Source organism: Ricinus communis, chromosome 1 (genome assembly GCF_019578655.1).
Source record: "Ricinus communis isolate WT05 ecotype wild-type chromosome 1, ASM1957865v1, whole genome shotgun sequence".
NCBI classification, from domain to species: domain Eukaryota; kingdom Viridiplantae; phylum Streptophyta; class Magnoliopsida; order Malpighiales; family Euphorbiaceae; genus Ricinus; species Ricinus communis.
In genome coordinates, this window is record NC_063256.1 from 13503338 (window position 1) to 13622048 (window position 118711).

Below are 118711 nucleotides of genomic sequence, written 5' to 3' on the forward strand. Positions count from 1 at the left end.
GATTTTTAATAGTATTTTTTATTTTAAAGAATATAATTTTATAATAATTTTTTTTTAATGAATATATTTAAATATAAAGAGTAAAATATTTTATTTAAGTCTAATTGACTCTATATATTTTATTCTTTATTTTACTTTTATTGCAATAAATATTAATTATTCTAATTTCTCTTTATTTTTTCTTTTAATTTTTACCAATAGAAAAATAAAGAATACAAATATCAATTACTCAAGTGCATAGAAAGTTGTAGTGCATCTATCAAATATAAAATAGAGAATAAAGTTTGGCTCTCAATATGTAGATAAACACTCTCTAATTTATATTTAAAGAATAAAAATATATTAGATTGTTATTTTATAGTATAGCTCTTTAGTTTAAATTTATCTTCATATAATTTAACTACATTTTAGTATTTGGTATGTTATTATATAAGTTTGGTATATATTTTTAAAGAATATTATCATTTTAGTATCGTCTTAGATAGTGTCTGGTTCAAAAGTTTTGTGTAGGTGATAGTTATTTCTCATTGGACAATTACATTAAATCATTTGGTAAGAATTAAGAATCAGCAACTGATAATTGATTTACTCTCAATTAGTTGTCGGTTGTATTAACTCTATTTAAAATTTTTTTTTATCGGTTGACAACTAATTTAATTTTTTTATTTATTTGAACAATATTATCTTTATTAAAACTTATTAATAATAATTTATTTTAAATTGATCTCATATAATTAATTTTTTATAATTCATAATAAAATTGTATAAATATAACTTGAAAAAACCGTATAAATAAGATTTTATAACTAAAACTGATTGGATATGAAAGATAAAACAAGATAAATTGCTAACAAGATAAAACTTTATGTATAAATTTAATTTAAATTTTATAAATTTTTATTGAATAAACACATAGAAAGGTAAAACAACCTAGAATTTTACTTAAATAAAATTTATAAGATTTAAATTAAATTTATATAAAAAAATTATCATGTACTTTCTAAGTAAGCTACATACAAAAACTTTTTCATATAAATTGCTAAAAGAAAAAGAAACTCTATATGTAAAGTTAATCTAAATTTTTTATAAATTTTCATTGAATAATTAGGTAATTAGTCGAAATGGATGCAAGAACTAAATATAAGAATTTGGTGGTAATAGAAAAAAAAGTTACTTTTCTACTTAAACAATAATTTACTGTTGCTCAAATCAAAATTGATCAGAAAGCAATGGAAAAATAATTGTCGGTTTCTAGAATTTAATTTCATTGGAGTCGATTAGCTAAAGTAATTCCTGATTTAATCAAAGTAGGATAGAAAGTGCTCCCTACTGCTGGTGGAATCAGACTTGTTGCCCATAATCACCAAAGGAATTTCCTTTGCTTGAAAGACTAAAATCTATTGTGGTATAGTCGACCCCTTCCTTCATCTTAGAAACTTCATCAGGGCTGATCCAATATGGAAAAAATCTTGCATCCTTGGCAAATCTTTCCACTGATATCTCATCTACTACTTCCTAGTTTGCCAATGTAATCTCCCACTTTCTGTCTATGTGTTTTAATGATTTGGCTCATTTCACAGTCAAATTATGTTTTTCCTTATCTGCCTAATTTTCTTCCTATGTATCACTCATTCAAATCCTATAAAATACCAATATTAATTGTATTTCATTCCTAATTTATCAATATATAATACAGGAAAGGAAAAATTTTAAAATCTCGTCAATTATACTATTTATTAAATATCTCAATTTATTATTAGTTGAATTACAAACATAAAAGTTCTTAATGAAATTTTAATTGTCTGAATTAAAAATACTTATGACCTAAAATAATAATAATAGTTCGGATGGATAGACAATTAATTGTAAATAAGTTAAGTTATATTTAATCAAATAGTACACTAATTAGATTTTCATGGAATTTAATTTTACTTTCTTAATAATTAAATTTTTTTATTGAGAAATATTAATTACTACTATTAAATGAGAAAATGCAATATTATATGGATGTGGTGATAGAAATGAACCAAGTATAAAATGAGAAGAAATTAAATTAATGATAGAACTCTAGTGATTAAGGAATTAATTAAAACATTTTGTACACGTTTTTTTCTACTGACACTTTTAGTGAACCTTACTGGGATAAGCCGACCACGCGAGACCGAGGCCTTAATTTTACAAATTGCCACTCTTCCCGTGCAATAAATAATTGCATGTACCCGCACTTATATTTGTTTTACATGTAAATAAATAAGCTCATTTTATAGTTAAAGAAAAGGAAATGTATTTATCTTATTTTTCTCTTTTGATATTGTGCTTTTCATTCATAACACCAAATTGCACCGATCTTTATTATTATATAATTATAAAATTAATTAGTAAAAAAATTTAATAAAACTTCAGATATTTAATATTTTTTATCATATTTAAAAACAACAGGAAATTAAATATTTTTAATATTTATAATTCAAATGAAGTTATTTTAAATTAAAATTAAAAGAATAGTAAATAAGATAAACTAAATAATAAAAAGTTAATTTTGTCTGTTCATTTAAAATTAAGAGTTGGTGAGAAATTTCAAATTTGAGTTGTTACGAATTGAAGTCGTAGCTGTCGACTGTTTTTTGAAAAATCATTAGTTATTTTTCAATAATAATGTCAAACGCCGTTAATTTTAAAAAGTTTTAAGTGGCTAATTCATCAAGCTAAAATTAATATCTAGTTAAAATTGAGTTACCAAAAATAATTTGTGTTCTCTTTCATATTTATTATTAAATTTAAAGATTAAATTATTTTTTATTTATAAATTGTGTCTTTTGACTAGATTGGCTGATAAAAAAATCTAATGAAGAGAATTAAGTATTATATAAAATTAAATTTAAGAGAGCATTTACTCAATTTTCAGAGAAATGCTATCAAAATATTAATATAATAAAAATAATTAATTTCAAATATCTTTTAAGACGAATGTACATTTTTAAGAAGATAAGTCACATATAATTCTAAGAAGTTGTACCAAATTATATCCTCTCGATTAGCATTTAAAAACAATGATGCATGATTTACGGTGAAGCACTTACATTAACAAATCATCCTTAATTTTTCTTTCCCTTTTGCTCTCTAGTTAGATTTAAATTTACTCTATCTATCTATTATTCACATCAGACCTTAAATTAATTTCTCTTGTTGTTATTGTATCATATACACTAGAATCATGATACATAAATCAAATTTCATAGAATTTTCCAAATTAAAAAGGAAAGATTATTGTTTGGGTTAATAAAAGGCAATTGTAACTTTGAGTAAAAAGATAACTCATATATAAATAAAAAAAATGATTAAAAATTAAATATCAGGTAAAGAAAGTATAGCTCGGCTAATCATTTAAAAAAAAGATCATATTCGAATAAAATAATTAATTATAAAAATAAGTTGTAGCTATTATTAAGATATAAAAATAAGTTTCTAAATGATTTTAATTAAAATAAAGAAAGGAATAATTACTCTATTTTATGGAATGGATTGAAAGTATTACTTCATATTATGAATCATATTGAACAGATAAAATAAAGAAATTAAAATATTTTAAAAAGATAATATAAAATTAATATGAATATTATATTACATAAAATAAATATACTTATCATGTTAATATCAAAAAAATAACTTAAGTAAATAAGATGTTTTAAAGATAACCTAAAAAGTTATTTTCTTTATTAAAGAAAATATGAAAAATATTATAATTGGTTATGGTGAAAATTCTATGTGTCCAATGATATTTTTCTTGTCCTGATCGATGGATAAAATATATATTTTTTTATGTTAAACATAAATTTTTTAGTTAGAATGTGACAATAATACTATATAATTTTCTTTTTTAATTTGTATTTGTAATTTTATTAAAGTTGTATTTTCTTTCTTAATAAATTCGGCGAAAACCATTTTTTCATTAATTAATGTAGAAATGCTAAGCTAAAAATCTTTCAATTTAAATTAAAATTTTGAAATTACTTATAGAATAAAAGTGTGGTAAATTCCAATGGTAAAAAAAAATTAAGGATTTTCTTTGAATTTGAGGAAGAGGAAAATGTAGCTAATTAGGAAGTTTTTTTTACCGTCGATGATGAATATTAAGGGTCCATTCTCATTACAGAATCCCAAACTTTCTTTTCCTCTCTCCCATTCTCCCGATCCCTCCTCTCCTTTTTCCGCCAAGATGTCCACTTCCACCGTCACATCCATTCCTCGTCGGTCCGTTTTAGTTTGATTGTTGTCACTTTCTTGTTTAAATCGGGAAAATGGGTTATTCTCAAGCATTTGAATTTTGAGGAAGAGGAAAATGTAGCTAATTAGGAAATTTTTTACCGTTCATGCGTAATACTAAGAGTCCATTCTCATAAGAGCATCTGAAACGTTCTTTTCCCTCCATTATTTTCCTATTGCTCAGCTGTGAAACCCACAATGAATCCTACGATTCTCCTAGGGCTGAAATCCTCAATTTCAGTTTTAATCAAAATGCCTCTCTTCTGTTCCTTGTTCTTGTGATGCTACCTATTCTTCTGTAGATTTAGTTTGATCGTTGTTACCTTCTTGTTTAAACAGGGGAAATGGGTTTATTCTCAAGCATTTGACATAAATCTGTTGCATACCGCAGCAGTCATGGAGAGAAGAGAAGAAATCAATAACTCTGGACTTTCTAAATCTAGCATGTTGTTTCATATTTCTTAGTTCTTATTCTTCAAATGGGTTTAATGAAGTTTTAGTGTGCGATCAGTTTCTTTAATTTCTTGCATCTCTTAATAATTCTTTGGAATGGGTTGTGGACAACTTTCAGGGAAAACCGTCCTCATGTTGTTTTTCTGTTTATGGGGTACATTATGATCATGGTCTTGTAGGAAGTTGAAGAGGTATCACCAGAGCTTCTGTCCCCTATCTTGGGCAGTTTAAGAAAGGGGAACCAGGTGATCTCTATTCTTTTTCCTTTTAAAGTTGTATATTGATTTGATAATCAGATAACTACTTTCTTTTTCTCCACCACCAGAGTGTTCTGCCTATTTCACGGAAGCAGGGTGAGAGGGTGATTGAAAATTGTGTTTCAAAGCTTGTACCCTACATGCATCAAGGAGTGCAATATGTGGGCTTTCCTTTAGATGATTATGGTAAACTTGTTGCCTATATATGTGCGCAAAATCGTGGGACTCCGGATCACAATAAAGTAAATTCTTTTCAAGGTACCAGTGCTGAGAAACATCTGGTATGCTTCTTGTAATGGTTGCATAATTATGTCTCTTATGATTGATACTTGTGACTTAATTTAAATTCTTTTTTAAATGATCCTGCAATGGTTGTTGAAAAGTTTTTGGATGTTTCATGTGTCATTTAATCTCCTGGGATAAGAAGAGCAGTTGCAATCAAGGGATTTGTAATTCATCTTCAGTCAACCAGTCTATCAAGTCTGGACATGTTTGTTCTCAACAATGGAGAGGTAGAAAAATCGGAGAAGGAAAATCTAGGATGACGAAGGTAACAACTCTTCATCATGGTGTGCTGTAGTCTTGCACTGATTGGAAAATTTTGTGAGCATTCGAAGTATCAGTATAGGATGAGTGAAGGTAGTGAACACAAGTAGACACTGATATTCACATGTGTTTCTTCGTCTACAATCTGACAATATTAGAATACAAAAGCTTATGGGATTGATATTTCTTGCTAATTGGCTTAATAATTACTGAGACATATTGTAGGGGGCTACAGGGCTAACAGAATCAATGTTTTGGTAAAGATTTAGAATTTGGTGGTTTTCTTACAAGAAATCTATGTACGGACAGTCAGCATTGAAGCATGATATATCATGCTGTTTAGCACTAATCAGCAGCTGTTAGAAGTGTTCACTTTCTTTTTTTAAAATTCAGGCTTGTTTAGCTCCGGATGATGGTAAACCTTTTGTTAAGAATTTGATTGGTTCCAGAATCAAAGTCTGGTGTGCAGAAAAACATGCGTAAGTATTCCATACATCCTTCAATATTAGTATGTATATTTCCTTTATGTTGTACTTTTCCTCTAAGGCTCTTTTATTTGTGGCTTTTTATAACGAGATAGTAGATGTTATTTTTGAAATGATAACATGGTACCAATTATAAATGGCAACTGCTTAAATTTAATGTTATCACAATACAGAAAAACAGAAACCATATAGTTTCTTGCCAACGCATGAGACTTGTGCATTTTTATGCTAATAGGTTTGCTAAGATGAGATTTTACTGGAATTTGGATGTTGGATGAAAATTGTACATATAATGTAACTAAATATGTTAATATAATAATTATATTAAGCAATAGTCGAATCTATTTGTTTTTAATAGTTGTTGCTTAAAACAATGACTAATTTGATTCTTGATTTCAGTACTTTCATGATTCTACTTGTATTATATCTTGAACTTTCGTCTGAAATGCTCTGCGATACAAACTAGGAGAGAGTAGCTTAGTTTTCACTCGTTGCAAGGCTACTAGCCCTTGTAATTTTTCCATGTATGCCAGTAAGATTCAAACATGCAACTTGCATGAATGCTGTTTTGCCAAATGTTATTTTCTTCCATATCATCGGTTATCTATATGTCCTTTGGGAGACGTAGTTATATTATAAAAGCAAAACAAATACTAGTAAATTAATCTTCTCGTCAAATTTACAGTGCAGATCATATTACACGTTTCACAGAATATACATAAATCTAGCACAACAAATATTTAGCTTTTTATTGTGCTTTCATTCGTAGAAAGCTATGTCTGTCAGGTGACTAATAGAAGTTTCTACTGTTATCTTGGTCATTTATTGATAGAAAAATTGCATGTTTTATTCTTATAATTTTTATCATATTGTTTATGTCAGGGTCTTCTGTAATAACTTTGACATTTTACACTAAGTAAGCATGAGTGATCCTTTACTCACAAGATTGAACCTTTGGGCTTTCATTCTTTTTATTCTACTTAGGAATTACTTTCCTTCTCTCTGTTTTACTCGATGAACATATGGAAGTAAGCAATGAATTTCTATATGAAGAGTTGACACTTGCCAGCGTTGTTAAATATTATTGCTACGCAATGATGCAGTTTAGGAATCATATTTTTTAATGCATTCTTGTCATGGCTGTGATGATTTCTCCTTTCTTACTCTGATTCAGATGGAAATTTTGAACTAACGATGAGTTTGAAGCTTTCAACTCCAAGGGTTACATTGTTTGAGAATGATTCTTACGCTAATTATAACTTCTTAATTTTTTTATTTTGTTACTATCTCCATGATTAGGTTAGTAACTATTCTTTAATTTTATTTAGTTGCATGAAGTGGGTAAGGGCTTTGGGTTACTTTAGATGATGATTATTGATTGTGCTGTGTGTTTGATTTTGTGTTTATGGCTTAATTTTTATATTGTGGCATGAGATGTTAGATTGGTGCTATGCCAAATTATGTGAACTTTAGGTTGGTCCTTCGAAGTGTGAATTTGATTGGAATTTCGGAATTATGTCCCCTGTGTGACAGTCCACTTGTTTGAGCATTATCTAGAATTCCACAACTCCAAATGAGGCGAAATCTGAACCTATAGAAACTTTGATCCGTCCTCTAAAACTATTTATTTAGGCCTAATTATGCTGTTTTGGAAGTAAAATTGAGTATTAGATTTTCATGGTCAATCTGACCTGAGAGATTGACGTATCTACAATGTTTTATTTAGTCCTCCTTGTTCACTTTTTCAAATGGCACAAGACCAATTTGAATGAAACTAGACTTAATGTCCTTGTGATGTGGAAAAAATGGTACTAGTAATGCTTCCTAGAATTTTTTGAGAAAATTTTGAGTAGAGCCTCAGAAATCTGTCATAGATGACAGTTTGTTGATTATGTGTAAATAGTAGTTTTAGATGATTAATTGCTTAAGAAAATCTTCTTTTTTTTATGCCATGTGATTAGCGTATATGGAGATGGTGAAGTGAGAATTCAGAAGTCATGATGTGGGTAACAACTCAATAGTTGGTGAAGACAGTTGGCTACCATATATCCCTAAAATAGAACAAACCATGACGACAAGTGAAGTGATGTTTTTAACACGTAGCTAAAATCACATAGTGTTAGGTGGGTGGTGAGGGTTCCTTCAAGTGAATTAATAGCCTGCCTCTCTCTGCCTGTAGTAATTTAATTAAATATAATATCCTAATTTGGTTTTTTTTTGGCATGGAACAGTAACAGTAATGTATATGGTGATGGTGAAGTGAGAACTCAGAAGTCATGTTGTGGGTAACAACTCAATAGTTGGTGAAGACAGTTGGCTACCATACATCCCTATATTCTCCTCATCCCTAAACACACACGCTCAGAAAGAAAAAAGAAAAAAGCAGTACTCATCATCATTATTGTGAATAAACTTGTTCTTCTGTGTCCCATCAATTAAAAGATGATCATAATAATTCAGTCAAAAGAAATCTGAAATATGTATTTATATGAATGATCAAATTAAGATATACGTCTATTGGTAGGTAGGGTATGATAGAAATTTACATCTTCAAATGTCTTGATCCGTCAAGTAACCAAACTTGAGCATGGTGGCAGCCACATATACTGCTACTCTGATCTTCTTTGCGAACTTGTGAGTGGCCTGCGTTATGCTTAGCCCTCCAGCACTGTGCCCGACCAATATCACCTATAAACACGACCAACATATATATATGTCTATCCATATGCCTGCTCCTCTGAGATCAATACAGGACACTTTATACCCTGTATTCTCCATCAGGCACCTGATTTTGTACCAGCACTAGCTTCCTCCATCGATTCCATGCACCGAAGACGAAATGCGGCTTTGATGCTGCAGCTTCTTCATCATCTCTCATGTACTCTGCTGCCTCTCCCATTTATGGCCTCTTCTTCCCCACTTTAATGGAATTCTTCTTTAAAGAGTGAGGGTTACTTTGCATTTAGTGTATATATATATATATAGTTGGAGTAGTCATAGATATAGTAATGATGTTTACCTTTTTATCTATAATCATTTTTGGAAGTTTAAAAGGGGAGTTTAGGTCACTGTAGGTTATTTCCCTACCCTACCTTATCTCATATATTACTATGTACTTGCATATATTTTTAGTGGGAAATTTGTATCAATGGTTCAAATCTTTTCTAACACTACAACACACCACATGGCAAGAATCTTGCATCACTTTTATGTAGCACTGCCCGAGTCAAGTCATTTGATTGATGTTTTTATTATATTTATAAACCACCTCTGCATAGTCTTAAATTGCATTAATTTGTTTTTCTACTCACCACTGGCTTTACTAGTCAATATGTTTTGAGTTAGTAGCAACTTGCTATTTTATTGTCAACGGTACATGGATTGGCTCCCGAATATCAATAGGGAGTTGTATATTACTATATAAAACAAGGTGATGGAATTAGCAAAAAGTGCACAAAAAGCTTGGGCTAGAACTCCTCTTTGGAAGATAGCAGAGCTCCTTCATAAGGCAGCTGCTATCCTGAAAGAGCACAAGGCTCCAAATGCTGAGTGCCTGGTGAAAGAAATTGCAAAACCAGCTAAAGATGCATTCTCTGAGGTATGCCTAACAATTTTTCTTGTTGTTCTTAGTTCTTTTTTTTTTTGGGTTTAATGAACTTCGTATAGTAATGAACCTGAAATCTTACAACACTGTCTCTCCAGCTACAATACAACTGTCCTAAAGTTCATTGGTCAGTTTGTCCTGGTTTTAGTTTTCATTAATAATAAAGAAGAAATGTTTTTCTTAGTATTTCTGATCTTTTGAAGGTTGTGAGATCTGGAGATCTTATTTCTTACACAGCAGAAGAGGGAGTAAGAATTCTTGGAGAGGGCAAGTTTTTAGTTTCTGATAGTTTTCCTAGAAATGAGAGGACAAAGTACTGCCTCACTTCTAAGGGATACTTGCATTTCTATTATTTTTCTGTTATGTCCTGCTTAAAAACGAACAAGAAAAACATTGAAATAAGGAATTAACATTCAAAAGGAAGCCAATACCCAATTAATTGGCTAATGATGTAAGTCTAACAGAACTTTCAAAATGACTAAGCAAAGGTAACCAAATTTTGTGTTTATGGCTTAATTTTTGTATTGTGGCATGAGATGTTAGATTGGTGCTATGCCAAATTATGTGAACTTTAGGTTGGTCCTTCGAAGTGTGAATTTGATTGGAATTTAGGAATTCTGTCCCCTGTGTGACAGTCCACTTGTTTGAGCATTATCTAGAGTTCCACAACTCCAAATGAGGTGAAATCTGAACCTATAGAAACTTTGATCCGTCCTCTAAAACTATTTATTTTGTGGAGGCCTAATTCTACTGTTTTGGAAGTAAAATTGAGTATTAGATTTTCATGGTCAATCTGACTTGACAGATTGACGTATCTACAATGTTTTATTTAGTCCTCCTTGTTCACTTTTTCAAATGGCACAAGACCAATTAGAAATGAAACTAGACTTAATGTCCTTGTGATGTGGAAAAAATGGTACCAGTAATGCTTCCTAGAATTTTTTTGAGACAATTTTGAGTAGAGCCTCAGAAATCTGTCATAGATGACAGTTTGTTGATTATGTGTAAATAGTAGTTTTAGATGATTAATTGCTTGAGAAAATCTTTCTTTTTTTTATGCCATGTGATTAGCATGTGATATATTTGTTGAAACATTGCTGGTGGGAGCTTTGGTTTTACAATTAAAGGTTGATTTTAATATTTGTTTGCTTATGCCCTGAATTCTGTACTAAGTTTTTTCTTGACAGTCAAATTTGAAAATTAATATGCCGAATTCTACTACAAATGAATAGTTGATTTTTGGGTATGTTGTTTCCCGTCTGTGTAGTGTGTGGGTATAAAATGGCATTTTGATCCAATTGGTCGGATCTTGACTTATGGCTATTTTTCTAAGGACTACCCAGAGAGTATTTTCTAAACTAGAATTAGGGATCTTCCTTGTTTCGTTGGATTGCTTTCTAGTTTGGAAAATTGCAATTACCCCTTAATTCAATGAATATTTGACAGGCTTCGATACAAGAATTTATGGGATTTAAGCCCTTAGTTTAAGTTGAAAATGGTGCCTGATTCAGTCTGATATAATATGATTAGTTGTTTTATTATTGCACTGGTTTTGATATCAATTTCATGATACTTTATTTAAAACTTGCCATCAACATACAGGAAAGTGTTTTTAGAACTTCTTATGTTAAGACTGATTTCTAGGTTGTGTCACTTATCTTCATAATCTCTTTATACTGTTCACATCTTAAAATTTTTCCCACTGATTTTATAATTATAGTGCATTCTTTTGATCAATGGATAGCCTTTGTAAAGTTTCATTTCTGTCACTGCAATTTCTTCTCATTATTCTTTTCCCAGTTTGATATAATGTATGGTAAAGTCTCAATGTTCACTAGTTATTAATTATTGTGAATATACGTTGCTAGGAGAGTCTTTCAATCTTGAATTGGTGGCTTGAATAGTTTATGAAACCTCAAATTGAACCTTGAATAGTTCATACCAATAAGGTTTTGATGTAGGACGGATTTAGGAACCTGTTCTATGTTGATTTCTTGAAAAATAAAGGTTAAGATTGAATTTCATTTCTAATTTAGCAGAAATTCTGATATGAAATAGAGGAATAGAAAGGAAAAGACAAGAAAATTTCTAACAGTCAAGACTTTGAAGGTTTAGGAGTCACACCTAAAGAAAATTAAAACACACAATTCTAGACCAACAATTTGCAAGAAATATTTGTTAATAAACTTGGAAAACTCTCAATAGTAGTTGTTACAAGCGTAGGTATGTATAGACTAAACTAATCCTACTACTACTAAATTAAGTTAAACTTCTAATTCGCACTTAAAATAAAATAAAGACTTTTAAAATAAATTTTAACTATTGTTCCAGCAAAACTGGAAATTACAGAAATTCTCCTTGCAAAGCTAGAAATTACGGAAATACACTTTGGGTGTTGAAATTATAAAAATTGGAGCAAAACATTAAATCTCGTGATTCTTTGAATTTTATTTTCTTGAAATCAGGTTCATAGTGAGTTACAGAGTTAGGAGAACTGTGCAAGTTGGGATTGCAATAAATTTATCTTTTAGAACATGTATACAATTAAAGAAACATGCACTAAATTCAGTATTGTAAGACTATGATAGCTTGCTCTAACTACTTTTGAGAATAATAGTTTTTCTATTATGTTTTCAGTGTTGTGTGCATGTTAACGAACTTAATGCTTACTTATTCATGACTGGTGCAGGTTGCCCTATTGTACTACCACGAGTATTAGGTACTGTTATTTTCGGTGCTGTTGCCGCAAAATATGCTGGTCTCAATGAGGCCATGATGGCCCTGAATGCGGCTGGTCAGGGATGCATGAGCTCTTGTTTCTAAATCTTCAGTTCAATTCATAACTTTTATGACATATAAATAGGTACAAAACAATAAATGATTAGGAGAGAGGTTTTAAGTAAGTGCAAAACATAATGCAGCTTTTTTTGTTCTGTCTTTGCTGGAATTCCTATTAGTCATTGTTTTCTCTCGGTTCGTCCCATTCCCTCCACCTTCCTCCACCTCTCTAAGAAAAAAAATGAGAAAAACAGACAAAAGGACTTTGAAGGAAGTATTACTTCAATGACGTTTACCTCAATTATGCTAGAAAATTTTATAGATTAGTTGTGAATAAATAAATCTAAAGGCCCTTGCTTAAGATCAGGGCTTGAAGTTGATGGTAGAATTGGACAACCCATGGCAGACTTTACCTCATTGCTCCTTCAATGTTTTGGTGGTCTATGTATTATAGAGAAGAAGTTGCAGAAACTGGCTAAATGAATTTTCACTTGCATTTTGTTTCTTATGCCATACTTTAGCACTCCTGGGTCTAGTCATTTGGTTGAAGGTTTGATTACATTAATAAACCACCTCTGCATAGCCTTAAACTACATGAATTTGTTTTTCTACTCAACACTGTCTTTACTAGTAAAAAAAGATACTTCCTCACTTTCTTATAAACTTTGCCTTTACAGAGCATGATAAGGAAACAATAATTCATCGTATGGCTTTAGTCTGTGGTACTTCTACTTGTCATATGGCTGTATCACAGAGCAAGCTGTTCATTTCTGGGGTTTGAGAACCTTTTTGGTCAGGTACATCTAGGATTTCTAATATTAATGTCTTGTCTCTCTGAAAATTATTGCAATGCCGGGGCAGGCTATCATTTTGGAGTATTGTGAATGTTTGAAATGATTTTTAAGACATGGATGTGTAGACATGCATACATATCATCATACTTTAATAAAAAGTCAGCATTTATCTGTCTACAGCAATATATTGCTGAACTTAATCTCGAGGCCTTTTTTTTTGCAATTCCTGCAGCAATGATCCCCGAGTACTGGCTTACGGAGGGTGGGCAGATTGCTACTGGTGCATTATTAGATTACATCATAGAAAATCATGTTGCTTCTCCCTGCCTTGCAAATTGTGCTACTTCTCAGAGTAGGATATCAGTTTCCATCATATATATTTTAACTAAATTATATTTAATGCTTTTTTACGTAGTAATGTGGCTTAATTGATCCCATAGTTTTTAAAAGTGCATAAGGCACAGGCCCTAACGCCTCAAACATTAAAAAGTGGGAGCTGTAGGCACAAGCTTTTTAGTTTAAAGTTTTTTTTTCCCTTTTCTTTAACTGTTTCCATATTTATACAATCTCCAGCATTAATCTCAATATGCAAGTGAACTTATGAAGATCATGCATACCAAATTAAAATAAACCAACTATAAGAAAGAAAGAAAGAAATTCATGTTGCTTTAGATAAGAAGGAGGATATGACGTTGCTGCCAGAATTATTCTACATCACAATACCAAGTTTCTCCTCTATCTCTCTGTCGTCATCTTTCTTTTATGTTTTCTTTTTTGACTCTACCTTCTCTATTCTTCACTCCAATTTTACCTTTATTTTTTCTAAACCCAAATAGTTCCTCCTTCTTTTCTTGCTTTTTATTTGTTAAACTCTTTCACTGGCTCAATCCATAAAACGATGTCTTTGAACTTTTGATTCTTTCTCTGCTGCCCCTCAGTTCTCTGTCCTTTGGCTCTCACAACCTCTTTCTTTTTTTCTTTCCTCTTCTCTCTACTTTTTTGGAAACCTCACATCCTACATTTACAAGCAGCAAAATAACTTTTCTTTTTTCATGTTGATTTTAGTTATGCCATGTTAAATTATTGATGCTACCATTATCTTTGTGACAAGTTAAATTGTTAATTATGCCATGTGTCTAGCATTAAGTTTTTATTTACTCGGTTTTTGTCAAACGTTTGTTACGAATAAGAGATTGTTGATTGTATCAATATGTACTTGTGTGTGTAAGTTTTAATTTCTTTCAGAAGTTTAATTCTTTATTTTCTTCGATGTTGCACTTTACGTCTCTCAGGCACACCCCTGATGTCCCGCCTTAAAGTATGGTTGATCCTGTATCACTTTTCCTTGTCTTCCAGACATATCGCTATTTGAACTATTGAACAATAAATTGAGGAGCATTGCAATGCTCATATGGTACACGCCATATTGTGGAGCATTGCAATGCTCATGGTCACACAGTAGGAAAGCATTCCTTTCAATCTTCATGCACCTGTTTTTTTCTTCTGCAGGTACATGTTTTATATTATGTATAAACATATAACTGGAATTCATATTTTTAGTTGACTAGTGTTATTAGGAGATTTGTTTTATACCCCATTTTCCTTAGGAAGGAACAGAAAATAGAACAAACCATGACAACAAGTGAAGTGATGTTTTTAACACGTAGCTAAAATCACAGTGTTAGGTGGGTGGTGAGGGTTCCTCCAAATGAATTAATAGCTTGCTTCTCTCTGCCTATACTAATTTAATTAAATATAATATCCTAATTTGTTTTTGTTTTGGCATGGAACAGTAACGTATATGGTGATGGTGAAGTGAGAATTCAGAAGTCATGATGTGGGTAACAACTTAATAGTTGGTGAAGACAGTTGGGTACCATATATCCCTAAAATAGTACAAACCATGACGACAAGTGAAGTGATGTTTTTAACACGTAGCTAAAATTACGTAGTGTTAGGTGGGTGGTGAGGGTTCCTTCAAGTGAATTAATAGCCTGCCTCTCTCTGCCTATACTAATTTAATTAAATATAATATCCTAATTTGTTTTTGTTTTGGCATGGAACAGTAACAGTAATGTATATGGAGATGGTGAAGTGAGAACTCAAAAGTCATGATGTGGGTAACAACTCAATAGTTGGTGAAGACAGTTGGCTACCATACATCCCTATAATCTCCTCATCCCCAAACACACACGCTCAAAAGGAAAGAAGAAAAAAGCAGTATTCATCATCATTACTGTGAATAAACTTGTTCTTCTGTGTCCTATCAATTAAAAGGTGATCATAATAATTCAGTTAAAAGAAATCTGAAATATGTATTTATATGAACGATCAGATTAAGATATACGTCTATTGGTCGGTAGGGTATGATAGAAATTCACATCTTGAATGTCTTGATTCGTCAAGTAACCAAACTTGAGCATGGTGGCAGCCACATATACTGCTACTCTAATCTTCGTTGCGAACTTGTGAGTGGCCTGCGTTATGCTTAGCCCTCCAGCACTGTGCCCGACCAATATCACCTATAAACATGACCAACATATATATATCTCTATCCATATGCCTGCTCCTCTGAGATCAATAAAAGGCACTTTATACCCTGAATTCTCCATCAGGCACCTGATTTTGTACCAGCACCAGCTTCCTCCACTGATTCCATGCACCAGCACAAAGTGTGGCCTTGATTCTGCTGCAGCTTCTTCATCATCTCTCATGTACTCTGCTGCCTCTCCCATTTATGGCCTCTTCTTCCCCACTTTAATGGAATTCTTCTTTAAAGAGTGAGGGTTACTTTGCATTTAGTATACATATATATATATATATATATATATAGTTGGAGTTGTCATAGATATAGTAATGATGTTTACCTTTTTATCTATAATCATTTTTGGAAGTTTAAAAGGGTAGTTTAGGTCACTGTAGGTTATTTTCCTACCCTACCTTATCTCATATAATACTATGTACTTGCATATATTTTTAGTGAGAAATTTGTATCAATGGTTCAAATCTTTTCTAACACTACAACATGCCACATGGTAACAATTTTGCATCACTTTTATGTAGCACTGCCCGAGTCTAGTCATTTGGTTGAAGTTTTTATTATATTTATAAACTACCTCTGGATAGCCTTAAACTGCATTAATTTGTTTTTCTACTCAGCTATGCCTTTACTAGTCAATATGTTTTGAATTAGTAGCAACTTGCTATTTTATTGTCAACGGTACATGGATTGGCTCCCGAATATCAATAGGGAGTTGTATATTACTATATAAAACAAGGTGATGGAATTAGCAAAAAGTGTACAGAAAGCTTGGGCTAGAACTCCTCTTTGGAAGAGAGCAGAGCTCCTTCACAAGGCAGCTGCTATCCTGAAAGAGCACAAGGCTCCAATTACTGAGTGCCTGGTGAAAGAAATTGCAAAACCAGCTAAAGATGCATTCTCTGAGGTATGCCTAACAATTTTTCCTGTTGTTCTTAGTTTTTGTTTTTTTTTTTGGTTTAATGAACTTCGTATAGTAATGAACCTGAAACCTTACAACACTGTCTCTCCAGCTACAATACAACTGTCCTAAATTTCATTGGTCAGTTTGTCCTGGTTTTAGTTTTCATTAATAATAAAGAAGAAATGTTTGTCTTAGTATTTCTGATCTCTTGAAGGTTGTGAGATATGGAGATCTTATTTCTTACATAGCAGTAGAGGGAGTAAGGAGTAAGAATTCCTGGAGATGGCAAGTTCTTGGTTTCTGATAGTTTTCCTGGAAATGAGAGGACAAAGTACTGCCTCACTCCTAAGGTATACTTGCATTTCTATTATTTTTCTGTTATGGTCCTGCTTAAAAACAAACAAGAAAAACATTGAAATAAGGAATTACATCCCTTGTTTTAATGGTATGAATACATTCAAAAGGAAGCTAATACCCAATTAATTGGCTAATGATGTAAGTCTAACAGAACTTTCAAAATGACTAAGCAAAGGTAACCAAATTTTGTGTTTTCCCAAAGGCCTCATCAGCTGTGTCACTGGTAATGGCTTTGAGATTGGCGACTTCCTTACTATGCATCCTGGTGTTAACTGCATAAGGTAATAACCTTCTCTTATTCCTCCTTTAAAGTAGTTGTATCCTGAGTGCACCTAATTCGTATTCTTTCCTTCTCAGCTTCATCGGAGGAGACACAAGTATTGCAATTTCGAAGAAGGCAGGGATGATCCCACTTCAGATGGAGTTTGGAGGAAAAGATGCCTGCATTGCAATTCCTGGAAGATGTTGATCTCGATTTGGTTGCAGAAAACATAATAAAAGGAGGCTTTTCATACAGTGGACAAAGGTGCACTGCAATTAAGGTTGTTGTGGTGAGTGATGGACTCAGTTGCTGATGCTTTGGTTGAGAAGGTGAAGGATAGAGTTGCAAAACTAAGCGTCGGGCGGCCAGAGGATAACTGTGATATAACCCCAGTAGTTATAGAATCGTCAGCTAATTTCATTGAAGGACTAATCAAAGATGCCAAAGAGAAAGGAGCAACGTTTTGCCAAGAGTACAAGAGAAAAGGAAACCTCATCTGGCCTTTACTGTTGGATAACGCAAGACCTGATATGAGAATTGTATGGGAGGAGCCCATTTGGTCCTGTTCTTCCTATTATCAGAATCAACTCTGTTGAAGAAGGAATCCACCATTGCAATGCTAGCAATTTTGGCCTCTAGGTATTATTGATATAGTACAGATTATTATTTCCTTTTTTTTCATCCATGTCAGATACTAATACTTTCCAATGGAACACAGGATTGTGTATTCACAAGAGACATCAAGAAAGCTATCTTGATCACTGATGCAATGGAGACAGGAACAGTTCAGATCAACTCTGTGCCAGCTCATGGACTGGATCATTTTCCTTTCCAGGTGAATAACTCAGGCTCCGAGTAGATTAGCTAAGTCTAAGTCTTATCAATTTAGCTTTTTCCATGGCAAATTATGTATAGAACTAAAAGAAAGAATTGTTGATGAGAGGGTCTGAAGGATAGTGGAATAGGGACACAAGAAACAACATCAACATGATGATTAAGGTTAAGAGCACTGTTATCAACTTGCCAAGTTTCTTACACCATGGGTTAGTATTTATTTGTCAAAGAATCAATAATCAAAACAAGTATTGTTTGTAGCTAATTAATTAGTAAGATTTTCAGACAGATTTGGTCTTTAGAATTGTATCCTTTGCTTATATTTTAAATGAAATTTTCTTTTATTTAGAATTGGGTACTGTTATCAACTTGCCAAGTCCTTCTTACACCACGGGTTAGTATTTATTTGTCAGAGAATCAATAATCAAAACAAGTATTGTTTGTAGGTAATTAATTAGTAAGATTTTCAGACAGATTTGGTCTTTAGAATTGTGTCCTTTGATTATATTTTAAATGAGATTTTCTTTTATTTTCATTTTTTACTTTTCCAGCAGAAGTTCCATTAAAAACAAATTTTAGTGCTTTATTTATATTTGCCTTATTATCAATTAATCCTGAATTTTTCATATTTTAATAATTTTATTTAATTATTTTTAAAATTTTAAAATAAACAATAATACTTTAAATTTATTTTTAAAAATATTTTTTATTACAGATTTTATAATCTTATAGGAAACAAAAATGATGTAAAAAATTTGTGAACTAACTTTATTCTAAATTTAATCACACAACTATTAAATGCCTCATATATATCATATATGCATTTGCATTTATTTGATATATCTTGCATCTGAATGTATCACTGGTTTACAATTTTGAAATTGCAAAAAATTATCAAAACCAGCTAAGCATGAACTACTATATCACACTGTTCACAAATAACAAACCAGCTAACATATAAATGTCTTCAACAACCAAACAATTACTCAGAAAATAAATCACATTATCAAGCACCATGGCAATACCATTAGTGGAATAACTTTCCAACCTCTAAGTCAGAGAACCCACACTCTCATTGCAAACCGAAACCCTTCCCTAATAGTCAAAAGTTCAGCCATAGTTGTATAAAACACTGATAGGTCAGAGCTTGCAGAAACTGCCATACGACCACCTTCATAGTTTCCGAGAAGAGTATAAGAAAAAGAAATATAAAGGTGTAATTGTAGCATTTTTTTAGGGCAAACAAAGATGTATACATAGATTTGGCCTAAAGATTAACGTGCAGGTATCTCCTAATAGATATGATACAATGAACATGGTTTTTGAACAACTAATCAAATTGCTTTTCAACATATATCAGTGCTTCGATCCCTTTGTGCTTCTTTGGTCCTATTTTCAGCAAACAGAATTTCAAGCACACAGACAAATAGAATTTTAATTGCTAAATTATTTACTTAATGAAATGTTTCATTTAAACAATGATAGGTCATGCTTTATTTTTTGTCATTTCCTTCAGTGTCCTTCGATTATATTTTAAATGAGATTCTCTTTTATTTTTGTGGTTAGATAGGATTGAAATAGATGCAACTCAGACTTCAATTTTTTTCTTAGTTTTAAAATTGAAATGTACACTTACTATCATGCATGTAAATTGCTAACAAGATAAAACTTTTTGCATAATTTAATTTTAATTTTAATTTTTTTTTATTAAATAAACACATAGAAAGGTAAAACAACCTAAAGTTTTACTTAAAAAAAATTTGTAAAATTTAAATTAAATTTTATATAAAAAATTATTATGTACTTTCTAGGTAAGCTACATACTAAAACTTTTTCATATAAATTGCTAAAAGAAAAAGAAACTCTATATGTAAAGTTAATCTAAATTTTTTATAAATTTTTATTGAATAATCAGCTAATTAGTCGAAATAGATGCAAGAACTAAATATAAGAATTTGGCGGTAATATAAAAAAAAAAGAGTTAATTTTCTAATTAAACAATAATTTATTGCTGCTCGAATCAAAATTGATCAAAAAGCAATAGAAAAACAATTGTCGGGTTCTAGAATTTGATTTCATTGGAGTCGATTAGCTAAAGTAATTCCTGATTCAATCAATGTAGGATAGAAAATGCTCCCTACTGCTGGTGGAATCAGACTAGTTGCCCATAATCACCAAAGGAATTTTCTTTGCCTGAAAGACTAAAATCTATTGTGGTATAGTCGACCCTTTCATTTTATAGACTTCATCAGGGCTGATCCAATATGGGAAAAATCTTGCATCCTTGATAAATATTTCCACTGATATCTCATCTACTACTTCCTGGTTTGCCAATGTAATTTTCCACTTTCTGTCTATGTGTTTTAATGATTGGACTCATTTTACAGTCAAATTATGTTTTTCCTTATCTGCCTAATTTTCTTCCTATGTATCACTCATTCAAATCCTATAAAATGGTCTATTAATTGTATTTCATTGCTAATCTATCAATATATAATACAGGAAAGGAAAAGTTCTAAAATCTCGTCAATTACACTATTTATTAAATATCTCAATTTATTATTAGTTGAATTACAAACGTACAAGTTCTTAATAAAATTTTAATTATCTGAATTAAAAATACTTATGAGCTAAAATAATAATAGATAGACAATTAATAATAAATAAGTTAAGTTATATTTAATTAAGTTGTACAGTAATTAGATTTTCATGAAATTTAATTTTACTTTCTTAATAACTAGTTTTTTGATTGAGAAATATTAATTACTACTATTAATGAGAAAATGCAATATTATATGGATATGGTGATAGAAATGAACCAAGTATAAAATAAGAAGAAATTAAATTAATCATAGAACTCTAGTGATTAAGGAATTAATTAAAACATTTTGTACGCGTTTTTTTCTATTGACCCTTTTAACGAACCTTACTGGGGTAAGCTGATCACTCCAAACCCAGGACTTAATTTTGCAAATTGCCACTCTTCCCACGCAATAAATAATTGCATGGACCCGCACTTATATTTGTTTTATATGTAAATAAATAAGCTCATTTTATACTCAAAGAAAGGAAATGTATTTATCTTATTTTTCTCTTTTGACATTGTGTTTTTCATTCAGAACACCAAATTGCACCGATCTTTATTATTATATAATTATAAAATTAATTTATAAAAAAATTTAATAAAATTTTAGATATTTAATGTTTTTTATCAAATTTAAAAACAACAGGAAATTAAATATTTTTAGTTTTTCTAATTCAAATTAAGTTATTTTAAATTAAAATTAAAAGAATAGTAAATAAGATAAACTAAATAATAAAAAGTTAATTTTGTCTAGTCATTTTAAAATTAAGAGTTGGTGAGAAGTTTTAAATTTGAGTTGTTGCGAATTGAAGCCGTAGCTGTTTACTGTTTTTTGAAAAATTATTAATTATTTTTCAATAACAATGTCAAACACTATTAATTTTAAAAAGTTTTAAGTGGCTCATTCATCAAGCTAAAATTAATATCTAGTTGAAATTGAGTTACCAAAAATAATTTGTGTTCTCTTTCATATTTATTAATAATTTAAACATTAAATTATTTTTTATTTATAAATTGTGTCTTTTGACTGGATTGGCTGATAAAAAATTTTAATGAAGAGAATTAAATATTATATAAAATTAAATTTAATAGAGCATTTATTCAATTTTTAGAGAAATGTTATCAAATTATTAATATAATAAAAATAATTAATTTCAAATCTCTTTTAAGACGAATGTACATTTTTAAGAAGATAAGTCACATGTAATTCTGAAAAGTTGTACCAAATTATATCCTCTCGATGAGCATTTAAAAACAATGACTGCATGATTTATGGTGAAGTACTTACATTAACAAATCATCCTTAATTTTTCTTTCCTTTTTGCTGTCCAGTTAGATTTAAACTTACTCTATCTATCTATTATTCACATCAGACCTTAAATTAATTTCTCTTGTTGTTATTGTGTCATATACACCAAAATCATGATACATAAATCAAATTTCACAGAATTCTCTAAATTAAAAAGGGAAGATTATTATTATTTGGGTTAATAAAAAGCAATTGTAACTTTGAGTAAAAAGATAACTCATATATAAAATAAAATAAAATTGATTAAAGATTGAATATCAGATAAAGAAAGTATAGCTCAACTACTAATTTTTTTTATTAAAAATAGATCATATGTTCGAATAAAAATAAAAATATTTATTACACACTCTATTTTGTTAGGACAAGATAAAAATAAAAATATTTAGAGTTAAAATACTATTTTAGTCATAATAAAAAGTTATCAAGTTATACAAAATCAATAAAATACCATATAAAATATCTTTCAAATTTAGTTTTATTTTTTTTGCATTAAAACTTTCCTTTTTAATTTACTTTTATGATTATTATTTTCTAAGTTTTTATTTTTTAGTGCTTTTAATAATTTCTAAACATCTTTAAGAATAGCTGTTATTAAAATACAAAAATAAGTTTCTAAATAATTTTAATTAAAATAAAGAAAAAAATAATTACTCTATTTTATGGAATGGATTGAAAATATTATTTTATATTATGAATCATATTGAACAGATAAAATAAAAAAATTAAAATATTTTAAAAGGATAATGCAAAATTAATATAAATTTTATATTGCATAAAATAAATATACTTATCATTCTAATATCAAAAAAATAACTTAAGTAAATGAGATGTTTTAAAGACAAACTAAAAAGTTATTTTTTTTATTACAGAAAATATAAAAAATATTATAATTGGTTATGGTGAAAATTTTATGTGTCCAATAATATTTTTATTGTCCCGATTGACAGATAAAATGATTTTTTTATGTTAAACTTAAATGTTTTAGTTAGACTATCTAATTTTCATTTACAATATTATTAAAATTATATTTTTTATTTTTCATTGATTAATATAGAAATGCTAAGCTAAAAATCTTTTACTTTAAATTAAAATTTTGAAATTACTTATAAAATATAAATGTAATAAAAGAAAAAGGTTTTTCTAGGAAGATGAAAATGTAGCTAATTAGGAAATCTTTTTACCGTTGATGAGGAATATTAAGGGTCCATTTCTCATAAGAGCATCCCAAACGTGTTTTTCCCACCATTCTTTTCTTCACCCAGCTGACCCACAATGAATTCTGCGATTCTCTTCTATTCTTCTGTAGATTTAGTTTCATTGTTGTTACTTTCTTGTTTATGTCGAGGAAATGGGTTTATTCTCAAGCATTTGACAAAAATCTATAGCTTATCGCAGCAGTCATAGGAAGAAGAGAAGAAAACAGTAACTCTGTACTTTCTAAATCTAGCATGTCGTTTCATATTTCTTAGTTCTTATTCTTCAAATGGGTCCGGTGAAGTTTTCTTGTGCGATCAGTTTTCGGATTTCTATTCTTCAAATGGGTTTAATGAAGTTCTCGTATACTCAGTTTTCGGATTTCTATTGGCAAAATAAAATAGAAATTTTTTTGTTTTTCCAATTGTTAGAGCTTCATTTGTTATTCATGAAAAAAAGAAAACAGGAGAATTCCCTGTTTGGTTGAGATTTTGTGTTGAATTCAATTGCATTCTTGCAAATGATTTATACTAAACAATGATAATGTGTTTTTCTAAGAGTTTCAAATATTGAGATTGATGAGAAAATAGGTTCTTCTTCTACCTTTCTTTTTGGTGCTGGATTTATTTGTGTTAATATTAAAAATATTGCAGCTTCTATGGGTGAAAGAAAATTTGCAAGAGTCATGGTCCTCTCTACCATTCTCCCGATCCCTCCTCTCCTTTCTCCGCCGAGATGTCCACTACCACCGTCACAACCGTTCCTCGTCGGTCCATTTTCCTCGGAGTCGACGTCGGTACATGAAGCGCACACTCTGGTTTATTGGATGAGAACGGGAAACTCTTAGGGATGTCTAGTAGTCGAATTCAAATTTGGAAAGAACGTGACTGTTGAGGTTATGAGCTTATACTATTTTTTTAATTATTCATATAAAATAAATTAAATTTAGCTTCATTTGATAAAAAATTATAGTTGTTTTTGTTTTTTAAATTCTAGCAGCAATAGTCAACAGATATATGGCATGAAATATGTGCAGCTATGTAGTCAGCATGCTCACTTGCAAATGTTTCTGGTCAAGAAGTTACTGCCATTGGTTTTGCTGCTACTTGTTCTCTTGGTTTGTCATATTTATTTTACCTTGTTTGGATAGTGGAATTCTGTTTTAGTGATATTTTCATGTTTGGTAACCTTATAGTTGATAGAATTCAATTCTTTCAATTTAATAAAATAAAAACAAGTATTCTGGAAGTAACGAAATCATGCCAAAAATAACATGATTGTACAAGAATTGATCTCATTTGTTCTACATTAAATTCCTGAATTGTCTTTTTGGTAGAAATTGTGGCTATACTGCCTTTTGTATATTCAATTTTTATTTCATTTTAAACAAGGTTGCTTTATTTTTTTGAAAAAAAAAACTCTTTAGTGGTTGTTGATGCTGATGGAGCACCAGTATCAGTTTCATGGAGTGGGGATTCAAGAAGAAATATTATAGTTTGGATGGATCATAGAGCTGTTAAACAAGGTGAGAAGATTAATTCTTCTAATTTACTAGTATTACAGTACTGTGGTGGCGCCCTTTCTCCTGAAATGCAGCCTCCAAAGGTACTTATTCATGTTGTCTTTGTAAACTCTCGAAATTGCAAGAATTCAATATTACTGAGGTTCTCGATTTTAGTCAGTTTTTATTTGAAAAGATCATAGTTGCTAGAATTTGATTCTTTCAACTTAAAAAGAACATGGCATTTTGAAAGAAATGAAATCATAATACTACAAGTGACATGATTTTCTAAGAATGTAATTTAATTGAATTCTTGCAAATGATTTATTCTGAACAATGATCATGTGTTGTTCTAAGATGGCCTTCCTATCCCTATATCAGACCTAATCTACAGTGCATTTATTTCAAAATTTTAAGAATGATAAGTGTTTTGATTGATTCTAAGTTTCAAACATTGAGATTGATGAGAAAATAGGTTCTTCTTCTGCCTTTCTTTTTGGTGTAGTATTTGTTTGTGTTAGTGTTGAAAATATTGCAGCTTCTATGGGTGAAAAAAAATTTGCAAGAGTCATGGTCCATGGTGTTTAAATAGATGTATTTGAGTGATTGGTTGTCATACAGGTAATTATTTTATCTCCAAACGTTCTTAACGTTCATACTCGTACATGATTCTCCTAGACCAGTCAAATACTTGCATATTTGATGCTACTGTGCTGATCTCTTTGTTTTTTCTTGATATTTAGAGCAATGGGAGATGATACTCGTAGTCTATGTACCACAATATGCAAATGGACATATCTTGGGCATGCACATATGCAGCAAATGAATGAAAAAGATTATGGAGATATGGAAGCTTGTGGATGGGACGATGACTTTTGGGAAGAGATTGGCTTGGGTGATCTTATAGATGGTCATCATGCTAAGATTGGTATGCTTATACGATAAGGAGTTCTGTGCATTTTATTTTTATGATAGTTTATCATTGACATACTTTGTCTTCCATGTGATGCTGGACTTGTGATAACCAAAATTTAAACTTAAAATACGGAGAATGTATAGCTGCTTGTGGACTTATTAAGTTTGTTATACCTGTCAGTTCAATATCTAATTTGCCATGATACTATGCTTAAGTTCTAGAAACTCAGTATTCTTGTTAAGGCTTTAGTGTGCATCTAATTTTTATAAGGCCTATTCTTATATCGGGAACTGTAAGATGGATTTTAATAGCTTGAGACTTTAAAGAATGTCTGTTTTTCCTTTAATTAATTCAATGAATATCTGACAAACATTCAATATCAGAAATTATGGGATTTATCCCTAAATTAAGTTGAAATTTTAGTTCCTTTTTTGGTGGACAATAGGGATTTTCAAATGGATGGGTAGAAGTATGGAAAAAGTGGGTTACATTTCTGTATATTGTTGTTGTCATCATTAGAGAATTACTATAGCTCGTGATTTGTACTGCAACAAGTGCCAAGGCTGCTACTAGGAGCAATAATCCCACCTGCTACTATTATTATAACTGTTTTTAATACTACCACATTTCATAGCCACCAGTAAACTAGTTGCATGACTACTGTTATCAATACCATCTCTGCTATTAGCCCTACCGCTGTGTTGAACCAAAAAATAACTACTTCTATGTATAATGCCCATCATTGAATCGCACCATCAATTCATGGTTTTTATTAACAAACGATATATTACGTATATTTTACTGGGAAATTGGAAACAACTCAGTTTCTTTTTTTTTCAAACTCTATTTAATTTTTCTAACTCCATTGTTTTCTCAACTTTGCGAATCTAAAGAAATTATTCACTCAAGAATCCTTAGGTAATATACACCTAAATTTACAGATTCAAATGAGAATTATTTTAAAACATGGGAGCTGTGGCCGATTCGGTCCGATACAATGTCATTAGGTCTAATACCACTGTTTGCTTTTGATATCAATATTATTCATGAAATTGTTATCTAAAATATTGCCATCGATATATAGAATGTATTTTCAAATCTTTATATGTTAAAATCATTTTCTAAGTTGTCTCACTTATAGATTCTTATGATTCAATGAACAATAGCAATTAAATACACCCTTCCTCCATGATTTATTCAATTAAATGCAATTTAATCACACAACTCATGCCTAAGGTGATACCGAAAATTACCTTTTATTATTACTCTATCAATTCAGTTGCATTAAAATTTGTTGATTTTATTTTAATTTCTCATATTTCAGGTTCTTTTCTGGAGGAAGCGTTGCTCTTATTTTCTTGCTACCGCATGAAACTTGTGCATCTTTATGCTAATTGTTTATTCAATGCCTAAGGTGATACCAAATTCAATTGCATTATAATTTGTTTGACTTTATTTTCATTTTAATTTTATATCATTTAGCTTTCAGCTTCTTTTCTAGAGGGAATGTCGCTATTATTATTATTTAATTAAATAGAAGACAAAGTTTAGGTTGAGTTTTTATTTGTTTATTTATTCTTTAACTGATTTTTATTAGCCATTGTGTTTGAAAATATGTGTATATGCATAAATATATATATATATATATATATATATATATATATATATATATATATAATTATTTAAAATGATAAGTACTATTGGCCATCGTGTTTGAATAAAATGATAAGCTGATTTTAATATTTGTTTGCTAGGTCCTGAATTCCCTTCCAAATTTTGTCTTGGCAGTCAATTTTGAAAACTCATATACTGAATTTCAATGACACATGAATGGTTGGTTTTTGGGTATGTTGTTTCCTCGTTTATGTAGTTTACGTGTATAAAATGGCACTTTGATTCAACAGTCGAATCTTGAGTTATGGACATTGTTCTAGGGACTTCCTGCCCATAGAAAATTTTCTAAAATAGAATTAGGGATCTTCCTTGTTTCTTTGAATTGCTTTCTGGTTTGGAAAATTGCAATTACCCCTTAATTCAATAAAATATATGACAGGCTTTTGATAGAAGAAATTATGGGATCTAAGCCCTTAGTTTAAGTTGAAAGTGGTGACCGATCAGGTTGGTATAATGTGACTATATCTTTTATTATTGCACTGATTTTGATATTAATTTCAGATACTTTATTTAAAACCTGCCATCAATGCAGAGGAAAGTATTTTTCAGAACCTCTTATGTTAAGACTGATTTCTAGGTTGTGTCACTTATAGATTCTTATGGTTCAACAAACATAGCAATAGAGTACACCTCCCTCCATGATTTATCTGATTATAACACTTTCTTCTTTTATGATGCACATTGATCAAGTTCATTTGTTTTACAATGTGAAACATAGCAATCAACTGTAAAAAAGCAAAGCATGATTTGATTCTTTTTTAACATATCATTTTAGTTTTGCATTTACCAATATTTTACTCTTCTTTTTGTAACCTGACATCATATAATTTATACAGACGAAGTGTAGCTTTCCCTGGATGAATAAGACAGTTGGTTTATGTGCTGATGCAACATTTGAATGAAGAAAAAGATTGGGAATTGGTTAACAGTGGATATTCTTGCCCCTGCTGTAGCTACATTGTTGCTTATCTGGTTCAACCATTGCACCCGAAATTGTTGATACATGTGCATTTACTGGCATTTACCTGTATTGCAATTTTTCCTCATTATTTATTTCTCCAGTTTGATATATTGTACGGGTGAAGTCTCAATGTTCACTAGTTATTAATTATTGTAAATGTCACGACCCCACCCGTGGGCCCGTGACCGGCACTAGAGAATGGGTAGGCTTAAGGCCACCGAAACCCGTAGTAAGCCTGACACTCACTGATTTAAAAAAATCTCATCTCAAATTAATATTATTAAAGCCACAATTTATCTTAATAGCTACACTTTACAAAATTACTTCGGTCTACTAGAAAAACTAGGCGAGACCCGAAGCTCAGAAAATTTACAACTGATACATTTACTATTACTACTGCGGAGAATCTAAGATTTACCAATTTACATACCAAATCAAATACATCACCCGATGATGAAGGAGTCGGGTTACTGAATAAGAGTCGTGAGAGGACTAACAGTCACGAATATGAAAAACAGTAAAAATGAGACTGTCAGTCTCGAGAGTGAGTTAAAATCAAATAATTTAGAGACTATTGCTTCTTCTAAAAAAAAAATATAGATTATTCAAATCAGTATATCAAACCATACTATAATCATACCCTACTATTTCCTTCACATAAAATATTAATCATTCGAATCAAAATATCAACCATGCACGTAAATACAATCCATATTATAATCATACCACAATAAATTAATAAATGAATAAATAAAAATATATTTTTACTTTTACGGGATGAGTGGCTCGGTAGAACCCTAAACTCCAAAATCTAGTAGCCATTCGGCTCTCTTAATCCAATAAGACTGGCGCCCCGAGAGCAATGCTCGACCATAGACCTTACCTCCAGTCTGGTCACTTAAGTATCCAAATAAGAAATCTAGTAGCCATTCGGCTCTCTTAATCCAATAAGACTGGCGCCCCGAGAGCAATGCTCGACCAGGGACCTTACCTCCAGTCTGGTCACTTAAGTATCCAAATAAGCCGGCACCCCGAGAGCAATGCTCGACCAGGGACCTTACCTCCGGCAATTTACACAAATCAGCCCAGAGAGCCATGCTCGACCAGGGCGAACCCATGAAAATCTTATTACATGTCCATGATCATTACCGGTGCGCACGCGGTCCTGATGTAACCCATCAGGCGGCATGTTCTACAAGCCACGTTTCCCAAGACACAATTATCCAATATAATAAATATCATTATCTGATGAACTCAACCAACACATATCGAAATAAAGATTAAAGATTTAAGGTAAAACAACGTGCAATTCGTGAGGGGAAAAAATAATAACGTTTATCTTATTATAACATACTAATAATAATATTTATATTATTTCAAATATTAATAATCAAGTGAAATCATTTATTTTGCGATACTAATAATCATATTAAGCACAAATTCTAAATAGCATATTAAAATCAGACTAGCAATAGCGCAAAGATTAAATGACTTTAACTCACAGGATTGGGCGACCTCCTAGCTCTGCTCCGGTGCCTCAGTTGGAGCGAGCCGGTATGAGATCATCTAATCACGGAAAACAATTTATCAAAACGCTGAAACAATCGATCATTAATCCTAGGTCTAGACTCCGGTATCTAAGAATCTCGACTCGGGAGAATTCTACCGAAAATCCGGCAGAACCTCCCCTACAACACGAACATTACCCCACGTAAAAACGGATCCAGGACCTGCCAGAAGAACACTTTAAATATCCAACAATCTAAACAACGGGAGTCGGGTCCCCAAACTTCACTATTTCCCGACTCCGCCACATAGCACAAAACACAAGGCAGGCAACTGACAGACAATTATTTTTGACTCACAAAATCATCAAATACTCAATATAACCCAATAGACACAATTAAACCAAGAATTTCTAAAATTAACGGGCCAAAGAAAATTACCGAGACGCTCGATCGCTCGGTCGACTCGCCTCCAGCCGCCGGAGTCCGATCGACGATCTGAACACACCATCGGACTCACAACGACGCGCTGATGACGATCCCCGGTTCCGATTTTTCGATCTGACACCCGATCATCCGGAGAGATTTACGGACGATCTCGACCGTCGATTCGCAAACGAAGCCCGATCGCCACGAAACCAGTGCCATCGCGAAGCTTGAGATGAGGAGAGTCGGGATACATCCTCCGATCATCCATCCTCCGCCGGAGCTCACCGGAAAAGCCCAAAAACGCCGGCTGCCACCATTTTCTCTCTCCACCGTGAATCTCCGATTCCGGCCACCACTGTCGACACCGCCGCCGCCGCCAAAATAAAGCCGAGGCCGCGAGGAGTCGATCGGCACCAAGATCAACCACCGTCTGGAAGCGCCGTGGCAAGGAAGCTCGGCCATTTTCCTCCTCGCGAGGCTGCTGCGCCCATGGTGTCCTGACGCTTCACGGCCACCACAAGATTCGGTCGCTCCGACGACGCACGCCACCGCAGCCTCCTCCTTCTTCTTCGACTCTCTCTCTCTTCCTCTCTTCCTTCCCCCGATCCTTCTTTTCTTTCTTTCAATATCGACATTTGACCCCCCGAACTTTTCCTTATTACAACTTGGTCCCTCAACTTTCTTAATTACTTACAATTTCATCCCTTAAAATTCCAATTTGACCCCCAAACTTATTTTTAGCCTTTCAATTAAGCCCCTAACTAATTAATTTGGGCCAAAACCGAATTATTGAAAATACACAATTACAAAAATACCCCCGACCGACATATTTATTTACAAAAATACCAAGCTCACAAATTTCCATTAAAACCCCATAAAAATAACATTATACTTTCAATCCTTATTCTAAAATAAATTTCCAATTTAGTCCTAACACACAATTAAATTAAATAATCAATTTCCAACTTAAAATTTAATACTACTAATCAATTATAATACCAATTTTCCCAAAATTCTTTTATAAACATCCTTTACAATTCTACCATAATTTTCCAATATATAATTTTACTTATATAAATATGCATTTGGAAAAAAATTTGAATAACCAAAATATAATCATTTCTCAAATAATTTACTTGAATAATTTCTTAAAATTTCAAACTAATTGGGTATAGAAAATAACTCATTTATTTGATTAATATTAAATTTTTCATTAAATCATTTCAAATTAAACCCAATAATAATGAAGCTAAAATTAACTTAAATAAAAACTCATTATTAAATATATAAAAATTCCGGGTGTTACAGTAAATATGCTAGGAAAGTCTTTCAATCTTGAATTGTTAGCTTGAATAGTTCATGGAACCTCGAACTGAATTTTGGATAGTTCATACCAAGAAGGTTGGTGTTGAGTTTCAGAATTGAAAGAACTAAGCGGGTTCGGTGTGCAGACAAACTTTTATTTTACAACATGTATAAAAATTAAAGAAATATGCACTAAATTCAGTACTGTAAGTCTATGATAGCTTGCTCTGACTACTTGTGAGAATAATAGTTTTTTTCAGTGTTGTGTGCATGTTCACAAACTTAATGCTTATTTGTTCATGATTGGTGCAGGCTGCCCTATTGTACAACCACGAGAAAGTGAGTCTGTGCTATTGGGTTGGTGCTGTTACCGTAAAAAAAATATGATAGTCTCACTGAGGCCATGAGGGCCCTGAATGCAGCCGGTCAGGTATGCATGAGCTCTTGCTTCTGAATTTTCAGTTCAATTCATAACTTTTATGACATATAACTAGGTACAAAACAATAAATGATTAGAGGAGAGGTTTTAAGTGAGTGCAAAACATAATGTAGCTTTTCTTTTATGCATTCTGTTTTTGCTGGAATTCCTATTAGTCATTATTTTCTCTTGGTTCATCTGATTACTCTCACCTTCCTCCACCTCTCTAAGAAAAGAAAAAAGAGAAAAACAGACAAAAAGAATTTGAAAGAAGTACTACTTCAATAACGTTGACCTGCAAAGCAATTATGCTAAGGAATTTTATAGATAAATAGTGAATATATAAATCTAAAGGCCCTTGCTTAAGATTGGGGCTTGAAGTTGATGGTAGAATTCAGAAACACATGGCAGACTTTACCTCATTGCTCCTTCAAAATTTTGGTGTTTCTGTGTATCATTATAGAGAAGAAGTTGCAGAAGTTGCCTAGATGAATTTTCACTTGCATTTTGTTTCTAATGCCATACTTTAGCACTACCAAGGTCTAGTCATTTGATTGAAGTTTTGACTACATTTATAAACCACCTCTGCATAGCCTTAAACTACATTAATTTGTTTTTCTACTCAGAACTGCCTTTACTAGTCAATATGTTTTGAGTTAGTAACAACTTGCTATTTTGTTATCAACGGTACATGGATTGGCTCCCGTTAATTTCAAAATCAATAGGGAGTTGTATGTTATTATATAAAATAGTTTATAAACTGAAAGGATCATGGGGGTGGTATATGCAGCATGCTTCACTTGATTAAACATTAAATCAATATTCTAAAATATAAGTAGCTGCAAACCTGGGATTAATACTTGTGCAAACTGTTCTGCTCTATCGTTATATATTTTTTTTATTAATATCGATTTGATTCAGTGTAATTAACCTGAATTTTTTTAGGTCATTCATCCATCAAAAGACCCAAAGGTGAAGCAGTATCGTGATGCCAAATACCGAGCATTCCAGGAGATTTATGAGCAGCAAATATCTCAACGTGCATTAATGATTAGATTAGCTAAGATTATATTAACTCCACCATGCAACTTAATAAAATTAAAGATTAGCTACTAACCCTATCATGAAATTATTTAGAGACGAGGTAGAAGTACGAACCTAGGAAATAGAAATTGAGACAGTGAACAAAATATAGTTTGATGATTGTTAATTAGAAATAGAAAATTTATAAACTCTAATTTTTATATTTGTGACTAGATAATCCGGAGTCATTAAGTGCGACGGATGGAGGTTAGTTTTGGAGCGTCTTACTGTGAGTAGTATATTATACATATATGTGTGTATGTGCTTCTTCTCCTCTCCCCTTTGCAATAAGCATTGCGTTTAATGCGAATGAGAATGACCAAACTTAGTGATTAAGATGATATGCGATGGATTATGTGAAAAAAGTATATTTTAACTGCATAACTAGATTGAGTTAGAACATCCTAGACGATGGGGTAATCATCGGACATAGGCGCATATGCTTGACAAATAATATTAGGCTACAAGTGCTTTGTTATTGTTATTTTGATTAGTGTTGCTCGATGTTTATTGATGTTGATGTGATTGTCTGTGTTTGCATATCAGTCGTTAGAAAGAAATGCCGCCACTATCCAAATAGAATGATTGGGTTAGTACCTAATATTTAATTTTATTAAGTTGCATGGCGGAGTTACTTCAATATTCTTGTTGGGTTATTTTAATTTTTTTGTTTGAATGACTTTTTTTGTTTGATGTTTGGATTGAATTGTTTGTAATATAGTTTGATGGTTGTTAATTTTAAATATAAAATTTATAAACTCTAATTTATTAAAAATGGTTTGTGCTTGAAGGTTGGAGCTCGAAGAATATAAGGTTTGCGTCGGCACAAGTTAAGTTGAAAAACTGATGATTAGTTAGAAGCTGATACTTGAAAGGTTAAGTTCTTTATGCTTGAGCTAAATATAACTTTTTAATTTTCTTATTTTGTTTACTATCTCAACTTCTATTTCTAAGGTTAGTACATCTACCTCGTCTTTAAATAATTCCATGATAGGGTTTGTAGCTAATCTTTAATTTTATTAAGTTGCATGGTGGAGTTCCTTCAAAAGTCATGTTGGGTTATTTTATTTCTTTTGTTTGATTTTTGAATTGAATTGTTCGCAATATAGTATGATGATTGTTAATTAGAAATATAAAATTTATAAACTCTAATTTGTTAAAAATGGTATGTGCTTGAAGATTGGAGCTCGAAGAACATAAGATTTGCATCGGCACATGTTGAGTTGAAGAACTGATCATCAGTTAGAAGCTGATACTTGAAAAGCTAAGTTGTCTATTCTTGAGCTAAATATAACTTTTTTAATTTTCTTATTTTGTTAACTATCTCAATTTCTATTTCTATGTTAGTACTTCTACCTCATCTCTACCAAACATTACTTTTGAAGTAAGTCCACCATGCAACTTAATAAAATTAAAGATTAGCTACTAACCCTATCATGAAATTATTTAGAGTTGAGGTAGAGGTACGAACCTAGGAAATAGAAATTGAGACAGTGAACAAAATATAGTTTGATGACTGTTAATTAGAAATAGAAAATTTATAAACTCTAATTTGTATATTTGTGACTAGATAACCCGGAGTCATTAAGTGCGACAGATGGAGGTTAGTTTTGGAGCGTCTTACTGTGAGTAGTATATTATACATATATGTATTTATATGCTTTTTCTCCTCTCTCCTTTGCAATATGCATGCGTTTAAATGCGAATGAGAATGACCAAACTTAGTGATTAAGATAATATGCCCGCAGGCATTATGTGAAAAAGTAGATTTTAACTGCATAACTAGATTGAGTTAGAACGTCCTAGACGATGGGGTAATCATCGGACATAGGCGCATGTGCTTGACAAGTAATATTAGGCTACAAGTGCTTTGTTAATGTTATTTTGATCAGTATTGCTAGGTGTTTATTGATGTTGATGTGATTGTCTGCGTTTGCATCTTTATTATGATCTTAATCAGCCGTCAGAAAGAAATGCCGCCACTATCCAAATAGACTGATTGGGTTAGTAGCTAATATTTGATTTTGTTAAGTTGCGTGGCGGAGTTACTTCAAAGTTCTTGGTGGGTTATTTTAGTTTTTTTGTTTGAATTACTTTTTTTGTTTGATGTTTGAATTGCATTGTTTGTAATATAGTCTGATGATTGTTTATTATAAATAGAAAATTTATAAAATCTAATTTGTTAAAAATGGTATGTGCTTGAAGATTGGAGCTCGAAGAACATAAGGTTTGCCTCGGCACAAGTTAAGTTGAAGAACTGATGATCAGTTAGAAGCTGAAACTTGAAAAGCTAAGTTGTCTATTCTTGAGCTAAATATAACTTTTTTAATTTTCTTATTTTGTTAACTATCTCAATTTCTATTTCTATGTCAGTACTTCTACCTCATCTCTACCAAACATTACTTTTGAAGTAAGTCCACCATGCAACTTAATAAAATTAAAGATTAGCTACTAACCCTATCATGAAATTATTTAGAGTTGAGGTAGAGGTACGAACCTAGGAAATATAAATTGAGACAGTGAACAAAATATAGTTTGATGACTATTAATTAGAAATAGAAAATTTATAAACTCTAATTTGTATATTTGTGACTAGATAACCCGGAGTCATTAAGTGCGACGGATGGAGGTTAGTTTTGGAGCGTCTTACTGTGAGTAGTATATTATACATATATGTATTTATATGTTGGGTTTCTTTAATATTTTTGTTTGAATGACTTCTTTTGTTTGATGTTTGAATTGAATTGTTTGTAATATAGTGTGATAATTGTTAATTAGAATTAGAAAATTTATAAACTCTAATTTGTTAAAATGTTATGTGTTTGAAGCTTGGAGCTCGAAGAATATAAGGTTTGCGTCGGCCAAGTTAAGTTGAAAAACTTATGATCAGTTAGAAGCTGATACTTTAAAGGTTAAGTTCTTTATTCTTTAGCTAAATATGACTTTTTAATTTTCTTATTTTGTTTACTATTTCTATTTCTATTTCTATTTCTAAGGTTAGTACCACTACCTCGTTTTTAAAAATTCCATGATAGGATTAGTAGCTAATTTTTAATTATATTAAGTTGCATGGTCGAGATCCTTCAAAAGTTATGTTGGGTTATTTTACTTCTTTTGTTTAATTTTTGAATAGAATTGTTTGCAATATAGTCTGATGATTGTTAATTAGAAATAGAAAATTTATAAACTCTAATTTGTTAAAAATGACATGCGCTTGAAGGTTGGAGCTCGAAGAACATATGGTTTGCGTTTGCACAAGTTAAGTTAAAGAACTGATGATTAGTTAGAAGCTGATACTTGAAAAGTAAGTTATTTATTCTTTAGCTAAATATAACCTTTTAATTTCCTTATTATGTTCACTATCTCAATTTCTATTTCTAAGGTTAGTACCTCTACCTCATCTCTAAATAATTTCATGATAGGGTTAGTAGCTAATCTTTAATTTTATTAAGCTATATGGTGTAGTCACCCCAAAAGTCATGTTGGGTTCTTCGAGCTCCAAGCTTTAAGCACATAACATTTTAACAAATTAAAGTTTATAAATTTTCTATTTCTAATTAACAATCATCACACTATATTATAAACAATTTAATTCAAACATCAAACAAAACAAGTCATTCAAACAAAAATATTAACACTTATTATGTTCACTATCTCAATTTCTATTTCTAAGGTTAGTACCTCTACCTCATCTCTAAATAATTTCATAATAGGGTTAGTAGCTAATCTTTAATTTTATTAAGTTGTATGGTGGAGTCACCCCAAAAGTCATGTTGGGTTTTTTTAATATTTTAGTTTGAATGACTTGTTTTGTTTGATGTTTGAATTGAATTATTTATAATATAGTGTGATGATTGTTAATTAGAAATAGAAAATTTATAAACTTTAATTTTTTAAAATTTTATGTCCTTAAAGCTTGGAGCTCGAAGAACATAAGATTTGCGTCGGCACAAGTTAAATTGAAAAATTTATGATCAGTTAGAAGCTTATACTTTAAAGGTTAAGTTCTTTATTCTTTAGCTAAATATAACTTTTTAATTTTTTTATTTTGTTTACTATTTCAATTTCTATTTCTAAAGCTAGTACCTCTACCTCGTCTTTAAATAATTCCATGATAGGGTTAGTAGCTAATTTTTAATTTTATTAAGTTGCATGGTGGAGTTCCTTCAAAAGTCATGTTGGGTTATTTTACCTCTTTTTTTGATTTTTGAATTGAATTGTTTGCAATATAGTATGATGATTGTTAATTATAAATAGAAAAGTTAAAAACTCTAATTTGTTAAAAATGGCATGCGCTTGAAGGTTGGAGCTCGAATAACATAAGATTTGCGTCGCCACAAGTTAAGTTGGAAAACTGATGATTAGTTAGAAGCTGATACTTGAAAAGTTAAGTCGTTTATTCTTGAGCTAAATTTAACTCTTTAATTTTCTTATTTTGTTCAATATTTCAATTTCTATTTCTAAGGTTAGTACCTCTACCTCATCTCTAAATAATTCGATGATAAGGTTAGTAGCTAATCTTTAATTTTATTAAGTTGCATGGTGGAGTTACTTCAAAAGTCAGGTTGGGTTATTTCAATTTTTTTGTTTGAATGACTTATTTTGTTTGATGTTTGAATTGAATTGTTTGTAATATGGTATGATGATTCTATAATTAGAAAAAGAAAATTTATAAACTCTAATTTGTTAAAAATGTTATGTGCTTGAAGATTGGAGCTCGAAGAATATAAAGTTTGCGTTGGTACAAGTTAACTTGAAAAACTTATGATCAGTTAGAAGCTGATACTTTAAAGGTTAAGTTTTTATTCTTTAGCTAAATATAACTTTTTAATTTCCTTATTATGTTCGCTATCTTTATTTCTATTTCTAAAGTTAGTATCTCTACCTTGTATTTAAATAATTTCATGATAGGGTTAGTAGCTAATCTTTAATTTTATTAAGTTGCATGGTGGAGTCGCTCCAAAAGTCATGTTGGGTTATTTTAGTATTCTTATTTGAATGACTTCTTTTGTTTGATGTTTAAATTGAATTGTATATAATATAGTGTGATGATTGTTAATTAGAAATAGAGAATTTATAAACTCTAATTTGTTAAAATGTTATGTGCTTGAAGCTTCGAGTTCGAAGAACATAAGATTTGCGTCGGTACAAGTTAAGTTGAAAAACTTATGATCAGTTAGAAGCTGATACTTGAAAGGTTAAATTCTTTATTCTTTAGCTAAATATGACTTTTTAATTTTCTTATTTTGTTTAATATTTCAATTTCTATTTCTAAGGTTAGTACCTCTACCTCGTCTTTAAATAATTCCATGATAGGGTTAGTAGATAATTTTTAATTTTATTAAGTTGCATGGTGGAGTTCCTTCAAAAGTCATGTTGGGTTATTTTACTTTTTTTGTTTGATTTTTAAATTGAATTGTTTGCAATATAGTCTGATAATTGTTAATTAGAAATAGAAAATTTATAAACTCTAATTTGTTAAAAATGGCATGCGCTTGAAGGTTAGAGCTCGAAGAACATAAGGTTTGCGTCGGCACAAGTTAAGTTGAAAAACTGATGGTTAGTTAGAAGCTGATACTTGAAAAGTTAAGTCGTTTATTTTTTAGCTAAATATAACTCTTTAATTTTCTTATTTTGTTGAATATTTCAATTTCTATTTCTAAGTTTAGTACCTCTACCTCATCTCTAAATAATTCGATAATAAGATTAGTAGCTAATCTTTAATTTTATTAAGTTGCATGGTGGAGTTACTTCAAAAGTCATGTTGGGTTATTTTAATTTTTTTGTTTGAATGACTTATTTTGTTTGAAGTTTGAATTGAATTGTTTGCAATATAGTATGATGATTGTTAATTATAAATAGAAAATTTATAAACTCTAATTTGTTAAAAATGGCATGCGCTTGAAAGTTGGAGCTCGAAGAACATAAGGTTTGCGTTGCCACAAGTTAAGTTGGAAAACTGATGATTAGTTAGAAGCTGATACTTGAAAAGTTAAGTCGTTTATTCTTGAGCTAAATTTAACTCTTTAATTTTCTTATTTTGTTTAGTATTTCAATTTCTATTTCTAAGGTTAGTACCTCTACCTCATCTCTAAATAATTCGATGATAAGGTTAGTAGCTAATCTTTAATTTTATTAAGTTGCATGGTGGAGTTACTTCAAAAGTCAGGTTGGGTTATATCAATTTTTTTGTTTGAATGACTTATTTTGTTTGATGTTTGAATTGAATTGTTTGTAATATGGTATGATGATTCTATAAGTAGAAATAGAAAACTTATAAACTCTAATTTATTAAAATTGTTATGTGCTTGAAGATTGGAGCTCGAAGAATATAAAGTTTGCGTTGGCACAAGTTAAGTTGAAAAACTTATGATCAGTTAGAAGCTGATACTTTAAAGGTTAAGTTTTTATTCTTTAGCTAAATATAACTTTTTAATTTCCTTATTATGTTCGCTATCTTTATTTCTATTTCTAAAGTTAGTACCTCTACCTCGTCCTTAAATAATTTCATGATAGGGTTAGTAGCTAATCTTTAATTTTATTAAGTTGCATGGTGGAGTTACTCCAAAAGTCATGTTGGGTTATTTTAGTATTCTTATTTGAATGACTTCTTTTGTTTGATGTTTGAATTGAATTATTTATAATATAGTGTGATGATTGTTAATTAGAAATAGAGAATTTATAAACTCTAATTTGTTAAAATGTTATGTGCTTGAAGCTTCGAGTTCGAAGAACATAAGATTTGCGTCGACACAAGTTAAGTTGAAAAACTTATGATCAGTTAGAAGCTGATACTTGAAAGGTTAAATTTTTATTCTTTAGCTAAATATGAATTTTTAATTTTCTTATTTTGTTTAATATTTCAATTTCTATTTCTAAGGTTAGTACCTCTACCTCGTCTTTAAATAATTCCATGATAGGGTTAGTAGATAATTTTTAATTTTATTAAGTTGCATGGTGGAGTTCCTTCAAAAGTCATGTTGGGTTATTTTACTTATTTTGTTTGATTTTTGAATTGAATTGTTTGCAATATAGTCTGATATAAACTCTAATTTGTTAAAAATGGCATGCGCTTGAAGGTTGGAGCTCAAAGAACATAAGGTTTGCGTCGGCACAAGTTTAGTTGCAAAACTGATGGTTAGTTAGAAGCTGATACTTGAAAAGTTATGTCGTTTATTTTTGAGCTAAATATAACTCTTTAATTTTCTTATTTTGTTGAATATTTCAATTTCTATTTCTAAGTTTAGTATCTCTACCTCATCTCTAAATAATTCGATAATAAGATTAGTAGCTAATCTTTAATTTTATTAAGTTGCATGGTGGAGTTACTTCAAAAGTCATGTTGGGTTATTTTAATTTTTTTGTTTGAATGACTTATTTTGTTTGAAGTTTGAATTGAATTGCTTGCAATATAGTATGATGATTCTATAATTACAAATTGAAAATTTATAAACTCTAATTTGTTAAAAATGTTATGTGATTGAAGATTGAAGCTCGAAGAACATAAGGTTTGCGTCGCCACAAGTTAAGTTGAAAAACTGATGATTAGTTAGAAGCTGATACTTGAAAAGTTAAGTCGTTTATTCTTGAGCTAAATTTAACTCTTTAATTTTCTTATTTTGTTCAATATTTCAATTTCTATTTCTAAGGTTAGTACCTCTACCTCATCTCTAAATAATTCGATGATAAGGTTAGTAGCTAATCTTTAATTTTATTAAGTTGCATGGTGGAGTTACTTCAAAAGTCAGGTTGGGCTATTTCAATTTTTTTGTTTGAATGACTTGTTTTGTTTGATGTTTGAATTGAATTGTTTGTAATATGGTATGATGATTCTATAATTAGAAATAGAAAATTTATAAACTCTAATTTGTTAAAAATGTTATGTGCTTGAAGATTGGAGCTCGAAGAATATAAAGTTTGCGTTGGCACAAGTTAAGTTGAAAAACTTATGATCAGTTAGAAGCTGATACTTTAAAGGTTAAGTTTTTATTCTTTAGCTAAATATGACTTTTTAATTTTCTTATTTTATTTACTATTTCAATTTTTATTTCTAAAGTTAGTACCTCTACCTCGTCTTTAAATAATTTCATGATAGGGTTAGTAGCTAATTTTTAATTTTATTAAGTTGCATGGTAGAGTTCATTCAACAGTCATGTTGGGTTATTTTACTTCTTTTGTTTGATTTTTGAATTGAATTGTTTGCAATATAGTTTGATGATTGTTAATTAGAAATAGAAAATTTATAAACTCTAATTTGTTAAAAATGGCATGCGCTTGAAGGTTGGAGCTCGAAGAACATAAGGTTTGTGTCGGCACAAGTTAAGTTGAAAAACTGATGATTAGTTAGAAGCTGATACTTGAAAAGTTAAGTTGTTTATTCTTGAGCTAAATATAACTCTTTAATTTTCTTATTTTATTCAATATTTCAATTTTTATTTCTAATGTTAGTACCTCTACCTCATCTCTAAATAATTCGATAATAAGGTTTGTAGCTAATCTTTAATTTATTAAGTTGCATGGTGGAGTTACTTCAAAAGTCATGTTGGGTTATATTAATTTTTTTGTTTGAATGACTTATTTTGTTTGATGTTTGAATTGAATTGTTTGTAATATAGTATGATGATTGTATAATTGGAAATAGAAAATTTATAAACTCTAATTTGTTAAAATTGTTATGTGCTTGAAAATTGGAGCTTGAAGAATATAAGGTTTGCGTCGGCACAAGTTAAGTTGAAGAACTGATGATTAGTTAGAAGCTGATACTGGAAAAGTTAAGTTATTTATTCTTTAGCTAAATATAACTTTTTAGTTTTCTTATATTGTTAACTATCTCAATTTCTATTTCTAAGGTTAGTACCTCTACCTCATTTTTAAATAATTCCATGATAGGGTTAGTAGCTAATCTTTAATTTTATTAAGTTGCATGGTGGAGTTACTTCAGAAGTCATGTTGGGTTATTTTAATTTTTTTGTTTGAATGACTTTTTTTGTTTTATGTTTGAATTGAATTTGTTTGTTATATAGTGTGATGATTATTAATTAGAAATAGAAAATTTAAAAACTCTAATTTGTTACAAATGTTATGTGCTTGAAGACTGAAGCTCGAAAAACATAAGGTTTGTGTCCGCACAAGTTAAGTTGAAGAACTGATGATTAGTTAGAAGTTGATACTTGAAAGGTTAAGTTCTTCATTCTTAAGCTAAATATAACTTTTTAATTTTCTTATTTTGTTCACTATCTCCGTTTCTATTTCTAAGGTTAGTATCTTTATTTCGTCTCTAAATAATTTCATGATAGGGTTATTAGCTAATCTTTGATTTTATTAAGTTGCATCGTGGAGTTCCTTTAAAAGTCATGTTGGGTTATTTTAATTTTTTTGTTTGATGTTTGAATTGAATTGTTTGTAATATGGTCTGATGATTGTTAATAAGAAATAGAAAATTTATAAACTCTAATTTGTTAAAATTGGTATGTGCTTGCTTTTCATTTGTTAAACTCTTTCGTTTATGTGTTTTTTTTTTTTGACTCTACCTTCTCTATTCTTCACTCCAATTTTACCTTTATTTTTTTTAAAATCTAAATAGTTCCTCCTTCTTTTCTTGCTTTTCATTTGTTAAACTCTTTCACCGGCTCAATCCATAAAATGATGTTTCTTGACCTTTTGATTCTGTCTCTGCTGTCCCTCAGTTATCTGTCCTTTGGCTCTCACAACCTCTTTTTTTATCTTTCCACTTCTCTCTACTTTTTTGGAAACCTCACATCCTACATTTACAAGGAGCAAAATAACTTTTCTTTTTTCATGTTAATTTTTAGTTATGCCATGTTAAATTATTGATGCTGCCATTATCTTTGTGCCAAGTTCAATTGTTAATTATGCCATGTGTCTAGCATTAAGTTTTTATTTACTCAGTTTTTGTCAAACGTTTGTTATGAATAAGAGATTGTTGATTGTATCAATATGTACATGTGTGTGTAAGTTTTAATTTCTTTTAGAAGTTTAATTCTTTATTTTCTTTGTTGTTGCACTTCACGTCTCTCAGGCACACCCACAGGCCCGCTTTAATAACTATGGTTGATCCTGTATCACTTTTCCTTGTCTTCCAGACGTATTGCTATTTGAACTACTGAACAATAAAATGAGGACTATAATCGATGAAATAAAGGCTCCATTACTTGCTGCTTTAACATAAGATGTACATGTCCTTCCCAACTTCCATGGAAACAGGTATATGATTAGTGATGAAAGGCCTTTTCAAGTTAAAATGCTAAGTTTTGTTATAGATTTTTTAGCTGTTAACTTCTTCATGCTATAGGTCTCCGGCTGCAGATCCAAAAATAAAGGGAATTATTTGTGACAAGACCCCTGAAAAAAGTGATAGACAATTGGTTGTTCTATACCTTGCTGCCTGCAGGGTATTACATATGGTACACGCCATATTATGGAGCATTGCAATGCTTATGGTCATACAGTAAGAAAGCATCCCTTTCAATCTTCATGCACCTTTTTTTTCTTCTGCAGGTACATGTTCTATATTATGTATAAACATATAACTAGACCCCATAATTTTAGTTGACTCTCATATTTTTAGTTGACTAGTGTTATTAGGAGATTTATTTTATACCCCATTTTCCTTAGGAAGGAACAGAAAATAGAACAAACCATGACGACAAGTGAAGTGATGTTTTTAACACGTAGCTAAAATCACAAAGTGTTAGGTGGGTGGTGAGGGTTCCTTCAAGTGAATTAATAGCCTACCTCTAATTTGTTAAAAATGGTATGCTGCTTGAAGATTGGAGCTTGAAGAACATAAGGTTTGCATCGGCACAAGTTAAGTTGAAGAACTGATGATCAATTAGAAGCTGATATTTGAAAAGTTAAGTTGTTTATTCTTTGAGCTAAATATAACTTTTTAAATTTTCTTATTTTGTTCACTATCTCAATTTCTATTTCTAAGGTTAGTACTTCTACCTCATCTCTACCAAACATTACTTTTGAAGTAACTCCACCATGCAACTTAATAAAATTAAAGATTAGCTACTAACCCTATAATGGAATTATTTAGAGATGGGATAGAGGTACTAACCTTAGAAATACAAATTGAGATAGTTAACAAAATATAGTCTGATGATTGTTAATTAGAAATTGAAATTTTATAAACTCTAATTTGTATATTTGTGACTAGATAACCTGGAGTCATTAAGTGCGACGGATGGAGGATAGTTTTGGAGCGCCTTAATGTGAGTATTATATTATACATATATGTATGTATATGCTTTTTCTCCTCTCCCCTTTGCAATAAGCATGCATTTAAATGCGAATGAGAATGACCAGGCGTAGTGATTAAGATGATATTCGCGCATGTATTATGTGAAAAAGTAGATTTTAACTGCATAACTAGATTGAGTTAGAACCTCCTAGACGATAGGGTAATCATCGGACATAGGCGCATGCTTGACAAGTAATATTAGGCTACAAGTGCTTTGTTATTGTTATTGTTATTTTAATTAGTGTTGCTTGGTGTTTATTGTTGTTGATGTGATTTTCTGTGTTTGCATCTTTATTATAATTTTAATCAGTCGTTAGAAAGAAATGCCGCTACTATCCAAATAGACTGATTGGACAGTGAAAGTGGGGACCCTCTCAGTTTACTGGAGGATCATATTCTTAGTGGATCTAGAGGGCTCAAAAGTCAGATGTTCAGAGATTTATGATCCACGAGACTTGGAAATGAACCTATAAATTTTCAAAAGTTTTATAAGCATTTTAAAAGAAATTGAAACTTTTGTCGAAATGGTTTTATCATTTTCGCAAAGTTTTAAACTTGAGCGTTTTGTCCGATGGTTTTTCAGTACACTTCATATACATCAAGTCACACGTGTTCACTCATGCATCATATAAGTTTCATGTCAAATACGTCGAGTAGCACATCGGTCGGTCGGTCTCGAACATAATGCTGCAAGTTTTAAACAAAGCGAAAATAAAAAGTATACTGAAATATATTTTACTGAGAATTATTAAAGTATATTGAACGAGTCGAATAAGACTTGATGGATCAAAGTTCTTTGTATGGATGATGTTTGGCACTCGAGACGTTACAGTAAACTGTATGAGGATTGCGAGTGCATAATAATATGATTGCTTATCGATGAATCGTATGTGATTGATCAGGGAGGCCTTAAATAATAATTAATATGTGTGGATGCTCAAAGAGGTTTTAAATAACGTGGTGTTAGGGATATTGATGGGTCTAGGGCGTATTCATAGGAGAAATTTATAATAACTTAAATTTTATCATTTAATAATTTCGTAGTTTTTTGATTATTTTGTTGATAGTTATTTTAAACGATTGTTTTACAAGAAAAATATTAAATAACTCGAGTTTAATTGCGGTAGGCTATACTTTAACATTTTAGAATTTTAGATCTTTAAATATAATTTTTTTGTACTCAAATTAAATTGATATTTTTTTATAATAATAAAATTTGGAAAACGAAGATATTATATGAATTAAATTCTTTTTCAATAATAAATCATTGTTAGTGGATTTATGTTTCCCAATTAGGATGGATGAACTAAGTAAACAGTAATGGATTGACGGTGGGATGTTACTTGAGGTGGCAACATATGTAGAGGACACACTTCCTTTTACTATATCAAAAATATATTTTATTATATAATTATTAGGATAATAGTTTTCATTTAATAGGAGGATAAAAGCGAAATATGGCATGGATACGCATCTACTCTTACGTGAGTAAATTAGAATATAATAGTTTAGTTTTACTTTTTGTTTGTAAATTTAATATATCAAGTAATCATTTATATCCTAATTTTTCTTTCTCTCTACATATTTCTTACAATTTTTACTAATCACTATTATCTTCCTCTAATTATTATCGCTTTGCATGTTTATAGGAAATACTTTTTTGTTCAAGTCTAACTCACTTGGTCTTCTAGCCACTTTTTAAACTAGCTTAAAGCACTAATTTTTTGTTCATTGGCTAATATGACTGGATTGTAAGTTGAAACTTGTTAGACATGGTTTGTGCTTGAAGATTGGCGCTCGAAGCACAGAAGGTTTGCGTCGGCACAAGTGATGAGGCTCTTTGTTTAGAGTTTTAGTTAAAGAACTGATCATGAGTTGGAAGCTGTCAACTTGAAGAGTTAAGTTGCTCTCCTAGCCACTGTTTAAACTAGCTTAAGATACTAACTTTTTGTTCATTGGTTATTATAACTGGACTGGAAATTGAAGCTTGTTAAAAATGGTATGTGCTTGAAGGTTGGAGCTCGAAGAACTTAAGGTTTGCGTCGGTACAAGTTAAGTTGAAGAAATGATGATTAGTTAGCAGCTGATACTTGAAAAGTTAAGTTGTTTATTCTTGAGCTAAATATAATTTTTTAATTTTCTTATTTTGTTCACTATGTCAATTTCTATTTTTAAGATTAGTACTTCTACCTCATCTCTACCCAACATTACTTTTGAAGTAACTCCACCATGTAACTTAATAAAATTAAAGATTAGCTACTAACCTTATCATGGAATTATTTAGCTCAAGAATAAACAACTTAACTTTTCAAGTATCAGCTTCTAATTAATCATCAGTTCTTCAATTTAATTTGTGCCGACGCAAACCTTATGTTATTCGAGCTCTAATCTTCAAGCACATTCCATTTTTAACAAGCTTCAACTTCTAATCCACTTATAATAACCAATAAACAAAAAATTAGTATCTTAAGCTAGTTTAAACAGTGGCTAGGAGAGCAACTTATCACTTCAAGTTGACAGCTTCCAACTCATGATCAATTCTTCAACTGAAACTCTAAACAAAGAGCCTCATCACTTGTGCCGAGGCAAACCTTATGTGCTTCGAGCTCCAATCTTCAAGCACAGACCATGTCTGTTCCAACTTACAATCCAGTCATAATAGCCAATGAACAAAAAGTTAGTGCTTTAAGCTAGTTTAAAAATTGGCTAGCAGACCAAGTGAGTTGGACTTGAAAAAAAAAGTATTTCCTATAAACATGCAAAGAGATAATAATTAGAGAAAGATAATGGTGATTAGTAAAAATTGTAAGAAATATGTAGGGAGAAAGAGAAATTATGATATAAATGATTACTTGAGATATTAAATTTACAAACAAAAGGTAAAACTAAATTGTTATATTCTCACGCAAGGGTACATGCGTATCTATGCCATATTTCGCTTTTATCCTCTTATTAAATGAAAACTATTATCCTAATAATTGTATAATAAAATATATCTTCGATATAGTAAAAGAAAGTGTGTCCTCTACATATGTTGCCACCTCAAGTAACATCCCACTGTCAATCCATTACTGTTTACTTAGTCCATCCATCCTAATTGGGAAACATAAATCCACTAACAACCATTTATTATTGAAAAAGAATTTAATTCATGTAATATATTCGTCTTCCAAATTTTATTATTTTTAAAGACTTAACTTATCTAAAACTCTAAAATATTAAAGTATAGCCTACTGCAATTAAATTCAGAGTTATTTAATAATTTTCTCGTAAAATAATTATTTAAAATAACTATCAACAAAATAATTAAAACACCACGAAATTATTAAATGATAAAATTTAAGTTATTATAAATTTCTCCTATGAATACACCCTAGACCCATCAATATCCCTAACACCACGTTATCTAAAACCTATTTGAGCATCCACACACATTAATTATTATTTAAGGCCACCCTTACCAATCACATACGATTCACCGATAAGCAATCATGTTATTATGCACTCACAATCGCCATACAGTTTACTGTGACGTCTCGAGTGCCAAACGTCATCCATACAAAGAACTTTGATCCATCGAGTCTTATTCGAACCGTTCAATATACTTTAAACTTGAAAGAAATAACCTAAGAATTAGGTTTTCATTATTGTATTCTGATATTAAAAAGAGATACATCAGCCTTATATTTATACTTATATGTAAGACTTTGATAGAAACTAAATAACAAACTCTTAATAGCTAGACTCTAAATTTAAAAGATAAATACTTATCATATCCTAAATTTAAAAGATAAATACTTATCATATCCTAACAACCCTAACAACTCAAAATCTCAACACTCCTCCTCAAGTTGGTGCATAAATATCATACATGCTCAACTTGCCTGAACTAACAAAAGAACATGTGACTCGAGATCGCTTTGGTAAGGATATCACCAACTGATCTTCGGAACCTACTTTAGGCAATTCTATGATATTCTCAACCAACTTCTCTTTGATAAAAAACTCATCAACCTCTACATGCTTTGTCCGATCATGTCTTTGGATTATAAGCTATATCACGTCGCTTTATTGTCACAATACAATCTAACTGGGCTCGCCTCGGTCGTAACCTAAATCTTCCAAAATTTATTTTAACCATAAGGCTTCACACACACCAACAACCATTCCTCCCGAACTCAGCCTCTGCACTAGACCGTGCAACAACATTTTGCTTCTTGCTTCTCCATGTCACAAGATTTCCACCTGAGCGAAAAATATCCTGCAGTTGATCGTCTATCATCGATTGATCCATTGATCAGCATCGGTGTAAACCTCTATGTTTTGCCAATCCATATGTTGAGTGAACAAAATTCCTTTTCCAGTGCGGACTTCAAATACTGGTAAGATTCTTATGACAACATTCATATGTCTTTCTCCAGGGATTATGCATGAATTGGCTAACAATACTCAAAGCATACGCAAGATCAGGTCTTGTGTGAGCTAAATACATTAATCTTCCTACAAGTCTCTGATATTTTCCTTTATCAACGGGTACTTGGTCTACCTCAATGCACAACTTCAGGCCTTCCTCAACTGGTGTGTCAACTGGTTGACATGCTGACATTCCAGTTTCATGCAATAAATCCAATGCATACTTCCTTTGGGACAGAAAAATTCCTTTCTTTGATCTTGAAACTTCAATCCCAAGAAAATATTTCAAGCAACCTAGGTTTTTCATTTCAAACTCTTTGGACAAGTATTCTTGTAATGCCTTCCTCTCTTCTGGATCATTTCCTGTAACTACCATGTCATCCACATAGATAATGAGAGCTGTGATCTTCCCATTTGCCTTCTTTATGAATAAGGTATGGTCTCCATTACTCTGATGATATCCAAAAACTTTCATAGACTTTGAAAATCTCCCAAACCATGCCCGTGGAGATGTTTCAGTCCATACAACGATTTCTTCAACTTGCAAACTTTCCTATTCTGCATTGTTGACATACATCCAGGTGGAAGCTCCATATAGATTTCTTCGGATAATTCACCATGTAAAAAAGTATTCTTAACATCAAACTGTTGTAATGACCAACCCAAATTTGCAGCCAAGGATAATAACACTCTCACAGTACTGATTTTAGCTACAGGAGAGAAGGTTTCAATGTAATCAATCCCATAGATTTGAGTCTATCCTTTTTGCTACCAATCTTGCTTTGAATCGCTCGATTGTGCCATCTGCTTTATACTTTATAGTGTAGACCCAACGACACCCTACTGGTTTCTTTCCTGCTGGACAATCAACAAGCTCCCATGTTTCATTCTTTTGCAAGGCTTTCATTTCATCGTTCATTGCAGCTTTCCATTTTGGATCAGATAAAGCTTCACACTGCTGTTAGGAATAGATCGGTAGATAATTGATTTGACAGTGACTTATTTGATTCTGACAGGTTATGATTCGACATATAATGACTCATTGGGTATTTAACTTTACTAGAAATTTCAGGCTCATAACTAAGTTTAGGAATACCTCTGGTGGATCGTTCGTAATCGTTTTCTCGTTGGATCGGGTTCAAGAATAGGAATATCTTCAGCAGTGATTGGCGTGGTATTTCGACTTGGGATCTGTGGTCTTCTTTACTTGAGGACTCTTCTTCAATCGATGGAGTTAGATCTTCTTGCTCAATCGTATCCCATGATTTTCCGAGTGATCACCAACACCATTATCAACCACTTCATACTCCTCCGAAATTGATAATCTAATGTCCGAATTTCTTCATGTCTCTCCTCCCGGAAATTCGGACTCAAAATACATCACATCTTCTTGAAAGACTACATCTATGGATATGAACATACGTCGAGTTGGAGGATGATAACACCTGTACCCCTTTTTATTTGTTGCATATCCAAGAAACACACATCTTATTGCTCGAGGAGCAAGCTTATGGCGTTGATGTTTATGAATATGTACAAATACTACATGACCAAGACACGAGGAGGTAAGTTTGATGTTGATGGAGCGTTTGTAGTATCATTAAGAACCTGAAAGGTGTCCGAAAATCAAGAGTCCGTGAAGGACTTCGGTTAATTAAATATGCAGTGAGTAAGAGCTTCTCCCCAATATGATAATGGCATTTTTGCATGAAGCAATGAGGCACAAACAACTTCTAGTAAATGCCAATTCTTCCTTTCAGCTACCCCATTTTGTTGGGGTGTATAAACACATGTACTTTGATTGACAATTCCATTTTCTTCCAAATAATGCTTCAATTCAGAGTTATGGTATTCACCACCATTATCGCTGCGAAGCACTTGAATATGTGCATTATATTGAGTCTTAACATGTGTATGAAATTTCTGAAATAATGCACTCACATCACTCTTAGATTTCATTAAGCACACCCAAGTCATCCTTGTGCAATCATCGATAAAAGTAACAAACCAACGAGATCCCCCCAAAGTTGAAATTTTAGATGGACCCCAAACATCAGAATGAACAATCATAAAAGGTAAATGGCCTCTATTAAAACTTGATGAAAAAGAGCTTCGATGACTCTTGGCAAGTTCACAAACATCACAAACAAACCAGGAAATAACTTTTTTAGGTAGCCAAAAGAAGCATGCCCTAGTCGTCTATGTTGTAACCAGATTTCTGCTTCATTTTTTTCCTTCTTTGGACCATCCATTGCAAACGCATGATGCAACTTGGAAGAAGTATTCGATTGCATGTCCAAGTAGTACAAATTCCCTCGCCTAATACCACGTGATAAATGCTGCTTCATTTGGATATCCTTAAAACAACAGAAATTGGGCCAAAAAATAACAATACAAGACAAAGCTGATGTTATTTGGGAAACAGATAAAAGGCTGTAATTTAATGATGGAACAATTAAAACTGAGTCTAAATTTAAAGAATTGGTGGCAGTAATAGATCCCTCTCCAATAATTGGAACCTCATTACCATTTGCTATCAAAACAGTTTTTTGTAAGGATGGTCTAAGTTTCTTAACCTGTCCAGAATCAAAGGTCATATGATTTGAAGCACCAGAATCAATTATCCATGTATTATCACAAACAGATGTAGAAATATTAAACACCTTACCTTCCTTGCTTGTGGTTGCTACTAATGTTGAAGTTGATTCAACATTGTCCTCACTTGTTTTGGTTTCAGCAACAGCGGAAATCAGGGAATTCTTAGCTTTCCTTCTTTGTGATCCTCGATTCTAATCCCACCAATCTGGATAGCCTACAAGCTCAAAGCAACAATCTTTGATGTGGCCTGACTTATTACAATGAGTACATTTTTGTGTGGACTTTCTAATACCAATAGATGTCTTTAACTTGTTGCGAATCACCATAGCAGCAGCATCGGAGTCTCCATAGTCTCCTTTTAATGTTACACGGCGGTTCTCCTCTCGTCGAATCAGGGCATAGCTTTCTTCTAGGCCTGAAGTAGACTCCTGACGTAGGATTTCTCCGCGAACCTGCTCAAAGTGATCATCCAGTCCAGCTAAAAATATATGCACCCGTAGTCGTTTAATAGATTTTTTGTACGCAACCACATCATCAGGATCCTTCATGACCACTTTGTCTCTGTGATCCAATTCCTGAAAAATTGTAGTTAGTTCTCCATAATATTCAGAGAGAGATCTTCTATTCTGTTTGGCTGCAAATGCTTTCTGGTTTAAGGCGAAGAGCTGCAACTCATCACTGCCATCATAGAAAGCTTTTGATAAAGCAGTCCAGATTTCATGGGCAGTGGATAAGCGTAAATATCGCTTCATAATCTCTGGACTCATAGACATTAGCGTACCATCTTTTCACCTTTTGGTTTTCAAACATACCACTTTTCATACCCATCCTCTGATTCAGCAGGTGGTTTTGTTTTTCCTCGAATATAGGAAAGCTTTTCTCTTTCAGCAATATGCATTTCCATTAGTTGAGACCATACATCATAATTTGATTATGTAAGCGTAATTCCTGCATTGAATGCTCCTTCAGATTGAATGATAATAGGTTTCGATCCAGATGGTTCACCATCTCTACCACTCATGTTGTTTTAAGTGTTTCAAAGCCTTTTTTTTTGGTAGGCTCTGATACCAACTTGAAAGAAATAACCTAACAATTAGGTTTTCATTATTGTATTCTGATATCAAAAAGAGATACATCAGCCTTATATTTATACTTATATGTAAGACTTTGATAGAAACTAAATAACAAACTCTTAATAGCTAGACTCTAAATTTAAAAGATAAATACTTATCATATCCTAAATTTAAAAGATAAATACTTATCATATCCTAACAACCCTAACAACTCAAAATCTCAGCATTTAATAATTCTCAATAAAATATATTTCAGTATACTTTTCATTTTCGCTTTGTTTAAAACTTGCAGCATTATGTCCGAGATCGACCGACCGATGTGCTACTCGATGTATTTGACATGAAACTTATATGATGCATGAGTGAACACGCACGACTCGATGCATGTGAAGTATGCTGAAAGACCATTAGAGACAACGCTCAAGTTTACTTGAGGATCATATTCTTAGTGGATCTAGAAGGCTCGCAAGTCAGATGCGAATGAGATTGATGAGACCTGGTGATTAAGCATGCGGTTAAATGCGAATGAAGTTGATGAGACTTATTGATTAAGATGATATGCGCGCATGCATTATGTGAAAAAGTAGATTATAACTACATAACGGGATTGAGTTAGAACCTCTTAGACGATGGGGTAATCATCGGACATAAGCGTATACTTGACAAGTAATATTATTCTACATGTGCTTTTTATTTTGATTAGTGTTGCTTGCTGTTTGTTGATGTTGATGTGATTGTCTGTGTTTGTATCTTTATTATGATGTTAATCAGTCGTCAGAAAAAAATGCTGCCACTATTGAAATTGATTGATTGGATAGCGAAAGTGGGGACCCTCTCAATTCATTGGAGGATCATATTCTTAGTGGATCTAGAGGGCTCAAAAGTTAGATGTTCAAAGAATTATGATCCACGAAACTTCGAAATGAACTTATAATTTTAAAAAGTATTATAAGCATTTTTAAGAAGATAGAAACTATTTTTGAAATGGTTTTATCATTTTCTCAAAGTTTTAAACTTGAGCATTGTGTCCGATGGCCTTTCAGTACACTTCACATGCATTGAGTCGCACGTGTTCACTCATGCATCATATAATTTTCATGTCAAATACATCGAGTAGCATATTGGTCGGTCGATCTTGGACATAATGCTGCAAGTTTTAAATAAAGCGAAAATGAAAAGTATATGAAAATAGATTTTACTGAGAATTACTAAAGTATATTGAACGGTTCGAATAAGACTCGATGAATCAAAGTTCTCTGTATGGATGACGTTTGGTGCTCAAAATGTCACAGTAAATTGTATGGTGATTACGAGTAATCTATACATGATAAGGCTTTTCATAAGATGTAGATGTTCTTCCTGACTTCCATGGAAACAGGTATGTGATTAGTGATGATAAGGCTTTTCAGGTTATAGTGCCTAAGTTTTGTTATACATCTTTGAGCTGTTAAATTCTTCATGCTACAGGTCTTCTAGTGCATATCCAAAAGCAAAAGGGGAATTATTTGTGGCATGACCCTTGATACAAGTGATAGACAGTTGGCTCTTCTATACCTTGCTGCCATTCAGGGTATTGCATATGGTACATGCCATATTATGGAGCATTGCAATGCTCATGGTCACACAGTAAGAAAGCATCCCTTTCAATCTTCATGCACTTTTTTTTGCAGTTACATGTTTTATATTATGTATAAACATATAACTGGACCTCATATTTTTAGTTGACTAGTTTTATGAAGAGATTTGTTTTATATTGTAATTGTTTATCTTTTCAATTATGTGTTTCTTAGTTAATGGAATGATGACTATATCACGAAATGTAATTTGTTTTCACACTTTCTGTCCTTTCTTTTATATCTTTATTCCTGGCAGATTGACATGTTGCTTGCATGTGGTGGCCTGTGAAAAAACCCCGTGTTTGTCCAAGAACATACAGATATTATTGGTACCTATCTTCACTCTCTTTACTATTTACATCTTAAAATTTTTCTCTGTAATTTTAAAATTAGTGTACATTATTTTGATCGATGAATAGCCTTTGTATGTGAATTTTCATTTATGCCACCATGTGATGTTCATGTATAGAGACGAGTTAAGAATAAGACAGTTTATGTGCTGATCTAACATTTGGATTAAGAAAAAGATTGAGAATTGGTTAACAATGAATATTCTTGCCCCTGCTGTAGCTATATTGTTGCTTATCTGGTTCAACCATTGCACTAGAAATTGTTGATACATGTGCATTTACTTGCAATTACCTTTACTGCAATTTTCCCTCATTATTTCTTTTCCTAGTTTGATATAATGTATGTGTGAAGTCTCAATGTTCACTAGTTATTAATTATTGTGAATATGCGAGGAAAGTCTTTCAATCTTGAATTGTTAGCTTGAATAGTTCATGGAACCTCACATTGAATTTTGGATAGTTCATACCAGTAAGGTTGGTGTTGAGTTTCAGAGTTAGAAGAACTAAGTGGGTTTAGTATCAATTAGCATTTGCTATAAGTTGTTTGTACCATTAATGGTTTGAGTTGCTTTTGTTTCTTTGGTTTTTGGATGAGCATGCTTCTTATTGATCATTTTGCCCCTGGCTGCATTTGGGTTTGGTGTGCTGAATTATCATTTTTTGTTTTCCAGGAGAAAAAAGGGGAAATTTCTTGCAGCTCTTGATCATCCTTTTGACTCTGCATTTAGAGGCTCACCATCATCTTAGACTACAATTGCAACATATATTTTTGTGTCTTGATCGGTAGCACCAGTGAAGTGGGTGCAATATATATCTTTCCAATCCATCTTCTGATTTTTCTTTTAATTTTCTTATGACTTTGTTTTTATTTCTTAAAAGTTTTTTAAAATCAAGTTTTAGAAATTGCAAAAAAGAAAAAGAAAAATAAAGAGAATCAGAATCCCTAGTTAGAAAAGTTGTATTACAACAGTTTTCGGGGTAAGAGGTTTGGGGGAAATTATCCATCGGTTTGTGCTTATATTTTAATATTTTTATTTTTGAATGAATATAGAGTATCTATTATTTTTTGGTCTATTTTTATTAGTATGACTTCTGAAAGTGGATATTCCTAGGATAAAAGTTATTAGTAGACTGACATTGCCGTTGTACAGAATTAATTAAGAATATTTCATTTTTGATAATTAAATAGATCGTACAAGTTATAGATATGTAAATATTTAAATTAAAAATAAAAATAGAAATACTGGTATAAAAAAATTAGATAAGAATTTCAAAATTTTAATCTCAACGAAATAATTTATTCAAAATTTGGTGTCTAAATCTAATGTACAGAAAATCCATACAAATCATGAAAGTCAAAAGAAGCTTTATTTTTCCCATAAAAAAAAAAAGACATTTATGATTAAGGATATCCTTATGATCGCAAGACAGCAATTCCTATGCGTATTTTTCTAGGTTAAGGATATCCTTATGGATTGTACCTTAGGCCTCTAGTTTTTTTATGGATAAGGAGAGTTGTAGTTGAATTCAGATGTGGTAGGGACTAGGAAGGGTGATAGGCTACTCCCCTGCTTGTGGCCTATGCCCAATGAACTGAAAAAAAATGGAAGTTCACTAAAGTGGTGCAATCTACAAAACTATAATTATTTACAAGGGTAGGATATTTAAATTACCTGTAAAAGCATGAATATAGGTTTCCCATTTACCAATTGTGAGGAATTTTAAGCTAGCCATTTACAACAGGAGACTTCCAAAATAACCAAAAGTATTATAAGGGATTAAAGAAGATTTCCATAGGCCGTTACACACTATTTAGATAAGTGCTTGATTGGAATACTGAGTAATTTATTTTGTGTTATACTAAGTACTAGATATTAGAAGAAATGCTATTAAGACAATTGGTACCAGTGCTTATGATGATGACATATAGTATAATTTTGGCTTACTTAAAAGAATTTGGTTGATAAATCTTTACCTTTCTAGGAGGGTGAGTGCAAAAGCAATAACCGAGGTATTTCCAGGAAGAACGTTACTGTTGTTTGATTATAGAATCATGGTTTTATTGGAATATCTAATTCTCTGATACTCTGACGGCCATAGATAGGCCATTTGGCCGCACCTACTTGTATTCTAGTATGCATTCTGTCATTGAGTAATTATACAAGCTAAGGCCTTGTGATTATGTTGTTTATTAGGAGTAGAATTACATAACACAAATATCAGTAGTGCCTGTTTTTATTGGCAGTGATTTCTTGGCAGTTTAGGCTCGGCTTGAAGGTTGCCTCTGGATGCTGTGAGGCCATATGCATTCGCAAGGTGAAGACAAAAGCTTTTACTATTAAAGATCACAGAGGAGAGCGTAAGTTCATTCCTTGCCTTTTATTTTTTTTTTGTTTATATTTCCTATGGAATATGTGAAATTAATTATCTATTCCATTGATAGTATACAAGAAACACTACCCACCTGCATTAAATGACGATGTATGGAGATTGGAGAAAATTGGCAAGGATGGATCCTTTCATAAGAAGCTAAATAATCAAGAAATATTCACAATTGAAGACTTCTAAAGACTTCTGGTCAGGGATGCTCAAAGATTACGAAATGTAAGTGGAGGTTTGGATTTTTGATTCAGTATGTTCCTGCCGTATTCATATATTCTGATTTGCCTTTATTTGGATGTAGAAACTAGGGTCTGGCATTAACAAAATGTGGTATGCTCTTGTAGAGCATGCAAAGACTTCTGGCCTCAGTGGAAAAGCTTTATGTTTGTTATCCTGAAGATTCCAGGGACCTTTTATTATCCTAATGATCAAAAGGTTGGTCTTGCATTCTTCTATATATGTATATTTTGAATAGTCTTTCATTATTTTATCCTTCTTAGGGGTTTTAATGTCTCAGCACTCTATGGTTTCTGTTTTGCATGGTTTTACCGTGAACAATTTGAATCATATACAAACTTGAGAGTGAGTAAAATTGTGCTGAATTTGTGTTTCATCTGTTAAATCATAGAACGATCTGATTGGTCTGTTTGAGTTTTTTGCAATATGCGCCATCATTTTTCTATGCATACAAATGTTTGCTGCTTGTTTAATTTGACACTATTTCTATGATTTTTATTTTCCTTTCTTTTCTTCCCCTTTTTCAAGCTCAACTCTAAATGTCAAATTATAAACTTAAGTGATCTTAAACTATTATCTGTAACACTACTTGTATATTGCAAGAATGAATGTGTCAGTTTCTTCATGGTAGTTGTTTATTGTTTTCTTTATGGTGAGTATAGACTGATGTGTGAATCTTGATGTACTAATTATATATCTTATTCCCTATTGAAGTATGATAATTAGATAAAATGTACACTTGTAGTTCCAGTATTGGAGTTTTTATGGATTTTTTAAATATCATGGAACATATAGAAGCATTTTACATGTATAACTACATGTTGGAAAAAATATTATATAGTTTGAGAGTCTTATATATTAGTTTCCTGAATTTATGGATATCCACCAGCAATTTGTTATAAAAGTGAGTTTTAAAGACCTTCCAGAGTTGTGTCCTCTCAGTGATATCAGCAACAGCAGTGATATCCATGGGTTTTTTTTTTAGATTTATTTTAATTACTCATGTTACAACATGTTGCAGAGACATAAACTATTGCTTGTGCTGGGCATTGCTTTGAGAATATATAAAATCAAATGAGTCTACGATCTCAATGATGAGACTATATCTGATGCAATGTACTCATTTTGCATGGTCTTTGAAACTAAATCTTTGTCCAAAGGAGCTTACTTAATTTTTAACTAACAAACTTGGTTGGTCCTGCTTAATTTTCTTTTCTTGGACATGACTTTACTCATTAAAATTTGTTTTGTAGGTATATATGGATACATTGGTGAAAAAAAGCATATGACAATTGGAATGAGGTTATAGAGTATGACGACAAGTCTCTTCTGAACTTTAAGCAAAGTAAGAGGTCAAACACTTACCGAGATGAACTACAAATAGGCCAAATAGGTTATCCTAGTGCTTCAGACCACCAAATGCAATTGTCGAGGCTTCCAGCTTCAGTTACTACTGAGTAGGCTTCTGTGCATTCATGCCTCCAAGTTGGAGGTAAGTCCTTATAGATATTCAGTAAGTAGTTAATAGGGGAACATTAATTTTAATATTCTCATCTTATTTGGGTTTTCTTATCTTGTGTCAGGGTATAATGATAGTATGGGAGCAGGATTCTCGGCTCAATCCCAGCTTGTGAATCCAAATTCAAGTACCTAGTTTGACAGTACCTCATTCACAGTACATGAACCTTTGATCAACAACTCTCACCATGCTCAAGGGATGAGAAATGATAACAGTGTTGGTCTAGCTCTTGGTCCTCCTCAGTCATATCTAGCTCAGGGTTTCAAGCTCTTGGCTCTTCCATGCAGCCATCTAGTCTCAATCCTTTTTATGACTGGACCAACAACCGGGACAAGGGAGTTGATGAATACTTTACTGAGGAAGAGATTCGCATCTGAAGTCATGAGATGCTTGAGAATGAAGATATGCAACAGTTGCTTCGACTCTTTAGCATGGGGGGGCATGGCGCTGTAAATATACATGAAGATGGATTCTCATTCCCACCTTATATGGCAGCATCACCAATGCCAAACTATGATGAGAACGAGGCGTCCTAGTAAAGTCATTGTTGGTTGGTCGAAGATCAAGGCAATGAGATTGGGGTTCTTTATCGGGAACAAAGCAAACTGAAAGGCGTACAATTTGTTGAATTGGATGATGAATAGTAGTTGGAAGTTGTTCTTTGTCAAAGACTATTGTGCCAAAGGTCTTTCCCGGGCCAAGCAATATATTTTGAAGGTCTTGGGACTGCATAAAATTGTTTGTTTTGAAAGTCTCAAAAGACTTCGGGTGTTTCGGGCATTTAAGTATCAAAGAAATCTCTTCTTATGCATGATGTTGTTCCTTTCTTTAGCTACTCTTTCTTAGAACTTAGCAAGAACCTTCTCTCTAATCACTTCTATCATCGTTGCGGTGTATTTATGATAATCTATTTAAAAGATTTTTAAGGGGTGAATCATCTTCGATTGATGGCTCCTCTCATTCTTGTTGGTGATTAGGGAACCTTTTTTAATAATAGCCAATAGATATGACTTCCCTTTTTTTTTGTATCAATCAAACATTTGCTATAAATTGTTTGTACCATTAATGGTTTGAGTTGCTTTTGTTTCTTTTGTTTTTGGATGAGCATGCTTCTTTCTAATCACTTTGCCCCCAAATTTGTGTTTGGGTTTGGTGTGCTTTGAATTATCATTTTTATTTTCCAAGAGAAAAAAGGAAAATTTCTTGTAGCTCTTGATCATCCTTTTGACTCATGATTTAGAGGCTCACCATCATCTTAGACTACAATTGCAACATATATTTTTATGCCGATCGGGTAGCATAGTGAAGTGGTTGCAATATATATCTTCCCAATCCATTTTTGATTTTTCTTTTAATTTTCTTATGACTTTATTTTTATTTCTTAAAAGTTTTATAAAATCAATTTTTAGAAATTGCAAAAAAGAAAAAGAAAAAGAAAGAGAATCAGAATCCCTACTTAGAAAAGTTGTATCAAAACAATTTTCGGGCTAAGAGGTTTGGAAAAAATTGTCCATCGGTTTGTGCTTGTATTTTAATATTTTTATTTTTGAATCAATAGAGTATCTATTATCTTTTGGTCTATTTTTATTGGTATGACTATCGAAAGTGGATCTTCCTAGGATAAAAGTTATTAGTAGATTAGCATTGCCATTGTACGGAATTAATTAAGAATATTTCATTTCTAATAATTAAATAGATCGTACAAGTTATAAATATGTAAATATTTTAAAATAAAAATAAAAATAGAAATACTAGTATAAAAAATTAAAATATTAATATCAATTAGATAAAAATTTAATATCAACGAAATAATTTTGTAACACCCGGAATTTTTATATATTTAATAATGAGTTTTTATTTAAGTTAATTTTAGCTTCATTATTATTGGGTTTAATTTGAAATGATTTAATGAAAAATTTAATATTAATCAAATAAATGAGTTATTTTCTATACCCAATTAGTTTGAAATTTTAAGAAATTATTCAAGTAAATTATTTGAGAAATGATTATATTTTGGTTATTCAAATTTTCCCAAATGCATATTTATATAAGTAAAATTATATATTGGAAAATTTTGGAAGAAATTATAAAGGATGTTTTTATAAAAGAATTTTGAAAAATTGGTATTATAATTGATTAGTAGTATTAAATTTTAAGTTGGAAATTGATTATTTAATTTAATTGTGTGTTAGGACTAAATTGGAAATTTATTTTGGAATAAGGATTGAAAGTATAATGTTATTTTTATGGGGTTTTAATGGAAATTTGTGAGCTTGGTATTTTTGTAAATAAATTTGTCGGTCAGGGGTATTTTTGTAATTGTGTATTTTCAATAATTCGGATTTGGCCCAAATTAAATAGTTAGGGGCTTAATTGAAAGGCTAAAAAGAAGTTTGGGGGTTAAATTGGAATTCTGCAGGATGGAATTATAAGTAATTAAGAAAGTTGAGGGACCAAATTGTAATAAGGAAAAGTTCAGGGGTCAAATGTCGATATTGAAGGGAAAGAAATCGGGGAAGAAGAGAGGAAGAGAGAGAAAAAAACGGGCGTCAGCATGAGAAGAAGGAGGAGCCGGGTCTTTGCGTCGTCGGCGGCCGGCCGATCACGGCGGCGATGTCTTGGCGTCGGCGAAGGCAAGACGCAGATAAGCGGCGTGAGGCTAATCGCGGACGCCCGGCGTGTGGCCGGCCGTCGTTCGGCTTTTCCGGTGGCCTTCCGTACCGATCTCGGTGGCGATCAACTCCCTTGGAGAGCTTCCTTTTGGCGGCAAGTACGGTTTTGGTGGCCGGGAGGAGAGAGTTCCGTGAAGTGGAGGCAGCCGGGTTTTTCAGCTTTTCCGTGAGCTCCGGCGGAGGATGGACGATCGGAGGACGTATCCCGACTCTCCTCTGCTCAAGCTTCGCGATGGCACTGGTTTCGTGGCGATCGGGCTTCGTTTGCGAATCGACGGTTGAGATCGTCCGTAAATCTCTCCGGATGATCGGGTGTCGGATCGGAAAATCGGAAGGTGGATCGCCTTCAGCGTCGTTGTGAGTTCGATGGTGTGTTTGGATCGTCGATCGGACTCCCGTGGCCACGGAGAGCAGTCGACCGAGCGATCGAGCGTCTCGGTAATTTTCTCTGGCCCGTTAATTTTAGAAATTCTTGGTTTAATTGTGTCTAATGGTTTATATTGAGTATTTGATGATTTTTGTGAGTCAAAAAATAATTGTTTGTCAGTTTGCCTGCCTCGTATTTTGTGCTGTGTGGCGGAGTCGAGAAATAGTGAAGTTTGGGGACCCGACTCCTATTGTTTGAATCGTTAAGTATTTGAAGTGTTCTTTTTGCAGGTCCTAGACCCGTTTTTATAGGGGGTAATGTTCGTGTTGTAGGGGAGGTTCTGCCGGATTTTCGGTAGAATTCTCCCGAGTCGAGATTCTTAGAGCGATACGATCCTAGGAGTCTAGACCTAGGATTAATGATGGATTGTCTCGACGTATTGATAAATTGTTTTCCGTGATTAGATGATCATGCATTCGGCTCGCTCCAACCGAGGCACCGGAGCAGAGCTAGGAGGTCGCCCAATCCTGTGAGTTAAAGTCATTTAATCATTGCACTATTGCTAAGTCTGATTTTAATATGCTATTTTGGAAGTTTATGTTTAACATGGTTACTAATATCTCAACGTAATTAATTTTACTGGATTATTAATTATTGAAGATAATATGAGTATTATTATAGTAATGTTATAATAATTCCAAATATCATCAGTTTTCCACCTGAGCTGCCTGATGTTTTACTCTTAATTGTTAATCATTAATTTGATATGGTTGAATGACTTCATTATACAATGATATTTATTAAATGGATGATTGTGTCTTGGGAAACGTGGCTTGTAGAACATGCACCGATGGGTTACGCCCGTCATGCACGGTAATGATCATGGACATGTAATAAGATTTTCATGGGTTTGCCCTGGTCGAGCATGGCTCTCTGGGCTGATTTATGTAAATTGCCGGAGGTAAGGTCCCTGGTCGAGCATTGCTCTCGGGGCGCCGGCTTATTTGGATATTTAAGTGACCAGACTGGAGGTAAGGTTCCTGGTCGAGCATTGCTCTCGGGGCGCCAGTCTTATTGGATTAAGAGAGCCGAATGGCTACTAGATTTCTTATTTGGATATTTAAGTGACCATACTGGAGGTAAGGTCCCTGGTCGAGCATTGCTCTCGGGGCGCCAGTCTTATTGGATTAAGAGAGCCGAATGGCTACTAGATTTTGGGGTTTAGGGTTCTATCGAGCCACTCGTCCCGTAAAAGTAAAAATATATTTTTATTTATTCATTTATTTATTTATTATGGTATGATTATAATATGGATTGTATTTACGTGCATGGTTGATATTTTGATTCGAATGATTGATATTTTTATGTGAAGGAAATAGTAGGGTATAATTATAGTATGGTTTGATATACTGATTTGAATAATCTATGTTTTCTGAGAAGAAGCAATAGTCTCTAGATTATTTGATTTTAACTCACTCTCGAGACTGACAGTCTCCATTTATGTTTTTTTCAGATTCGTGATCGTTAGTTCTCCTGCGACTCTTATTCAAGAACTACTCCTTCATCATCGGGTGATGTATTTGATTTGGTATGTAAATTGGTAAATCTTAGATTCTCCGCAGTAGTAATTAGTAGATGTATCAGTTGTAAATTTTCTGAGTTTCAAGTCTCGCCTAGTTTTTTTTTGGCAGACCGAAGTATTTATGTAAAATGTAGCATTTAAGATGAATTGTGGCTTTAATAATATTAATTTGAGATGAGATTTGTTTAAATCAGTGAGTGTCAGACTTACTATGGGTTTCGGTGGCCTTAAGCCTACCCATTCCCTAGTGCCGGTCACGGGCCCACGGGTGAGGTCGTGACAAATTTATTCAAAATTTAGTGTCTAAATCTAATGTAGAGAAAATCTATACATATCATAAAAGTCAAAAGTAGCTTTATTTTTAATTTTCTTTATGTGTAAAAGAGTATTTCCTCATTTATATAAATGTCTACAAGCTTTATTTTGTTCTTTAAGAACTGATAAGTATTAATTAAATTACAAACAAATACTTTTTGATTTAGACTAAAACTTAAGCATATATATTAATTAAATTATATATTACTCTTCCTGCTTATTTTAAAGTATATATAGAGCATCAAAAATGATAAAGCTACACGTGTTCTATTAATGCTACATTATAAAATAAGAAATATATAAAAAATATTCATTAATAAGAAAATATGAGATAAATTCTCTTTTTTGGTTTTTTCACAATTATCTAGCCGTCTTGAAAGACCTAATCACATTGAAAATTGACTTTTATTATTTATGTACCTAAAATTAATATCCTACAATTAATAGGATGAAATTCTTTAATACAAAAGCCCTATGTTGCATATGTTGCCACCATCGTATTACTTAGAAAGAGCCATTAAGATAGACCTGACTTAAGAGATCTAATGGAGAAAAGAAGTAGGCACATGATAGGTGGCATCATCTAAAGATAATAATATTGCCGGCCAATAGAAAAGCTACAACACAAGAAGGAAGCAAACAATAAGAGTAAAGGAAATGAATAGACCAATAGGGTAAAAGAGACCTTAAAACTCTAATTGTCTTATATATAAAGACCATGATGGATAAGGTAGAATATGAAGTTACTCATTTTAACTCTAATCTTATTATTTCTCTTTCTCTTTCTCTATCTGACTTGATAGTTGGAGTGGGTCGTTGATCTTTCCGTTTACGCTCCCATCTCATCAATTATTGTCTTGCAGGATCATGCTAGAGAAAATCTCAATCATGAATTATCAACTATAAAATCATAATGAAACATTCTAACTAATAATAAATAAAATAATATATACATAAATGAGAAGACTTTATAATTTAATTTATATGAGTAAAACAAATAATTATAAAATAATAAAAAAATGTATGTTGTTAATCTAATTTATAGTAAAAGCTCCACATATGGAAGATGTTAAAATCTTTTTTTGAAACAATTTTTTTAGAAGTTAAAAATGCATATATAGATTAACATAAATTATGGGCTGTATTTGTAGCCTATGTATCTTTTTAGAAGAACTAAAAAAATATTTTTTTTACGATTTTTTTATCAAAATTTTTGCTTTCTTATAGTTGGCTATAGATTTTCTTTATTATCTTTCAAGAAAATAGCGAGTGATATGAATCTTTTATTTATGAGTATTTGAGAAACTAAGTTTATTTGAATAAATCTTTGTTACATATATTGATTTAAAAAAAAAATTTGTGAGTTTCTGATTTGCTGATTTGTAGTAAAAAAGAAAAAAAAAAAGATGATTAGAACTGATATTTTGAACATGCACCTAAGATGTTTGATGAATCTTCTGAATGAATTTTATTTTGCTCTTAGTGATGGTTTTAATGGTTGTGATGCCGATGGATTTGATATTATACTCAATAGTATACATATACTCTCTCTCTATATATATATATATATGAATAAATACCAAAATATATATAAATACTATTTTGATATGCTAGAAACTTTTATATATATCGTGCATACATTATTATCTCTTTTTTTCTATGTTTAGAAATACATAGTGAAAAATGAGCGGGAGAAGAATAAATTTATAGAATAATCAAAGAAAGAGTAAGTAGATCATTATGCAACTAGCAAAGAAATGAGATGACATGAGACATTAATTCAAATATGTTGGCTAGTTATTTAGTTTAATTTGCTTTTCTTTTTTCTTGTAATTGTGTTGTCCATGTATGGACAAGCAATGAAATGACTGTTTGAGTTGGCCAATAAATTGAATTAAATGTAATTCTGTTATACACTGATGATGTTTGATAATATATTTATTCTAAAAAATTGGCTAAACTTTTAAATAGTGGTCCAACTTATAATTGTATAGATACCAAATATATAAAATATAAACGAAATAATAGTTTTAGATACCATTTATAGATTATTCGTATACCAAATATATATGAAACATATACCACAATCTATGAGATGTATACTATTTACTGTAATTTTTACTTATGTTTTTGTAAAGATATAAACATAGTAAATGTACTGTATATAAGAAACATATATTAACATAAATTAAAAGTGTTCCATCACATTGAATGAACATTGATATTATATCTATTCCTACTGAAGAAAAAAAAAACATTTCGAAATGAAAATATGTTAAATAAATTGGAATTTTAATTAAAAATTACTTAACATATGTTTTTTTTATAGAAATACCTATAGTATGCTTGATATACAATTGATATATACATTTCATACTTAAGATATAAAAGATAAGTATATTGTATACTATTTTCTAAGAGTTTATATTTTTATTTTTATAAATCTACAATCTATATAAATTAAAATAGTTATATATATCAAATATATTTAATGTATACTATATATTTGTTGAGCGAATACCATTTGCTGCAATTTTATACCTTTTTTAAAAGGGTAAATATTTGAAGTATACTATAAATATATGCAATAGATACTAAGATAAGTGCAATGTATAACATTTTTTGGAAGTTTACTTTTTTAATATTTTATCTTTAAGATATTTCATATATCAAATATATATTAAATGTATTTATATTTTATCGAATGGGTCTCATTTATTTCTATCTTTTTTATTATATTATATCGTATATACAAGACTTTTAATAATTTCATTATATAATAAAATAATTATCATAATGACATTTTTCTAATTTCTAATAATAGTGAGATTATATATAAATCCTAATTAAATCAATCAATTAAAACTGGTATTATATCTATTACTATTAGGAAAAATAATTACTGAAATTAAAATATATTAATTAAATTAATAAAATTTTGATTAATATATACCTAACGTATACTTATTACTGTATATTAATAAAAAAAATATTTTTATGACATTTTTCATATTTCTTTTTAAAACGAAATTGACTTATATATAAAATATAATCTAAATTATATTCTTAATAAATTCAACAATAATATAAATTTAATTTTTAATTTAATATTAATGATTCATAAAATATTTTAAAAAGATTCTAAATTTTATAATATATACCATTTGTATATAAAAGTATACTATTTTATGCATTTTTGCAGAAAACAATACCATTTTTCTGGGTTTTATATTTTCCTGTAATTTTTAGGTATAATCTTTAAAATTCAACTCAAAACCCTTTAACTACTACCAACATCCTAAAATGACATTAATTTATCAATTAAAACTCAATTTCAACCAAAACAATCAAAGATCTATCTAAAAACACTGAGATTGTTGTTAATCTATATTTCAATGAAAAAAGAAATTTCAGATCTGATTATTTTCCATTTAATGATTGACTTTTATTTTAAAGTCATAGAAAGTAATATTAATAGGTAAATGGAAGAAAAAGGATGAGAGTATAGTGTTTAGCTAACGTGAAAAAAGAAAAATAAAAAAGCTTTTTGAGAAGATGGAAATAGAAATATTGAAAGAGTTAGAAATGAGATAGACGCGTAAATTATATTTTTAATTTAAAAATAATTAGTTTGCTATTATTTTTAAAATTTTATAAATTAATGTTGAATATTGAAATTTTTATTAAAATGTATCTATCAACTTGATTTTATAATCAAAATAATAATAATAATTATCGTATTATGATAGATATAGGTAAAAATGGCTCCAGTAACATTATTTCCATTTAGCTAACTAAGGAGAATCAGCAGTATTGGAATTTCTATCATGATAGATATAGATAAAAATGGCTCAGTAACATTATTTCCATTTAGCTAACTAAGGAGAATCGGCAGTATTAGAATTTCTCAGCATGTCTTTGTTCCATTTCAAAATGTATCTTTTAAGTTGGATGTGAGAAGAAAAAATCCAGAGAATCTTAGAAAGAGAATGCTCTTCATATGCAATTGGTTTGAAAATACAGAAATGGTATCAATGACATAAACATGAGTTTTTAGAAGTAGAAAAAAATAAAATCTCACAAAAGAGGCAATTCATTATGTTCAATAGTGTTTTTTAAGTATTGTGTATTAAAATAACACAGATAATTAACGTGCAAAGCTCCCCACCAAGGCCAATTTCTCCAATGAATGCCACATTATTGGGAATAGGAAACTCCAAGAAACTGAGGTGTCAAAGAACAACAAACATCAACCATTCAACATTTACATGCAGCAAGTACAAATGCGAGGGAACAGAGACAGAAAGGATGGAAAAATAATATTTCTTACAGCTGCTAAAGCATTATTCACGTTATTAAATAAATGTTTGTTTTATGTTATTTAAAATATATAAATTAACATATAAATTTTGATACAAGAAGAGAGTCAAAAATTTGAGGACTAGAACTCCAAATTCATTTCAATAACCTCTTTAATTAACGGGTAGTTTCTCTTAAAGTAGGATACTTGTGTGTTTTATCAACTGTGTTCTCCGGGTTCCTATAGTAAGTGAATTAATATCTTAAAATATTTAGCTTCACTAAGTCTTGTTAATAAACTTGCAAGAGGCTGGCTTACTTTTTCTGAACATCCAGCAAGAATCTTTAAGTGGTCTGACACAATTTTACAATTATAAGGAATAAAAGTTTCTAAACTTGGGAGAAACTACTATAACTTAGAAAGGCTCCTCAAATAAGAAGTTCTAATCCTGAAGCCTTAATTCCTTCTTTAGTCATTGCATTGGAAAAAACAAAGAAGTCATCTTCAATTTAAAGTTTAATCATAACGAGCCTCACAAAGACAAAAAGAGAATGAAAAGAACTGATAAGAAAAGACTTGCCTACTGCAAATTGCAGCTGCTATTGCAAGATCCCCAGTAGTCTCAGTTAGTGTCACCCTGCTAACAACATTCAAAAAGATATCCTGATTCAAAGGAAAAAAAAAAAGAGTCAATCCCATTGGTCCTCAAGTAACAATACTTGCAAAACCATTAAATTGCAAATATTGTATATGATATTTCCAAGGTCAAATGACCAAAACCATCATGACCTTTAGGCACTCTTTTCCAATCATTTAATTAGGCATTTTTTTCCAATCATTTAATTCTATCCATTGTGGTTATAAAGTTCTAGAATTAGTTACTATTTACCCCTTGAGATTATGCCTATTGCACTGGCTATCTCAACTTTTTTATTAGATTAAATTCCCCTTCATTTTTTAGATTATTATACTCGTCCACTGTCAGCCTTTGGACTAAATTGATAACAGAATTGCAATTTGATTCTTTAATTTATTATCAAGTATCAAACTCGTCTAATTTTTTTATTAGAGTAAGATTTTCACTTTTAGCACTCTGGTATCTTTTCTTTTTTGAAACTTTAATCCTAGTATTTGACAAAAATAAAAATTAAAAAAACTCCATGTAGAAGTACTTATTTATTTTAATAATTTAAAAATTAAATCATATAGCAAATTAATAATGTTGCTCTAGAACTAAGTGTTTTTAAAATGTTTAAATCTTGATAGGATTAACTTGTGCTAAAAAAATTAGAGCAAGTAATTAAATATTTTTTCTAAATAATAAAATTAACTTGTACTAAGAATAACATTTCAAAAAATAAATTTCGGACGAGCTTGATACTTCATAATAAGTTGAAGGATCACATCGCAATTCTTTTACCAAGTTAGTCCTTTGGTTGCATTGAGTTTAGATGGAGGGGGATAGCAGCAAGTAACATAAAAACTCTAAAGGGTTTCCATATATAAAGCAAATACACATCTTGATTAGTGTAATAGGCCTAACCTCAAGAGCTAAATAGTAATTAAACTTTAATTTTAATATGATAATAGATGTAGGTAATCTAATGATGGATTGTGGTAGCTGACAATGACAATGTACAGGTGAGCCTATATGGCAAAATAAAACTGGTGAAAGAACATAATTTTAACTTCTTTGCATTATTGGTAATACAAGATATGATTTTGGTTTAATTCTTTTGAAAACTAAACATACATACCTTTTTGGATTAAAATTTTTAAAAACTAATTTTTCTATCATTTACATTGCAAAAGAAAAAAAAAATTAAAAGTTCCTCCTTGTGATCTGAGCTTCTACATAAGCTTCATTTGTGCATTACCATACTCCCAGAAAATGTTGCCACAAACATTGCAATTTACAACCACAATTGATGAAACTAAGAGGATATAAGAAACTAAAATGCCAACAAATTTTAGGATTTCTTTTTGTTATTTTCTCTATTTTCAAATATTGCTAAAAATTTAATGCTCCTAAAGCATAAAATTGCAAAGATCCCAACATACTTCATCCAAAACCATTTTTCTAACATGCATAAGAAACAAAGATTTTCTTTTTCTTGAGAAGATAAATAAAGATAAGGTAAATGTTGTAGGATTTCATGAAAACCTTCGTTTTAAGTTATCTCATTATACAGAATTCTATGCTAAGCATGTTTGAGCCTAAACTTTAAAATGAATGTACAATCTCTATTGTTATTATTCACATTCCTCGACTTATGCCTCCTCAACATGTGTCAAATTCTTTGATCTCAGCAACATAAGTTTGAAAAGTTAATAAAAATAAAGCCATTTTATATAACTAGCACAATGTATTCAACACTGTTATATATTTTCCTGATTAGCCCTCACCATTTGGAATCTCTAAAGTTTGACGAAAACTAAAAAAACAGAAGCCAAGACAAGCTTTGAAAAGAAGAAATGGAAAAGCGGATGAAAGAAAAAATCAAATGAACATGAAAATGTAAATGTCAACTTACATTATCTTGGAGCATTAGACCAGCTTGCTTCTTAAGGACCTGCATATGAAGATGTGATATCAAAATTAAATTGGCAATAACTACATCTAACATGAAGTACATCTTAACCACAATCTTGAATCCCTACATCTTCAACAATAATTATTACAAATAAACAAACAAGACAATAAGTAGTACTGTTTCAAATGATAAAAGTCAACTTCCATGCATGAACGCGTGTGTACACATAGACACGCACATAAAGAGATTATCATTTGTAAATACAATTTTAATACCATGACCAGGAAATTTTGTAATCCAAATAAGAACAACAATAAACCACATAGCAGAGATGGCATGGCATGCACCTAAATCTTTCTAAACCTTAAATCACTTACTGAAATAATCATGTCAGCTCTGCTCGCTTGAATCCTGTTAACATGCCTTGAAACTGATGAACCAGTGGCACACAATGCCTAGTAAAATTCAGGAAGTAATAATGTAATTAAAGGATCATTTAGATGGACAGAATAGGGGAATAAGAAAAAGTACAATCATCATCAATGTTATCCGCATGATAATCAAATCAGGTTGCAAAACTGGAAAAAAAGTAAAGAGAAGACATGATATAAAGAAGATAACCTGAATTTCAATAAGGAAACTTCGAGATCCATCCATTATTACGGCAACAGCTAGTCCGACTAAAACCTCTGAACCTAAGTACTGCTCACTTAGAAATATCTCACTTGGATTTGAAACAGATTGCAGACCAGATTGGGACATTTCAAATACTCCAAGCTGAAATCAGGAACATTATCATTGGAGCCCAACAGAAACACTGATCTAAATAATTATGCAGCCCAAGAGAAACACTGATCTAAATCGTTATGGAGCTCAAGAGAAACACTTATCTAAATCATTACATCTATCAAGGCCTACACAAACTGCAAATAATAATATCATATAATCGTTCATCCAGTCCATTATTTTTGCAATGAATTCTCTTCACAAAGATTAACCTCAGTTCTAAATCAATATGAGGTAGTGATCAACATAAATAACTGCTTGAACGAAGGAGCAAGAAGATTTTCTCAACCCAGAGAAGAAACTTAGCATGAAGCATATGAAAAAGGCTTAGCACCAATTTGGATTGCACAGATCGTACAAAAAAAAAAGTAAAATTTCAGTAACCATGCTCTCAATGTGTTATAGAGTATCTTGAATAGATTGGCTTATCAAAAAGAAAGACTTTAAAAGCAAGTTTTCAGGTTAAGGACAAGTGCAATAATATTCAAATGTCACCAAATGACAATGTTTCTCATGCAAACATTGCCTAAGCTGGTAAAGGAATGAGACCATGCCTATTATGCATAGGTTGCAGCAAGAAATTAGAAGTGCAAGGTTAGATAACTAACATGAGGAAGCTAATAAAAAAGCTCCCAAGTGAGCCGGGAGATACTCATGTGACTGACTACAAACTACAAATAAATACAAGCTATAGCACCATTATTATGCCCACCTCATTTGTGCATCCAAACCGATTCTTCACAGGACGAAGTAATCGATGAGTTGAGTGCTTCTCTCCCTGATAGACAGTAACATAGCTATGATCAGTGAGCTTCAGAAACCAGCATAAAAATTTAAATCAAAATAAAAGTAAAAAAAAAAAAACCTTTGAAACCCCACTAAAATAAATAGAAATACCAACATTAAACAGTTCTGATGCTATAAAAGGTATTCAAGAAACCTGGTGAAATTGGTCGAAGCAAATCATAAAGTAACATACATCTTCAGACGAAAAGAAATGGTCAACAACCAACAACAAATGTGCCTAATTAGAAAAGAGTAAAAAGAAAGGAATAAGTACAAAAATAATGTATAAATTTGTTAAAATTTGATAATTAAGTGTTCAATAAAAGTTATAATTTAGTGTGTAAAACTGGAAATAATTAACATTTAAGTGTATAGAACCAGTAACCTATATAGAAGAAATTGGATAATTACAAAAATGGTATGTGAACTTATTAAAAATTGACAATTAAATATTTAAACTCAAAAAGTTACAATTTGGTACGTAAACTTAGTAAAATTCTTACAATTAAGTATATTTAGCAGGTCATAGCAATTACAGACTTGTAACCTTAAAATACATATTATGAGCTTAAGTAGATTAACAATAAACAATATGACGAGAAAATCTTTAAAAGGTATCTATTCTTAATATATTAATATATCACTCTCATTATCACCATCATTACACTATTATATTTTCATCAATTTTTTTAAAGAAATCTCTATCTAATTTTGAGCAACACATTGTTTTCTTCAACCTATCATTACAAACATCTAAAACAAAATTGGTTATTATTGAGGATGATAATCTTGACTATAATATTAATTATTAATACATCTCCTTATGAAATGTGTAGAATTTTATTTATATATTTTTATCTATTTTTTAAATTTTTATTATTTACATTAAAGATTTTCCCTCCATATAAATATTATCTTTCATTATGAAAATATAATAGTTTGATTTGTCTACTGTAGATTTTTCTTTATATATATAATGATTGGTTTTACATACCCAGATTTTAATAATTTTTAATTTAACCCATTAAATTGTTACTTTTAAAAGCGTCAACACTTGATTATTAAATTTGAATAAGTTGGCACACCATTATATAATTATATATGGATAACCTGTAACCTGTTATTGACCTGCTATATACACTCAATCGTAAATATTTATTGGGTTCATACACTAAATTGTTATTTTTAAAAGTTTAAACACTTAATTGTCAAATCTTAACAAGTTCAAACACCATTTTTGTAGTTATCCCTAAAAAGAAACCCAATGCAACCAAATGTTAGCTTAACCAACAATCCAGTAAAAGAAAATGTGAGAAGGTACCAACTTCCAAATATAAAACAACATCAACAATGTGCTCCAAAACCCGAGGCCCTGCTATATCACTAGACTTGGTCACATGTCCAACCTTTGAAATATTGGGAACAAAATAATCAAAGGATCACATAAGCATTAAATATTTTCCATGTAAGTTAAACATTGGACAATATTCAACAATAGTTATCATGATAATACCAGCTATGAATAAAGCAAGAAAGTATCGTGAAAAAGCAAAGAAAAAAGGTAAAATAAACTAAGGATGACAAAGCAAATGATCTATAGACTCCTCATAAATAAAGGTGATACGTAAGAGTGACATATCTAACTAAAAGAAGAAATCGCACATGAAGTTTCGAATATGATTATTGGAACCACGTGGAATATGAGAATCTTGAAGATATTTCTACGGAGCACTTAATTAAAAATAAGTTTGAAAAGAAAGGGGTGCATAAAGTGTATGGCCATTACATGGTGTCAAAGTTGTAACAGACAATTTCATGTACGATCCTAAAATATCTATGGCAAAATAGGCTCTAACATAGCAATGATCCAAAATAAAAACTTGTAACAACCGTTGTTTAAAACCTAAAAGGTGTGATGATGCTTGGTGTAATCATATTTAATCAGTAGAGTCATTTTCTAACTTTCTCCACTAAAGAGATTAAAGTCCAAAGCACCAAATACAAGAATATAAAATAATGCATTAATTTACATTCATTTGACCTACAATCTATGAGGGAGCATTTTATATACATGTATTAAAATACCAGAATCTAAGCAAGAAATTGATATGAATAGAAATTTGATCTCTGCTCCAATGTATCAGTCCGGAGCCACATTGAATCACTTCAACTAAAGATAATCATTTTTCTTACATTCCTACTTCCAATTTCTAAGACATTAATAAATATGGAGATATAGTTAACGCATTTGAAACAATTTAAACTCACCAAAAGAACTGGTATATTTGTCTTCTTGGCAAAACGCAGCAAAGCTGATGTGCATTCCTTAACCTGTTACACACACATCCAGACACTGCTATTATATTTCAGCAACGCATACTGATCTTTATGGTCTAACCATAGCTTCATCTGAGAAGTGGATAGATTACATGCAATATTTACTTCAAAAACAAAATGCTATTATGGGTAACAAATATTTCCATACAAAATGGTAAAAGAGAGAAGAGTAAAGCACGTGCCAAGTGAGTTGAACTATTGGTTGGATATGGTGCCTAATCATTCAAACCTGAGATATTCCTCCAGCACTTCCACTAGCTCCTTGTATATAAGCTGTCTAAATCGAATCAATAATTAGAGCACAAGGGGATAGAGGCTGAATCTTTGCTAATATGTCCTGAAAGAGAGTAAATTATAGCTATTACTATAAGTTATTAAGTTTTGTACAAAAGCCTTTCAGATCAAGATGTCTGCAAAGAATACCCTTCCTATTGATTCATGTTGGCCTGAAGATAGATTTGTTGCATGGCACAGATGATAACTAAGCCAATGGCATGATATATATCAAAATAGAAATGTATTATAATGAATTCACAAACACATAGAATAAATGATATGGAAAGAACAAGAAAAGTTAGGATGGTTCCAGACTATTACCTCAATATCAGTACTTGAATACAAGAAAAGTTCCTCCACACCAATACTTAGACGGTCAGCCCTATTCACAATTTGCTCAACACTCTGCCACAATGAAGAAAGAGATGGAGATAATGCCCAACATTGATTGCTAGCAAGTAAATTATAGCTTCTCAAAGTCACACATGCAACCACAGTACTAATTTAAAATCCTTCCTACATTTTATCCCAGAATTGTGAAGTTGAACTCATACTATTTTAAAAAATTTCCTCATTCCAGGCAAGGTTAAAAATATAAAAAGAAGAAGAAGAGTCATAGTAAAATCACGAGAAGTTGTAATCATGGTTTTAGATAACAACGATACATTAAATATCGCATGTTTTATAACAGGAATTTGGCCTCCCGATATGTTATTTAGCGATACGCTACAAAGGATTCGGGAACAACTCAATCTCCTTTTGATTTTCAAACTCTGCCTACATTTTCTAAATCCATCCCTTCTTTTTAGCTTTCTAAATCTAAAGAGACTCTTTGCAAAATAGTTTTTAGCCAATATACCCATTTGAGTGGGAATTGTTTTTAAAAAATTCACAGTAACGACAGTCATTTGGATCTGATACCATCGGATTCGGACCAATATTGTTACACCATTTTCGATACCAATATGTCTCATGATAGAGTTATTTAAAACCCCGGTTGTAATGACATTAAGCACAATGCAGATTAATCAAGAAAGTAAATGAAAGATTTCCTTTTTCTTCATGATCGTGATGGGAATGGAAGGAAGGATGAGCAATAGAAAGAAATTGGCATATCAAAATCAGAAAATAAGAAAAGCTAACCTCTTCGCCGGAGACATACACAACTGGATCTCGTTTACCAACATCCTGTCCTTCAGCTATTATTGCAGCAACCTTCAAGTATTAAGGAGTTATGAGAACCCAACATTTACAGAGGAATAAGAGAGTGAAGAAAAAGACAATTACAAATCAAACCGAAGTGTGGAGGCAAATCATGTCAAAGGAATAAAGTCAAAATATTCCACAAAATGAAAGCACAATAAACCAGATGTATCAAAAGCAATTCATACCTGCAATAACAGTGTACTCTTGCCAACTCCAGGATCACTACCAATTAAAATTAGAGAACCTTCAAAATGCAGAAAGATATAAAAATATGATGAGGTAAAGTCATCTATTTCTTATAAAACAAGTGTAGATCAAAACATAAAAATAAAGCACTTGCCAGACAAAATAAATGGGGCAAAGACAATATAATCAACCAAAACCTAACATTCAAGATAGAACATGGGTTTGATATCCATATTACATATCCATGTGGAAAAAATAAGACATTGAAGACTAACGTCATTCTTATTATGATAGGCAATGAGAATGGAATCGTCTTTTATATCACTCTGAGTCTCTCAGATAAAAACTTCGGTTCATTTTTGGTCTCTTGTATCATAAATAATGACATTCATTGTAGTGTAACAGGATCTCCAAAAAATTGGAACTGAAGCATTAATACACCTTCTTGGTCTTTGTTTCCTAGTGACCAAATGGAGCCTTAAGTGTCATTTACGGTCTTATAAAATTTAATTCATTTGAAATCAAGCAAACATGTGCTATTTAAATGGCATCAAGCTTTCTTTTGTCCCAGTTGATTAAAGTTAATTTGATCTATAAGAGTATCTTATTGTCCTTATAGATAACACGAGGACTTCTTTTGAGTTTTAACATGTAAAGGTTCCAATAAATATAACAGTTGGTATTTTGGTGTTTTTTAATGAAACTGCAAAAAAGCTTTATCATTAACTGAAAATAACATCAATCATCAAGTCAACAAGAATCGTTCACAACCCACATAATCTATACAGTAAAACCTCTTTATGGTCATACGCTTGGGACCAAATATGAGGAGGTTATAATTTAATGGAGGTTTAAGTACTAATATTTTTCTTTTGATTTATACTTAATTTTGTTAGTAAAATGATAACAACCAGAGGTAAGATATATTAATATCTTGTCATATTATACAAATAAGATTGAAACAACAAAACCATAATATAATAAAATAAAACATAGCAAAACATATATTTTTTAAGAATATATATACAAATATTACTATATAGAAGAACTTTTTCTTAAGATGAGGCTTAAAAAATTTATAACTTATTATTATACTGGCCCAAATTGGGGCCAAAGTTTTCTATAACCATGTAGAGATTATTCCTATAGAATATTATTATAGAGAGGTTTTACTGTATTACTAAAATTAATAAAAGTACAGATTTAATAAAATAAATGCACGCTTAGTAAAATGAAGACTAAAATTTTTGTCCTAGAATTGTAACTTTCAGGTGTGGAACTATTTTGCTTCTTGCATAGCTGCGAACCTCCATTCATATGTTAACGAGATAATTTCATATTGTTAATATAACAAGAAAAAAAATGAATTAGCATAAACTAAAACCTAGAGTTCCTATTTCAATATTATAATGCACTATTCCTAAAAATTTCAAGCTGATTAAGAATCAGAAAACTAAAGAAGTCATTTCACAAGGCAATATCTTCAAGCAGGAATCATGTAGAAACATCAAAAAAGTGAATCTGCACAAACCTGGAACGACGCCGCCACCAAGCACCCTGGCAACTTCACTTCCAAACAGTGCAGGTCTGAACACAATCCACAAACTTATATGACATGACACAAAACATCTATTCATATTCTTCTAAATAAAGCATGCAATGGATTCTAATTCAACTATATAGGACCAGCTATAAATTGTGTAATAAGTTGCTGAGATGAATGAGCAAACTGCATTTATTGGCAAACACCTTAGTGTTACTGTCAGGCCTAAGAAATATGGATGTAGGCCCACAAAGCATATAATGATCTGGCAATAATTTCTAAATGCATGGATGAAATTAGACGAAAGAGTTCTCAATAAAAAAAGGGATTTAGTGGCAACATTGTATGGTAAATCCCAAGAAACTAATCATGGGAAACTCCTAGGTAGTGATAAGATGGTATCTCAGCTATAGCACACATTCTGCTCAAAATAGATGATATTCCGAATTGCCAATCCAATATACTGGTCCTCTGATTCTCATTAACTAGAACAAAATCCTACAGCCAACAAATTATTTATTAAATTATTAATAAATATGATCATAATTTCCAAGAAAAGAAAGCATATTAAGAAAATGTTTATCACATGACACATATATTCGAGCATTCTCAATTTTTCTAATTGAACAAAAACATAGAAATTACTTGCAAAGGAATCCTCCAACTCAAATGATTCATCCTCTGATTAACATCTTTCAACCTCAATGGTTGCGTCTCGCTAACCTTCTGTGGTAACCAAGACCTCACCATATTTTCTGTAACCTCAGCACCACTAACTTTACTGTTCCCACTCCTATCATCCCTATCTGAAAATTGCTTCATCGTTCCAGCCTTCCCACAACTTCTGCAAATCCCCCACCACTGCCCATCTTCATTCCCACAACTTTCACAAACATAAATCACTTTACTTTTGCCCTTCTTTCTATTATTATTGCTCACAATATTATTAACTAAATCAGCTTTCTTTAAACTTGCGTATCTCTTTTCATTTATCAATTCCTCATTTTCATTACTGTACCTCGTTAACCCATTTTGTTAATGTCTCTATTATTCAATATCTCACTTTCATTATCTGAAACCCTAATTTTGAGACTTGAGAAATCTGGTACCGATTCTTGATCATTTTTGTTGTTGCTACTGTTGTTGTTATTCGTGCTCCTTTGCGTCTCAATTGTTGACGTGAGTGGATTGTAAAAACTCCAAACTTGAGGGGCAGTTTTTGTTTTATCGCTAGAGTCGGAGCCTGTGGAGGGATCTGCGGAGCCTCCAGCCAAGAAACGAAGGGCGGTGGAGTGGAATTGGCGGGAACGGAAATGAAAGGAGCAATGGTGGTTAGGGTTTTTTATTGGGTATGAAAAGAAGAGGGTAAAACTTTATGAATTGCATCAGAATGAGCCAGTTTGAGTGTGACTGTCTCTGTGTAAAACTCTAATCTGAAAAATGGGAAATTGTCGGGTTTTGAGCGTCAAATTATTGAAAACCCCCGCCAATACTAGTATAAAAAAAATTAGATAAGAATTTCAAAATTTTAATATCAACGAAATAATTTATTCAAAATTTGATGTCTAAATCTAATATAGAGAAAATCCATACAAATCATGAAAGTCAAAAGAAGTTTTATTTATCCCATAAAAAAAAAAAAAAGATATTTATGATTAAGGATATCCTTATTATCGCAAGACAGCAATTCCTATGCGTATTTTTCTAGGTTGAGGATATCCTCATGGATTGTACCTTAGGCCTCTGGTTTCTTTATGGATAAGGATAGTTGTAGTTGAATTCAGATGTGGTAGGGACTAGGAAAGGTGATAGGCTACTCCCCTGCTTGTGGCCTATGCCCAATGAACTGAAAAAAATGGAAGTTCACTAAAGTGGTGCAATCTACAAAACTATAATTATTTACAGGGTAGGATATTTAAATTACCTGTAAAAGCATGAATATAGGTTTCCCATTTACCGAATGTGAGGAATTTTAAGCTAGCCATTTACAACAGGAGACTTCCAAAATAACCAAAAGTATTAGGAGAGATTAAAGAAGATTTCCATAGGCCGTTACACACTATTTAGATAAGTGCTTGATTGGAATACTGAGTAATTTATTTTGTGTTATACTAAGTACTAGATATTAGAAGAAATGCTATTAAGACAATTGATACCAATGCTTATAATGATGACATATAGTATAATTTTGGCTTACTCAAAAGAATTTGGTTGATAAATCTTTACCTTTCTAGGAGGGTGAGTGGGAAAGCAATAACCGAGGTATTTCCATGAAGAACGTTACTGTTGTTTGATTATAGAATCATGGTTTTATTGGAATATCTAATTCTCTAGTACTTTGACGGCCATAGATAGCCCATTTGGCCGCACCTACTTGTATTTTAGTATGCATTCTGTCATTGAGTAATTATACAAGCTAAGGCCTTGTGACTATGTTGTTTATTAGGAGTAGAATTACATAACACAAATATTAGTAGTGCCTGGAGGTATTTTTATGGCATACGGATGGGTCTCTTTCATGTAATTCTTGGATCTTTTAGCTGTTGATTTTTTGACTCTATGACAATATGGATAATAAGCCCATTATGTCTATGCAGTTTTAACTAGTCATTCTTTAAATGTTCGTGTAGCTAGTGAAAATGATGGAATGGAGTCTTTTTATTTATGATCAGTCGCTAATAACATAGCATATGTTTCCCTTTTGACTATTCTGACTAATAATCGCCTATTCTTTGGCATTTCTTTTATTGATTGCTATCGAACATGTGTTTTTATTGGCAGTGATTTCTTGGCAATTTAGGCTAGGCTTGAAGGTTGCCTCTGGATGCTGTGAGGCCATACGCATTCGCGAGGTGAAGACAGAAGCTTTTACTGTTAAAGATCACAGAGGAGAGCGTAAGTTCATTCCTTGCCTTTTTTTTTTGTTTATATCTCCTATGAAATATGTGAAATTAATGTTCTATTCCATTGACAGTATATAAGAAACACTACCCACCTGTATTAAATGACGATGTATGGAGATTGGAGAAAATTGGCAAGGATGGATCCTTTCATAAGAAGCTAAATAATTAAGAAATATTCACAATTGAAGACTTCTAAAGACTTCTGGTCAGGGATGCTCAAAGATTACGAAATGTAAGTGGAGGTTTGGATTTTTGATTTAGTATGTTACTGCCGTATTCATATATTCTGATTTGCCTTTATTTTGATGTAGATACTAGGGTCTGGCATTAACAAAATGTGGTATGCTCTTATAGAGCATGCAAAGACTTATGGCCTCAGTCGAAAGCTTTATGTTTATTATCCTGAAGATTCTAGGGACGTTGGTGCTGTTTTTAATAATATCTATGAACTAAATGGCCTTATCTCTGAGGAACAATATTATTCAGCTAGTTGTCTTTCTGATGATCAAAAGGTTGGTCTTGCATTCTTTTATATATGTATATTTTGAATAGTCTTTCATTATTTTATCCTTCTTAGGGGTTTTAATGTCTCAGCACATTATGGTTTTTGTTTTGCATGGTTTTACCGTGAACAATTTGAATCATATACAAACTTGAGAGTGAGTAAAATTGTGCTGAATTTGTGTTTCATCTGTTAAATCATAGAACGATCTGATTGGTCTGTTTGAGTTTTTTGCAATATGCGCCATCATTTTTCTATGCATATAAATGTTTGCTACTTGTTTAATTTGACACTATTTCTATGATTTTTATTTTCCTTTCTTTTCTTCCCCTTTTTCAAGCTCAACTCTAAATGTCAAATTATAAACTTAAGTGATCTTAAACTATTATCTGTAACACTACTTGTATATTGCAAGAATGAATGTGTCAGTTTCTTCATGGTAGTTGTTTATTGTTTTCTTTATGGTGAGTATAGACTGATGTGTGAATCTTGATGTACTAATTATATATCTTATTCCCTATTGAAGTATGATAATTAGATAAAATGTACACTTGTAGTTCCAGTATTGGAGTTCTTATAGATTTTTTAAATATCACGGAACATATAGAAGCATTTTACATGTATAACTACATGTTGGAAAAAATATTATATAGTTTGAGAGTCTTATATATTAGTTTCTTGAATTTATGGATATCCACTGGCAATTTGTTATAAAAGTGAGTTTTAAAGACCTTCCAGAGCTGTGTCCTCTCAATGATATCAGCAACAGCAGTGATATCCATGGGTTTTTTTTTTAGATTTATTTTAATTACTCATGTTACAGCATGTTGCAAAAACATAAACTATTGCTTGTGCTGGGCATTGCTTTGAGTACATATAAAATCAAATGAGTCTATGATCTCAATGATGAGACTATATTTGATGCAATGTACTCATTTTGCATGGTCTTTGAAACTAAATCTTTGTCCAAAGGAGCTTACTTAATTTTTAACTAACAAACTTGGTTGGTCCTGCTTAATTTTCTTTTCTTGGACATGACTTTACTCATTAAAATTTGTTTTGTAGGTATATATGGATACATTGGTGAAAAAAAGCATATGACAATTAGAATGAGGTTATAGAGTATGACGACAAGTCTCTTCTGAACTTTAAGCAAAGTAAGAGGTCAAACACTTACCGAGATGAACTACAGATATGCCAAATAGGTTACCCTAGTGCTTCAGACCACCAAATGCAATTGTCGAGGCTACCAGCTTCAGTTACTACTGAGTAGGCTTCTATGCATTCAGGCCTCCAAGTTGGAGGTAAGTCCTTATAGATATTTAGTAAGTAGTTAATAGGGGTACATTAATTTTAATATTCTCATCTTATTTAGGTTTTCTTATCTTGTGTCAGGGTATAATAATAGTATGGGAGCAGGATTCTCGGCTCAATCCCAGCTTGTGAATCCAAATTCAAGTACCCGGTTTGACAGCACCTCATTCACAGTACATGAACCTTTGATCAGCAACTCTCACCATGCACAAGGGATGAGAAATGATAACAGTGTTGGTCTAGCTCTTGGTCCTCCTCAGTCATATCTAGCTCAGGGTTTGAAGCTCTTGGGTCTTCCATGCAGCCATCTAGTCTCAATCCTTTTGATGACTGGACCAACAACCAGGACAAGGGAGTTGATGAATACTTTACTGAGGAAGAGATTCGCATCTGAAGTCATGAGATGCTTGAGAATGAAGATATGCAACAGTTGCTTCGAATCTTTAGCATGGGGGGAAAATGGCGCTGTAAATATACATGAAGATGGATTCCAATTCCCACCTTATATGGCAGCATCACCAATGCCAAACTATGACGAGAACGGCGTGCGTCCTGGTAAAGCTGTTGTTGGTTGGCTGAAGATCAAGGTAGCAATGAGATTGGGGTTCTTTGTCAGGAAGAAAGCAACTGAAAGGCGAGCATAACTTGTTGAATTGGATGATGAATAGTAGTTGGAAGTTGTTGCTGTCAAAAGACTATTTGCAACATCAACAAAGGTAGGTGAAGATGCCAAATGTCTTTCCTGGGCCAGCAATTTATTTTTAAAGGCCTTGGGACTACATGAAATTGTTTGTTTTGAAAGTCTCAAAAGACCTCTAGGTGTTTCTGGGCATTTAAGTATCAAAGAAATCTCTTCTTGTACAGTTGTACAGTATGTTGTTCCTTTCTTTAGCTACTATTTCTTAGAACTTAGCAAGAAGCTTCTCTCTAATCACTTCTATCGTCGTTGGGGTGTATTTATGATAATCTGTTTAAAAGATTTTTAAGGGGTGAATCTGTCTTTCAGTTGATGGCTCCTCTCATTCTTATTGACTGATTAGGGGAACCTTTTTTTAATAATAGCCAATAGATATGACTTCCCTTTTTTTATATCAATCAGCATTTGCTATAAATTGTTTGTACCATTAATGGTTTGAGTTGCTTTTGTTTCTTTTGTTTTTGGATGAGCATGCTTCTTTCTGATCACTTTGCCTCTGGCTGCATTTAGGTTTGGTGTGCTAACTTATCATTTTTTGTTTTTCAAGAGAAAAAAAAAAAAAAAAAATTTCTTGTAGCTTTTGATCATCCTTTTGACTCTGCATTTAGAGGCTCACCATCATCTTAGACTACAATTGCAACATATATTTTTTATGCTGATCAGGTATTGCATTCCCATGATTCTTTAGGGGAAATTTGTGTGGGTGTACCAAATGACACTCTAGCCCAAGACATATTGCTTGCATCCTTTCTTTCTTTTGTATTCTTTGTCTACCCTTGTTTCGAAATCAATTAGATTTTATCCTTAAACTTAATTGTATGGAAGAGAACAAAGAACTTATGATTTCTTTCCATGTAACCAACTAAGTAACGAAGATCAAGTTCCAAGTCCAAGTTATCCATTATTTATCAAGGGAGGCCCAATTACAAGAGCTAGAGCCAAGAGAATGATGGAGGCCTTAAATGGTGTTATTCAAGATATTTGGGCCAAGCCTTCTAAGCCATGTAGTTAGAGTTAATCAAGCCTAATATTGTTATTAACCTAATTCAACATGTTGGCCCATGAATTCTTAAGTTTTGGATGAAATTTTACTCAAAGGAACAAGGGAAGGCCGGATTCTTAAAGAGGAACAAGGAAAGAAGCTTGAAAAGGAAGCAAGAAGCTTAAAGAGGAAACAATGAGGCACATGCTTGTGGGCTTGACCTAGGTGCCTAATTTTATTTAGGAAATAAAGGCAACCACCCCTTGTCTAAATCACTCTAGTTACTTATTTTGTTATTTGGAAAAACTTCTAATTTGGCCTTTGATTTTTATTTTCCTATTCTAGTTTCTGCCTAAATGTGTAAAGGAAGCTAAGGTTGTATCTTTGGCTATTTAAACACACTATAGCCGAATGGTCCAAGGTTAATGAAGATTTTTATGATTGATTCCATTGAAAGAATTCAGTTCTTGGTTCTTTTAAAACTTTTGAACTTATCAAGACTTGTTCTTGTGGCGTTCTTTGAGACTTATTACTCACTTTCTTTGTGATCTTGAGTGTGGCATCCAAAACCTTTGCTATACCAAGGTTCACACTTCTAGTAAAGTGTTGGGTCGAGGCCTTTGTTCGTGAATCTGACCTAAGATGTTTTTAGTAACAAATTCGCAACGTGTTTCTTGCAAATCCTTACAAGAATCACATAACCTATGTTCTTATATTATTCATTTCTTTTATGCCTCTCTTTCTAATCTCTGTCTACTATGATGGTGTGGTTTTATTTGGGGTGCATAAACATGACTACTAAGTTAAAGCATGTGAAAGCGGCAATCATAGGAACTAATCAATGCTTGAACAAATGTGAAGGAAGAAATTTAGTTGATTGAGTATTGATATCATTCTCCAAATGATCAGGGACGAATCTTCTAGAGGAAAGAGGGAACAATAAGAATCAAGGCATGCCCAACTATTTTGATTCAAGATTTGCACCATTAGGATCTACATCATTTCTTGTTCCTCTAGGCACGAGAACTCTTGATGACATAAGAACTGGCATAAGGAATCATGGGGAACACAATTGACAAGCTTGACAGGTGGCATTGGGGCTTAGCTTAATAATCAAGCAGGACAAGATGTAAATCCATACACGTAATGGAGAAATCATGTTGTTTTCAATTAATCCAAGTGTAGGTAGGCCCATCCGAATATTCTCTTATTTTCGTGAAGCTAGTCATGAAATTTGGGATTATGAGAGTTGTTGACCAGTCAACTACCATTTGGTTCTTGATTTGACTTTAGTTGATTCATCTTTATTTATTTATTTATTCAATTTATCTTATAGTTTCTTTTTCTTATGAAATGAGGGCTTCGAACTAGAATAACTGCATGCAACTGAATACTTGAGTCAAGTTACGGGAAATCAATTTATGGGTTATTTCAAGATCTTTGGGAAATCAATTAATACTTAATATTTTTGTCAGATGAAAAATTTCTCATCCCCTTCACATGTAGTAGGAATGTGTGAGCGCAAATAGATCTTAGCCCTCACTACAGGTGATGTTTTATCTCGTCATTGTATTAATAAACTGCTCTTCATACTACCAAGTTTGTTTTAAAATGAGTTGTTCGCTCGAGGGACCTATAGAGGACCACAAATATCATGTTTTTTAGAATCGCGACCCATAATATCAGGACAAATAAGACAATTGGTATCACTTATAGAGAGCTAGAGATTATAGGTTCGAAAAGTTAAATACGAATAGAAAAGGTTTGAGGCATCCCTATTTTTAGATTCCACTAAAGTAAATGAATCTTTGCCTAATCTAATAAAATTACAATAATCTAGTCAATTCTACTTATTTGCATGAACCTTTTCTTATCTAATGTGACATGAGCAAACAAATTCTGACCTAATTGGTACCCCAATTAGCCCTAGCGAGAGGTACTTTGGTAACTTAAATTTTATCTTTACATGCAAGGTGAATACAACTTTATTACCTAAATCGAGGTGCCGGATTCTTGTTCATCTTATAAGCACGTGAGTGATCACCCATAAATTTTAAGCTGATTTTAATCCCTTATATGTGTGGTGAAAATCTAAAAGTAATAAAATAAAACATACATAGAAGGGGGGAGGAGAAAAGAGAAATCCAGAAAAGGATTAAGGAAATCGGGGCGATTAAGGGGAGGAATTAATTGCAATCATGGCTTAAAAACCTTAAAAATAAGAAATTTAACTAAAACTAATCCTAAAAGTTAAAAAAAGATCAGTTATAATCTCTAAATCGGGTAAGTAGATCCTGTCACTGTAAAAAAAATTTAGGTTAGTAAAGGAAATTAACTAAGAAGCAAATAAACAAACAAATTATGTAATAAAAAAGATTAAAAGCAAATTAAGAAAGAAATATTAAACATAAAAATAATACTAAAGCTATTGGAAATGAGATAATGGAAAGTGTTGCATTTGGGCTGTAGCACAAATGCAAAAGAAGCTAATAAGCACTACTAGTAATAAGTTAACTTGACACAATCACTGGGTTACTATTACAAATATTTGTCAAATGGCTCAAACAATATCATGTCAATTATGACCATTGTAATAGAAATTTTAATTATCTTTAGTTAAAATCTACTTGCTTTCTTTAATAAATTTTGCTAGATTTTTTTAATTTACTACTCATATGTTTGTTTCAATTCAGATCCTATTATACAATTATATAATATAATAATATAATTTGAACTCATTAAAAAATATAAAAAAGAAAAAAAGTAAAGATGATAAGTTTGAAATAGAGATAATACTGGGAAAGAAACAACATGTTACCGGTGGATAGATGATCTTGAAGGCTTCTTCAACAATGTCCTGAAAGTAGAAAATTTATCTCATTGTGATGGATATAATACAAATGATCGCAGACAATTAAAAGACTTAACTAAGATATAAATAAATGATACATGGACAAAAAACCTCTAAGATTCATTTTACACCTATAGAAATAGGAAATGTTCTTATGCTTCTCACGTTCTCCTCTGCTGCATTTTCTTCATATTAACTGAACTAGAACGACAATAGCCTAGAGTTCCTTCCTGTGATGAAACGTCTCCACATTCTTCACTTTTTGTAGGAGTCTCTTTCTCAGACTCTGGCTGGGTCTCACCAGATATGAAATGAAGTCTTCATTTTCCGGTGCTCTGTTTTCAATCCCATTTTCCAAAACTTGCTGGGAAGTCGGAGTCCCGGCAGGGGTATATGACCGCTTCGTTTCCCAATCCTGCAAGTAAAAAGAATTTGAGGATGTAGTCAACAGGAATCGGATAAGTACTTGTTGAACTTGCTTAGATGGTTCTGACAGTAGCACTTAGGTGTTATCCTAGAATCCATTATTACAGCATACAAGTCTCGATATGAAGAAGGATATATTCTACATGTAAAACGTGGAGACAAAAGCAACAAGGTATGAAATAAAACTTGACAATCAAAAAGTATGCTAATATTCAAATCTCACCTGAGCTTTCTTATCACAGTTATCAGAGTCATCAAACTAAGATTGAATAATATCAAATTTACCAATATTGGCACCTCTTATAGTTTCAGCAACTTAGTAAAGTAAAATCAAGCCATGCTCCCATTTAATGCATATAATATCTTAATGATATTCTCTGAGCCCCATCTGCATGTCTGTGAAGCTGTTTCACTTCCAGCAAGGTCTTCGAAATTTTGATAATCATGGGTGATTTCAGAAAGGTTAATAAACTGTTATTCTAATGCTTGCAGCGGCGAAGGAAGCTACACCAACACAAAAGTTTCTAAGAAAGGAAAGTTAGTAACAGAGCGACAAAACATTTCTAAAATGATAGTATCCAATTTACATAAAAGAAAATGATCATGGAACACAGCGTTTCCTTCAATTTAAGCGTGGATCTTAAGGAAATAAATTATACTCACGGAGTTCTCAAGATAAGAACAATGCGGCAAGCTTTTCAAACAGAATCAGAGAAAGAGAGAGAGAGAGAGAGAGGAGTGTTGAGAGAGAGAGAGAGGGAGGAGTATTTAGAGAGAGAAGGAAAGAGAATGGGTATTTTTAAGGATGAAGAAGAAGAGATTTGTTTGTCTGTGTCTTTAATGAAGAAAAAAGGGCAGCTTTGTGTTGTGACCCACAATATAAACATTCGATTTTGTGAGCGCCAACGGCTAGTTTCTGTATATTCTTCTGCTGCGTTGAATTATATACTAACTTGAGCGGAAGGTTTATATTTTACATCAAACTAGTCCAGTGTTCGTATTTCGAGAAAAAGTAATTTTTCATAAATAAAACATTTACATCTGCAGTAATATTAGAAATAAATTATTTAGATGTATAAAAATTTATATATAAAAAAAAGAAATTGAACTTTCTAATCTAAATACGTAAATGATGAGTAAACTATTATTTAAGGATTATAAATTTTTGTATGCTATTTTAGAAATCATTTTCTTTCTAATTTTCTTGTTTATTTGTACTTTAATTATATTTATAAATGGAAGTAGAATACATGAATAAGAAAAAATGGTCGTAATATAATCGCCAATGCAAAAGTTGGTTGTATATATGGGAGAATTTTTTTTTCTTTAAAAACTAATTTTATGATTTTTTTTAACCAATAAGATGATGAGCCACAATGGACATTTTATCTATTTAAAATATATCTTTTACTAATTAATACAATTACATTACTCTATTAATTATTAATAACAATATTTTTTTGTCAAAATAATATCTAAATCTTCATAAATTTATGTATAAATCTGACTTAATTACTATTATCTTATTGAAGTTTAGACAAATTTACAAGTCCAATCTTGCTTTTTAAAAAGTAAAGTAATTCCTCTATAATATTTGCTTTCTTAATTATTAACTCTTTTTATCATTTTATTTTATCAGTCATAAAGATCTTAATTTGGTCCTTATACTTATTATAAGTTTAATTTGATATAATGAAGAGTTAAATTTAGTTCTTATACTTAATATCAAATATTAGAATTCTTTTAAAATAATTTTTATTTTTAAATTTTTCTGATTTCCTTCAATTTTATTCGAAGAAAGAAAATCATGGATAGATCTTTTTATTTATTGATTGATCTTTTAGGAAAACAAATCATAGATAGCTCATTTAATTATTTATTATTCTTTTTGTAATTAATACACTTAATGAAAATAATTTATGCACCTAAATTCAAAGGTAAAAACTAATTCAAAGTTAATTTAATATACACAATGCAAATAATTTATGCATAAAAATTAATGAATTTGATAATGGTAGTAAGTATTAGAATTAATTGTGTAGGCAAATAATAGGAATAAACTGATAGTTGAGATTTTCAACTATTTAAAATAAAAAATAACAAAGAAATTAATTATTCTCATTAAAACTAATAGGAAAAGGTGTAGTTTTAGCCTTAATATTTGGTGCGATGAGCGGCTTAGTCCTTAAACTATTTTTAAACGTAAATAAACTCTTAAAGTATAAAAAAACCCTGTAATTTTAAGCTCTTCGCAGTAACAAAATAATTATCACTATTGCTTAAAGTTGACACCATTATTTCTCCTTCTCCATATTCTTCTTTTTCTTTCTTTCCCTATCCCATTTAAATCTAAGAAGAATAAATCTCATAAATGAAATTTGTTGTATTATTTGACATACAACTTGTAATTTTGCTACAATCTTTTATGTGGAACCAGTCCGAGAAGCATGTATTTGTTTCGTCAAATTATTGTAGTTCATATCTAAATTATTTAAGAAAAATCTAAATTAAAATTCAATTAAAATATTCATATCTAAATCTGTTCTAAATTCATTTAAAATATTATATTTATTATCTAAATTTGTCTAAATTCAAATAAAAATACATGTATATATACTATATGAACTCCTTAAGGACTCATTTAATATATATAATTATAAAATAAATTTTTAGATCTTTAAATATCGGATATTTTACCTATTAAACATCTATTTATATAAATATTATTAAATAGGTATTCATTTGTAATAATTAAATATAAGATATATTAATAAAAATTAATAATATTACACTATTTTTAAAAATTGTATTATCTTATCAATAGATAAGCTAACGAGTTTCATCATTTATTTAGTATAGTTCTATCAAGATTGCAATATTTCATTGTTATGATGAACAACGTTATCTGTCGATTTCAACCAAATCAACATAATATAAGAAAAATGAGCATCAGATATACAGTCCCTAAGTATTCAAAGGTTGAATCTTATTTTAAGACCTCCTCACTAAATTACAAGCATAATTGTAATACTTCGTAATTTGTGAAGTTTAATTTTATTATTTTTTAGAGATATTTTAAAATTTTCTTTAGTTAAATGCTTATTTTTCAATTAAACTTGGATTTAATTTACACTAGATATTATTATTTATTTATTGTATAGGATTCTTATTATTATTATTTTAAGTCTAAAGTTAGTGTTACATTATTGAAGTAATAATTAAGTATATAAATATATGTATAATTATAAAAATAGGAAAATTGAGCAAATAATTAGTTTTGGGGGGCATTTTCTATAGCTAGAATTTTTATGGATCAAAGTGCATTTTCTCCTAAAACACAACCAAATCAGCAGCCCCCTCTCTTTTCTTCTTCTTCTTCCCGCGTGTCAGGCTCCCCACCACCATTTCTCACTCATTTTCTTCCATAACCAGTGACCATTTCTACCAACGATCCACTTGCTAGCCTTATTTTGCAAATCCGACATCGAAAATGGACTCGCCACCACCAAAAATGTCAAGAGCAACCCTTTGTCTATTTTTCCATCGCCGGAAGCTATGTCCAAATCTCATTGGAGTATAGGATTCTGCTGATGTTCTCGTCATGTATTTATTAAATTGAATTTTTTGAAATATAACATGACACGTACTTTAATTATTTCATGATAGTTTATATTTATTTAAATAATTATTTTATTGTGATAGTTGTGTTTGTTTGGGATTATATGATTTTAACTCACCCTCGAGACTGACAGTTTCAAATTAAATTTTTCAGGTGACAATTAAGTTATTTGCAGCTCCTCTCATTTTGCCAACCCAACTCTTTCCTTCCTCGGGCTTAACGTAACTATTTCTCTTATATTTATAATTACATAAATTTCTCGATACTCCACAGTATTTGCATTTTCAGATTTATTATTTATATTTGATTTGACAAACAACCTGTTAATGTATTAATTTTATTATTGCTGATAAACCGGTATAAATTCTGTTGTAATTGTGTGGATGAATATTAGTAAATGAAATATTAATATATTGAATAAAATTATATTTTAGTTGAGTCTTGATTAGTTAGGCTTGCTACGGGTTTCGGTGGTAAGCCTACCTATTCCCTAGCGCCGGTCACGGGCCCACGGATCGGGTCATGGCAATAACTTAGTTGGCCATTATATATTCTTTTTCCACTTAGAGAAAATGTTATTTGTACTATAAATAGTTGCGGCCAAATGCAATGTGTATATATATATATATATATATATATATATGTGTGTATATATATGATATTTGTACTACCCATTTCATTTCTGGACATAATTCACTAGCTATATTATTATTTTGAATGGTTGTTTTCTTTCCCCTATTCGTAGGTGGAGATTGCTTCTGGCAGATAGAAACCCTTATGCTTCTTCCACTTTAGCAAAAAATTTCGCGTCAAAGAAGCCTATAGTGCCCTGCTGTCATAACTTCAAGGATGAGAGGTAGAACATTAAGATTATTGAATTCATTAAATGTTTATTCTTAACATTGGTTAGTTTCTTAGATGAACATTTACTTGTACGGCGAGTTAGCATTTGGAGAAGCTGGATTATCTTATTTGCGTTAAGGTATCGAGGACCGAGTTAAACTTGAAGCTCCCTCCTGCTTTTTTATGCAGATTTTATACTCTATCCAGATTTTAATTAAAAGAATTCTCATGTTATAATTTATAATTTGTGGTCCTTTTAATAAAATTACATTCTTTATTATGCTTAGTCACAATTGACCGAGTTTCGATCCTATATGATGCGTGAAAATTATTTCAATGAAGGTGCTGTTCTTGTCTTTCTTTTTTCTCTTATATTGTTCCTTTTCTCTTAGGTGTTTAGTGGCGGTAAAGGTTCTAAAGAATTACAAAGAAGCTTAGAGTGACTCCTCCATAGAAGTGACATCGTTTTCTTCATTCAAGCCCAAGCATATTACACATTTCATTAGTATAAAAGATAATTATCCAAGTTTGGAGTTTATAATTTATTAACCAAAGGAAGCTTAAACAAAATGCTCACAAGGTGATCTTTTGCGGCCACTAGTGTTGCTTTTTCGTTTTCTTTTAAATTTTTTTGAAACTAGTGTGCTTTTAAAAAAAAAATTAATACCTTATAATTTATTCCCCGAATACGGACGAATACCGATTTATATTTTATGTTGACGCAAGTCACAACTCTTTCTGACAGTTCTAATAGTTGGGGTAAAAATATTTAACTTTTAAGGTTTGATATATTATATTAGTGCTCTAACGTTTTAAAAATATATTATTACCTTTCAATTCTGTAATAATATAACACTTTTTTCATTGGTTATTTTTTATTATTTAACTGTTAAACTATTGAAAAGTTTAGTGCTACTTTTCTTTTGTTACTTTCGTCCTAGAATTTATTAGAACTAGTTTTTTTTTTTTTTTTAAACAGTAGAATTGAAATGATGGCTATAATATTTGGGGAAAAATATAAATTAGATTTAAGGGCTCAAAAGACTTAGGTTTAAGCGGATTTATGGCCAGTGTGCTCGGGGAGTCTTTAATTAGGGGTGAAAGAATCATTTATTTATTGATACTTAGGTTATACTGTTTTTAAAATTACCTTGACAGTGCATTCAAAAGAAAATAGAGGATAGCAATTATCACATGTAATAGTTGGCATGTAATTCCATTTAAGTTCTTACATCAAAAATCAAAATGAAAGAATGAGTTCTATATATTAACTTTAGGAAGGTGTTAAATTCAAGTTCTATTTTCCTCATTTGTAATTCAAAATAACTTCTTAGCATTATAATATAATCACATTTTCTAAAATTTGGTAAAATAATTTATATTATTCTTAATACTCTAGTTGATCTTATATTTTTAAAATATATCTTTTACTAATTAATACAATTGCATTGCTCAATTTTGTTAATCTTATTAATTATTAATAATAATATTTTTCTGTCAAAACAATATCTAAATCTTAATACATTTATTTATAAATTTGAGTTAATTACTATTATCATATTGAAGTTTGGACAAATTTACAAGTCCAATCTTGCTTTTTAAAAAGTAAACTAATTCCTCCATAATATTTGCTTTTCATAATTATTAACTCTTTTTGTCATTTTGTTTTATCAGTCACAAAAATCTTAATTTGGTCCTTATTCTTATTATAAGTTTAATTTGATACAATAGAGAGTTAAATTTAGTTCTTAAACTTAATATCAAATATTAAAATTCTCTTAAAATAATTTATATTTTTAAATTTTTCTGATTTCCTTGAATTCTTTTAGAAAGAAAATCATGGATAGATCTTTTTATTGATCTTTTAGGAAAAATGAATATGGATAGCTCATTTTAATTATTTATTATTCTTTTCTTAATTAATACACTTAATGAAAATAATTTATGCAACTGAATTTAAAGGTAAAAACTAATTCAAACTTAATTTAATATACATTATGCAAATAATTTATGCATCAAAATTAATGAATTTGATAATGGTAGTAAGTGTTGGAATTAATTGTGTATGTAAATAATAGGAATAAACTGATAGTTGAGATTTTCAACTATTTAAAAAAAAAAAGATAACAAAGAAATTAATTTTTCTCATTAAAACTACATCATATGTTTTATAATTGGGCTATAATATCATCTCATCAAAAGTCTGTTTCTCGGTCATCTACAAAGGTTGAGTATAAGGCTCTCGCAAATGCAGCAACAGAGGTTAGTTGGGTTAAAAATCTCTTGCATGAATTAGGTGTTTCTCTTCCACAACCATCGAGCTTATTTTGTGACAAGACAAGAGCAACATATTCGTGTACTAATCTAATCCATCACTCACGAATGAAACACCTGGCACTTGACTATCATTTCGTTCGTGAATAGGTCTCCAATGGCTCTTTACGTGTACTGCACATTAGCTCGAAGGATCAATTAGTAGATATGCTTACCAAAGCTCTTGATCGCAGTCAATTTCTTCATTTTCGTTACAAGAGTAGAGTCTCCAATGGAACCTCCATCTTGCGGGGGCGTGTAGAGACTAAGTCTATGATGTTAACATACTTTGATTCAAATGTATAAAAGCTAAGATAGCTGTTGTAATCAATTGTAACAACTGAGATTGTACAACTCATTTTCTAAATCTTACTATTGTAATTATATGCTATTTTATCTCTTAGATTCGTGTAATCTCTTTTATAAATTGTAATCATTGCAGCAATCAATATATAAGTTTCAACACAAATTCAATATCATTATACGCCAAACAACTGATTACCTGCTAAAGAAAGTTGTCTCAGAAACTTGAAATTTCCTAACAAGGTACCAGGAATCTTGAGTTGCAACTTATTTCGGGAAAGATCAAGTGTCTCCAAGACTTGGCAGTTGCTCAGACTATTTGGAAACATAGTTCCAAAAAGTCTATTTTGAACTGAGCAAAGTAAGATTGTTACAGTGCCCAAACTCCATACTGGAGAAGCTACCAGATAAGTTATTATAAAGAAAGATCCAGATGCTTGAAAGATGGTGGTGAGTGTGCAACAAAGTTAGTAGGTATCTCCTTAGAGAGCAGATTATTTGAAAGGTTTAAAACTGAGAGACTCTTGCAAGATATAGGACTGACATTAAGTTTTCGTGACAGCTTATTACCAGAAAAGTTTAGGTAATTCAAGTTCTGGCAGATAGAAAGAGAACGAGTCAAGAAAGTAGAATCAGAAATATGATTTTCTGAAAGATCAAGCTGAAGTAGGGAAGGACCAAATTGAAGAACTCCACCAGGAATAGAATTGTGAGAGAGATTAACAAAAGCCAAATAATTACAAGAAGAAAGGAAAGACTTTCCTGGAAGAGGGTCAGAGATATTGTTGGAGGAAAGGTCAATAGTCTCAAGAACACAAAGTGTAGCAAGAAAGGCGTATGATCCCAGAGAGAAAGAATTGCCACTTAGACTAAGATGCTTTAGAGATGGCAAAGCAGTGAGGTCAGGGAGGTGCAGGCTGCCAATGAGGTCAGTGCTGCTGAGGTTGAGAGAGGTCGCATGGCCATCAGCAGAGCAAAAAACACCAAAGCATGAACATGAAGTTGGTGAATTTGCAGTCCAGTTGGCTAAGGACTTATTTGGATAATATTGAACAGAGGATTGCTTGAAAGCTAACAATCTCACAACTTCATCATTGCTGATACTTTGTTTTGAAGCCAATTCTCTAGCTTGTAACGGAATGATCATTAACAGTAACAATATATAACAACCAAAGCTATATATTCCATCTTTTGGTGATACCATCTTCCGTTCTCTCTTCATTTTCTTGTCTCAAATTTCTGCTTCAACAATATAATCCCAATTGAAAAAATGTTCTTATATATAATCCCAATTGAAAAAATGTTCTTATTTTGTTCTAGTCATAGTTCTTTCTGGCCCGTCAGAAAGCTCTTTCCTTTATTATTATTTTTATTGTTTTGCAGTTGAGTCATAAAGAATAAAGCCCAAATCTTTCTCTTACTCTTCGAAACTCCATATCAATGTTCTCAATTCGAGTCTTACGTGTTTTATTTCTCCATACATCTAGCCATGATTTCTTGCTTCAAAATCTGAAATTTAGAAAATTAAAATAAAAGATCACCAGCATGTACTTGAAAAACAAAATGAAGTAAACAAAAGAAGATGGTGGAAACTAATTACTATGAATAAAATAAAGTAATCAAGTAGAGAATTAAATTCAAGAAATCATAAACACAAAGTAACCAGTTGTGGAGTTGTGACAAGTTGGGGGACAAGTCCAGAAAAGAATAAAAGAATTCCATTAAGGAAAAAGAGATGATACGATGTAATATAATGTTGGAACTGTTGATCGTCATGCTGAAAAAGGAAACACAGAAAACTTGAACAAAAGCAACGGATAAAATTTTAAAAAAGACAAAAAATTGTATAGTAATACAAATTTCAGATTGGACCCAGAAGAGTAAGTGACTTCTTCTAACTCAAAGTTGTCGTCTTTGCAGCAGCAGAAACAACAACATTGATAAGGTTGAGGGCAGTGACACTATCATTATCAAGAGAAGAAGACACACCATTCCATGAGCATGGACTAGGGGAATCAGAAGTCGAGTTGGCTAAGAAGTTACTAAATAGAGAATTCTCTTCATTATTAGCAGCAAAACCAGAAGCATCATAATACAAAGACAAAGCCAAAAATTTCCCTAATATTTAACACTTGTGATGATCATGACAAAGATAAACCTTTCTTTCTTCATTTCATGTCAGATTTTCTTTTAACAAAGAGAAATTCTCGGGTGAACTCAGTTCCTCATGTAGGATTATGAATTTCCTACTATAACTATATTATGCAGCATATTTTATAATATGTTTTACTTATATTGATGGATTTATAATTAAGGATCGGCGAATGCTTAATACATAATTTCACCATTAAGCTTTACTAGTTTAACCTTTAACAGTCATTAACTATTTTTTTAATCTATGACACCTCCCAACTTCTATTCTTAATATTTTTTCATCTTTTGAACATTTACTTTTATATGTTTATTTATTTTTATGTAAATATTTCACGATATAAATGAATAAAAAATATAAAAATATAAATATAAAAATATAAGAAGCAGAAGTAGAAATGTAAACATGGTCTAAAATAGAAATCGAAAAGTATCATAAATTAAAATAATAATTAAAAAATGTTAGAAATTAAATTAATAAAGCTTAGGAGTGAAACTCTATATTCTGCCAAAAGAATTTCGCCTATATTGAACCCTCTCAACCGAAGCATTCAAGAAAATCTTAAAACTCTCTCTTTTTCTCTCCGCCCTCCGCTTCTCCATTGCAGTTGTACATCATATTCTCAATCAACTCTTTTTAATTTGGGTTCTGTTTCTCCATATATTCTAGCATAAGTTCTTGCTTGAAACACTGATGTTTTAAAAAAAAAAAAAGGAAAGATTCTACTATCGTAGACAGGCTAATCATGTAGGATTTTATTGAAAAATCTACATATGTACTTGAAAGATATGTTAACTTATGACTATAGAATCCACATGACACATGAAGCATGTACCCATCAAGAATATCTTCATTGTCGTAAGCCACATGACAATATTTTTAGCAACTTCACTAGTTTCATTTCCTTCTTCATCCCTCACATAAGATTTCATCGAGTTCAGCAAATTTTAAGGTTCTTCAAGTTCGGCATACACATTTATCCTTTTATTTATAGTATATGTTTATATAATTTTGATTATTATGCATTTAATTCGTGTTTATCAGTTTGATTTAAACTAAAAGAATTGATTTACTAAACAAGTATTATTCTGCTTAGTGACAGAGCTACGTTGGGGCCAAGTGGGGCAATGGACCCCCTGTCATTTGAAAATGTTAAAAGGATATATTAGTAAATTCATGTATCTAACCTAAAAAAGAGAAGATTTTTGGCCCCTTTGGAACAATTTGTTTCTCATTTGACAATAGGTGTTTCTCTTTTATTTTATTTTTGTATCAAGACTCAAGCTTCAATTACTCTCTAATTTTACCATTTTCTCATCAGATCAACTCATTCTACCATCTATTTGAGGGGTTTAAGGTAAAATCTTTATATTAATACTTTGTAATTTAATTATTCTATTGGGTTTGTTTTTAATTTTTTTGATTATAAATGGGTAAATAAACAATTAGGGATTTAAAGGGAAAATATTTATTATTTCATCAATGCTTATTTTATTATCTATTATGTGAATTACATGACCCGTAATTGTTGTCTTTTTTCATAGACGGGTTTCGGTGGTAAGCCTATCTATTTCCTAGCGCCGGTCACGGGCCCATAGATTGGATCGTAACAATAATTCTTTTTTCAGTTAGAGAAAATGTTATTTTTACTAGAAATAGTTGAGGCCAAATGCAATGCATATATATATATATGATATTTAATTCATGTAAGCAGTTTTTTCCAAAGATTCATGTTCAACTTGTATATAAAAGAGAGCTTTAGAGAAACCAAAATCTTGATTTTTTTTTGTGGTGGAAAAGGGAAGCAAGGGAAGAATTACCACCCCTCTTAAAGTAGTTATACTTCTTTATACATCAATGCTAAGAGAGCTTGCATTAAATGGTTATAAAGGGCCACATATCACCTAGAACAACAAAAAAAATTTCTTGTTCTACTTTGTGTTTCATCGTTTAGATTTAATCCAGTAGGTTTGGGAGGATGAGCTCTTGACAGTCTTTTTGTTGCTATCTCTATATATAAAAATAGTGTATTGACATAATTTTTTTCTTTCCTAACTGGCTCTTTATCTATTCTTATAGGTATTTTTCTTAAATTTGGCGTGAAGGGCTACTTTATGCTATAAAGGGCTATTTCTTCTCTTAATCTTAATATTAGTAAACTTTTCATCACCCTTTTAGTTAATCAATTTCTTTATTATTTAATCTTTCACTACTCTTTGAGCTTCCTACTTTTAACTTTTCTCCAATTATCAACGCTCTCTGTATATTCAAGTAACTGGATATGAATGATAAGGTGCATTAGTTATTTCGAGTCCTGCTCCATTTCTAACTGTATAAAAGATCAAAACGAATAAATATCATATGTGATTCAATTTCTCATAAACATAAGTTTCTAGGCCTATACAAGGGATTTTGTTTATTTACTTAAGGAATGGACGATTGTTAAAGATTTAAATCTCATATGTATTTCTTCTACAATCTTGTCTATTAGATTAAGCACCAATATAATCATTTAATTATACACTATCAGAGTTAATTTTATGGTATTAGTGAAAACTATCAAGTAGTTCATGAATATTGTCAACCTTTTATGCTCATAGGAGACACTGAGAAAAAAAACTTAATTCAGGAGCTTTATTTTTATTTTATTTTTCCTTGTATTGCATTAATGTAGAATTTGCTCATGACCCTATAACGATAATTGTATCTATAATTGTGATGATTTCTTATGAAATCTTTAACAAAACACAGATTAAATGTAGGTTGCACAAATTTTAACCGTGATAGTAACCATAAAACATGTTGTTGCTAATTCATAAAAGTTGAACTATTAAAAAGTTTAGTGCTAATTTTCTTTTGTTACTTTTGTCCTAGAATTTATTAGAACTAGTTTTTTTTTTTAAATAGTAGAATTGAAATAATGGGTATTAATATTTGGGGGAAAATATAAATTGGATTTAGGGGCTCAAAAGACTTAGGTTTAAGCAAATTCAAGGAGCTCAGCTTGAAATCAAAGTTATGGCCAGTGTACTCTGGGAGTCTTTAACTAGTGGTGAAATAGAAGCTATTGATAGGCCAATTTAGCTGGCTAAAAGATGAGATTCGATTAGAGGGTCAATTGGATTTTCCTAATATGCCCAAGTCGACGCGGGATAAGAATGTATAATGATTTGAATTATTTAAAAAAAGAAGATCAAGCACCAGTTCAACTCTAGACTTAATGAGATCTATAAACACTATAAGCATACAGTGATGAAAGAATAGATGTTTTTGACTTGATGGACACGAAGGCAATAATAGTTAAATCTTTTAAAACTATTCTTGGCCATAAGAAACCGTCAATGGTACTGTTCCTACCAACACTAACAACGCCATTGCTGATCAACAACCACCCATTACTTTGGTGGTAAAGCACAAAGGAAATGGTGGTCCTTTTGAGTTTGCTGATAATGACAATGAAGTGCTGATTCTTCTCGCTTTTTCACTAAAAATCCTCGACTTGAGAAAATGATGAAACAAATGGACAAGATGAAAGGATGGATGGGAAGGAATACCTCAAAGGGAAAGGTGAATGTCTCTAACTTTAAGAAATTCGACGGTCCCGGGGATCTCCAGTCTTTTCTTAAATGCTTAATGAGTTAGCATATCTTTATGCTTCATTCAAGTATGCTATTTGATCGGAGCTACTGCCTCGCTGGTACTAGTAGTTGGATGAAAAAATAAAGAGAGGATTGGAAAGATGTGCTAAGAGATTTGTGGGCCAATATGGATACAACACTGAAGTGAAAATAAGGGAATGTGCTTCCAATGTAGGCCGAGCTTAAGAGGAATTCGTATAGGATGAACAACGCGCGAATAACTCTAATTTAGTGTAGCTAGTCAACCAAGGAAGTATTTAAACCACCGCATTGATCTGAATGCCTGAGAAAGAAGATAACGAGGTGTGTGCTTAAAACGAGTAGATGGCCTAGGTTAAAGTACTCTTGTTAGGGTTAGGAAAATATTCATCTATTTGTAGACTTTCCAAACACATTATCTTTGATGCTAGAGGGGAAACTTAGGCTCCGTAAGAGATACAAACACTATTTGCACTGACATTTTAAAGTGTCGACTCCTTTTCTCGATAGTCACATAATCATTGTAGTTTCTTAGGTCCCTTGACAAGATGACTAATTTTAAAATGGGCCTAGTATTGAAGAGCAATTCCTTGACATTGGGGTCGGGCTAAAAACCTACTAGCGCTTACGAACTCTAGTAATTGAATATCTTATAGGATTAGGATTAGGATTGAACTAGATTAGTAGGAACAAGTATTTTCTTTTAGGATTTATGATTGAATTAGGTTAAAGATTTGAAATATGTTATATTAATTAATTAGATTAATAACCAGTTAATACTTAATTTTTTGTGAGATGAAATTTTTTTCATCGCCTTCACATGTAGTAGGAATGTATGAGTGCAAATAGATTTTAGCCTTGGCTATATAGGTGGTATTTTATCTCGTCATTGTATTGAGAAATTGCTCTTCATACTACCAAGTTCGTTTCAAAATGAGTTATTCACTCTACCTATAGAGGACCACAATTATCATGTTTTTTAGAATCGCGACCCAAAATATCAGGACAAATAAGACAGTTGGTATCACTTATAGAGAGCTAGAGATTATAGGTTCGAAAAGTAAAGTAAGAATAGAGAAGGTCTGAGGCATCCCTATCTGCAGATTCCACTAAAGTAAATGAATATTTACATTTTAATCTAGTCAATTCTACTTATTTTAAAGCATGAACCATTTCTTATCTAATGTGAGATGAGCAAACAAATTTTGACCTAATTGGTACCCCAATTAGCCCTAGCAGGAGGTACTTTGGTATCTTAAATTTTATCTTTACAAGCAAGGTGAATACAATTTTATTACCTAAATCTAGGTGCTGGATTCATGTTCATCTTATAAGCATGTGAGTGATCACCCATAAATTTTAAGTTGATTTTAATCCCTTATATATGTGGTGAAAACCTAGAAGCAATAAAATAAAACATACATAGAAGGGGGAAGGAGAAAAGAGAAATCCAGAAAAGGATTAAGGAGATCGGGGCGATTAAGGGGAGGAATTAATTATAATCATGGCTTAAAAACATCAAAAATAAGAAATTTAACTAATTAATTAACTAAAACTAATTCTAAAAGTCCAAAAAAGATCAGTTATGATCTCTAAATCAGGTAAGTAGAACTTGTCACTCTGAAAAAATTTTAAGTTAGTAAAGGAAATTAACTAAGAAGCAATAAACAAACAAATTATATAATGAAAAAGATTAAAAGCAAATTAAGAAAGAAACATTCAATATAAAAATAATACTAAAGCTAAGTTAATAATATTTTAAGTTAATAAACTGTTAATTTAATACTTGCGGTGCAAAGGAAGCTAACCCGACACAAAAATAAAGTGTTTTCAGTGCGTTACTATTACAAATACTTATCAAATGGCTCAAACAATATCATGTCAATTATGACCATTGTAATAGAAATTTTAATTATCTTTAGTTAAAATCCACTTGCTTTCTTTAATAAATTTTGTTAGGTTTTTTTAATAGTACAGTTTGTTTCAATTCAGATCCTATATTATACAATTATATAATATAGTAATGTAATTTGAACTCATTAAAGAATATAAAAAAGAAGAAAAGTAAAGATGACAAGTTTGAAATAGAGATAATACTGGGAAAGAAACAACCTGTTACTCGTGGATAGATGGTCCTGAAGCCTTCTTCAACAATGTCCTGAAAGTAGCAAATTTATCTAATTGTGATGGATATAACACAAATGATCGCAGTCAATTAAAAGACTTGACTAAGACGCAGATGTAACAAACAAACATTTGATAACTCAGATTTTATTGCACAGTTAGTGTTGTCTTTATCCACACTGTTAGAAATTTGTAAAGTTGCAGAAAAATTACAAGAAATTTACTAACGTTGCTGGTATTCTTGGCAGGAAAGGAGAAAAGATTAATTAAACCTGCTGGTATCAAACAATCAATAGAGGAAATGCTTGCTTGATTGCCATATCCAAACCCTCTTCCTATGCACAAACCAGTCACACCATAATTTGAGCAAAAGTAAAGATAAAAATAAATGATACATGGACAAAAAACCTCTAAAATTCATTTTACACGTACAGAAATAGGAAATACTTACAAATGAAAAATGTAATTCTCACAAATGTAGAAGGTTTGAAATTGGGTTCCACCCATAATTCAGGGTCTCTTATCTGTTGGTAGTGCCACACTATCTCAGCACTTTCATGTGTATATGTGGATTTGTTCACAAACTGCAGTTTCCTCTGCTTCCTCATTTCATGTACGCGCCTCTCTCTCGTCGGCATTTAAACGTGAAGTCAACCTCTTTGCAAGAAACTCTCTTTCACGTCTCATTGCTCGAGTTACTTTAAGCAAGACATAAAAGAAAATTAGTTTAAGCATTACAGCTCCAAGCAATGTGTCAGTTCGTAGGCTAAAAAGAGAGAAAAACCTTGACGATAGAGAAATTGTAAGCTCATCTCCAGCACGAGGAGCGGGACTTGAATTGCCAAATGCCGCTTCATTTGCTTCCAGCATGAAGAATATGAAAATGAATTTCCTGATACTAAGTTACTACATAAATTCAAATGAAAATAACAGGCCAATATAGTAGTAGAGGACCAAATGAACTGCCAATACTATAATAGCAAACAAGTAGCTGCTTGTGGTATTGCAGTTTGGCAACATGTTCCTTCAATTCTGTCACATAAGTTCTTATGCTTCTCACGTTCTCCTCTGCTGCATTTTCTTCATATTAACTGAACTAGAACGACAATAGCCTGGAGTTCCTTCCCGTGATGAAACGTCTCCACATTCTTCACTTTTTGTAGGATTCTCTTTCTCAGACTCTGGCTGGGTCGCACCGGATATGAAATGAAGTCTTCATTTTCCGGTGCTCTGTTTTCAATCTCATTTTCCAAAACTTGCTGGGGACAAAAAAAACGTATGAAATAAAACTTGACAATCAAAAAGTACGCTAATATTCAAATCTGACCTGAATAATATCAAATTTACCAATATCGGCACCTCTTATAGTTTCAGCAACTTAGTAAAGTAAAATCAAGCCATGCTCCCATTTAATGCATATAATATCTTAATGATATTCTCTGAGCCCCATCTGCATGTCTGTGAAGCTGTTTCACTTCTAGCAAGGTCTTCGAAATTTTGATAATCATGGGTGATTTCAGAAAGGTTAATAAACTGTTACTCTAATGCTTGCAGCGGCAAAGGAAGCTACACCAACACAAAGAAAGAAATGCGTATGCCTCTGGGTCATCTAGAATTCGACCTGATTCTGAATTCAGCAGATCCCTGACATTTCCATTATTCATCTCTAATCAAGAATCTTAATTGTAAAGTCTCTCTGTGCCGTCTGCACCCGGGCCAGTACTCAAAAGATCAGTTAATGAAGTTACAAAAGGAAACTACAAAATCAAGTGATTTACTTTAATATATACATCCTGATTTTCCACCCAATTTTTTTGAATATGAAAAGCCTCCTTTGTTGTCTATTGTCATAATAATTTACAATTTTGATAAACAGTAACAACAGATCCAGATTAAGCAACGATACACTCGTCTCAAAATAAAGAGATTAATTCAATCGCAACAAAATCTAAGAAGAAAAAGAAAGAAAAATAGCCTCTAATATATAAAAAAAAAACAGCACCAAAAGTTTCTAAAGAAAAAGAGAAAGGAAAGTTAGTAACAGAGCGAAAAAACATTTGGTAAAACCTGCCATTTCTAAAATGATAGTATCCAATTTACATAAAAGAAAATGATCATGAAACACAGCGTTTCCTTCAATTTAAGCGTGGATCTTAAGGAAATAAATTCAATACTCACGGAATTCTCAAGATAAGAACAATGCGGCAAGCTTTTCAAACAGCATCAGAGAAAGAGAGAGATAGAGGAGTGTTGAGAGAGAGAGAGAGAGAGGGAGGAGTATTTAGAGAGAGAAGGAAAGAGAATGGGTATTTTTAAGGATGAAGAAGAAGAGATTTGTTTGTCTGTGTCTTTAATGAAGAAAAAAGGGCAGCTTTGTGTTGTGACCCACAATATAAACATTTGATTTTGTGAGCGCCAACGGCTAGTTTCTGTATATTCTTCTGCTGCGTTGGCGTGCCTTTAATCGCCAATGCAAAAGTTTTTTGTTCGGGTTGGTTGTATATATGGGAGAATTTTTTTTTCTTTAAAAGCTAATTTTATGATTTTTTTTTTTACCAATAAGACGATGAGCCACAATGGACATTTTATCTATTTAAAATATATCTTTTACTAATTAATACCATTATATTGCTCAAATTTGTTAATCTTATTAATTATTAATAACAATATTTTTCTGTCAAAATAATATCTAAATCTTCATAAATTTGTGTATAAATTTGAGTAAATTACTATTATCTTATTGAAGTTTAGACAAATTTACAAGTCTAATCTTACTTTTTAAAAAGTAAAGTAATTCCTCCATAATATTTGCTTTCTTAATTTTTAACTCTTTTTATCATTTTGTTTTATCAGTCACAAATATCAAATATACTTATACTTATTATAAGTTTAATTTGATATAATGAAGAGTTAAATTTAGTTCTTATACTTAATATGAAATATTAAAATTCTTTTAAAATGATTTTTATTTTAAATTTTTTTTTATTTCCTTCAATTCTATTATAAGAAAGAAAATCATGGATAGATCTTTTTATTTATTGATTGATCTTTTAGGAAAACAAATCATAGATATCTCATTTAATTATTTATTATTCTTTTTGTAATTAATACACTTAATGAAAATAATTTATGCAACTAAATTCAAAGGTAAAAACTAATTCAAAATTAATTTAATATACATAATGCAAATAATTTATGCATAAAAATTAATGAATTTGATAATGGTAGTAAGTGTTAGAATTAATTGTGTAGGCAAATAATAGGAATAAACTGGTAGTTGAGATTTTCAACTATTTAAAATAAAAAATAACAAAGAAATTAATTTTTCTCATTAAAACTATAGGAAAGGGTGTTGTTTTAGCCTTAATATTTGGTGCGATGAGCGGCTTAGTCCTTAAACTATTTTTAAATGTAAATATACTCTTAAAGTATAAAAAAAACCTGTAATTTAAGCTCTTCGCCGTAACAAAATAATTATCACCATTGCTTAAAGTTGACACCATTATTTCTCCTTCTCCATGTCCTTCTTTATCTTTCTTTCCCTATCCCATTTAAATCTAAGAAGAATAAATCGCATAAATGAAATTTGTTGTATTATTTGACCTACAACTTGTAATTTTGCTATAATCTTTTATATGGAACCAGTTCCAGAAGCATGTATTTGTTTCGTCAACTTATTGTAGTTCATATCTAAATTATTTAAGAAAAATCTAAATTAAAATTCATTTAAAATATTCATATCTAAATCTGTTCTAAATTCATTTAAAATATTATATTTATTATCTAAATTTGTCTAAATCCGAATAAAAATACATGCATATATACTATATGAACTCCTTAAGGACTCATTTAATATATATAATTATAAAATAAATTTTTAGATCTTTAAATATCGGATATTTTACCTATTAAATATCCATTTACATAAATATTATTAAATAGGTATTCATTTGTAATAATTAAAATATAAGATATATTAAAAAAAATTAATAATATTACACTATTTTTAAAAATTGTATTATCTTATCAATAGATAAGCTAACGAGTTTCATCATTTATTTATTATAGTTCTATCAAGATGGCAACATTTCATTGTTATGATGAACAACGTTATCTGTCGATTCCAACTAAATCAACATAATATAAAAAAAATGAGCATCAAATATACAGTCCCTAAGTATTCAAAAGTTGAATCTTATTTTAAGACATCCTCACTAAATTACAAGCATAATTGTAATACCTCGTAGTTTGTGAAGTTTAATTTTATTATTTCTTTTAGTTAAATACTTATTTTTCAATTAAACTTGGATTTAATTTACACTAGATATTATAATTTATTTATTGTACAGGATTCTTATTATTATTATTTTAAGTCTAAAGTTAGTGTTACATTATTGAAGTAATAATTAAGTATATAAATATATGTATAATTATAAAAATAGGAAAATTGAGCAAATAATTACTTTTGGGGGGCATTTTCTATAGCTAGAATTTTTAAAGATCAAAGTGCATTTTCTCCTAAAATACAACCAAATCAGCAGCCCCTCTCTTTTCTTCCTCTTCTTCCCGCGTGTCAGGCTCCCCACCACCATTTTTCACTCATTTTCTTCCATAACCATTGCCCATTTCTACCAACGATCCACTTGCTAGCCTTATTTTGCAAATCAGACATCGAAAATGGACTCGCCACCACCAAAAATGTCAAGAGTAGCCCTTTTCTCTATTTTTCCATCGCCAGAAGCTATGTCCAAATCTCAAAGGAGCCGAAGCTTTCCGGCCTCTATTCGATGGCTTCCGATGAGATTCCGGAAAAGATATTTGCATATCTGGACTCCATGAATCATAAGTTTCGCGTCGGCTCCTCTAGATTCAAATTCCAACATTATTGGCTGTACCGGCTTTTGGAGCCCGGTATTTTTCGGACGCGCAGAACTTTAGATTTTTGGCTTTGTAAAAATTTATTTGGACTCGATAAATTAATTAAAAAATTTTAAAAATATTATCACCATTAATAATTAATTTTAAACAAATAATTAAATTAAATAAATTCATTGTTAGATTAATTATAAACATTATGGAATAATTAGTGGAATTTTAAAAATTATTTAGCTTTGTAATAATTGTGGCTATGAATAATTAGATTAAATTTTGAGAAATTATTTGTGAGTTGGATTATGAAATAAATATTAATGTCAGACTGTTATTTATTAGTTGTGAACTGTGTTGTGTTGCGTAGCCGGAAAAATGATACAAATATGGGTGACCCGACTACTGTAAATATTTGATAAATATTAGAAGTGTTTTTAGCAGGTTCTAGACCGGTTATACAGAGGATAAATGTCTGTATTTTAGGGGAGGTTTTACCGAGTTTTCAACAGAACTATGAGTTAAAGTCGTATAATCAACGGTGTATGTGTCATGTCACTATTTAATACAATTTAAATATTATTATTATCTTAATTGCCATTATTTGCATCACTATTATTATATTTACTATGAATATTGCATCTAACCATAATTTCATTTAAATCGATGCTATTCAATTTTAGCATTTAATATTAAATTGAGTAATTCTATGATTGTCTGTAATTTACGTTATTTTAATATTATTGATGCTAAGATTGTACTGTAACTCGGGATGAGACGGCAGTAGAACATGCCATCTGATGAGTTGCATTAGGACCGCGCACCGATATAAATCAGAGACACATAACAGGGAAATATTTATGTGATGTGCCCTGGTCGAGCATTGCTCTCCAAGCGCTAGTCTTATTGGAAATAAGAGAGTCGATTGCCTAATAGAATTGGAGTATAGGATTCTGGTGATATTCTCATCATGTATTTATTAAATTGAATTTTCTGAAATATGATATGACATGTACTTTAATGATTTCATGATAGTTTATATTTATTTAAATAATTATTTTATTGTGATAGTTGTGTTTGTTTGGGATTATATGATTTTAACTCACCCTCGAGACTGACAGTCTCAAATTAAATTTTTCAGACGACAATTAAGTTATTTGCAGCTCCTTTCATTTTGCCAATCTGACTCTTTTCTTCCTCGGGCTTAACGTAACTATTTTTCTTATATTTCTAATTACATAAATTTCTCGATACTCCACTGTATTTGCATTTTCAGATTTATTAGTTCTATTTGATTTGACAAACAACCTGTTGATGTATTAATTTTATTATTGCTGATAAACCGGTATAAATTCTGTTGTAATTGTGTAGATGAATATTAGTAAATGAAATATTAGTATATTGAATAAAATTATATTTTAGTTGAGTCTTGATTAGCTAGGCTTGTTACGGGTTTCAATGGTAAGCCTATCTATTCCTTAGCGCCGGTCACATGCCCATGGATCGGGTCGTGATAATAACTTAGTTGACCACGGTATATTCTTTTTCCACTTAGAGAAAAGGTTATTTGTACTAGAAATAGTTGCGGCCAAATGCAATGCATATATATATGATATTTAATTCATGTAAGCAGTTCTTTATAAAGACTTATACTCAACTTGTATATAAAAGAGAGCTTTATAGAAACCAAAACCTTGATTTTTTTTTTGGTGGAAAAGGGAAGCAAGGGAAGAATTAGCACCCCTCTAAAAGCAATTATACTTCTTTACACATCAATGCTAAGAGAGCTTGCAATAAGTGGTTATAAAGGGCCACATATCACCTAGAACAACAAAGAAATTTTCTTATTCTACTTTTTGTTTCATCGTTTAGATTTAATCCAGTAAGTTTGGGAGGATGAGCTCTTGACAACCTTTTTGTTGCTATTTCTATATGTGAAAATAGTGTATTGACATAATCTTTTTATTTCCTAATTGGCTCTCTATCTATGCGCATAGGTATCTTTTTTAAAATTTGGCATGAATGGCTACTTTATGCTGTAAAAGGCTATTTCTTCTCTTAATCTTAATATCAGTAAACTTTTCACCACATTTTTAGTTAATCAATTTTCTTGTTATTTAATCTTTCACTACTTTTTCAGCTTCCTACTTTTAACTTTTCTCCAATTATCAGCTCTCTGTATATTTAGGTAACTGAATATGAATGATAAGGTGCATTAGTTATTTCGAGTTATAATTTTGCTCCAGCCCTAACTGTATGAAAGATCAAAAGGAATAAATAAATAAGTGTCATCTCTGATTCAATTTCTCACAAACATAAGTTTCCAGGCCTATACAAGAATTTGGTTTATTTACTTAAGGAATGGATGGTTGTTAATGACTTGAATCTCATATGTATTTCTTCTACAATCTTGTCTATTTGATTAAGCATCAATATAATCATTTAATTGCACACTATCAGAGTTAATTTTATGGTCTTAGTGTTTTCTATCAACTAGTCCATTAATATTTTCAACCTTTTATAGTAGCTCAAATAGGACACTGAGAAAAAAATCTTAATTCAAGAGCTTTATTTATTTATTTTTTCCTTGTATTGCATTAATGTAGAATTTGCTCATGACCTCCAACGATAATTGTATCTATAATTGTAATCATTTCTTATGAAATTTTTAACAAAGCATAGATCAAATATAGGTTGCATTAATTTTAACCGTGACGATAACCATAAAACACGTTGGAAATTCATAAAGACACTGAAAATGTGTCGCTAGAAATTATCTGCAAGAAAATCGTTGGTAAAGGAATAAAATTGGAGACCCACCTGGCATCAATGTCAAAGATATAGGTGAAACGCAAGCTCAAGGTATATAAATGGAATATGAGAAATATTAAGAGGAAGATGAGATTTTGTTTTTTTTTTTTCACTTCTAGAAATCAAATTCAAGAAAACAAAAAGGGCTTAAATAAAGAAAAGGTAGTTGTATGCCACACATAAGCGATGTTGATAACTATATTGTCGTCTCTTCCGAAACTATCATTGCCTTGTAAGTTTTTCGACTCGCTCTTGTTCTTGTTTATTGCATGTCTCTGTAACACAATAATCTAAATTCTAAAATGCTTTCTTTAATAATTAGATTCTTCAATTTGCATTTTTTGAGTATTACCCACTGGCACTCTATTCAAATTTTACCTTTTACAATAGAATTATGGGGCCAAGTTTGCATTTTCTGGGTACTACTCATTTCATTTCTGGACATAACTCACTAGCTATATTATTATTTTGAATGGTTGTTTTCTTTCCCCTATTCGTAAGTGGAGATTGCTTCTGGCAGATAGAACGCCTTCTGCTTCTTCCACTTCAGCAAAAAATTTTGCGTCAAAGAAGCCTATAGTGCCCTGCTGTCATAAAACTTCAAGGATGACAGGTAGAACATTAAGATTATTGAATTCATTAAATGTTTATTCTTAACATTGGTTAGTTTCTTAGATGAACATTTACTTGTAACACGAGTTAGCATTTGGAGAAGCTGGATTATCTTATTTGCGTTAAAGTATCGAGGACTCCCAAAAACTTGAAGCTCCCTCCTGTTTTATGCAGATTTTATACTATATTCGGATTTCAATTAAAAGAATTCTCATGTTATAATTTATAATTTGTGGTCTTTTTAATAAAATTACATTCTTTATTATGCTAAGGCACAATTGACCGAGTTTCGATCCTATATGACGCGTGAAAATTATTTCAATGAAGGTGCTGTTCTTGTCTTTCTTTTTCCTCTTATATTGTTCCTTTTCTCTTAGGTGTTCAGTGGCAGTAAAGGTACTAAAGAATTACAAAGAAGCTTGGAGTGACTCCTCCATAGAAGTGACATCGTTTTCTCATTGAAGCCCGAGCATATTACACATTTGATTGGTATAAAAGATAATTATCCAAGTTTGGAGTTTATACTTTATTAACCAAAGGAAGCTTAAACAAAAAGCTCACAAGGTGATATTTTGCGGCCACTATTGTTGCTTTTTTGTTTTCTTTTAATTTTTTTTGAAACTAGTGTGCTTTTTAAAAAAAAAATTAATACCTTATAATTTATTCCCCAAATACTGGACGAATACCGATTTATATTTTAAATTGACGCAAGTCACAAGATATGTATTCGTACTTTTTTCTGACAGTTCTAATAGTTGGGGTAAAACTATTTAACTTTTAAGGTTTGATAGTATTCTAACGTTTTAAAAATATATTTCCTTTCAATTCTGTAATAATATAACACTTTTTTCATTAATTATTTTTTATTACTTAACTGTTGAACTATTGAAAAGTTTAGTGCTACTTTTCTTTTGTTACTTTTGTCCTAGAATTTATTAGAACTAGTTTTTTTTTTTTTAAATAGTAGAATTGAAATAATGGCTATAATATTTGGGGGAAAATATAAATTGTATTTAGGGGCTCAAAAGACTTAGGTTTAAGCAGATTGAAGGAGCTCAGCCTGAAATCAAAGTTATGGCAAGTGTGCTCGGGGAGTCTTTAACTAGTGGTGAAATAAAAGCTATTGATAGGCCAATTTAGCTGGCTAAGAGATGAGATTCGATTAGAGGGTCAATTGGACTTTCCTAATATGCCCAAGTCAATGCGGGATAAGAATTTATAATGATTTGAATTATTTTAAAAAAAAAAAGATCAAGCACCAGTTCAACTCTAGACTCAATGAGATCTATAAACACTATAAGCATACAGTGATGAAAGAATAGATGTTTTTGACTTGATGGACACGAAGGCAATAATAGTTAAATTTTTTGAAACTATTCTTAGCCATAAGAAACCGTCAATGGTACTGCTCCTACCAACACTAACAACACCATCGCTAATCAACAACCAACCATTACTTTGGTGGTAAAGCATAAAGGAAATGGTGGTCCTTTTGAGTTTGCTGATAGTGACGATGAAGTGCTGATTCTTCTCGCTTTTTCACTAAAAATCCTCGACTTGAGAAAATGATGAAACAAATGGACAAGATGAAAGGATGAATGGGAAGGAATACCTCAAAGGGAAAGGTGAATGTCTCTAACTTTAAGAAATTCGATGGTCCCGGGGATCTCCAGTCTTTTCTTAAATGCTTAATGAGTTCGCATATCTACATGCTTCATTCAAGTATGCTATTTGATCGGAGCTACTGCCTCGCTGGTGCTGGTAGTTGGATGAAAAAATAAAGAGAGGATTGGAAAGACGTGCTAAGAGATTTATGGGCCAATATGGATACAACACTGAAGTAAAAATAAGTGAATGTGCTTCCAATGTAGGCCGAGCTTAAGAGGAATTTGTATAGGATGAACAACGTGCGAATAACTCTAATTTAGTGTAGCTACTCAACCAAGGAAGTATTGAAACTACCGCATTGATATGAATGCCTGAGAAATAAGATAAAAAGGTGTGTGCTTAAAACAAGTAGATGGACTAGGTTAAAGTACTCTTGTTAGGGTTAGGAAAATATTCATCTATTTGTATACTTTCCAAACACATTATCTTTGATGCTAGAGGGGAAACTTAGGCTCCGTAAGGGATACAAACACTATTTGCAATGACATTTTAAAGTGTCAACTCCTTTTCCCGATAGTCACATAATCATTGTAGTTTCTTAGGTCCCTCGACAAAATGACTAATTTCAAAATGGGCCTAGTATTGAAGAGCAATTCCTCGACATTGAGGCCGGGCTAAAAACCTACTAGCGCTTACGAACTCTTGTAATTGAATATCTTATTGGATTAGGATTGAATTAGATTAGTAGGAACAAGTGTTTTCTTTTAGGATTTATGATTGAATTAGGTTAAAGATTTGAAATATATTAAATTAATTAATTAGATTAATAACCAGTTAATACTTAATTTTTTTATGAGATGAAAATTTTTTCATCCCCTTCACATGAAGTAGGAATGTGTGAGCGCAAATAGATTTTAGCCTTGGCTATGGGTGATATTTTATCTCATCATTGTATTGAGAAATTGCTCTTCATACTACCAAGTTCGTTTCAAAATGAGTTATTCGCTCGAGGGACCTATAGAGGACCACAATTATCATATTTTTTAGAATCGCGACCCAAAAATATAAGGACAAATAAGACAATTGGTATCACTTATAGAGAGCTAGAGATTATAGGTTTGAAAAGTAAAGTACGAATAGAGAAGGTCTGAGGCGTCCCTATCTGCAGATTCCACTCAAGTAAATGAATCTTTACATTTTAATCTAGTCAATTCTACTTATTTTAAACCATGAACCATTTCTTATCTAATGTGAGATGAGCAAACAAATTCTGACCTAATTGGTACCCCAATTAGCCCTAGCGGGAGGTACTTTGGTATCTTAAATTTTATCTTTACAAGCAAGGTGAATGCAATTTTATTACCTAAATCTAGGTGCCGGATTCATGTTCATCTTATAAGCATGTGAGTGATCACCCATAAATTTTAAGTTGATTTTAATCCCTTATATATGTGGTGAAAACCTAAAAGCAATAAAATAAAACATACATAGAAGGGGGGGAGGAGAAAAGAAAAATCCAGAAAAGGATTAAGGTGATCGGGGCGATTAAGGGGAGGAATTAATTACAATCATGGCTTAAAAATATCAAAAATAAGAAATTTAACTAATTAATTAACTAAAATTAATCCTAAAAGTCCAAAAAGATCAGTTATGATATCTAAATCAGGTAAGTAGAACCTGTCACTCCGAAAAAATTTTAAGTTAGTAAAGGAAATTAACTAAGAAGCAATAAACAAACAAATTATATAATGAAAAAGATTAAAACCAAATTAAGAAAGAAACATTCAATATAAAAATAATACTAAAGGTAAGCGAGCACTACGAGTAATAAGTTAATAAACTGTTAATTTAATACTTTCGGTGCAAAGGAAGCTAACCCGACACAAAAATAAAGTGTTTTCAGAGCGTTACTATTACAAATATTTATCAAATGGCTCAAACAATATCATGTCAATTATGACCATTGTAATAGAAATTTTAATTATCTTTAGTTAAAATCCACTTGTTTTCTTTAATAAATTTTGTTAGGTTTTTTAAATTTACTACTCATATATTTGTTTCAATTCAGATCCTATACTATACAATTATATAATTTCAACACATTAAAGAATATAAAAAGAAGAAAAGTAAAGATTATAAGTTTGAAATAGAGATAATACTGGGAAAGAAACAACCTGTTACTCGTGGATAGATGGTCCTGAAGGCTTCTTCAACAATGTCCTGAAAGTAGCAAATTTATCTAATTGTGATGGATATAACACAAATGATCGCAGTCAATTAAAAGACTTGACTAAGACGCAGATGTAACAAACAAACATTTGATAACTCAGATTTTATTGCACAGTTAGTGTTGTCTTTATCCACACTGTTAGAAATTTGTGAAATTGCAGAAAAATTACAAGAAATTTACTAACGTTGCTGGTATTCTTGGCAGGAAAGCAGAAAAGGAAAAGATTAATTAAACCTGCTGGTATCAAACAATCAATAGAGGAAATGCTTGCTTGATTGCCATATCCAAACCCTCTTCCTATGCACAACCAGTCACACCATAATTGAGCAAAAGTAAAGATATAAATAAATGATACATGGACAAAAAACCTCTAAATGAATTTTACACGTACAGAAATAGGAAATACTTACAAATGAAAAATGTAATGCTCACAAATGTAGAAGGTTTGAAATTGGGTTCCACCCATAATTCAGGGTCTCTTATCTGTTGGTAGTGCAAACTTTAGCTCAAATGGAATCTCGCAGAATCCTACAAGCTTTGCCAGACTATCTTAGCACTTTCAATGTGTATATGTGGATTTGTTCACAAACTGCAGTTTCCTCTGCTTCCCCATTTCATGTACGCGCCTCTCTCTCGTCGGCATTTAAACGTGAAGTCAACCTCTTTGCCAGAAACTCTCTTTCACGTCTCATTGCTCGAGTTAGTTTAAGCAAGACATAAAAGAAAATTAGTTTAAGCAATACAGCTCCAAGCAATGTGTCAGTTCCTAGGCTAAAAAGAGAGAAAAACCTTGACGATAGAGAAATTGTAAGCTCATCTCCAACACGAGGAGCAGGACTTGAACTGCCAAATGCCGCTTCATTTGCTTCCAGCATGAAGAATATGAAAATGAATTTCCTGATACTAAGTTACTACATAAATTCAAATGAAAATAACAGGCCAATATAGTAGTAGAGGACCAAATGAACTGCAAATACTATATAGCAAACAAGTAGCTGCTTGTGGTATTGCAGTTTGGCAACATGTTCCTTCAATTCTGTCACATAAGCTCTTATGCTTCTCACGTTCTCCTCTGCTGCATTTTCTTCATATTAACTGAACTAGAACGACAATAGCATAGAGTTCCTTCCTTTGATGAAACGTCTCCACATTCTTCACTTTTTGTAGGAGTCTCTTTCTCAGACTCTGGCTGGGTCTCACCGGATATGAAATGAAGTCTTCATTTCCCGGTGCTCTGTTTTCAATCTCATTTTCCAAAACTTGCTGGGAAGTTGGAGTCCCGGCAGGGTATATGACCGCTTCTTTTCCCAACCCTGCAAGGAAAAAGAATTTCAAGATGTAGTCTACAGGAATCGGACAAGTACTTGTTGAACTTGCTTAGATGGTTCTGACAGTAGCACTTAGGTGTTATCCTAGAATCCATTATTACAACATGCAAGTATCGATATGAAGAAGGATATATTCTACATGTAAAAGTTGGAGACAAAAGCAAGGTATGAAATAAAACTTGACAATCAAAAAGTATGCTAATATTCAAATCTGACCTGAGCTTTCTTATCACAGTTATCAGAGTCATCAAACTAAAATTGAATAATATCAAATTTACCAATATCGGTTCCCATTTAATGCATATAATATCTAGCTTGAACTATAAACATAATATCTTAATGATATTCTCTGAGCCCCATCTGCATGTCTGTGAAGCTGTTTCACTTCCAGCAAGGTCTTCGAAATTTTGATAATCATGGGTGATTTCAGAAAGGTTTGAAATTGGGTTCCACCCATAATTCAGGGTCTCTTATCTGTTGGTAGTGCCACACTATCTCAGCACTTTCATGTGTATATGTGGATTTGTTCACAAACTGCAGTTTCCTCTGCTTCCTCATTTCATGTACGGGCCTCTCTCTCGTCGGCATTTAAACGTGAAGTCAACCTCTTTGCCAGAAACTCTCTTATCAGTCTCATTGCTCGAGTTAGTTTAAGCAAGACATAAGAGAAAATTAGTTTAAGCATTACAGCTCCAAGCAATGGGTCAGTTCGTAGGCAAAAAAGAGAGAAAAACCTTGACGATAGAGAAATTGTAAGCTCATCTCCAGCACGAGGAGCGGGACTTGAATTGCCAAATGCCGCTTCATTTGCTTCCAGCATGAAGAATATGAAAATGAATTTCCTGATACTAAGTTACTACATAAATTCAAATGAAAATAACAGGCCAATGTAGTAGTAGAGGACCAAATGAACTGCAAATACTATATAGCAAACAAGTAGCTGCTTGTGGTATTGCAGTTTGGCAACATGTTCCTTCAATTCTGTCACATAAGTTCTTATGCTTCTCACGTTCTCCTCTGCTGCATTTTCTTCATATTAACTGAACTAGAACGACAATAGCCTGGAGTTCCTTCCCGTGATGAAACGTCTCCACATTCTTCACTTTTTGTAGGATTCTCTTTCTCAGACTCTGGCTGGGTCTCACCGGATGTGAAATGAAGTCTTCATTTTGTGGTGCTCTGTTTTCAATCTCATTTTCCAAAACTTGCTGGGAAGTTGGAGTCCCAGCAGGGGTACATGACCGCTTCATTTCCCAACCCTGCAAGGAAAAAGAATTTCAGGATGTAGTCAACAGGAATCAGATAAGTATCGATATCAAGAAGGATATATTCTACATGTAAAAGATGGAGACAAAAAAAACGTATGAAATAAAACTTGACAATCAAAAAGTATGCTAATATTCAAATCTGACCTGAATAATATCAAATTTACCAATATCGGCACCTCTTATAGTTTCAGCAACTTAGTAAAGTAAAATCAAGCCATGCTCCCATTTAATGCATATAATATCTTAATGATATTCTCTGAGCCCCATCTGCATGTCTGTGAAGCTGTTTCACTTCTAGCAAGGTCTTCGAAATTTTGATAATCATGGGTGATTTCAGAAAGGTTAATAAATTGTTATTCTAATGCTTGCAGCGGCAAAGGAAGCTACACCAACACAAAGATACAGTTCTACACTAGGCACGCATACTTATAAGATGGCTCAAATGTTGATCATTGGTTGTGTTTTCTTCCACCAACTTCTCGACCACAGCTACTTTCTTCATATGAGAACCACAAAATAACCAGCAGTTGAGATAACACCTAACAGAAAATCTACTCTTTCAGAAAAAGAAAGAAAGAAAGAAATGCGTATGCCTCTGGGTCAACTAGAATTCGACCTGATTCTGAATTCAGCAGATCCCTGACATTTTCATTATAAATCTCTAATCAAGAATCTTAATTGTAAAGTCTCTCTGTGCCGTCTGCACCCGGGCCAGTACTCAAAAGATCAGTTAATGAAGTTACAAAAGGAAACTACAAAATCAAGTGATTTACTTTAATATATACATCCTGATTTTCCACCCATTTTTTTGAAAATGAAAAGCCTCCTTTGTTGTCTATTGTCATAATAAATTACAATTTTGATAAACAGTAACAACAGATCCAGATTAAGCAACGATACACTCGTCTCAAAATAAAGAGATTAATTCAATCGCAACAAAATCTAAGAAGAAAAAGAAAGAAAAATAGCCTCTAATATATAAAAAAAAAAAAACAGCACCAAAAGTTTCTAAAGAAAAAGAGAAAGGAAAGTTAGTAACAGAGCGACAAAACATTTGGTAAAACCTGCCATTTCTAAAATGATAGTATCCAATTTACATAAAAGAAAATGATCATGAAACACAGCGTTTCCTTCAATTTAAGCGTGGATCTTAAGGAAATAAATTCAATACTCACGGAATTCTCAAGATAAGAACAATGCGGCAAGCTTTTCAAACAGAATCAGAGAAAGAGAGAGAGAGAGGAGTGTTGAGAGAGAGAGAGAGAGAGAGGGAGGAGTATTTAGAGAGAGAAGGAAAGAGAATGGGTATTTTTAAGGATGAAGAAGAAGAGATTTGTTTGTCTGTCTTTAATGAAGAAAAAAGGGCAGCTTTGTGTTGTGACCCACAATATAAACATTTGATTTTGTGAGCGCCAACGGCTAGTTTCTGTATATTCTTCTGCTGCGTTGGCGTGCCTTTAATCGCCAATGCAAAATTTGTGTATAAATCTCAATAAATTACTATTATCTTATTAAAGTTTAGACAAATTTACAAGTCCAATCTTGCTTTTAAAAAAAGTAAAGTAATTCCTTTATAATATTTGCTTTCTTAATTATTAACTCTTTTTATCATTTTATTTTATCAGTCACAAAGATCTTAATTTGGTCCTTATACTTATTATAAGTTTAATTTAATATAATAAAGAGTTAAATTTAGTTTTTATACTTAATATTAAATATTAAAATTCTTTTAAAATAATTTTTATTTTAAAATTTTTCTACTTTCCTTCAATTCTATTAGAAGAAAGAAAATCATGGATAGATCTTTTTATTTATTGATTGATCTTTTAGGAAAACAAATCATAGATATCTCATTTAATTATTTATTATTCTTTTTGTAATTAATACACTTAATGAAAATAATTTATGCAACTAAATTCAAAGGTAAAAACTAATTCAAAGTTAATTTAATATACATAATGCAAATAATTTATGCATAAAAATTAATGAATTTGATAATGGTTTACGTGTTAGAATTAATTGTGTAGGTAAATAATAGGAATA

At 31.3% G+C, this 118711-nt stretch overlaps 2 protein-coding genes, 4 long non-coding RNA genes and 3 pseudogenes across 22 annotated transcripts; 5 read left to right on the plus strand and 4 right to left on the minus strand.

Moving 5' to 3' along the window:
• Window positions 1-4149: 4149 nt before the first annotated feature.
• On the plus strand, window positions 4150-8453 carry LOC125369368. 3 transcript variants are annotated; one of them, XR_007214925.1, is made up of 5 exons: window positions 4150-5254; window positions 5398-5523; window positions 5913-5998; window positions 7966-8127; window positions 8236-8453. XR_007214925.1 is itself a non-coding variant. In XM_048371507.1 (4 exons), the coding sequence occupies exons 1-4, from the start codon at window positions 5114-5116 to the stop codon at window positions 8291-8293; spliced, it is 411 nt and encodes a 136-aa protein (XP_048227464.1). In that variant the 5' UTR covers window positions 4150-5113; the 3' UTR covers window positions 8294-8453. The 3 variants fall into 3 exon arrangements, 2 of the variants coding, with proteins under 2 accessions (XP_048227464.1, XP_048227465.1); XM_048371507.1 differs by lacking the exon at window positions 7966-8127; XM_048371508.1 differs by lacking the exons at window positions 7966-8127; window positions 8236-8453 and adding an exon at window positions 7179-7959.
• Window positions 8454-8858: 405 nt separating this feature from the next.
• LOC8281288 lies at window positions 8859-18562 on the plus strand (annotated as a pseudogene).
• Window positions 18563-23042: 4480 nt separating this feature from the next.
• LOC125369372 lies at window positions 23043-32434 on the plus strand. 3 transcript variants are annotated; one of them, XR_007214929.1, is made up of 6 exons: window positions 23043-23399; window positions 23817-24280; window positions 24590-24768; window positions 25408-25592; window positions 26905-26994; window positions 28091-28325. It is a non-coding gene; the product is annotated as an uncharacterized LOC125369372 (long non-coding RNA). The 3 variants fall into 3 exon arrangements; XR_007214928.1 differs by lacking the exon at window positions 28091-28325 and adding an exon at window positions 31767-32434 and having other exon boundaries at window positions 23817-24768; XR_007214927.1 differs by having other exon boundaries at window positions 23817-24768.
• A 21383-nt stretch (window positions 32435-53817) lies between these two features.
• LOC107262343 lies at window positions 53818-59053 on the plus strand (annotated as a pseudogene).
• An 8270-nt stretch (window positions 59054-67323) lies between these two features.
• LOC8281283 (DNA repair protein RadA) lies at window positions 67324-78672 on the minus strand (the record flags this gene model as incomplete). Its single annotated transcript, XM_025159753.2, is given in 15 exon segments — window positions 67324-67569; window positions 68226-68308; window positions 70180-70218; window positions 70557-70634; window positions 70801-70956; window positions 71678-71743; window positions 73077-73157; window positions 74020-74082; window positions 74318-74425; window positions 74686-74769; window positions 75508-75579; window positions 75756-75814; window positions 77288-77343; window positions 77949-78327; window positions 78330-78672. Coding segments are annotated over 15 exon segments (1776 nt in total), but the record flags the coding sequence as incomplete, so codon positions are not given.
• A 1132-nt stretch (window positions 78673-79804) lies between these two features.
• On the plus strand, window positions 79805-83026 carry LOC8281285 (annotated as a pseudogene).
• A 3577-nt stretch (window positions 83027-86603) lies between these two features.
• On the minus strand, window positions 86604-87340 carry LOC112536868. Its single transcript, XR_003080800.2, has 2 exons — window positions 87198-87340; window positions 86604-86963 (listed from the first exon to the last, which is right to left on the minus strand). It is a non-coding gene; the product is annotated as an uncharacterized LOC112536868 (long non-coding RNA).
• Window positions 87341-95338: 7998 nt separating this feature from the next.
• On the minus strand, window positions 95339-104783 carry LOC107262342. Of its 8 annotated transcripts, none has more exons than XR_007217647.1 (6): window positions 103293-104780; window positions 102730-103204; window positions 102397-102643; window positions 102218-102276; window positions 101934-101979; window positions 95347-95561 (listed from the first exon to the last, which is right to left on the minus strand). It is a non-coding gene; the product is annotated as an uncharacterized LOC107262342 (long non-coding RNA). The 8 variants fall into 8 exon arrangements; XR_007217645.1 differs by having other exon boundaries at window positions 95348-95561; window positions 102218-102280; XR_007217644.1 differs by having other exon boundaries at window positions 95344-95561; window positions 102218-102643; window positions 103293-104781.
• A 9244-nt stretch (window positions 104784-114027) lies between these two features.
• On the minus strand, window positions 114028-118107 carry LOC107262600. 6 transcript variants are annotated; one of them, XR_007217637.1, is made up of 6 exons: window positions 117285-118107; window positions 116813-117164; window positions 116135-116659; window positions 114483-115385; window positions 114307-114369; window positions 114028-114062 (listed from the first exon to the last, which is right to left on the minus strand). It is a non-coding gene; the product is annotated as an uncharacterized LOC107262600 (long non-coding RNA). The 6 variants fall into 6 exon arrangements; XR_007217634.1 differs by having other exon boundaries at window positions 114048-114062; window positions 114307-115385; XR_007217635.1 differs by lacking the exons at window positions 114028-114062; window positions 114307-114369 and having other exon boundaries at window positions 115360-115385; window positions 115617-116659.
• Window positions 118108-118711: the final 604 nt, after the last annotated feature.

What these genes read in the sequence shown, in the direction of transcription:
- LOC125369368 (XM_048371507.1), top strand. Translation starts at nt 5,114, where the DNA reads ATGCATCAAGGAGTGCAATATGTGGGCTTTCCTTTAGATGATTATGGT. An exon ending in CCAGTGCTGAGAAACATCTG is followed by an intron (nt 5,255 to 5,397) that starts GTATGCTTCTTG and finishes TCCTGGGATAAG; the next exon opens with AAGAGCAGTTGCAATCAAGG. An exon ending in TGGTGTGCAGAAAAACATGC is followed by an intron (nt 5,999 to 8,235) that starts GTAAGTATTCCA and finishes GGCATGGAACAG; the next exon opens with TAACAGTAATGTATATGGTG.